The 144,179-nt window shown below is 37.0% G+C and overlaps 5 protein-coding genes across 6 annotated transcripts; all 5 read left to right on the top strand.

The window, feature by feature from the left end:
• The first annotated feature begins 7,493 nt into the window (after positions 1-7,493).
• On the top strand, positions 7,494-66,883 carry peak1 (pseudopodium-enriched atypical kinase 1). The gene is given in 6 exon segments (XM_056451702.1): positions 7,494-7,662; positions 47,416-47,987; positions 47,990-50,609; positions 57,115-57,332; positions 58,798-59,528; positions 60,551-66,883. Coding segments are annotated over 5 exon segments (5,175 nt in total). The 5' UTR covers positions 7,494-7,662; positions 47,416-47,527; the 3' UTR covers positions 61,697-66,883.
• Positions 66,884-69,326: 2,443 nt separating this feature from the next.
• On the top strand, positions 69,327-79,887 carry ubap1la (ubiquitin associated protein 1-like a). The gene is made up of 6 exons (XM_056451737.1): positions 69,327-69,712; positions 73,186-73,312; positions 74,095-74,757; positions 77,613-77,780; positions 77,859-77,960; positions 79,444-79,887. Exons 2-6 carry the CDS (start codon positions 73,190-73,192, stop codon positions 79,576-79,578), a joined length of 1,191 nt encoding a protein of 396 aa, XP_056307712.1. The 5' UTR covers positions 69,327-69,712; positions 73,186-73,189; the 3' UTR covers positions 79,579-79,887.
• An 881-nt stretch (positions 79,888-80,768) lies between these two features.
• On the top strand, positions 80,769-101,062 carry prc1a (protein regulator of cytokinesis 1a). Of its 2 annotated transcripts, XM_056451726.1 has the most exons (15): positions 80,769-80,921; positions 82,659-82,791; positions 82,877-82,999; positions 85,581-85,814; positions 89,156-89,326; positions 90,600-90,749; positions 91,200-91,347; positions 92,805-92,941; positions 95,718-95,813; positions 95,892-96,038; positions 96,134-96,244; positions 97,607-97,705; positions 97,794-97,952; positions 98,061-98,089; positions 100,616-101,062. In XM_056451726.1, the coding sequence occupies exons 1-15, from the start codon at positions 80,911-80,913 to the stop codon at positions 100,662-100,664; spliced, it is 1,797 nt and encodes a 598-aa protein (XP_056307701.1). In that variant the 5' UTR covers positions 80,769-80,910; the 3' UTR covers positions 100,665-101,062. The 2 variants fall into 2 exon arrangements, with proteins under 2 accessions (XP_056307701.1, XP_056307702.1); XM_056451727.1 differs by lacking the exon at positions 98,061-98,089.
• Positions 101,063-103,246: 2,184 nt separating this feature from the next.
• On the top strand, positions 103,247-124,087 carry syt12 (synaptotagmin XII). The gene is made up of 8 exons (XM_056451736.1): positions 103,247-103,434; positions 114,068-114,118; positions 114,220-114,413; positions 116,906-117,286; positions 120,225-120,440; positions 120,562-120,682; positions 120,813-120,946; positions 122,259-124,087. Exons 2-8 carry the CDS (start codon positions 114,076-114,078, stop codon positions 122,430-122,432), a joined length of 1,263 nt encoding a protein of 420 aa, XP_056307711.1. The 5' UTR covers positions 103,247-103,434; positions 114,068-114,075; the 3' UTR covers positions 122,433-124,087.
• A 4,667-nt stretch (positions 124,088-128,754) lies between these two features.
• Positions 128,755-142,710, top strand: cat (catalase). Its single transcript, XM_056451729.1, has 13 exons — positions 128,755-128,986; positions 130,114-130,285; positions 132,179-132,289; positions 134,703-134,833; positions 135,457-135,561; positions 135,649-135,774; positions 136,180-136,371; positions 137,261-137,413; positions 137,648-137,786; positions 139,944-140,074; positions 140,158-140,265; positions 140,393-140,476; positions 142,103-142,710. The coding sequence occupies exons 1-13, from the start codon at positions 128,921-128,923 to the stop codon at positions 142,163-142,165; spliced, it is 1,581 nt and encodes a 526-aa protein (XP_056307704.1). The 5' UTR covers positions 128,755-128,920; the 3' UTR covers positions 142,166-142,710.
• The last annotated feature ends 1,469 nt before the right edge of the window (positions 142,711-144,179 follow it).

Here is a 144,179-nt window from a genome sequence, read left to right as displayed (position 1 = left end):
AGTTTAAAGATATGTTCATGCAAATATGTATGTTTTAAGAGTAGAGCGAGACTAGGTTGATTATGACATTAATGAAAGTGGGTGGAGCTAAAAGCTGTTTTTAGGATTTTATATACAAATATAAATATTTTGAGAACATTTCTTAACTGATTCAATTTATTTCACTCGTGGAAGTGGGCGGGGCTAAAAGCTTTTATGTGCAATTATAGACTGATATTTGAGAGCATAATGAGACCGACTTAATTTAGTAAGTGGGCGGAGTTTAAAGATGTGTTCCTGCAAATATGTCTGTTTTGAGAGTAGAGCAAGACTAGGTTGATTATGACATTAATGAAAGTGGGTGGAGCTAAAAGCTGTTTTGAGGATTTTATATACAAATTTAAACATTTTAAAAGAGTATAGGGTAAGGGTGATGCAATGGCGCAGTAGGTAGTGCTGTCGCCTCACAGCAAGAAGGTCACTGGTTCGAGCCTCAGCTAGGTCAGTTGGCGTTACTATGCGGAGTTTGCATGTTCTCCCCGCGTTCGCGTGGGTTTCCTCCAGGTGCTCTGGTTTCCCCCACAGTCCAAAGACATGTGGTACAGGTAAATTGGGTAGGCTAAATTGTCCGTAGTGTATGTGTGTGTATGGATGTTTCCCAGAGATGGGTTGCAGCTGGAAGGGCCTCCACTGCATAAAAACATGTGCTGGATAAGTTGGTGGTTCATTCCGCTGTGGTGACCCCAGATTAATAAAGGGACTAAGCCGAAAAGAAAATGAATGAATGAATGAATGAGTATAGGGTAGCTGATTCAATTATGTCATTCGTGGAAGTGGAAGGGGTAAAAAGCTAATTTGGTGAAATTATATACTAATATTCGGAAGCATAGCTAGACCGACTTGATTTAGTAATTCTTGGAAGTGGGCAGAACTAAAAGCTATGTTGGTGCGGTTATATGCAAATATGTATATTTTTGAGAGCGAAAGAAACTTGATTTTGACACTAATTGAATTAAATTGAATTAATGAAAGTGGAGCTAAAAGCTGTTTTGGCGATTTTATTTACAAACATTGACAATATTTTGACTCTAAAAAGCTCTTTTGGTGCAATTATACACACACAAACCGGCTCAGTTATGCCATGGAAGAGGGTGGAGCAAAAAAAAAGATTATGCGTAAATTATATATTCATTCATTCATTTTCTTTTTAGCTTAGTCCCTTTATTAATCTGGGGTCGCCACAGTGGAATGATGGCCACAGGAATAAGCAGAGGATGCCCTTCCAGCTGCAACCCACCACTGGGAAACATCCATACACACTCATTCACACTTATACACTACGGACAATTTAGCCTACCCAATTCACCTGTACTGCATGTCTTTGGACAGTGGGGGAAACCGGAGCACCCGGAGGAAACCCGCGCGAACGCAGAAGGAACATTGCTTTTATCAATTTAAATAAATCTTATTAGTTACAAATTAGTACAACTTGGTTTAATTAAGACACAGATTTCCACTTGAAATGTGTTATTTCACTTTCTTTTAAGTAAATTTATTTAGCAAGAGCAAATTTATTTTATAAATGCTTACTGATGTCAGCGCTAGTGTTAGCACAGCTTTGATTTTCTGAGTGAAGCATCAAACATTAATGCTGGTAATAAAAATGCCAAGACCCCAAAGCATGAGTGCTGCTCTTCTGCAAGGTTAAAACTAAAAGACATATTCAAAACTCTTCTTAATCTACAAACTAATGATGATCAAACTCTAACAAGTCTTTCTCTCAGATTTAAACACCTAAGGTTGCTTTTTAATTTCAAAATACTTTTCTTTTAATTCAATCCCTTGCAAAGCATGCTGGGAACTATCCATTGTGACGTTTCCATTATTAAAACTTACTTAATATTACTAGGTTTGCGACGATTAGAAAATATTGAAATATTACGAGTAAATGAACATTAATATTTAACTCTCCACTCATTTCATTTATTACATGAAGTAAACGTGTTAATATTAAATATGTACTTAGAAAACTCTAGCTTTAAATGTTAAACTTTTTTAAATGTTACTTTAAATGTTAAACTTACTATTTAAAAAATATGAGAGTCAATTTATTAGATTTGCCTACACTGAAAAGTCATTTCTTTCAGTGTGTGTTTTTAGAGAGCACAGGTTGGCTACAGCTGTGCAAGACTCCGGGACATGTGTAATATCCTGTCTGTTGTCATGTCCATTTCCTGTCAGACTGCAGGACTTCCTGTCATCCGTCAGGAATGGAGCGAGCGCCATCCAGATGACCTAACTTCCTTTTGACCCTTGTGTCCTTCATTGTGTAAAAAAAAAGAGGACAAAAACAAAACCGTCCCAAAACTGGAAATTCTGTCATTTATTTATTCAGCTTTATTTTCTGTCTCGAAAGCACTTAATATCTTTGGAGACATGTTGTCTGTGTCGGTTTTGTGAACTACTTATTCTTTGGAAACTTGTCATTGAATCATTTAATCACAAAACCAGGTCAAATGATTCATTTGTGATTCAGATCTTTCCCTTTAGTAAGTTCAGACTCACTGACTCGATGATTATGACTTTCCTCAGTGCTATTATATGACTTCAGAAAACTTACACTACATGACAAAAGTCTTGTCGTCGATCCCAGTTGTAAGAGCAACAAATAATAACTTGTCGATTTTTCTGATGAATCTTCTGTTGAACTGCATCCCAATCATCACAAATACTGCAGAAGACCTATTGAAACCCATGTGGACCCAAGATTCTCACGGAAATCAGTCAAGTTTGGTGAAGGAAAAATCATGGTTTGGGGTTACTTCAGTATGAGGGTGTGTGAGAGATCTGCAGAGTGGATGGCAAGCTCAACAGCCTGAGGTATCAAGACATTTGTGTTGCCCATTAGAGATCTGCAAGGGACTGTTTTTTTAGTCCCGCTCCCACCAGGTTTTATTCCGCACCCGACCGCTCCCGCTGCATATTCATCCTTTGTTCACTTACTGCCCCACCCGCCCCATTTTCCACCCGACCCGACCGTTCCTGCTAAATTTAGATCTGGTTTCCAAAATCTCACGTTAAAATTGGGTACCAAAAGAGAGAGATAACAGATAAAAGTGTAGGTTGTGCAAGGATTGTAGGCTAAATATCAGTTTTGTTTGCCTCTTTGTGATGAGACATGAGTGCCGCCTTAAACAGTGACGTGCGATGAGGTTTTTGGCTGGTGAAGTAGTGACTCTATCAAAGTCAGATTTACAAACATATCCACTCAATATGTTTGCCAACTACCGATTGTGTTTCATATATCATATCTGCATTTCTATGCACATAGCAGGTACATATTGGGTCGAGGAAGAATGTAAAATGTATAGCGAATTAATATGCCTTCAATAAAACAACCAACTGGATGCTACAGAATCCAGACAGCCTATAATAAGTGACACACAGCACCACGGCGGATGCATGCTCTCTCTCTCTTTCTCTCTAGCTGTCTGGAACGCTATATTGTTAGACTGCCCACTCCTGTTTAAATTACACCAGAGTTACCAACCGCTACCGCATTTTATTCGGAAATTTATTCCCGCGCCGCAAGAAATTTGGTCCGGTCTCATGGATTCCACAGTACAGTCCTCTACTGCCCATTACATTACAAACCACAGGAGAGGGTAAATTATTCAGCAGGATAGCGCTCCTTCTCATAATTCAGCCTCCACATCAAAGTTCCTGAAAGCAAAGAAGGTCAAGGTGCTCCAGGATTGGCCAGCCCAGTCACCAGACATGAACATTATTGAGTATGTCTGGGGTAAAATGAAGAAAAAAAGTCAATATTATGAGACAAACTCATTTTTTCAAGAAAAAATCAGACTTGTGAGATAAACTAGGTATGGGGGCGTGCGAGAGATCTGCAGAGGGGATGGCAACATCAACAGCCTGAGGTATCAAGACATTTGTGCTGCCCTTTACATTACAAACCACAGGAGAGGGCAAATTCTCCAGCAGGATAGCGCTCCTCCTCATACTTCAGCCTCCACATCAAAGTTCCTGAAATCATAGAAAGTCAGGGTGCTACAGGATTGGCCAGCCCAGTCTCCACATAGGAACATTATTGAGCATGTCTGGGGTAAAATGAAGAAAAATAGCCAAAATTACGAGACAAACTCGGATTTTCAAGAGTAAGTCAGGATTGTAAGCTACAAACTCAGACTTTCAAGATAAAAAGTCAGTTACTTAATTTATTATCTTCCTCCGGCCATTTTGTTGACCTTTTCCTTTCAAACCTCATGTTTGCAAACCATGCAACTGTTCATCTTTATCTCTCCTCTTTCGCCCAAAGCGACCAAAAGACAGCTGATCTGGGGCCTGCTGTTTGTGAATGCAAGAACTCATAATCACAAAATGAGACTCCCTTCGCCCTCGAGATGTTTTTCATTTCCTCAAACGAGAGAGAAACAACATATAAAAGAGGAGAGGAGAAAAGAGGAGAGGATCCATCAGGGTTAGGATGTGGCGTGCGTTTGAGTCATGAGATTGTGGAGCTCATTTCCTGAACATCCACCCTGAAGCCGCAGACAATGCAGTCACACAAACCAATAACCCACACACAATGAGCTCAGCAACACTTTCTCTGAATCAGCTTTGTCCTGTCAGGGGGGAATAGGATTTTCCTTGCATGATGACGGCCCACTTCTGTCATCCTTCAATATTCTGCTGTAAATGGAGCTGCCATGCAATAGAGGGAAGAATATTTCTCCGATATTTCACGAAGAATAGCTGCGGTCAGATATGTACTAGATTGATACTGCGCTGATGGTTTATGCATGAGTCTCTGAGCTGACGCAAAAGAATAAAAAACCCTATTGGCTATAAGGAATAATTCATGCTCTTTCTTCTGTAGGAGATGAAAAGAAGAACGTTAGGCTGAATGTTCACGCTGCTCATTTTTACACTTGATAAAAGTGGATAGCCACTCTATTAATCTCTACAATGGTGAAAGAAGCATATTACATGTGGTCAGAAGTGATTTGTGTTTTGATGCTATCTCATTTGTATCACATACTTTGAATTGTACTTTACTGCAGTATACGAATTAAACATCGACGATCACGGGGTCAGCGTTTTCGATTAGTTTGTGTAACACATGCTTCAGTCATTTATGTATTTATTTTTAATTACATCTAGTTTATTAATACAACAAATTTAAGTTTTAAGTGTTTTGAGGGATATTTAGTGACCCTCAGTACCCTCTGATTAGCTCTTTCAGCTATTGTTGTAGGTCAAACTATACAAAACTGCATCTAATTAGACTTATTTTTGGGCTTTATGTAGATACAAACACCTATTTTATGAGAAAACAGTCTTGTGAACACTCCTGATGTCTGTCTGTGCTCTAGATTTGCTCAATTTCAGACTGTTGAATGATTGTTTTTCTCACATAGGCGCGATTATGCATTCACGATGGTATGAACCATTATAGGGGTGGTCAAATGTATATTTATATTATTTTTCATTTTAATTATTAACATTAATTTTTTAAAAATAGATCATAGCAAACTATTTCTCATCAACATCCCCCCATACATCTTGATTTGACGTCCTCAGGGGAGATCAAGTGTTAGTTAGTGGGGTCAATCCCCCCTAACCCCCCTTTAATTCACACGCTGCTTTACTGTGAATTCATTCATTCATTCATTCATTTTCCTTCGGTTTAGTCCTTTATTCATCAGGGGTGCCACAGCGGAATGAACCACCAACTATTCCAGCATATGTTTTACGCAGCAATGGCCTTCCAGCCGCAACCCAGTACTGGAAAACACCTATTCACACACTATAGACAATTTAGTTTATCCAATTCACTCATACCGCTGGAGCACCCGGAGGAAAGCCACACCAACACGAGGAGAACATGCAAACTCCACACACAGAAATGCCAACTGGTCCAGCGACCTTCTTGCTGTGAGGTGACAGTGCCACCCTGCCGCCCCCTTTACTGTGAATATGTTGAGATTAAATTGAAAATTGGCCTAAATCTGCTTATCAAATGACTGAAACTTTTAAAATAGATGCTGTGAAATTAATTAGACTCATTTGGTCTCTGTAGAGGGATTCGGGGGCTTGAAATACTCAATTACACTCAAAAGCAAGTTGACTAGCAACCGTCTGGAACCATGGTATGAATATTTATTCAGATTTTACTTGACTAAAATAATAAAACAAGATGAAGATGTTAACTAACACAAGAATAAAAGTTATCTCACTTCAAAACCCTTGACCTAATACAAATAAAAATACAAAACAAGACATTCTAAGACACTGTGAAAAGTAGTGCCATTCTGGAAATTATCTTACTGTGAATTATGTTTTAAAATGGCAGACATGTCTGGAATTGTCGAATCTGGCATCTGCATTATCTGTAGCTAACATGTTAGCATTTTAGCACTTCTGGTTCCATCACTCATCCTCAATTCAATAGTTTTTTTAAAAAGCTTTTTGAACAAAATGCCTGAAATAAGGTCTGTGGTAAATAAGCTATTTTTACTTTTCGTTTGACAACATGTGATTTTTATTCATGTATTCCATGACTCCTGAGGTTTTCAAACATTAAACGTCATGTCAAACAAGAAACTTAAATTGCTCACTAAATTTTGTCTTCAATATTTAACATTTGTGAAGATTATCTTTATGAACACAGTGTGTAAGAATTATAATTGTAGCTTCTGCTTAGCATAAATGAAAATTCAAGCCATAAAACTACACGAAAATGCTGTTGCTAACTACTTATTAAGAGTGTGCCACTGCTATGATGAAAAAAAATATATATATATTGTGGATGGGGTTAAAGAGATAGTTCACCCAAAATTTATAATTTACTTACCATTTACTTACCCTCAAGTGTTTCCAAACCTGTAAGAGTTTCCTTTTTCTGCTAAACACAAAAGAAGATATTTGGAAAAATGCTTGAAACCTGTAACCACAAGATAAACATATAAAAACAAAGACTATTGAAGTAAATGCTCTCAGGTTTACAGTTTAACAGAAGATAGAAACTCAAACAGGTTTGTGAGTAGTGAAGGTTGAGTAAATGATGACAGAATTTTCTATTTTGGGTGAACTGTCCCTTTAAGAGAGTGAACGAAAACGCTTCACAATGACCGTCTGGCAACACAAAATGAACTTCTAACAACACAACAAGAATAGTAGGTTATGATAACCCAGATATGGACCACTGTTTGTGCAAATCTGGGCCTGTATCAACACATTGTGTTTTGCTTAAGCATTTTTAAGGCAAGTGCACACTTGCACTTGAAATGTTATATTTAATTCACTAAAAAAATCTAATTCTCGTAAAGTTCCTTAATATATAGCTCAGTTTAAATGTGAACCAATATGATTAACGAATGTTAATTGAAATCTCAAAATAAAAACATAGCAAAACTGCCAGGCAGCAAAGCGCGCTTCCGACATTCCAACACGAAGTGCGCGTCCACATCGCCCTGCCCTCTGCGCGTCCCCGTTTCAGTAGGGATCGAGCCGTTAACGGAGCGGTGGATCACGGACGTGTGATCACACATTTCTCCTGATCAAAATACCCACCAGAACCCGCGTCAAGTTTAACGACAGTTCCGCGATATCTGGATTACGATGGCGCACACGGGCGCGTGAGGAGAGCGTTGACGTTCGCTGAAGGTAAGAGCAGAAAGTTCGTTCGGAGTTCCACAGAAAGATCCACGCGGCGACACGCATCTGCGCCTGCGAGTGGCGCATATTTGTCCGCGAAACGCCACAGACGCGTGACGGGGACGGCCAGCTGGGATTTCAGAGCCAGTTTATTGTCAGTTTAACGAGTTGAACATTTCAGAAAGGACGCGACACGTTTGTTTTGTGGCGTTTGAACGGTTAAACTGAATCAGAACGCGTTTGGAGCGTCACCGCACGTTTTATGTCTGATTGTGGTGCGCAAGAGCTCCAGTAATTATTGTGTGGAGAGGATAAAGTGTCATTTCTGCTAAATCATTTCTGTGTGGAGATAAAGTGTCGTTTTGCCTGTAAAGTCCATGAGGGGAAAACCTAAGGAGATCTGACGCCGGTTCTGGAGAATTCCTCAGTGTTTCTGTCAGGATGCTGTTGTGTGTGTGTGTGTGTATGTGTGTGTGGGAAAGAGAGAGAGAGAGAGAGATCAGCTTTCATTTTAGTAACTGTAAAGAAACTGTCTAATTTACTTTATATACACGTTTTATATACTGTTAAAGTCAGAATTATTAGCCCTCCTGTATATATATTTCCCCCAATTTCTGTTTAAAGGAAAGAAGATTTTTTTTCAACACATTTCTAAACATGATAGTTTTATTAACTCATTTGTAATAACTGATTTATTTTTACTTTGCCATGATGACAGAACATACTATTTGACTATTTTTAAAGATGCCACTATTCAGCATAAAGTGACATTTAAAGGCTTAACTAGGTTAATTAGGCAATCATTGTATAATGATGGTTTGTTCTGTTGACAATGGAAAAAATATTGTTAATAATACTGACCTTGAAATGTTTTTATTCTAGCCAAAATAAAACTTTATTCAGAAGAAAAAATATTATGGGAAATACTGTGGAAAATTCCTTGCTCTGTTAAATACCATTCGGCAAATATTTGAAAACGAAAGAGAGAAAAAAATCACAGGAGGGCGAATAATTTTGACTTCAACTATATATTCACTCACAAATGCTTTATTAATCCGAAATGTACAAATAATCCCTCTGTTTGTGGTTATTAATAGCCACGCATCCACAATCCCGCTTTTTATATGCTTCTAACAGAAGATAAACAGGAATTTCAGTAGTCATATCCAGAGGTCAAAGGCAGTGAAAAGGTGCCTTGAGAGGCTTGAATCGCAGGGTTGGTTTGGTGCAGATGGCTAGGGCTGAGCGATTTGGCCTAAAATCAAAACCTCGAATAATTAAACATTTTAACTCGATTACGATTAATGAGTGATTATTTAATTTAATTTATTATTTTGCCCTCATAGTTCACTGACAGGTTTTGTACAGTAAATGTGCTCACATACAAATGAGAGATTTTTGAGGGGTGCATTAATTGATTTTAAAATAATTAAGGTAAACCCACACTATTCACTATCTTTCATTATTTATTAAACATTAGCGTTGAACGACTGAAATTAAAACACACATTGCCTAAAACAAACAGTCACTTTTTTCTTATAATTATAAATATCTTACACTTTAGGAAACAAAATTAATTATTTTAAAAGTTTTTTCATATGAAAAGTGAAAAGATAATCTCTTCTAAATAAAATAACTCTTGTATAACCTGTTAATAATATTGCGCCAGACCATACCCTTATAAATATAAGTGTAAATCAGCCTTAACTGAGCGGAGTCACAAGACTCCACACGTGGTAAGTCACTGAAAAAATTGACCTGTAAAAATGTAATCGATTATAGGTTCTCAATGTCGATTTAAATGACTTTTCGATTAATTAGCCAGCCCTACTTGAATTGCAGGTAGGGCTGGGAGATTAATCAAAAAGTAATTGAAATTGTCATTCAGAACAATATAATCGATCTAATTTTTCCAGGATGATTTTTACAATTACTTTCCCTAAGTGTCACGTGACCCTGTTCTGTTAAAGGCTGAGGCTGATTTTTACTTCTGCAGGCCACATCTGATCTCTGGTCAAGTAAGATGATGGACTCATTCTTGAGCCTTATTTTGCACTACATTGACGATTATTGGAAGCTGCTCCAGAGATGCGTTTAGACAGCATGTCAGTGAACTATGAGGGCAAAAAAATGTAATAAATAAAATAATTGTTCATTAATCGTAATCGACTTCAATTAAACAAGATTTTGATTATAGGCCAAATTGCCTAACCCTTATCACAGGGATGTTGGTTTGGGGCAACTGGATCTTAACTATGAGGCTATAGATGGTTTTGGAGTTATTGTTATTAGCATTAGTTACTGCTTTTGAAAATATTTGGTAGTGGATACTGAAGAAAAAAATTATATGTGACTTGTAGGCATGGGATGATAACCAGTTTCAAGGTTTACCAAGGTTTGGAAAAGTCAAGGTTTTAAAACCCGCTAAAATGTTCTTTTATACCGCTCCTAAGGTATTTGTAATTAATTTTTTTACGTGTTTTTTATGACTATTTAATTAAGTTTTTTAGGGCAGGAGTATCTCCAGAAGAAATGCACCCTCCACATCAAAAGCTACTGGTCGGCCCACGATTCAGGAAATATTAGAGAAACAAATCACTTATAAATCAACATCCAAGCGTGCTCTAGACCTGAACAGTGCAGAGACTTAAGCCCAATCCCAATTATACCCCTTACCCCTACCCCTTGTTTTGCGCACTCACGTGAAGGGGTAGGTGTGTCCCAATTCTCTTTAGCTTGAAGGCTTACAGACATTTTTCAGGGCACTCGAAACTAAGGGGTAAGAGCATTTCTCAGAATACACCATCAGCATGGGCAACGGGCTACAATGGCAGCATAGCTACACCCGGATGTCAGGAGATGCACAAATTATAATTTTTTGGTCTTTATTACGAATTTTTACAACAACAAGCATCTGTGTTTTTGAAACTAATGAAGATTTTAATTATTTAGTGTGACCTGTTTACTGTTCCAAAATATTGAAAATGTTTCTTAAAATAAAATATATTGCATTCAATGGGGGGAAAAGTAGGGTTTTTTACCCAGACATTTAAAAAGCACATATTTTAGAGTGGTAATCACAATACCGTGAAACTGGGATATTTATATCCAAGATTGTCACACCGTCATAATTTTATACCAGCCCATGCCTAGTGATTACCTTATAATTTAGCCATAAATTGCGAGTAAATTTCACACAATTGTTACATGCTTGAAATCATAATTTCTGCTCCAAATGATTTTGTTTTGTTTACAACTGCAAAACAACTAAAAACACACTTTTTGGGGCATTATTAGGGTCAATTTTAGACGTATTACACATTTTAACTGGTATTTAATGACCTGGTTGGCCTTTTGCTCACAAAGGTTTATAAGTAAAACAAAAAAACTAATAATTTTGCTCTGAGTGATGTTAGGAAAACTATTTGACCAAAGAAAGGTATATAAAAAAAAGGTTTTCTTTAAGTGGGAGTTAAAGGGTTATGTGAATTTGAGTAAATATAATAAGTAATTTTACTCTCTTTTTCATAATTATTTTTGTAATCACTTTTTTTCTCCCCAAAAAACTTGAATGTGTCTTTTTTTTTTGTGCAAAAATAGATTTGAAGTTGTACATTTTTATAATGATTTACAGAAGACCATTTCGTCCTATAAGCCATTTCCCACTTTGGAGCGCTGTTGAGCTTGTTCTTAAACCCCGCTGATTTGCCATTGTGTTCACGTGCTCAACAGAAATGACTGTGGTTGGCCGTGAAGGTCATCAGTTCACCAAACTCACTGCTGTTTACTGAGTGTAACCACAGATACAAGGACACTGGAGCGTTTCAAAGTCACGTCGATCAGTGGTTGTCTATAAGCTGACATACGAGCGATCCGCTGATGAATCGCGGCTTTAAACGCTCCAGTGTCCCTGTATTTGTGTTTACACTGAGTAAATTTGGTAAACAGATAAGCTTCACAGCCAATCACAATTATTTCTGTGGAGCACGTGAACACAAAAACATGTCAAACGGGATCATGATCGAAACGTTCAAAAAGCAATTCATGTAAACACCTTTATCTTATTCAGATTAAGGCGAATAATTGGATTACTGATGGATTGGATTACTCCATGTAAACATAGTCAGTGATTTATTAAAAGGTTTAAAGACCACAGTGCAAGTTACCAAAGTTTTAAACATAGTTTGATAGAAACTGTTGTTACCATGGTGAATTTTTGTGAGGCGCTGTGAGAGCTTGGAGCGAGTCGCTGTTGTAGTCGTTGATCCAAAGGCTTTAAGTGGAGTTTCATGTTTTGGTGAATGGTTCTCGTAGGGTTGTGATTTGGTTAGGGAAGGATTTGAGCTCTAGAAAACAGGTGTGATGAGCACTCTTGGGAGGAGGGGCTGATGTGTGTGTGTGTGTATATGTGATTATGTTCACAGAGTGAGGACACTGAATCAGATCAGGACCTGATTGAGAACAGGCTGCTCAGATTTGATTTAACAGACAGCAATTTGTAAAAATGGCTGTCTGTCTAATTTTAACAGCAAATTAGTCTAATTTATTGACCTATAGCCAAGTTTTTGTTCATGGTAATAGTTTTTCATAATTTAAATGAGCATAATATATTGTATCAGCGTTGACATCGCAATGTTAGAGTCTGCAATAGTCAAACCGCAGGGATCTGCAATGTAGTTGGGATTATAGTTGACCAGACATTACAGTTAACAACATAGTGGAGTAATTTCATATTTTAATCTGTGGAAGTTTATTGTTTTAATGTGTTTTTAAAAACCTGACTGTAAGTATTTGAAGCGAATTTAAGCCATTTGGGCCAATAAATTAAACATTTGTTGCTTAAAATGATACAGTATCATCATCATTATTATTATCATATGGTGATTATTTAATTTCTGCTACTGAATACTGTTTGACTCCCCAGAAAATTCTAAATCATTGTTTATTTTTATGTTTTCTCTGTTGTATTTAACTTTGCTTGTCATTTTGTAAATGATATTTTATGCAGATGCGCTCCCCTACAGAATCATTCCAGTAGATCTAAAATGATCAATTCTTTACAAGCTATTCAAGTTATCTGCTGAAATTGCATTTATATGCCAATATATCACAGTGAATGAAAATCCTGCAATGTCAGTTTTTCCAATATCGTGCAGCCCTAGCGCAATATTACTCACCATTACAGGATAAAGACAAAAACTTAATATCAACGTGAGAATAATAGCATTTTATTTAGAAATATTTTTTTTATGTTGAACCTGTAATTCTTAGCTTTTGTTTTATTAATATCAAGTGTTTTATATTTTATTTAATATTTCTACATATTTAAACAAAAAGATTTATAATTACATATGAATGAGTATTTCTGGGTACTTTAAAATGTAAAAAAGAAATAGTAATTTATGTGTGGTCTATATATATATATATATATATATATATATATATATATATATATATATATATATATATATATATATATATATATATATATATATATATATATATATATATATATATATATATATATATTATATATATATATATATATAATATATATATATATATATATATATATATATATATATAGACCACACATAAATGACACATAAAGCACACATAAAAATCCTGATCGGAGCATCCCTAATATATATATATATATATAATTATATATATATATATATATATATTAGGGATGCTCCGATCAGGATTTTTGGAGCCCATACAGATTCCTTTTCTGATGCTTCATACTTTAACATTGCATAAAGCACATTTTCCCTCTAAGTGGAAATCTCTTCTTTCCTAAGAGAATAAATGAAAGATGTTGCATATAATCCCTTAAACATGTCTCTTATAACCATTTAGTGTGGACATGTCATGGTCAGAAGCAGCTTTACAGAAATAATAGATAAAACATAAAAAATTGATAAGAAACATTGCAAATGATAAAAGAATGATTCAACGTACCTCAATGAAGAAAAAGTCTGGACTGCATATTTAATGCATAAGTTAAAATGTGTCTTGCTCTGTTTGTAAACTTATAAATTAGCACTTGCGATTGGTTTATGTAATCGGCCAGATTAGAGTGTACCGATCGAGTCATAAAATGTGATTATCGGCCAGTACCGATCTCCGGCCGATCGATCGGAGCATCCCTAATACATACACACAACTGTGTGATAAAATCGGTATCTGTATTTATTGACCGAACACTATTGTCAATATCGATAAAAAAAAAAAAAAAGTTATATATATATATTATAGGAAGGCTATAATTTTATTCAAATATGGCTGCTAAGCACGTGCCTTGTGAGGAATGCCAATAAGCTTAGACTGTAAGCTTGTCATTTCTAATGGAATGGTGCACATTTTCCAGGTACACCTAGTTTAAAAAACATCTGAACTTTCTGAATGCCAAAGGAAAATGAGTGCGGTGGCTAGCAGCATCGAGAGATTGTAAACAAAAAGGATGTAAGGATGTCGCCAGAGTGGCTTTTGGTTTCTTTTCTTGTGCATCCCAGCCACTAGCACCCCATCTGAACGATTTTTTAGCATAGAGCAGGGATGTCAAAGTCAGTTCCTGGAGGGCCGGAGCCCTGCAGAGTTTAGTTCCAGCATTGCTTCAACACACCTATCTGTAGGTATCAAACAAGTCTAAAGCTCTCAATTAGTTTGATCAAGTGTGTTTAATTCGGGTTAGAACTAAACTGTGCAGAGCTGCGGCCCTTCAGGAACTGGCTTTGACACATGTGGCGTAGAGGGTAATGTAGTCATTCAACTTCACACTAACATTTTTATTCATCAGGTTTAAGAGTCTCTTTAACACTCATGTTTATTTTATTATAAAGAGAGGAGATATTTTGATTAAATATTTAGTTTCTTACTATTAAAACTATTTGCCTTCGTAATGTTGGTAAATTAAAGTGGTTAAAAAAATTCTAATATACCTAAATGGATTGTTTAAAAAAAATATTCAATAATTATCTATATTAAATCATATGAAAGATGATATTGTGATATTTTCGCAATATCGCCCAGCCCTATATATATATATATACTGTTAATTGATTTAATATACAGTAATGGTACTATGTCATGATATATATCGTATTCAGGATATGAGATACTTATAGTGGTATTGTGATATGAGATTTTTATTACATCGCCCCAGCCCTAATGTGTGAGAGGTGATACAGACCCAGTCAAACAATGCTGTCATACAATACAAATGCATACATGCCAACACACACACATACACACACACACACAATACTAACAGACAAATACCAAGCTGACGGTCATTCACCTCTGTGCAGTTGCGTGTGACAAGGGCATTAGTGGATTTGTTAAATAACAAGTGGCGTGTGTGTGTGACACATCAATGACAAAAAAAAAAGGTGTTTGTTTTGCGATGAGTCTGTGTTATGCAGCTGCCGTGAGTCGGACAGATAGAGCGGTGTGAGAGCATTTTGCCTCAGGTGTTTGGTATGAGACACACATAATCTCTAGTTTCAGCCAGACAGGTTTAAATATACACCTCCACTAGCCCTGTGCCCAAACACTCCCAGAGCGCTCTGACTTTTTCACAAGTTCAAGTTCAATAAAGCTTTATTGCCCACAAGAGTCAGCAGCCGTTTACTGATGTGATGCTGTTTGTGTCATTATTTAGTGCTTAATCATAAAACTCAAAGATAAAAGTTTGGTAATAAGCATATTTAAAAACGAACTAGTCACTCAGATTTGGACTGTGCAATATTGGAGAATGGAAATGGTCATTTTGTTAAATGATATTTAGTTTTTTGCCAATATATATTGTGATATGAATGTAATTTGGAAATAATTCATAATTTCGCATTAATTGAGATGTAATTATGAAATATTATAAATTACAGACATAGATAAATACTGTAGATCAAATATAAATAAACGTTTTGGCGGGAAATGGACGTTTTTAAAATATCAGTATAGATTGGTACTGACTTCCAGTATCGTGACAACCCTAAGTAATTACAATCCCAACTCGACATTCCAGATCGTACAGTGTAACTATTGCAGATTTACAGATTGTGATATCGATGTTATACTGTGCAGCCCTAACTCAGATGCTTGAACGCTCAACTTTGGGCTATATTTAAATGACAACAGTGTACTAAATTTGTTCTTCTTGGCTTTTTAATTTATATTTTATGTTTCATATACAGATGGCAGATAAGAAAAATGACTAAAAAAAGTAGCTTTCCATCCAAAGATGCTAATTAGACTGATAAAACAAATAAAGCTGGAATAACGCATAAACATCCAGTACCATTTTCATCCAGTGAGTCAAAGTGAACAAAATTGTCACTTCCTGATAAACTGCATATCAAATATCGAAAAGAATAATGGAATTAATGCCCACTGTGGGCATTTAAAAATAATAATAGGAATATACGACTTGCGCCTCAGAAGACGAAATTAAATGAACGCACAAATGAAGATGATCAAGACAGTTCTGCGAGGTAATAATACTGAACCACTTTAATGACAGACTTTGGCTAAGGCATTTTAGTATGACCAAAACTACATTTCAGATGTGATCAGTCCAAGGTTATTATAGTTAACAAAAACAAACGTTGCCAGTTTTACAACAGGTGTTTGACCCGTACAGCAGCTCAAAGTATCAAACCGGTGCTCCTCCAGTCATCGGTAAAAAAAACGAGTGGACATGACATGACAACGTTAAATTTAACCCAAACAGACACTTAAAAATATTAATTTAACACTTTTGTGTCCAATATTGGGTTTTATTTCTGTATTAGTGATCGCGATCGCTAAATGAACTGGTTTAACTAAGTCACCAAATCAAACTCAATCACTTGAAACGATTCGTGTCTCCAGTAACCTTAAGCATTTCTCCATAAGCAACTTACTTGTTAGCATGCCTGATACCCCTTCTGACTCGAAATAAACCAGTGTATACTGAGTTATTCGGTTATTAGGACAGTACACTGAGGTCAGATTTGAGAATCAGTGAATCGTCAGTATGCGTGATTCAGCAGATGCTGAATCGAAATGATGATTTTGAATCTTGATCCTTGGATCAGTCTGCTGGTTTGTCCATTAATGCTTTCCCATCACGCGATTCACACCCCAGTTCTTTCAGAAAAGCCGATTGCCATTGCACTGTATAAATTGGTTACTTGCGACTGTTTAAAACTGTTTTGTCGTACTTAGTTGTGTACATATGTTCATTTATAAAATCTATGTGCATCTTGGCATTCCATTAAGCATTATTTTAAATTCAATAGTGCATAATGTGCATAAAAATAGGTGGATGGAAACATAGTTACTTTTTATAATACTATATGCAAAGCAAAACATAGGCCATTGTTATTGTTCGTATCGTGAGGAATCATCCACAGCTGAAATTCAGAGTGTGTTTACAGCATAAATGTCAGGTTTAGTTTGATTGAAATTGTTTGCTCTGATAGTGTGGTTCATTTGAATAAGCGTGAACATTGCTGTGAACACTATCACAAACAAGCAGATTGGTGAGACTGCTGAAAAGATGACTCTCTGTCTGCTTCCAAACAAACTGACTGAAACATGCATCACAAGACCTCTAAACCAGGGGTTTTCAAACTTTTAGGACGAATGTCCCCCAAATTTGTCCAATTTCGCTCGTGCCCCCCATGCATGTGCAAACATCATTCACATAGTGAAGTTTCATGAACTAATTTCGAGAGGAGCACGTGATATGATTGAGCACGTCTGGCCACTCATCTGTAATCAGTAATAATCCAATCAGAGTGATCCTAGTTTACTATAAATGGATAATTTTCTCCCTAATGTTTTATCTTCGTTTGGAAGAATCCCCCCTTCCACCCCATCTCCTCCTTTTCCTCCCTTTTCTAAAGGGGGAGCTCTCGAGACCTACCTGATCTCGGATCTCCTGATATGCTTATCGACTGGGCGGGAGCCCTGGGCTCAAATATCTCCGAGCTCAGGGTTCTCTCCCGGGACAGCATGCCAAACCTGCTTTATACAACAAGCATATCTAAGTGGGAACTCTTGAATTACTTGCTGCGTTTAAAGTGCATAGCATTAATTACATTGAAACATAGATATATAGCTTACCTGATTCAGTGTGATGGCTGAGCCTGTTTCTGTGAGGACAACATGCTGATCTGTGGTCCGATTCCTGACACGACTGTAAATCATCTTCCACTGTCAATAAGCGTGAGCCATAGCATACTTGCTTTTGTACGTAGAAAATGCTTGTGGTGTGGTTAAGTCGAACATTGAGTATGTTTACATGGGCAACAATACTTTAATACGATTAGGACAATACTCTGATTAGAGTCTACCATGTAAACAGCGATTTTTGATTACCTTAATCCGACTAAAGTCATAATTGAACTAAACAGAAATGGAATTAAAACATGTGGAGTATGCAGATTATAGTGGCATTATAGAAGTAAACACCGCATTAAAACTATTACCGTCTTGTAGGACTTTTCGCCGCATTTTGTGACAAGATCCACACACACGGTTGTCACTAAAGGACCGAAAACACGCGCGCACACATACACACACGCACATCACGAAATGCAGAGTTTTTTTTTCTTTCCATTCGGCTTTCCATTAAAAAAAAACACTCTTCCACCAGGCCTTACTTTACATTTGCGTCTTATACACCAGTTTGTCATGGGGACATGAATGAAATGTTCATGAGTGAAAGTGAAACTTGAAACGAACTGGAGTAAAGTCGAAAAATTAAAGATGAAACACAAAATTACATGAGCCTCCGCAGGAAACATGAATAGCCTGGTGACGCAACATTCAAAAAGCACTTTACGTAACACCTTAATTATATTACTGTCTTATCAAGGAAAATAACTGATGTCCATGTAAACATAGTCAGTAGTGTCTTCATAGTAAGTGAAAGATCCAGAAGGGCATCCTGCTGATTTGATTCAGAAGGACACTTTTTTTTGTCAGACGGCTTGACTTTCATTCATTTATTCATTCATTTATTCATTCATTCATTCATTCATTCATTCACTGTTATTCATTTTAAAAAGCACCCACTCCATTTTATTTGTTTATATTTTACTTCAGCATTAACTCTACAGGTCCTGTAGTGAGCTGTGGAGCTTATGTTAATCATATTCCCTCTAGTGAACGCATAAAAATCGTCATCATAATTTACTGGAGTACACGCCTCAATGTCTCGCACCCCACAGTTTGAAATCCCCTGCTCTAAACAAAGCAAAAAAATCTTAAGACGCAAACATTTTTCTATGACCCTGTGTTATTGCAGATTTGAAAGTATCGCATGACAAACGAGTAATGGAAATGCCCAATTTTGAGCAAAAACCCTTAACTAGAAAAAATAAATAAATAAATACAGTGCCCGACTCCCTTGTGGTGGTTTAAGACTTGTTTGGAAAAGGGTTAATGTGAATAATGGGGGATGGTAATAAATGATATTGGTTGTTACGTTACCAATACTACCATCAGCTGCTCTGACAACTTCTTGGAAATACCCTGAAATGGTGTTTGAGATTTTATTCTCCTTTTTCGTTTCACATTCAGATGGAAATCCAGCTACTATCACTTTTACAACTGCCATAAGTGCATTTACTTAAGGCAAAGCTTCATTTGTGTGATGGAATAATTGCCGCCGTCATTGTTTTGACCCACTTGCGCATTTTATAAGCACTTCTAGCTCTCAACTAATAAAAAATACCATCAAGTTTACCAATACAATAATCACATTCAGCCATAAAAATGTCATAATAAACTTTTTTGTTTTGTATTTTAACTAGGACTGGGCGATATGGCAAAAATGCAATCTCGATAATAGTTTTCCATACTGAACGATAACAATATATATTTCGATATAAGTTGTTAATGCTTTCAGATTTAAAAGAGTAACCTAACAATGACTGAAACCACAAAAATTACAAAATTATTTAATGGCATAACATATTTTTGGCTGATACCTTTTCGGTGTTTGAAAATTCTGTACAACTCCTAATATCAACACACTTTTTGTTTCCCATTGTTGCAGATTTCTGCTGTGTGATTGGCTCTTAGATCAATATCGAGTTAAAATGTCAAGGTACTTTCATTGTTATTGACATAAATTTTATCACGAGTCGATATAATATAGTTTATCAGCCCAGCCCTAAGTGTGAATGCACCATTAGATATGACAGTCAGTGCTAATGACGTAGTGGTTAGTGTGTCTCAAGGTCCTGTGCCGATCCTTCGCCTCTCTCTGCTCCCCATGCTTTCCTGTCAATACTCTCCACTGTCCTATCGGTTAAAGGTGAAAACCCGAAAAAATCTATTATAAAAAAGATATTTTAATCAGCATTTAGTGGGTTTCTTTTTAATTAGGGCTGCACAATATATCACTTCAGCATTGATATCGCAATATGATCATTCGCAATAGTCACATCGCGAGTATACAGAATGTTGAGTTTGGATTATAATTTACCATTTTGCAATTGTTTAGGCCTATGACTGTGTGAGGGTTTTAGAAGCATTCAGGCATAAGAAATTGTACCATTTGTAACTTTGACAAATTAATAGTGATTCATTTTTTGAGTTGTTTATCAAACGAAGACTAAGAGATCTCTGATCGACACCTCTGAAAACAATAAAACGCTGTTTATTTAATTAGTATCTTTTTCTTTATTAAATTTATCTATGCTTGTAGATTGTTTCTTATATTTTATGCAAATGCACTCCCCTACAGAATCATCTACAATTATAAATTCTCTCCAAACAGTTATTCAACAGATCTAGTGAAATTTTATTCCTATTGCAATATATATCGTAGAATAAAAAATAGTGCAATGTTGGATTTTTCCAATATCGTTCAGTCCTACTTTTATTTAACATTGAAATCGATATATATAAATATGTTAATTATCTATAAACTAGGGTTGTCACGATACCATAAATTTAGGCCACGATACTATACCAGCTGAAGTATCACGATACCTAGTAGAATCGCGATACTGTATTAATTCATAACTCAAATCTACGAAATAAAGCAAATTGTCACAAATACTGTATTTTATACGTTATGATACATTAATTTAATAGATAGTTCCCTTATTATTGAGAACTTGTATGAACTTACAGGTGAAATCAGAATTATTAAACCGCCTTTGAATCTTTTTTCTTTTTTTAAATATTTCCCAAATGATGTTTAACAGAGCGAGTAAATTTTCACAGTATGTCTGATAATATTTTTTCTTCTGGAGAAAGTGATTTGTTTTATTTCAGCTAGAATAAAAGCAGTTTTTATTTAAAAAAAAACATTTTAAGGTCAAAATTATTAGCCCTTTTCAGCTATATTTTTTTCAGTTAGTCTGCAGAACAAACCATCATTATACAATAACTTGCCTAATTACCCTAACCTGCCTAGTTAACCTAATTAACCTAGTTAAGCCTTTAAATGTCACTTTAAGCTGTACAGAAGTGTCTTGAAAAATATCTAGTCAAATATTATTTACTGTCATCATGGCAAAGATAAAATAAATCAGTTATTAGAAATGAGTTATTAAAACTATTATGTTTAGAAATGTGTTGAAAACATCTCTCCGTTAAATAGAAATTGGGGAAAAAATAAACAGGGGGGCTAATCATTCAGGGGGTTTAATAATTCTGACTTCAACCGTATTTTATTTTATAATCATTTTATATTTAGTTTTATTTGCATATACTTCAACTGTTCTGTTCCACATGCAACATTAACTATTAGAACTGTAATTATGATAATACTGTTTTCAAACTACAGAGGCACCACCAGTATTTTGGAGCCATCGTATCACGGTGGTATCGAAGTACCGGTAAACCATACAACTACTATAGAGTCCTGTCTTCAGAAACAGCCAATTATTCCCATCTATGTCTTTGTTTTGTCTTTTCAGCCTTATATAGTCTTTAAGTGCACGTTTTTACATCATTTTACATCATCAAGCAATATCATTACTTACTTAAATGTCAATCTGAGAAACTAAATCAGCAAAAACACCTGCAACTGTTAAAAAGTATCCCACATTTGGCTTGTAAACAAGTGGTAATTTTCATACTGTGGATGCATGACTCCAGTAGGAACCGAATATGCTAATAAAAATCTAAATATTGCCATTTGGAAGCACGCTGCATCTCCTCAGTTTCACAGTTGGGTGCTAGCCAATATATTCAGAAGTAACAGCAAGATTTAGGAGAAGGGTTTGGTAGGAAAGTACATTTGGTTGTTGCCTGCGGCAGGGAAAGGTGAAGGAAAATCAATTGTTGCTGCTTGAATTGTGTCTCCTATTCGATTACTCGTGCGCATCCTTCGTTTGTGAATTGGGAATCAGAAGTACACAATCATCTCCACAGCAATGACAAGGTCAAATGCCAAATAATTTTGAGTTTCAGTCAGAGTGACAACACGACAACAGCATCAGCAGTTCCCATAGCAACAAGGTGCCAGTTAGCTCAAGGCTACTCTGAGTGCAGCTGAAGCTGGCAGGGTCTGCGAAAACCGTGTCCAAAAAAACCTCTGTGATGTGTTTTCATGTGATGTTGACTTGACAAAACTCGAATGGGAGTCTTTTATATTCTGAGCCAGGATTCGTTAATGTGTGTACTCTATGTGTGTGCGTGTTTTTCAATGAATAACGCACACCATCTGTCTATCGTAGCACCTCAGGACCTAAATGTGATTTATTGGCTTGTTTTACGATCTGCTAATCCACAGTGGGAATATTAGGCTTAATAATAGAGGGTGATCTCACACATGATGTCATCGCCGAGTCGTCTTTGCTATCACGATGACAGCGTGCTTCACTTTAAGTGATCCCCTTGGAAATCATGATATGAAAAACATGCTTCCTCCAGACGGACTGCACGAGTGACCCTAATTGTGAAGAAGATGGTTTGTCCTTTCTGTCATTGAATAGGAATTTGCTGGAATTGGCTTGGTACTTCCCGAGCAGCTCCGCCTACAGCAAAGGACACGCCCATTATACTTAAGCCACACCTTTATTTATCAGCTCCCTAAATCAAGAGACTAAGTTTCCAGACTCTGACCGCCCTGAACTGTATTTGGCTCAGCGTGAGGGTCAGGAAGTGAAATGAATGAACTGGATTTGGTACAGACGACTTGCTCGAATTAAAAAAAAGATCTTTAGATTCTTGCAGAACCGCCTTGGGGATAAAAAGTAACAGATAACGTAATCGAGCAAGCGTGAGTGAGAGAAAGAGATACAACCCACAGAATGTGAGACGCCAAAATAAAGAGAGACCGGCAGCGAGAAAGAAAGAGTGGAGGTGGTTTGAGGTTGGCCATGAGAGCCGTGTAGGCTGGAATTGTGTTAATGCTGATATAAGAGCTGTAGTGCTGCCACTCGTTCACTCGAAAGTTTCCCATCAAGGTTGCATAATTGCCCGGCCATTAACAGAGCCACGTACTCATACTGAACTGAACAAAGGGTTTCAAGCCGCACATCAAGCATTCAGACCGAAGCAATCTCTCAGGGCCTGCTTATTTTCTCATTCATTCTCTTTTTTTTTCGCATTTTCTGGTGTATTTTTGATAGGATTCTGTTCCCAATATGGCAGGCTTTATGTAATGTGTGTTATTAAACAGGATGACTGATTTACATTTCAAGTATGCATGGGTAAGTATTGTTTTTGGATTTGTTTGTGTGCTCTGAGCATGTTTTCTGATCTAATTTGACATTGGAATAAGGGGCCGTTCACACAAAATGCATTTTCTCCTTCCAGTGTTTCTTTACCATTATTTTACTGTGTTAACGTGTTTGATGGGTGTGCTTGACTATTACGTCTTTTGAAGCACCTCATACATGAGCACCGCATATTTAAGATGCTGTCAAGTTAAAAGAATTTCAACTTTTGCATGTAGTAGGCTTGTGCCGGTATTCGGTAATGCGATAAATCACGGTAATGAATATGCACGATATTGTTATCGCGGGCACTTCAAAATACCGTGAAAAATAATAGATCCGAATTTATATTCTTAGAACGCGCCTTAGCTTATTTTCCATCAACCGCTTGAAGAAACACTGCGTATATGCTGCGCAGAACTGATGCGCACTCTGATGTAAACAATCCCCACCCACATGTAGAAGCACTGTGTGCGCGCCACCGCACTATAATCCTCACACGAAGAAGAAGCATGGCGGAAGGAGGAACGCTGCCGACAATTTGTCCCCCTTCAAAAAGGGTAAAGTCAGAGGTTTGGAAATATTTTGGGTTCCAAAAAAATGCAGAGGGATTGCTGATCGAAGACGGTTTCCCTTTGCACATTCACTTTGATATAATTGCTCAAGTTTACTTTTATATTGTGTATTGTTTTATTTATATTTATTTGTATTTAAATGTTTGAAGTACTTTTAGTTAATTAAAAAGTTATTAAAGTTACTAAGTTGACGAAACTGAAGTTTTTTGTGTTTTTTTTACCTGTTTCTCTAGTAAAATTACAATATCGTGATAATACCGTATACCGTGATAAAAGCTCAATCAATTAATCGCAGCATGAAAATGTGATACCGGCACATGCCTAGCATGTAGTGCTGTTCATCAATGTCAATCTCAAAGCAGTGGCCCAATCAGAAGAAACTGAGGCGGGGCAAGCTGAGTGAGCTTCTGTTTACAGTAGCAAGTTGGCATGACAACTATTTTATTTAACATAAACAAGGCGGAGGAGGTGATTTAAAGGAAAAAATAAACGATCCTTAACACAGCGTCTCATGTTTTTAGACGCAAAGATGTAGGTTTTTTTAATATTTCTGGCCTACAATAATATTGCATTAGTTGTTTTAACGGTGTGTGTTAATTTGGGATACCAGCAGTTATACAACAGTTCAACCAGCAAGAAAGTAATTCTGAATATTTTCGATATTTTAGACACATTCTTGTGTTTTGTGTTTTTCTGTTCAGCTGGATATCCATTTACGTCCTTGTTTATGTTTTGCCACTATGCCAGTTTTATGTTAATAAAAGCACAGTAACATATTAGCAGTTCTATTTTTTTTGTCAGTATAAATACTGTTTATGCAATTTTTCTGTATGACCATTATAAGATACTGTAATACATGATCCAATCCTCCATTTCTGTTCTCCTTTTTAGTATGGAGCCAGATCAGTCTCAAAAATAATACATTTACGTAATAAAATTCGAACAGCACAATTCACATTTGCAAAATCCAATTTGAATTCACAAGTGAAAATCATAAATATTTTCACCTCATAAAATGGATTTGTGTATTTTTGAATCGTGTATTGAACTTCTGAATTGGATCCGTGTATTTAGTGTCGTGTATTGAACTTACGAATTGGATCTGTGTATTTTTTATTCGTGTTTTGAACTTACGAATTGGATCTGTGTATTCTTGACTCATGTATTGAACTTCTGAATTAGCTCTGTGTATTTAGTGTCGTGTATTGAACTTGCGAATTGGATTTGTAAATTTTTTTATCGTGTTTTGAACTTACGAATTGGATCTGTGAATTTTTTAATCGTGTTTTGTACTTACGAATTGGATCCGTGTATTTAGAGTCGTGTATTGAACTTACGAATTGGATCTGTGTATTTTTGATTCGTGTTTTGAACTTACGAATTGGATCTGTGTATTCTTGACTCATGTATTGAACTTCTGAATTGGATCCGTGTATTTTTTTATCGTGTTTTGAACTTACGAATTGGATTTGTGGATTTATAAATAGTTTTTTGAATTTACAAATAGAATTTGTGTAATCTTGACTCATGTATTGAACTTGCGAATTGGATTTGTGAATTTATGAATTATTATCTGAATTTAACAATTGGATTTGTGTATTCTTAAATCGTGTTTTGAACTTGCGAATTGGATTTGTGTATTTTTGAATTGTGTTTTGAATCTACTAATTAAATTAGTGTATTTATGAATAGTGTTTTGAATTTGTGCATTGGATTTTTGTATTTATGAATTAGGTTTTGAACTTACAAACTTATTTTGTAAATTTATATTGTTTTGTGGAAATATGAGTTTTATTTTGAAAAGGTAATATTTTTGAGACTGATCTGGCTCCATATTTTACAGACACTTTCTTAAAAATCTGTAAAAACGTTTGGTAACACTTTTGTTTAAATACCTATTTACACCATTACCTACAGGCTTATTACCAACCTGTCAATAATTAAGATATCATATGTTTATTAGTATTTATAATGTATGATCATGTTCTACATCCCTAATCCTACCCAATACCTAAACCCAGCTTCTACCTTTTATTAAGCAGCTAAATAGTAGTTTTTTTAAATTAATAGTTGGTTTATACTGTAAATTGTGCAATAAAATAAAGTAAACAAACTTTTTAGATGCAGGATGCATTAAACTGACACATTAAATTAAACATCAAACCAATTTGAAAAATAGCATGGCATGCTAATGCATTAAAAACAGTCTGTGCAGTAAGCAGCTAGTGCTCTGAAGGTTGTTAATTATACAGGCTCATTTAACCCTCAGGGACTTCCTGCTGCTCACCCTAACAGGAAGTGATGTCAAAACACCCCCCACCCTATCTTATTACTCCCATAGGAAGTGATTATTCTAATGGGTGTGTGTGTTAGGGCTCCTATAAACAGTTGTAGCACAAACACACACATTCTCTGACCTCTCTGTAGTGTAAATATTAGTCCGGCGCCCTTATAAAGCACTAACCGTGTGACTCACTGCCCAATGGAAGACGACGCCTTATATAGAATTTGAGCGTGTGTATTGTTTAGGTGTCTAGCTGAAGTACTTCCCTACATGTGAAAATATGGACTTGCTTGTCTTCGTCTTGCTTTTCTGTTTATCTCCAGGGAAATTTTGAGGTCATAATGCCATAATTGGTTCTGTGTGCTGATTGGCCGATAGCGAGGCCATTATGGTGACCAAGGAATGCAGGAATGAGATCTGTTTTCCCAAAGCCACATCCTGTGAGCACCAAATGCATACAAAATTGAAAGGAAAACGGCTAATATCTGTATCAGTTCAGCAACAGTTCTCAAATGAACGTTTTAGAAATGGTTGAAAGCGTTGAATCTGCCAAATGGCACTCAGAAACCAATTATCGCAAATAAACTGATGCCCTTGCAAGGACCCCTCTCACGCACAAACACTCGAGTGGGTGACAGCGCTGAATTCCTCTGGTTTCTATCACTGTAGCTGCTGTTTAGTCTTAGACACGGTTGGAATGTGCTGTGGCATGGGAACAGGCTATCGTGAATCACGTTTCAGTTGTTCTGGCTTTAAACTGAACAGCATGTCTCGCGCATTGTAACAGATCTGAATATTTATGATGTAGAGTTTCGTATTGTTATAGTTGGGCTGTGCTAGTAGCGTGTGCATCTCTTTGAGCGTGTTTGTGAGGTCTGGTTTTGAGAAGGGGAGGGAGAGTTTATGGTTCGGATCAGAGCCGTTTGTGTCGGTTCAAGGGGCTTGACATTAACGCTTGTCTAGGGAAGCCATGAAAAAATATTCGGACGCCTACAAAACCCAAGTGGGTCACTGCAGCACCAGTATAGCATTTGGTCATGGGTTATTATTGTGGTCTGATTCATTTCAGATGTGGCTGTTGATTTATAAAGACATTTGGGTGGCCTACAATACCTTGTACTTGCATCGAATACTAAATACAATGTAATTACTGTGTTCATAATGTATTGGAGAACACTTCTGGTAGGATACAGGTATGGTTTGGGACAGTTTTGGGGGTATGGATAGGTTTAAGGGTGGGTTATGGTGTAAGGGATGGTCAGCAGTGTATTTACAGAAATTAATTAAAGAGCCCCTATTATGGAGTTTTGAGAATGACCTTACATGTAGTGTGTAACACAGCTCTAAGTGAAGTGAAATATCCAGCTATGGCTTAAAGGGGAAATGAAGCAGTCAGTCAAGTTTACCTTATTTTGTACATTGGATTCCACTGTAAACAAACTCGATTAATGTAACCATTTCGCAAAAACGGCATGTTTACTATAGATTTTAGACCTTGGGCACAGCCATCTTGGAATGTTGCTGTGTCTGACGTCAAGGGGTTGGTTCTGTTCCCGCCGCTGAACAAATGCAATGGAAGTAAAGGAGGCTTTAAAGCCGAATTTAACCCAATGCGTGAAGTTGTGGACGTGGAGCTTCTGCAAATACAAGCATCAGATGTGTGTCTAATATAAAAGTATAGATATTTATTCTATTTTTCTTTTTTACCTTTAAATTACTGATCATTTGTTGCGCTTTACTCTACTGTCTGTATTATGCTGCCTGTCTGGGTTTCCACCATGATTGTAACAGACTGAACACAAAGACTGGACAGCCTAATTTAACCCAATGCATGAAGTTGTGGACGACCATCACAGAGCTGCTGCAAATACAACAAATACGAGCATTTAAGTGTCTTAAGTTGTGTATTTTTCTTTTGTTAATACTTTTCGTGTAATGCCCTGTGGTCCACTCTCTCACACTGCTCCATCCCTACCTCATGAGGGGATTTACATTCAGACTAATGTAACGATTAAAATCATGCATGACTTCACACTTTACTAAGTCACATCTGTGTGGGTTATGTCAAGACATATTCCCTCTTCAAGTCAATCAACTCGATCTCTCAACATGTATGAAGGATAAAAACCCGCCATAAGAAACACAGCGCTGATCTTAGTTTGGTTTGAACAGGAGCAGAGGTGAGGGAGGGTAGCAGTGAAAAGTGAAAGTACCCGCCCCCTTTACGTCAGCACCGGACCTAGTTGAAACCACAGGCATCAGGCAGCATAATACAGAGAGTGAATCATTACTGACGTAATGGGGCTGGGTACTTTCACTTTTCACTGCTACCCTCCCTCACCTCTGCTCGTGTTTTAAAATATTATGAGTGCTTCATTTCCCCTTTAAATCTGAAAGTACACAGTGTTTAAAGCTATTGATTCATTTATAAAAGAGTCGACTCCTAGTGCTTCAAATGAATTGTCTTGATAACGAGTCTTTAGCTGTTTCGGCGTGGCGTGGATACGAAACTTAAGCCCAGCCCAATTGTTGCGCGCGCAAACCCGGGAAAATCGAAACCTGCGGCCCCGCCCACAAACAGTAGCAAAAGGAAGAGGAGCACTGTAGCAGACGACGTTTGAATTAAGTCATGAAGACGCTGTGGGATATTCTACTGGATATTATTGGAAGAGTGAGGGGGAAGTTAGTGCTATTTTCTCTACCCAAAGATGAAAGTGTGAAGAGTCAGTGGTTGAGGTTTATTTTTGCAAAATACAGCATTATACCCCAGCCTTGTGCAGTTCGATTGCTTCTGGAATCTACACACTTACAACGGGGCATTTGTCAGCCATTTGTTAAAGGAAGGATCAAAAAAGACTATTGATGTAAGGGACTATGTCAGTACATGGATCAGTGGATCATGGATCAGTTTTTTCCTCCATTTCACAAATGTAAGTAAGTGCATTACCATGGCTCCCTCCTTGTTTTCTATAGCTTGCAAATGATGTGTTTAATTGTGTTTCGTTACTTGTAACCGCTTGTACCGTATCAGGTTAACTCTTTATATTCTCATATTGTGTCTAATACCATGTTGAAAACACGACGTGTGCCGCTTTGTTGGCGGATTTAAATGGGGGGAGGGGGGGTGAATTTAAGGCAGTTTTGAACCATGTCAACCAATCACAACAGGCTGTCATCGGTCCAATATATTAAAACGTGTATGTTTGTCGTAATAATTCGTAATAATAGTAAATTCGTAATAATGACAAAAAAATACTTATTTGTGGCTCTCCTTATTTCCGGGTTCAGCAATACTGCCATTGTGGCTGGTGTATTCTGGGAAATTTTTGGGTGTGGTCCTGAAAAATCTTAATTCGAAGGGCTAATCACCCCTTCCCCTTACCCCTACGCCTTCAAGCTAAAGAGAATTGGGACACACACTACACCTTGACGTGAACGTGCAAAACGAGGGGTAGTGGTAAGGGGAAGGGCTAAGGGGTAGAATTGGGATTGGGCCTTGATGCGCTTGAGCTCAACCACTATCACTAGCAGAGCTATTTTTTTAAGGGGAGGGGCTACACTGTGTCCCACCCTCTCTTTATATTTTGGTTGAGATTACGTCAAACATCAAATAAAAATGCACATTTCAAAGCACTTCACCTTTAAAAAGTTATGTTATTAATTTCTCACCCTCATGTTCTTTCAAACCTCCAAGACAGTACTTCATCTTCATAATACACATCAAGATATTGTAGGGGAAATATGAGAGCTCCCTTATCCTCCATACATAGTAGAGTTGTCATGATACTGGAATTCGGTACCAATCGATACTGAAATTTTTTTAAAACGTCCATTTCCCTCTAACATCTAAGTTCAACAGAAATGATTGTGGTTGGCCGTGAAGTTCATCGGTTCACCGAACTCACCGCTGTTTACTAAGTGTAACCATAGATAGAGGGACACTGGAGCGTTTTAAAGCTCAGCTGGTTTCAAAGATCAGCTGGTTTGTCTATAAGCTGACATCCGAGCGATCTGCTGATGAATCGCGGCTGTAAAACACTCCAGTCTTCCTGTATCTGTGGTTACACTCAGTAACCAGCGGTGAGTTCCGTGAACCGATGACCTTCACAGCCAATCACAGTGTGCGCATAAAACAAAAAGAATGACTTTATTCAACAGTTTCTCTTCTTCAGTGTCAGTATATTGTGCACATTCGTAAGCACTGCGTGGTGAACTGAAACAGAAGGCAGAACAAGCCTTTTGGCAACAAGCCTGTTAACACAAACCAAGATGGCATGTCTTGGCTCATATGTGCAGGCCTAGGCTTTTTTTCTGACAGTCAAAACTCTGACTACGCAAGACCAGAGTTTGGTGTCTGTTGTGGTTCAGGTATCGATTACTTGATGAAACGTACAGTCTTAGTTCAAAGCCTCTCTCTGTGTGTTTGGATTCTCACAGAACTTCCTCAGGACAGCTGCTTTGACAGGCTTAATGTGTGCAGGGAGATCACAGGCCATGGTGGCCCCCAGGGGTCCGGTGTAATCCTGAAGGCTTTTTGTGTCATCCGACTTCACCCACTCTTGCTCCGGCCTGCCCAGCTCAGGGTGGCCTGTTATTGCAGCTGTGAGGATGCTGGGAATTCTGGCTGTATCATTCCTTCTCTCCTACTGGAAAATCACACTCTCGTTCTTCATCTTTTCAAAACAGATCTGGCGGCATAATTTCAAAGTAAAACTGAATAGTTTGTGGGAATAAATGGATGGTAGAGCTTGATTGTATCATCATGATTTGATTGTGAAAAACAATTTGATTAAATTTAGTTTTGTGTGTGGAGAGTTTTTCATTTTAATGCAAATCATTCAGAAGAACTTTGATAGTGCCTTGCAAACCTTTACGAGCAAACCAAGGTCAAAATACAGGAAATAGGAAATCTTTGTTAGGAAGCAAGACATGGCAGTCTATAATATTACTAAATAATATTATTTTCTCTGCCCCGCAGTCTTGGTTACATCAAAAGAAAGGCAAGGTCTTTTTCAAAAGCGAAGTTATTACATTTTGATTTCTCTTCACAATAGGATGCGCTTCACAATAACACCGAGAATCATGCATTGCATCAGAAGATGGGATAGTTTGGCAAAAAAAATAAATTGCTCCTTTTTTTCCACTGTCATGTCTTCGCAAATCCATATGGAGTGCAAAAGAAGAAATATTTAAATATGTTTTTTTTAAGGTCGTTTGACTGGTTTATCTAGATTTCTTCTTTTGTTTATGTTTATGATTGTTTTAATTTGTGTCTAGTGTTTTGCATGATCGAACCTTATGAGTAAAATTGCATATTATTTTTGTTTATTAGCATCTCAGCAAATGGATCGTTTTAAAATCCCAAGGAATGAAGTGCATTGACAACTTCGAACAAAATCAGAACAAAACGAAACTTGTTCAGGCTTAATTTCAGCAAACCAAAAAAGCAAAGCATAGCAAAAAACGTATTGTTTTGTGGTGATTATGTAATCAGTTGGTATGACTCTGATGCTTCGCTTTTGATGTGGAGAATCATGTTCATGATAAATGTTTTTGAGTTCAAGTTCAAGCTCAGACTCAAGAAAGAACGTAAACCATTTTTATAATTTCCAATTGAAGCTCTAAATCTAAAAGCAACAATGACTTTTTTGTAACGCTTCTTGCTCCAAAGTAATCTTATATTAAGAATGAATGTGACAAGACTTCCCAATTGCAGTGCAAAAAGATTTCTACAAGGGCTGGAACAATTTACATCAATGCATTGCAAATCAGGAAATGATTCTGTATCGATTCTGAAATTTACATTGCTATTCCTTTTTCTCACCGATTCAGAGCTTAGTTTTTCCACCAGGTGGGACTGTATGCTTTTACAATCAGCCAGTCTTACACATACCACGTGAATGTAAAATAATAATTAATAAAGTTAAAAATTTAATGTAAATATAAAGGGATGTAAAGGAAATGTAAATGTTAATGTAAAGGGAATTACAAGAGTCTTCATAGTGAACTTTGTTTACATTAAGGCAGGTTTATACTTCTGCATTGAGCGGTCGTCATGACCCACGCTGCATGCCTTTCGCAGAGCCTTGCATTTATACTTCTGTGTGCTGCTTGTGTAATGTAATGTGTATTTATGTAATGTGTATTTATATAGTACATTTATTATGTATGGCCATACACCCAAAGCACTTCACAATCATGAGGGTGGTCTCTCCACACTACACCAGTGTGCAGCATCCACTTGGATGATGCGACGGCAGCCACAGGACAACGGCACCAGTGCACTCTCCACACACCAGCTATTGGTGGAATCATGTGGCTGTGATACAGCCAATTTTGTGTAATGGGACGACTGGGAGGCCATGATCGGTAAAGGTCGTTGGATGGAATTTGGCTAGGACACCGGGGTTACACCCCTATTATTTACGAGAAATGCCATGGGACTTTTAATGACCATAGAGTCAGGACCTTGGTTTAACATCTCATACGAAAGACGGCGCCCACTGACAGCATAGTGTCCCCTTCACTTTTACTGGGGCATTAGCACTCACATAGACCACAGGTTGAGCGCACCCTGCTGGCCTCTCTAGCACTACTTCCAGCAGCAACCTAGTTTTTCCCATGGGGTCTTCCATCCAGGTACTGACCAACCTTTGCCCTGCTTAGCTTCAGTGAGTAACCGGTCTTGGGCTGCAGGGCGATATGGCTGTGGCTTTGTGTTGCTCTGTAATAACACTTCCGAAACGCTAGCTGGCTGTAGGTTACATTATGTTTTTCTGTATAGAGTTTCTTTGCGGGTGTTTAGTTTTTTCTGAACGCTACCTTAATGTAGAAGTAGCTAAAACTCGCTTATTCAGATGCAGGAAACGGCAGACGTGCAACAATTTAATCATAAGGTAAACACAAATCAAAAGTTTCCATTTTCCCCGTTTAACACAATATATTACATTTTAGGATACATTTATAATATTTACGAATAGTAGACAAGTCAGGCTACATAATTAAAATAAACCATTGACTTCTACTATCTTCATTAGCTTAAAAAATACAGATTTCTTTACAAGACGTTAAAAAATACTTTTAAAAAACCTCTACATATACCTTAGCGGTATAACAAAACACTTTTGCAGTTTTAATACCTTGACTTTTCCAAACCATGCTAAACCTTGAAACCAGTTATCGTCCCATCCCTAATCACAGCTATCAAGCTGACAAATCACAGAGCTTGCACTATGCGTCGTTGCGACGTGTAGTTACATTTTTTGAGAGGTGCGCGGCGGTGTCAGCCATTGGCGAGGGCTATGCAACCACGAGAAGGCTGTGCCGGACCATCAGTCTACACGACGCAGAAGTATAAATCAGCCTTTAATCTGGTGGAATAAAAGCAGAGGTGCAAGTACATTTGAAAACATATTGTACACTTTTTCATGCTCACTAATGTTGGCTTCACATCAAACGTGGAGTTGAGTGTTAGCGCCGAATTAAGTTACATTCAAAGTCAATGCAAATGAGTGAACGGAGGCAAATTAACCTGCAGAATTAGTCTTAATCCCATCGAAAAATGTTTTGTGAGGTGAAAAACATCCCGCGAGTAATCTAGAGGAAGTGATGCAGTGCTCTGTGTTTGGTGTGAACCCAGCATAAGAGTGTACTTTTAAAAACAAGTCTAGAGCACTATCCGCTGTTAAAAACTAATCAAAGGCCCAATCCCAAGCCTTTCCCCTTACCCCTACCCCTCGTTTTGCGCGTTCATGTGAGGAGGTAGGGGTGTCCCAGTTCTCTTTAGCTTGAAGGCGTAGGGTTAAGGGGAAGGGCTAGATAGCCCTTCGAACTGAGATTTTTTTTTTAGGACCACACTCGAAACCAAGGTGTAAGAAAATTTCCCAGAATACACCAGCCACAACGGCAGCATGGCTGCACACGGAAGTCAAGAGATCCACAAACTAGCATTTTTTTTGTCATTATGATGAATTTTTACGACAAACATGTGTTGTAATCATAACTGCCTTCGTGTTTTACCATCATGCTTTAAAAAAAAACACTAAAATACAAATTGCTAATTTGGCTATCTATAATCCATAATATTGACTCCTGTATAGCAGTCCCACAACATTCTGTCACTCGATGACACTCGAATACCCTGTCAGAAAAATCTAGTGGCTGGGAATGAGCTTTTTACAGTGTCTGCTATAATGTTAATGTTGTTTTTGTGCGTTTAAATAGATGAACATGGCCACTGTGTAAATGCACAGTACAGTTACGATCTTATTGCCACATTAGATTGTTATGATAACATAATATATGCCTTCAGTGATTTCCTGAAGACAAATAACCAAAAAAAATAACGCAACTGGAATAACTACAGCAGTCGCGATCGTTTGATCTCATATGAAGCAAGGGATCGTGATGACATATGATGATGTGTGCAGGTACTGTAGTGGTCACCCATTTCTTAGGGGTAAATTTTAAAGCTCTTCCCCTTTATACTCTGTTTCAAGGGCCAAGGGGAAGGGATAGGGGTACAAAAAAAGAATTGGGATTGGGCCAAAGTATCAATTCCAGAGAGAATCGCGATGCCTTCCATAAAATCTAAGTATCGACCTTTGAATTGCAATTCATCATCCCAGCCCTAGTTTCTTCACTGAAACCTCATTTCATTCAATTTGTTACATAGGGGAAAATGCACTGCACAGATTTACATATTCATCTAGGCACCACTTTCAGCAGCTTTGGCAGAACTGCTTTTGCAAAGAAAGAAAAAGATTGTTGCTGTGAGTCTAGAAGGGCTTTTAAAGGACAACTGCCTTTGTTTGATTCAGCTCACTGGATTTTGGAACAGACTCGTAGTGTTGCTCTTCTTAATGATTTGGAGCAGCTGTGTGTGTGTATGTGTTCGCATTATCCGTGAGGCGTATTCATGAATTTGCTGTCCTAGTTGCATCGAGCGTGTTTAGCTCTTCAATGAACCTCAACAGAATTATTTCAGTCTTGGGTTTGTCGAGCATATGCGGAATTGATCACCTCTTGAGAGAGGGAGAGAGACCGGAGTGATGGCCATAATAAAAGAAGATGATGAAACTTGCATAGTGAAGATGATTCTGTTATGTAATGCTCCCATATGGAAGCTGCATGCACACTGCTGGGGGATGCCAGTGCGTACACGTGAGCGTGCGCCGCAGATCAGTTTCTCATTATTATTCACTGTGTGATTAGGGTAAAGCTTTGATCCCGCATTCAGCTCACTGAGGGAATCTGTCATGCCTTTGATGATGCGCGCACACACTCACACGCTCACACAATGGTTAATCTGCATGAGTCGGACGGAGCATGTTCATCCCGCACCGCTCTGTTAAACATGAGAAACGTGCTTGGGTTTTTATTAGGATTCAGGACGATCAGCCCCTCTGATTTGTGTTCAGAAAAACAGCGAGATGCATTGTTAGGTCAGGTTACGAGGAAATTGACTTGGCGACTGCTCATATTACACAAGCTTACAGGACAAAGGTGATCAATAAATCATTGAAGCGGACAGGATATTTAGAGGTTTACTCGTGCTCTTAATGAAATAAGGGTAGATATAACGTGCGAAACTACTCTCATTATTTTTTTTGCTTCAAGTAAGTTACTGATTGTTTGAGGGTACATTCTTAAGAGTATTTGATTGGAGAAAACTCTAGTAGTCCAGGATGATTCATCAATAAAATTTTCCTTGAAAAGGTAGACACAATCATACTTTTTAGCTTTTCCGCCTTCGTTTAAAAAAATCTTTACATGAAATGGGGCAACCATCAAGAGTATGTCAAAGCAACAGGTGGTACTACTACTGATCAAAAAGAAGAAACCGTAAAAAAAATTATTTTTGGTTCCTGGTTGGCTGGTATACTCCTAACCAAAAAGTCAAAGAAGAAGCTGCAAAAAGGGTTATTATTGGTTCTGGGTTGGCTGATATACTACTAACTGTAAGGTCTAAGAAGAAGCCACAAAAAAGGGTCATTATTGGTTCCGTGTTGGCTGATATACTCCTAACCATAAGGTCAAAGAAGAAGCCACAAAAAAGGGTCATTATTGGTTCCGGGTTGGCTGATATACTCCTAACCATAAGGTCAAAGAAGAAGCCGCTAAAAAGGGTCATTATTGGTTCCGGGTTGGCTGATATACTCCTAACCGTAAGGTCAAAAAAGAAGCCGAAAAAAAAGGTTATTATTGGTTCTGGATTGGCTGATATACTCCTAACGGTAAGGTCAAAGAAGAAGACACAAAAAGGCTACTATTGGTTCCAGGTTGGCTGATATACTCCTAACCAAAAGGTCAAAGAAGAAGCCGCAAAAAAAAGATTATTATTGGTTCTGGGTTGGCTGATATACTCCTAACCGTAAGGTCAAAGAAGAAGCCACAAAAAAGGGTTATTATTGGTTCTGGGTTGGCTACAAGTAAGCAGTGTCCTGTGTAGCACTGCATTCTGCCTCTGTTCAGTATACATGTTAGAAATTCCATTAGCACAGTTATCAGCAGAAGCGGTTTTTACGTCAGCCATTACACAGACACGTGTCTTATATACAGTGGAGATCGTAGTGCACAATCGGAAATAACTGCATGGACAAGCCAAAATACTCAATTTTGCCAACTACACAGTTAATAATAATAATAATAATAATAAAAGAAAGAAAGAAAAAGAAAACATTTTTTTGTATGTAGGGATATTTTACCCAAAAAACTAACATTTAAAGAAGATTCATAAGTGTTTTTAAAAATGCAAGTCAAGGGCTACTAACATTGACAGTAAAAACACATACAGGCAAAGCAAAATGAATTCCCATGGCTCTTGATAATACATTGAAGCTCTGTGAGAGAAATTGAACATAATTTACAATGTCATTACCTTTTATTTAACTACCCCATGACATTATCAGCTGCTGAGATAGGTGCTCCATTAGACGACATAAAGCTCGTTCTCTAGACTGTTGTGAACAAGCTCAAGTATTAAAACTTGATGCGGTAATTACCTTCTCTGTTGGCATCTCAAGTATCATTCATTCATTTTTTTTCTCCAGTGCATTTAGGTTTTTCATTCTTATGAAATGATTGTACAGCAGGCTTAGAGATTCTCTGTTTTGAACTTTAAAACCCCTGGAGAAATTTTAAATGCACACGCACAGCACGAAACCTTTAGATCCAATGATGCATTTCTGTCAACGGGGCACTATATGCATTCATCACCGCACCGATTCAGTCAGACAACAGGGAGCCAACCACCAGCAGCCATCCGTTTAGACTGAAGGAACATAAAGACTCTGCGTGGCACTTTACATTACACAGACAGATAATGCTTTCTGTTGTCCAAGAACGTCATCCTGAATATCCCATTGGTCACCGAGTAACATCCCAGACCCGAGGATTCATTTAAAGATCATTTAAACGCAGGAAGAGAGACTCCCGAGCAGAGCAAAGAGCTTCTAATGTCATAATGAATCTTATCGTAATGTCTTTTCCTCTTAGCTTCCCAACGACTCGGGTTTCCCAAGCTAATTTGTTTAGGAGCAAAGAGGAGATCATGTTGTAAGTACTTTCTCCCTGACTGTTTCTTTGTTGCCCGTTCATGCAGTTGTTGTTTAAAAACCCATGGGCGCTTTTCCGCCTTCAAAGCTGGCAGTGATGGACATTAATCATGGTATCAGTTGCTGATTATTGAAGACAGCTGTTGGTTCTGAGGTTTGGTGCATCTCTAGGTCAAATGTTTGGTGGATTCTGAGTTTCTGATCTCAGGCTCAGGGGTTTGGATCAAATTGTCGTGATGCTCTTACAGGTGGTATGGTAATCACTGGGAGCATTGAGACATTTTCCCTCTGAGTTAAGAAGAAGGGTAATTTTGGAAGCTGCATTTCAGATCTGTGTGCTTGAGCTTTTGGGTTGTCATGGTAACCCAGCAAGACCTGCCAGAGGTGTTGAGTCGTTTCCAATCAGTTTTATACTAGCACAATGAATGTACATCCTGCTGTTCACAAACAACTCTATTCCAGTGGTTTGTGGAGCAAATATAATTAGTTGTTTGGTTCTCTTTCTAGATCTGTTGATCTAATTGGCTGTGTGTGTAATGCCTATGAATATGTATTCTTATCAAAGGCACAACAAGACGCAGGATTTTATGCAGCTCCTGTGTGTTTGCTGGGGGAAAATTCTCCAATTTATCGTTTCTGGAACACTAGTAGTAATTCTTTAAAACTGTCCATCTCCAGCTGTTTTAACACTTTTTTTTCCTTAATCTTCTGTTGCTGGCCTAACTTTACCTTTTTAGTTACTGCAATTCTTCTACATTTACTCATTTAGCAGATGATTTTTATCTAAATGACTTTAAAATCAAAACAATAGAAGTGATCAAAACAAAAAAAGAGCAACTGTGTCCTCAGAATAAGAATAACTCATTTGAATTTGAGCTTCATGAACATGTTGTTCTTTATAGTACAAATAGGAGTTATACACTCTTAAGAGATAAAGATACAAAAGTTATCACTGTAATGGTACCTTTTCAAAAGATACACTTATGGCCCGTTTCCACTGAGTGGTATGGTACGGTACAATTGTATGGCCGTTTCCACTGTCAAAAGATACCTAAAAGCGAACCGTACAAGTTTTGGGTTCCCTTTGAAAAGGGTACCTAGCACAGCAAAAAGGTACCAAAAGGAAATGCACAACTGAACGCTATTGGTTTACAGAGATACGTCACTCGCTCGTGCAACAAGCCAGAATGAAAACAAAGGAACCACCATGTTTAAAATACACAGCTGAGAGATTACACCGTAGTAATATACACATATAACGGCGGGCCGTGGTTGACCTGAGCTCAAACTAACCTTGTCATCGTCTTGATAAACAGCCACAAAGCCAAGAAGAGCAGAATCTGCCCTGTGCCCCGTAGTTTTTTACAAGGCCGTCTAAAGTGCGAACTGTTTCGCTTTCTCACGTGTGTTCGCCGCGTGTCTATATTTGAAAAAACAAACTTCTTGAGCTGATGATAATAACATTAATATTGATATCATTGATCTGCAGCTATGATCTGATCATGTTCATAGAAAGGTTAGTAATGAACATTTATACACAAGTATTAATGTGTTTAAAGCATCTGTTTTGTGAGATGTGAACAACCCGTACAGCTTTACTTTGACATTTCCTCGAGAGAGAATGACGTTGACTGAAACTTTCTGTCTTACACCACGCCCACCAACAGGGTACCCTTGGTACAAGTGGAAATGCAAGTTTGATAAAGGTGACGCCTACCAACCTGTACTGTACCGTACCACTCAGTGGAAACAGGCATTAAAGGTCCACATTAGTACTTTAGAGGTACACTTGTGTGCTTTTAAGGTAACATAAGGTAAACTTAGGTACAGATAGTTGGGAACATATACCTTTAAGTTACCCTTGTGGACGTGTCAGTTACACAAGTCTCTAAAGTACTAATGTGGACCTTTAGGGTGCTTTCACACTAGCACTTTTGGTCCGCACCCGGGTTTGTTTGTCTTCAGAGTTCGGTAGGTTTAGCTAGTGTGAACGATGTCTTATGAACTCTGAACCTGAAAGAGGTGGTCTGGGTATGGTTAGCTCGAACTCTGGTATGGTTCACATCTGATATGAATGCAATCGTACCAAATAACGAAAGTGAACCGCCAACTGTACAACAAACTTTAGTTTTCTGCAGACATCGCATTATGTTCTAAAAAGTCACACTCTGTATGTTACCAAAACTAAAAGATTCAGTAAAAGCCAAACAGCCGTGATATGCGTACATATTTTTTTTTCGTTTTGGTGCCTTGGCTTTCGTGGCTGTCACCTAGCAACAGCTGTACACACAACAGCAGCTTGATGACACAAGCATACCAGGCTTCAGAAGAAAAAAAGATGCCTATGAACACAAACCAGCCAAGAAGGTGCAAAGGAGGGGAGCAATCAAACTTAGGTTCGGACTAGGCAATTGAACCAAGTGTAAAAGCACTCTTAATATACATAAGTGTATCTTTCGAAAAAGGTACTGTCTTAGTGACAGCTTTAGTATCTATAGCTCAGAGAGTGTATAAATGAAATTCACATTTATCACATGACCTCCCTCCATCATTTACATTGCATCATTTCCATTCATAAATTCAGTCACAAAGCCTCATGGGACAGTGAAGTGTCCATTGGATTCACACTTAAGGATCTAGTTGAAGTACTTGCCTGCTGAATTCTATGGCATTGGACATATTTCTTGACTCCCATACTTTTTTTTTCGTGAATTATGTTGGAGGGAAGTATCCAGTTTTCCGACCCATCACAACAAGCACAAGGCTTGTGATTATTTGAAAGCATGTTTTTTTTTAAAATTCCCACCAATAAAAAACTGCAGAGACAACATGTCAGAGAAAATCATACACTCTTAGAATTTAGGTACAAGAGTTGTCAATGGGATAGTAGCTTTTCAAGAGGTACTTAAAGGGTTCATATTAATAACTCAAAGGAATATATTAGTACCTAGAAATTTCAAGAGGTACACTTGTACTTTTTAGGTACTAGTAATATGTACCCTTGAGGCATTAATAAGAACCCTTTAGTTACAAATGTGTACCTATTGAAAAGGTACCACCCCAGTGACTACTTTCATACCTTTATTTCTGAGAGTGTACTGTTTGATTTAAAATTAGTTGCATGTTTTATTGTTGTAGTATCTGTTATTCTAAAACAGTTACAGACACAATCAAAGCAACACGTCATCAGAGAGGTGCCAATTACACTGGTTTGGACCATGATTTTTGCCTTACAGAATTTGTATAACTACTCCTAAACTGTATACCTTCTCTAATCTTTACATTTGTTTTAACCTCTGTTACTATACACCTGCTCAGTCAACTGTTGTCCTGTAATTTAATATCTATTCAATTAGCTATAGCTCTAAATCTGTAACTGAATCTGTACCTGCTCCTCCAGATCAATCATCTGTAACGCCATACATGCACACTAAACACCCCACTCCTTTCAGTCACTGAGCGTCTCTCTCTCACACACTCAGGCTGCTCTGGAGAGAGTGTGTGGGGGGGTGGAGTTTAGATCTGAGTGGTCGGAGTGATGTCATCACTCAGGTATGTGAAACACGAGAGAGTCTCTGTGAAGGAGCCAGAGAACAACAAACTGCTGAACGTACTGAGACCAAGAAACTCAAAGTCATTTATTTGTCAGGATGTGTCATGGTTTATTCAAAGTGATTAACAAATTGGTGTTGTGTTTCTCGCTTGAGGGCTGGAGGTTTATCAATCATTGCTTAAAATGACAAGGTTTGAATTTACCAGCACTGGTTTATTTTCCAAGATCTTTCAAGCTCTGGCCTACTGAAGCAAAAGCCATAAGGTTCTTCTCAAAACTGGGCCTGGTTCCTGTCACCGTCCGCTGTCTGGAGGAGCATTTCACGAATAAACCACACAGATTTTGTTATTTTTTTAGCGAATGTGGCAGCCTGTTCCTCAGCGAGACATTTATGCCACTTTTTCTGGCACTGTCCCGAATACAATCTCTAAAAAAATCAGCACATCTGCCTGTTCACTGCCTGTGTGATTCTGTGCTAAGGACATTTGGGGTGACTATGCACTCGTTGTCCGGCTCTATTTGGACAGTTTGTCTGGTTTAGAGAGTTTCTGCTTGCTTGTTTGGTGTGGTGCAACAAACGGGAGTAATTTCTTAGTGTGCTTGTTAAAGAGCCAGCAGTTGGTGGCTCAAGTTCTGCTGACATCTTAATGGCGTTGAAACAAAACCGAAAGCAATAAGAAGGGTCAGATCCAGAAAAGTTACCAGGATGATCTAAATCAAATCTGAAAATGAAAGGTAGAGTCAGGTAGGGCTGGGTATCGAGTTCGATACTTTTTAAGCACCGACCGAACCTTCTCGATACTACCGAGTATCGAAAAAATCATTTTCGTTCGGTACCAAATTTCGATACCCAAGGGTATAATCTTGTCAACGTCAGTGAGCACCACTTGAAGCACCACTTGGAGCACCACCTGCATCCTTAACGTGCCCGGATCAAATGCTGGTGATTGGGTGCGCTGCGGCGAGACTGTCTTGAAAATCAGTAGTTTACGGCGGTTACGCCCACTCGCGCAGAGCTTGTCAAATTGTCAAACAGACATACAAAATCAGTTAACTTTTAGCACTTCTTGCTTGTGTACAGTTAATAATATATTGATATATATTAACGCTAATATATTGTGTTAACCACACTGTGTTCATTTTGTGCTTTTGTTCCTTTGTTTATTTGTCTTAGAGATAAGCCTGCTGTGAAAAGTGTCACGAACATCTTGAAAAAATAATTTTGTTAAAATATATTTCTTTAAATAAAAGTTTAGAAAAAAGTATCGTTCGGAACCGGTATCGAAAATTTTGGAACGATACCCAGCCCTAGAATCCGGTAATATGATCTGAAACATCCCCTGCATCCAAATATTCCTAAACTCTATGGTAGTTTTAATGCATTTTGTAAGCCGAGTAGTATGTCCAAATCTGTAGTAACCATAAAAGAGCACAGATGACCTACTACTCCCAATGAAATTCTGAAGTGTGCATCTGATCGATTCTTGACTATCCCATTAGGCCATAGTAGATGATCTGTCAATGGTAAAGCAATGCAATGTATGCCAAATGTAGTACGTGCTACATACCTACTACATGCTTTGCAATTTCAGACACAGTAGTATCTTCATTTAGGTTAAGGTCTTGTTTCTTTGGGTCTCATTCACTAAACATGTCTACGAGCTAATCTTTGAGTGAAATTCGTTTACATGAATAAGTCATGATTTCTCAAAAGCTTCCATACTAAAACTTATTCCAAATGTACAAATATAATTCAAGAACAACGAATACCACAGGTGCACATTAGTCTTGTATGCCCAGGGTGCTTATAAACATGTAAAAAGAACCCTAGATATGTTATTTACAGGGTGGTTGAAAGTAACTAGACATTAAAAATTGATGATTTAAATATCCAAACTAAAATCACCTGCTCTATCCTTGTATAAACAGTGATTATTGAGTCTTATATTGTGTTAGGATGTATTGAACAATTGGTACTTCTTGAAGACTTTGCGGCGGCATGTGCTAAAGAGCAAGTATATGTTTGATGAGAGTAATTTACTAGTCGTTCATTCACTTCAGCTTCAGAGAAGTCCATATAGTTTTGTGCAACTTTTGTAAATAGCACATTTGAATCGGAATCGCGCTCAGGCATGGTTCAGTTGGCCGGCCCTGACCCGTTGGAGAAGGTGTTCTTGAGCGCGGTTTAGGTTTGTGCCGATAGACGATTGTATCGTGTATCGATGACAGGCAAAGATATCAGCAAGAGCTGAGATCATGACGATTTTAAAGACGATATTCAGCTTGTTTCGCATTAGGTAATGTAGACCTATTATACATTTTAATTGCAATATTGAATCAATTGAATAGTATTTTTATTTTAATCATCGTCATTAATAATTAATGAACTACAAATAATTTGTAAGCTCCAGCTGTTCACATCAACATCACTTGAGTCACAATCAAATCCTGTCACGCACCGCACTTGCATTAAGTCTCGTTGAAACAATTTCGGTCTCAGCGCCTATTTAGCTGTAAGAGCGCGGTGATTTACATTGGCAGAATTATTATCCTAGATCAAACATCATCAGCTCAAGAAGTTTGTTATTTCAAATATAGATGCGCACGCAGGAAAGCGAAACCGCTCGCGCTTCAGACTGGCTCGTAAAAACTATGAAGCACAGGGTAAAATCTGCTCTTTTTTTGGGGGGGCTTTGTGGCTGTTCATCAAGATGACGACAAGGTTTGTTTGAGCTCGGGTCGACCATGGCTCATTATTAGATGTATATATTATTACGGTGTAATCTCTCGGCTGTGTTTAAAACATGGCGGTTTCTTTGTTTTCATTCTGGCTTATTGCGCAAGCGAATGACGTATCTCTGTAAACCAATAACGTTCAGCCGCGCATCTAGCTCCGCCTTTTGGTACCATTTGTACCCTTTGCAAAGGGTGACCAAAAAGTGGTACTGTACGGTTCGCTTTTAGGTACCCTTTAACAGTGGAAATGGCTGTAAAAGCGTAGCGAACTGTACTGTACCACTCAGTGGAAACGGGCCATTGATGAACTCTGGGAGTCCTGCAAGAACGCTTTCTTTGCCATTCCAGATGACTTTATTAATGAGTGATTTGAGTCATTGTAGAGATGTATGGATGCAGTCCTCCAAGCTCATGGGAGTCATACACAATATTCATTCTTTCTCCACTGCAGCATGACTTTATATTTTGTTCTGGACATTATTTCTGTTAAGTTACAAGACTTTTTTTCTAAGCAAAGTCAGATCTTACTGTCCTAATGAAATAATTAAAAATCAAGACTTGATCACATTTTATTTTGGTAAAATAAGCGTAATCTAGAGGCCTTTGCCTTTCATATAAGCCACTTTTGATACCAAATGATGAACTAGAAGTCAAGTTCTTATTTGTTGGTCCTAAAACTTGACAAGACTTGTATGCGTACCTTTTCAGGTAGTGTATATGTGTATAATGTGTAAATACAAAAAATGTACATGAATGAGACCCAGTGTTTACATCAACTGAGTTTTTTATATTTACTATGATATTAGTTGGCTTTTAACCTAATCTTATCTTTTTAACTCTATGTATTATTACTCAAATAACATCCTGAAAAAAAGAACATTTAAGAAAGAGCAAAGATGTGACAGGAAAACTGTGGAGAGAAGTGAAGGGTAGAGAGATGGTTCTCCATCTATTTGAAAGCCATAAAGAGGTTCATTAACGCACGAGCTGCCACATCCTCCTGAGAACACACTGTCTCTCTCTTTCTGTCTCTCTTTCTGTCTCTCTCTCTCTCTCATTAATCTCAGATGTTGTGCAATGGAATGTTGTTTTCAGTCTGCAGATGGATTTAGCAGAGAGCATAAAAATATATCTGCCCCTAGACACACATTCACTCACTCATACAGTCATGACAATAGGAAAGATCCCGCTTAACCCTTAGGTGTCTCAAAGGTCAACAAAGTTACAAAAACATTCAGCATGTATATCTTTTATAATTTAACATGTATTTAAATGTGATTCATCAATGCTGATCCTTTGTTTTTCATCTAGAAGGCTGATAGAGACATAATTACTTGTAAAGTAACTGCACTGTTTAATTAAACTCTGAACCTCTTAATTAAACTCTTAACTTCTTAAATTCATTATGAAAGCATAATCTTAAAGGTCTTGTTCAGGGTTGTGCAGTAAGCAGTTCTGCCTATGATTTATATTAGGAATTTGAGCAAGCAAAACAGTAGATCCTCTGTTGGATACATTTGTGTGAGTTTGTCTTGTTCTTTTGCTGTTGTTAAACATGTGGTGAGCTCCATGGTGACATGATCCTAAAGATTTGAACTTGGTGACCCTTAGTTTTTTAAATTTTTTATTAATTAACAGTTAAAATCCTGTTAAAATCCTGTGTTCATCTATATCAGTTACACTCACCGGCCACTTTATTAGATACACCTTACCAGTACCAGGTTGGACCCCCTTTTTGCCTTCAGAACTGCCTTAATCCTTCATGACATAGATTCAACAAGGTACTGGAAATATTCCTCAGAGATTTTGGTCCATATTGACATGATAGCATCACGCAGTTGATGCAGATTTTTTGGCTGTACATCCATTATGCGAATCTCCTGTTTCACCACATCTCAAAGATGCTCTATTTGATTGAGATCTGGTGACTGTGGAGGCCATTTGAGTACAGTGAACTCATTGTCATGTTCAAGAAACCAGTCTGAGATGATTTGCACTTGCCATCTGTATGTCGCAGCAGAAATCGAGACTCATCAGACCAGGCAACGTTTTTCCAATCTTCTGTTGTCCAATTTTGGTAAGCTTTTCGAATTGTAGCCTAAGTTTCCTGTTCTTAGCTGATAGGAGTGGCACCCGGTGTAGTCTTCTGCTGCTGTAGCCCATCTGCCTCAAGGTTGGATATGTTGTGCGTTCATAGATGCTCTTCTGCATACCTCAGTTGTAACAAGTCATTATTTGACATATTTTTGCCTTTCTATCAGTCTGGCCATTCTCCTCTGACCTCTGGCATCAACAAGGCATCATGCTCACAGAACTGCCGCTCACTGGATAGTTTCTCTTTTTCGGACCATTCTCTGTAAACTCTAGAGATGGATGTGCATGAAAATCCCAGTAGACAAGCACTTTCTGAAATACTCAGACCAGCCCGTCTTGCACCAACAACCATGCCATGTTCAAAATCACCTTTCTTCAACATTCTGAGACTCAGTTTGAACTGCAGCAGATCATCTTGACCATGTCTACATGAATAAATGCATTGAGTTGCTGCCATGTGATTTGCATTAACGAGCAGTTGGACAGGTGTACCTAATAAAGTGTCCGGTGAGTGTATGTTCTTGTCACATATAAATAAATGCAACCTTCTACTGTCCAAGAAAAACAGCCAATATCTTACCCTTAGTCCCTAACAAGTGACCCAGTTTTTCACGATGTGTGTGATAACATTACTGTGAGGTTGAACTTTTGGTATGGAGCTTGGAAATATCCTATAAATGGGAGACATGGGCCACAATACAACAGTTGTAGTTGTTTAATTAATTAAAAGTTCATATGTCTGAGAATGTCCTCATAAATAAGGTAAAACCTTGTTAAACTGACTTGTTAGGATGACTTGTAGTTGTAAAAAAAGGTTCACATGTGGCCAGGTCTCAAGTTTCTGATCATTGCATATAATGTGTCTGTAAATTGTAGCTTAGTGTTTGTTTTGGATTACAGTTAAATGTTTGGATGTATTAATTATAGTTTAAAACAATAGTAGTATTAGAAAGGTACAAGTGTATAGGTGTAAAAGCTTTACAACGTTTGTGTATGTGTTGTCAGTATGTCACAAGGCATGTTGTTTACCTGCAACTACTCAGCACTGCCTTGTGATCCAAAAATAGAGCTGTGTGAGTCTGGCAGCCTGTGTTTGTGGTATATGTGTGTAAGAGAAAGACGCTTGAAATTCATTTTGAGAGTGAAACTCTGACCCCTGCTGGAAAAGACTAATGAGTGCCTCATTCTGCAGCCTAGCATGGCTGTTTTTGTGAGATGAAAACAGTGATTGCTTTTGGCATCGAAAATAACAAATTAACAAGGCTGACTCTTATTTTTTATTTTTTTGCAGGTGCTGAAAGCACAGTTTCTTAACTGTGCGTGGGAGTGAAGTTCAGCCTGCAGTTTGTGTGTGAGATGGAGGGCTTTCCTGTCCACTGACGCTGCAGCACTGCCTTGCAGTCATGTCTGCATGCAACACATTCACTGAACATGTATGGAAACCAGGAGAGTGCAAAAACTGCTTTAAGCCCAAGAGCCTACACCGATCTCCAGAGTCCGCCAATGAGTGCAAGACGAATATCAATGCCAAACTCACAAACAGCCAGAGGAGCACTTGCTCATCCCGTGCAGGGCAGGTCCGCCCACCTGTCGCCAAGAAACCTACTATTGCCGTAAAGCCTACAATGATGCTGCCATGCTCCCCACCAGGATTGGACTCTGAGGGAAATGTGCCAAGGCTTGCAGAGGGACCGCAGGTCACCAAGAGCTCACCTTTTACTGTGTGGAACCACAACAGCCTGAATAGCCCTAGACCTGCAGTGACAAACAACAATCAAGGCGAGGATTTGGTCAGGCAAACAGAGGCATACAGTGCAATCTCTCTGCAGCCAACTAGCAGCAACAACAATGGACTGACAGATGTGCTAAAGAGATTGCTGGACTGGGATCTTCTCCAAGCACAAGTAGAGATGACTTTTTTGGCAGGATCTGCAGTTCATATCAACGCTCGTTAGAGAGGGGCCTTCCAGCGGCAAGCTGTCTTCATGCTGGAAGTAGCGTAAGAGGAGCGATGAAACGGGTTTCCCTCAGTGACAGTACAGAGGTCATTAGCACTGAGGGAGGGCGTTTCTGCTATCCAGAATTCGCTAGCGATGGTGACGATGAGGAGGAAGAAAGTGATGAGGATGATGATGGAGAACATGACAGTTGGGATGAAAGTGACGAAGAGTTGCTTGCAATGGGGATAAGAATGCGGGGTCAACCCCGTTTCGCCAATTTCCGTGCAGCCACTCTGTCCCCAGTTCCTTTTGCTCTAGTGAAAAAGTGGAATACAGTGCCTCTACGTAATCGTTCACTGCAACGTTTCTGTGCAGTCGATTATGATGACAGTTATGATGAGATTCTCAATGGATACCCATCTGTTGACTCAAATGGAGCTCCTGCTCTTCTCTCATACACTTCTGACCACCAGGGAAGTGGCTTTTTGTCCACTTCTGAGTCCACCACCTCACCTGAGTCCTTGGCATCTCTTCCTGAAGAAACCTGCACTGGGAGCAGTCGGGGCACTGATGACCAGAGAAACGGTCTTCCTTTACCACCTAATATAGAAACGTCAAGTAGAGGACCAAGTTCTCCAAAATCCAGTGAAACTCATAAAGCTGTTCTAGCAATTCGACTAGAAGAACAAGATGACAGTCAAAGAGAGGGTGGGGCTCTCCCACAAGCTCTTCCAGGCCAGCCAATTACAATCAGCTTTAGCCCAACAGAGGAGCAGGCCAAGCCCTATCGAGTAGTGAATCTTGAGAAGGCTCCTATCTGTAAACCCTATACAGTGGTTGATGTGTCTGCCTCTATGGCCACAAAAGATAGCACTCATTTGAGTGAAATTACTCCAAAGTCAAGCGTTACAGTCGACCCCTGTCCTGTCTCACCCATCTCCCCTCAGTCCCCCAGATCTCCCATATCGCCTGTGACATCTCCCTCCATTTCTTTGTCCCCGCTGATGCCTCAGTCTCCTATAGGTTCTTCATCTGGACTCAGCGGTTTTCGCACAAAACCTGGCAGCATCCGTTACCAAGAAGTGTGGACGTCTTGCACCAGCCCTCGACAGAAGATTCCTAAGGTTGATTTAACAAGTGGCAGTGCTGCTCCAAGACTCATCAATCACAAATCGGCTCCCACATCTCCCACTGCAGCCTTCGGCTCAGCCCGCACAGTGCCAACTAAATCCCCCAATTTGTCTGAGATTAAATTCAACAGCTACAACAATGCTGGCATGCCCCCATTTCCCATCATCATCCGTGATGAGCCTGCATATGCACGCAGCTCTAAAAAAGCCGTAAAGGTTCCCATAGTGATTAATCCCAGTGCTTATGATAACCTGGCTGTTTACAAGAGTTTCCTGGGGCTCAACGGTGAGCTGCCACATTCCAAACCTGGCGCTGGAGAGCGAGTGGCCAGCCACACATATGAGGAGATTGGATCTTCTGAAAGTTCTCAGCCCTCTCCGTCTGAGCAAACACCTCCTCCAATCAGCGCAGATTTAACTGCTACCGGGGAATTGAGGACCATCACAGTAAATGATGGCAAATACAAGACTACAACCGCTGTTGCATTCCATACTGGTATCCTGAGCTCTAACCCTGCCATTTTAGCCCATGGCAGTTTGGATCGTATTCGTAACCCCAGCAGTGAGCAACCCCCAGAGGGCAGTAAAGATTGCCAACTCACATCAAGTGGAAGTTCAGGTCAGAGAGAGAAAGCAAGTGCTGTCTTGTCTCAGATTGTGTCTTCAATTCAGCCGCCGGTTTCTCCACCAGAGTCTCCTGCTGGCCAGAGTAAGACCTGCAGTGCTGAGGAGCTTTATTCACTGCCACCAGATGCTTCCAGAGATACTACTGTTAACAGACCTAAATCACTCCACTGTTCTGCTGAACCTCACAAAGAGACACCACACAAACTCCTTCCCAAATCTCAGAGTGCCTCTGCTGCTGTACCACCCACAAGCCCCAAATCTGAAACATCCGCTCCATTCCCTCCAGTGCGGTCTAGCTCTTCTCCTTACCATTCAAGCAACCTGCTCCAGAGGCACTTTAACTGGACCAGACCTACTGGGGCTAAATCTACTGATGGAGAGGCCAGTCCGGGTGCGGAGGGCAGGCGTTCGAGCGATGGCAACAAACCAAAACGCTGGATATCTTTCAAGAGTTTCTTCCGCCGGCGGAAGGATGAGGATGAACAGAAAGAGAAAATGGAGCGGGAAAAGGAAAAAGGGAAGCTGCTGGGATTGGATGGGACTGTCATAACTGTACTGCCTCCTCCACCTTTACAGAGACAGCAGTGGTTTTCAGAGTCCAAGACAGATGACCCTCTCCAGAAACCCACAATCATATTCACCTACAAATCGGAGAGTGCCACAGGTGGAGAGGAGGCAGAGCTACGGGTGGAGGAGCGCAAAGAAAGTGTCCCAGCAGAAGGTGGAGCCTCCAGCCTGTCCACTCCACCCAAGAGCAGAGCCAGTCTCCTCATTAGCAAAGTCATGAAGTAAGCTACCTTTCTCAGTCTCTCTTTGCTTCCTTTTTAGACACATATTCTTTCGGTCTTTCCTGTCTGCTTTTCTTGCTGTGTCTCAGTGTGCTTTTATCAGCAGGCTTTTTATATTCACCCCAGATGAAAAGCTTAGTTTATGCTTAGACACTGTTATGATAAATGGGTGCCCCCAGGGGTAGATTTATGCAATGCCTGATCAAAAAAAAAACCTTTCCAGAAATCCTGGTAGAATTTTGTGCATTCTCTGGATGAGAAAACTGAAAATGCATGATAGCTTTTTATGTAGTTTGGGTTTTATGTTGACTGATGGTATAATAAAAATACACACATTAGGGATGGAGAGTCGACTCCAAAAGAGTCGATTCCTCGGCTCTCAATGGACCTAGTACCGGAATCAACTCCAGGACAGGAATCGACTCCAAGAGTCGAGTCTGTATCTTCGTATCCACTTCTGAATGAAGCGGATACATGATACAGTTATAATGCTCATTCTGAAGCACAATAAACATCAAAGGCGCCCGCTTTGAATGCATGCTCCCATGTTTTATGTTTTTGCCTTTGAATTTCGCAACCACGAGTACTCTAGCCTATTATAAATAGTGCCGAGGGACGAAGTTTGCTTTCACTTTCAAATTCCTATACAACACACCTTTTGCAATTTGGTTTTAAAGATGATCTGCCTGCGATGTCAAGTTCGCTGTGTTATAAATGAACTATAGCACATGTGTGTAAATTTGGAACAGATCGACGTCTTACGTAAGCACTGCAGGTAAAATTACGTTATGTTAGTGGTTGCTGCTATATGCTCAAGTAAAAATTGTAACTTATGCCTATTTCACAAATAAATAAATTCATTAATTAAAAAACACTAATCATAATGACAAAAGTAGCCCAGATTTATTTATTGACAAAATCTGACAATACATGTCGTCCTGTTTTTTTGTTATGTGGTTTTTTTTTTTTTTTTTGGATTGATTTAATTTTACCTCTAGTATTTAGGCTATTCTTCTTGTTTATTTGTAAATACTACAAATTACATACATTAAAGTTAAGAGACAATTTATAACAAATGAAATTGATTTCAAAAAGGTTTTTAAATAGCCAAGGCTGTTCAAAAACAGGTCTGACTCACTCCTTTTCTTCCGGCGTATGCCGTCCCATTAACACACCCTTATTTAATTACATTGAACAAATTGCACAAAACAAACAGCGATATTTAAAAGTAAAGTAAAAGGGTATTTAAATACACTTAAAAAAATCACATTTATGAGAGCGAGAGCAATATGATATGCTTTGAGTCCCCATCTATCACACTACTTTTATTTATTATTTTAGGTTTGTTATGAATTATTTAAGTTAAACATTTCATGCAGGCAGTTTAATATTTAATTGGTCATTAAATCAAATTAAAAACCTAGCTATTTTGTTTATTGATCGGTTGGAGCGTCTGTTGCCTTAAAAAAAAAATACAGTAATTAACAACCGCAGACCGTCCGCTACTCCAGATTATTTCGTTCACTCGGTACTCTGTATTCAAGTATCAAACAATACATTAAGAAGATATTTATGTCGGCGCCAATAGCCTAGTGGTTAGTGCATCGACATATAGCACCCTGATGCTCGCGGCAACCCGAGTTGGATTCCTGGCTCGAAGTCCTTTGCAGATCCTTCCCCTCTCTCTGATCCCCATAATTTGTAATCTGTAAATCTCCACTGTCCTATCAATAAAAGTGAAAACCCCTATAAAAATAAAGATAAAAAAAGAAGATATTTATGATTTTCATTTAAACGTTGTTTGGGCTCAGGTGTTTTTTTCTTTGTTAATGAACTGCCACGCATCTTTTCTTTAAACATTTCGATATTAAATTGATGTTTTAACTTTCTGTCTCCAAAACTGCAATGTAATTTTCTAAATTATCTAAACCAGACATTTTTATTTTACTTTTTATTTCTATTTTATTTTGACTGCAGATGATTTAAACTGCTGACTTTGTTAGCACACAGGAGAACTGTGTGTATAAAGCGCGATATGAGACAGCATGTTTAATCTTTGTGCTATTGTAAGTGAAGGTAATTGGAGTCTATTCCGGAGTTGATTCCACCGACTACAAAATTAGGAGTCGAGAATTGTAGTCGACTCCAAAAAACCTGGAACCAAACACCCCTAACACACACACACACGCACACATTTTATAACATTTAAATGTAGCGCTGCAGGCTAGTTTATTAAACCTACCTTGACTAACTATTACCTCTAATTATTCTGCATTAATAATTATAATTTTTTATATTAGTAGTTTAATAAAAGTATCAGTATGATTTGGTGATTTCCTAACTACGTAAACCACTTCCTGTTATTTTAGTCATACCTGAAGGACCTTTGATCCTGATGTTTCACAATTGTAAGCTGATGAACAGCCAGCCACAGGTAGTTGGTAGTTGTCTATTAAGGGTTAATCATGTGAAGGAAGAGATATTCACTCCGAATGTTACAGCAGAGAAAGGAGGAGTACGAAAAACAAACTCCAAGAGAAATTTGTCTATTAAGTATTCGAAAGCAAGGATTGAGGTTTCTGATTTTAACTTTTACCTTTTCTCTGATCTTATCGAATGGGTGACTGTGTGAGCAAATATGGTGGGTAAGCATTACTTCCTCAAATTCCTTTTAAACAGACCAACACTTTACTGAAACTCTCAGCTGGATGTTTGTTTCATCTGCTGTGTGTGTGTGCGTGTGAGTGTTTGCAAAGCGTTATCTGCAAAGTAAGCGATACTTGGGACACGTTGGTTCAGGTTCTTTCAACAAGTTCAAACACTGAGACGCCTAGATATCCTATCGCTTAAAAAAAACACTTTTAAAATGAGATATGTTTGTGTAAACTAATTTTTGCACATTTTTTTTTAATAGAAACATAAAAAATCTGATCTTCATTTTCGAGAGAGCACTTTTCTGTCTGAGTGTGTCATAATTTAATGGAACAGAATGTTTTTATATGTCCAGACATGCTCTCGCTGCAGTGGATTCCTCCCTTTTAGCGTTCCTGGATGGATTATTAAGGAGAATAAGGTTGGCACTGGGATACAGAAAGGATAGTTTGGAATCTCAGCAAAGGATCGTCGTATTTGATCAGTCCAGTATGGATGGATGCCACCATGCTAATTAAAATTTCACCTTGCTAAAAAACTAAAGCACTCTCTCACACAGTTACTGTTTATTAGTCGTTATTCGTCTCATGATTTAATCTCTGTAATGTTGGTCCAAACCCACATGGCATTAATTTTTTTAGTGGACACAAAAGCAGACATGAAACTTACGCTTTTAATCTTCAGAAAAAGGGTGCAAAATGGCGTTAAAATGCTGGCTTGTGCAGTCTTAAGCAGCAATGTAGAAATGATTTATTGATGACTTTAATTTAAGAACTGCAAACTTGACATTAGGTACGTTTACATGCACACCAATAATCCGATTTTAATACAATTAAGACAAAACTCTGATTAAGAGTCTACCATGTAAACAGCGATTTTTGATTAATTTAATCCGATTAAGGTCATAATCGAACTAAAGAGAAATCGGATTAAAACACGTGGAGTATTTTAGTCGCATTATTGAAGTGCAGTACAGACATGTAAACACCGCAAACACCGCATTTGGTGTGCGGTATGAAATTCCATTAAAGCTACACTCTTGCAGCAGTTCATAGTCTTATCGAATATCTCTTCACGGGGGGCATGCATGAAATGTTCCCGAATGAAAGTGAAAGCGCCAAACTGCAGTTGAAGTCGACAAATTAAAAATAAAACGCCCCAAATTACACGAAGCTCCGGAGGAAATGTGGATAGTGTGATGATGCAATGACGTTAATCGATGCTAATACATGCTATAACATGTAAAACGGGATCATGAAAGGAACATTCAAAAAGCAACTCAAGTAAACAACTTAATCATATTATTGTCTTATTTAGATTAAGGCAAATAATGTGATTACTGATGTCCATGTAAACATAGTCAGTGAGTCAAAAATAATACCTGAGTATAGACCTTTTTCTTGGAACGCAAAATTACCCATTATGCTTTGCGTTTATGCGCAAGGTGAATGCTAAGAACTTCCGGTCGGCAGCTGATGCGTATAAACAATCACATTTGGACAGCTTTGAAACGATCGTTTTAATCTATTTTACCTGCTTTTATCATCTTTGAACTAATACTGTTGTCGATCAGTGCCACCTCCTGGACTGATCATTTAAAAAAATGTGATCTAATAGGATGGAAAACAACTGCTGTGAGGCATTTTCCCCTCGTTGTCAGAAGGCATCTTCTGCTGTTTAAATGAAGCCTCGTCATCGCTAAAGTCACCTGTACTGTCCCACTAGCACACTGATTTAATAACTGTGACAAAGTGAAAATAAATTGACATTTTGAAATGACAGAAAAACACAAACCATGGTGAATACAACACACTAAATGAAACATAAACGGCTCGCGATTAGAATGTACAGCAAATCAGCCAGCAGAGTATCAGTAACGGATATTTATTGGTCATATTTGTAAATTGCATGACTTGCATACTTGTTAAGTTTCATGCCAGTAATCTGGTTTGCAGTGAAGTATTGCTTGTGGCGTGTGTGTGCGCGTGCGTGCGTGCATGCGTGTGTGTGTGCATGTGTATTAAAGAGCTGCTGAGCAAACAGCTGACTGGCAAGGGAAACAAACACTGAACTAGGAGACACATGAACTAGGAGAACGTTTTTCTCGTGCGCTTGAAGCACATCTGACAGATTAAAACAGCTTTAACACACACCTTTCAAAGTTGTGTGTCACAAAAAAAACTCCGTAATCCACTCAAAAAGCTATTGAAACTTATTTTCAGAGCGCAAATTACCGGTTGTAAACGATGTAAACGGAAGTTCTTAGCATTCTACCGAAAGATGCTGGTCGCTATGGCGCCTTCCATGCAGCAGCCAAGAAAAAGGTCTATATTGACTTATATTTTATTTATCACATAAAGTTATTATCAGAGTTGAGTGTAAGCCATTCCACAGTAATGCGTTACTGTATTCGAATTACGTTTTTGAGGAACGCAGTAATGTATACAATTACATTTTTAATTTGTGTATTTTGATCACGGTTACTTTTTTAGAAGAAAAAAATGCTTCTTTTAAATCATGTTTTCCGCTGCAATGTCAGTTAACGAGCATGCGCTTTTAAATTGCTGGAGCACACGAGCTGTAATGGTTGCTGTCGAGAGCGGCTGCTGCTTCAAGTGGAAATACAGACAATACTTTGATTTCATTGAGCGTAAAAACTAAAATATTGCTGTGAAATTCAGTCTATGTCCAGTCTCTAATAAACTTTTGACTGCTTTTTACTCAACCAGCAACTTGTTCAAGTATTTGAACAGAATGCCTTCCAAGACAATACTCGTCACCAAGGAGGAACAAATCACAAAAACACAGTGGTCCAACTTAGCCTAAATAAGCTAAATTGGAATTTTGTGCAGGATTGGGAGTGAAGGTATCTTATGAATGTGAAGAGAAACATAGCTGCTCATGGGGCTGTTCACAAATCGCAGTATGTGCATATTGCGCGCGCATTTCCCAGGCCACCAGTTGAAAACCACATATCACATGACAAGAACTGACCAATCAGTTTCATATTTTGCAGGGAATTTTCACATTTCGGTAGACTAATTACCTCAGACAAACACAGGACACACAAACACTGCAGTGCTTTTTCGTACTATGGATGTCTATGGTTACAGGTATCCAGTTTTCTTCATGTCTTCTTTTGTGTTAAAAAAAAGACAAACAGGTTTGGAACAAGTTAATGGTGAGAGAATTTTAGGTTTTGAGCGAACCATCTCTTTAAGTCTTTTGAATAGGTTAAACTGCTGTGATCAACCCTTTGTAATATTTTTCAGTGAATATTAACTTCAAAGTAAAGCAATAAGTAACCTGATTACTTTTTACATTATGTAATTAGTTATGTAATCAGTTTACAATTTTCGAGTAGTAATCAGTCATTTGTAATCAATTACTTTTTAAAAGTAACTTACCTAACACTGGTTATTATATAATTTCAGAAAATACTTGAAAGCCTATAAATGAAAGCCTGAAAAAAGCTGAGTAAATAACTTGACTTCCACTTTAAAGATTGAAGTTCTAAATTTAGCTTTATAATACTAAATCCTTGTGGTTTATTGAAGTCTTTGAGCTGGAATAAAGGATTCTTTACACCAAGAATGAAAAAGTTCTAAAAAAATACTCTACAGCTATAATGATAATGGTGGGAATCACTGTCAGAATGATTTCCCCCCTCCAATGAATGATAAATACATTGACAACCAATCAGAATCTAGCTGTCTTTAAAGAGCTTTATAGAGCGTTTAAACCTGCAGTCAACAGAACTACAGTATATGCTTATAACAAGTGTGTTCAGTATAGTTATTGTTTTTGGTTTGAGCAAGAATTCTCAACAGTTGTTTTATTATTTTTCATGCAGTCAACTTCCAGTTCAGGATACTGAGACCTCCTCCGCCACATCTCTTCCTGCTAAGCTGGAGCTGTCGCCCCTGCGCGAGCCGCCCGCGTCCTGTCCGCCCCCAGCGTCGCCCACCTCAAACAGCAGCAGGCAGGCAGATCCAGAGGAAGAGGGAATCGCTTACACCATCTCACGCTCTCCTGAGTCCAGCAGCTGCAGGGCCACGTACACCAACCTGGGTAAGTCAAACACACACACACACACACATTTGATGGTTCACTTTATACTCTCCATGTCCATTTATTTGGGTGTGCAGTGTGAGGTTCTGACCTGATTTGGCTGGCTCACGCTGATAAATTTGGGTTGTCATGGCAGCAGTGAGCGAGAGAGCATTTCTAGACCCATAAATAAGATCAGTTCTCCAATCTTTCAATTTGAAGTCATTTAGTTGATTGAGTCGCCCTGAAGTTTGTGCCGTGAAATGAGGTATGGCTGTCACTGTATTGCCCTACTCTATTTTTTAAGTTATTGTTGGGTTTATTTGTAAGATTTGCTGCATGGGGTGGTTTATGTAGTCTTGCTAGCAGCAAAATTAAATTGCAACTCTTGGATGTCATGGGGGAATAATATATATTTTAAGGTTGGTAACTGATATGATGTGGTAGTACTGTTTTGTCTGGGACTTTTTAAAATATATTTACAAATAGATCTGATTCTAGACTGATCCAGAATCTTTAAATTGCTTTAGTCAGTAAAAAAATGTCTGTTACCTGGCATAAAATGTGTATTATATATATAATGTGCAATATGTATGCATATTCCCTGCTTCCAGTATTGGTCATCGCAACAATTAAAGACTAAAAAAATTGCCAAAATACCCTAAATGTAACCTCAAGTAAGACTTCGAAAGGTAATTGTTTCTCAAACTACAAGTTGTCTATGGAATGTAAAAAAAAAGCAAGATGCATTCAAATTTTCCCAAGTCTGGAGTAATCGTGGAAATCAGGCATTCAGTTTTTTAGACACTTTAATGTTCACCGTTATGAGTGACTGACAGGTTATCCAAATGAGACCATCTAAAGGGATGGACGCAAGAAAAACTGAAGTCATTTTGGGCTGTCATGAGGGACTGGGGTTTCTGGTGGCTACTTTCTGCCCTCCATATTCTTATATTCCATATAGTTGACCTCCGATATCTCACTATGAACACGAAGACTAATGAACCCCTGAACTGTGCTGCGAATTGGGTCTCAAAGGGGTTAAATCGCTGCCTTCTAATTTTGTGCTGACTCTTTGATCATTTTATAGACTTGACCTACAAAAATCCCTGTTCTGGTGAAAGAGCCTCAGAGGAAGCCTCCGTCTGAGATTATTGGGAGATTAAACCAGATTAGTGAGGAATGTTAGAAGAGGTTTCACGCTGTTAAATAATTCCTAACTCATATTCCACGTCCCTGTGGACAGAGCGTGTGTGAACTGCTATAAGATTGTTCATCTAGCAGATAGAGACATGCTTAAAGGAAAGAAAAAAGCAAGGCTAGCCAATATTACCATTTATCCAAAGTAAATTCAACAAGTTAACAAGCTTTTCAAGTAAGAATATTGCTTAGAATAATCATGAAATGATTCAATTTTGGTTTATATTCCTTGCAAGCTTATTAGTATTTATTTTATAGTCATGATTCGTCATCTCTCACTCCACAGGTCAGTCCAGGGCCAACATGATCCCCGTTAAACATCCCAGGCATCCTAAAGCATCCGATGACACTTTAACCTCTGACCCCGAGGTTTCTGAGCTCACCAATAAATCCACCCCTCCTCCACTTCCCAAAAAGTTAGTTCCACGTGCTCAAATAGACCCGTCTGCTGCAGGTAAAGAACTTGCCCCACGGTCCAAAGGAGAGGCCAGACCTGGTGGGACCAGTCTGAGTGTTGCCAATCCACTCTATGATCTCGAGTCCACTTGGGACACAGCCAGTCAGAGCTCCTCGCTCAGTTCAGAGGCACGACATCCTGATGAATCCGGAGACTCTCTGGAGCGTCCTGCGGGTGGACGAAGCCTGTCTTGTTTGACCAGTAGCACCTCCATGCAAGGATGTGACCGGCGTGGCTACCGCAGTACAGAGAGTCTGACAGCCCGGACACGAGGCCCTGGGAGACTCACTAAAGGACAGAAACAGATGCCATATAGAGGCATGGAGAGCTGGGAAGAAGTGGTTGGAAGGATCCGAGGCCTGCACACGGATACCCTTCGTAAGTTGGCAACCAGATGTGAAGATCGTTTCATGGCTGGACAAAAAGATCATCTTCGCTTCGGGACAGACAGCTGGTCGCACTTCCGATTGACTGCGGGAAAACCCTGCTGTGAGGCGGGAGATGCTGTGTACTATACTGCATCTTTTGCCAAAGAGCCTCTGATGAACTACGCTGTCAAGGTGAGAGTTCTTGCATGTATTTATTGATTCAGGTCCAAGACATTTGCCAGAAAAGTTGAGGAATGGTCAATTGCGCAACTCCGAAACATTGATTCTTGCAAGAGTAGCAAATGAGGGATTCATCTAACACAGGGGTGTCCAAACTCTGTCATGGAGGGCCAGTGTTCTGCAGATTTTATCTCCAACTTGCCTCTACACACCTGCAAGGATGTTTCTAGAAAGCCTGATAAGAGCTTGATTAGCTTGCCCAGATGTGTCTGATTGGGGTTGGAGCTAAACTTTGCAGGACACCGAGCCTCCAGGACTGAGTTTGAGCACCCCTGATCTAACACTTGATTCCAATACAGCCTCATTTTCGCATGTTGCTAAGCTAACAGATTATTACTTTGATATGTAAAACAAAATCATTGCACACATTGAGTTGGTCACAATACATTATAACATTTTCCACAATGGATGCATTTGGTGGTTACTTCCCCAAAACAAGTAGTCTATTGTAGCAAGCTCAACCAATTGTGCTTCTTTTAATGAAACTCCACTATTTTGGCAGGAGCACTATTAGCTTAACTTAGCATGAATCATTGAATCGGATCAGACTATTAACATCTTAACTCAAAATTGACCAAAGTTTTAATCATTTTATTTTTCAAAGCTTGACTTCTCTGTTGTAACATTATGTAGATTGACAGAAAATGAAAAGTTGTATATCTTGGAAGTTGGATATTACCTCAATGGGTTTTAAAATGAGAGTTGTAAAATTAGCCTATTTAAAAAAAAAACTATTGGAGTGTGCCTTTAATGGTATTATTGCTGATAAATATTTTCAACATCTTATCAGCCATATTGACAGCCCCTGACAAAGATGGTTGAGCTTGTATTCTTTCACTTTTGCACTTTGTGCTGGCAGCTTACCTTTATACCTAAAAAGCAGCCTTGGCAAGCAGCTTTCCTATGATACCTAAAAAGCAGCCTTGGCAGATATTTCTGAGGAATATTAATGCTCCCTTTTTGTCTGATCTTAGATCTGTCGAGGTGTGGTGAAGGAGACCCAGCAGCAGTTTTTCCACAGCCTAGCTGTTCGGCAAAGCATCGCTGTGCACTTCAACATCCAGCAGGACTGCGGGCACTTTCTGGCAGACGTTCCAGCCCGCCTGCTTCCTTGGGAGCAAAAGGAGGATAAAGATGAGCGAGGCGGTACAGAAGGAGGAGAAGATGAAAAGGAGGATGCAGCAGGTCCAGGTGGGAAACTCTGCAGTTGTGTTGTAGTGATCACTCGTGAGGTGCCCTTCCAGACAGTGGCGGATTTTGTACGTGAAGGTGTGGAGCGGCACGCAAGAAACCCTGAGCTATATGAACGACAGGTGTGCCTGCTGCTCTTGCAGTTGTGTGCAGGATTGGAGCACATGAAACCCTACCATGTCACGCATTGCGACCTGCGCCTCGAGAACCTCCTCCTGGTACACTGTCAGCCTGGAAACCCTTGGAACCTGGAGCTCCTGGAACCGAACAACAACACCGCATCCGGATCTTCCACCGCAGCTGCTTCTGCATGTCCTGCTCGCCTCATCATCAGCAACTTTTCTCAGGCCAAACTCAAGAATGTGGTACTGGAGCCTGCTTCGCTCCGAGACCATTCCCGTCTGGCACCAGAGCTTCTCACTGCCACCCAGTACCGCAAGTGCGATGAATTCCAGACCGGAATACTGATCTATGAGATGCTGCATCGTCCGAACCCATTTGAGGAAAGTCCGGAGCTAAAGGAGAGGGAATACTGCAGCTCTGATTTGCCCCAATTGCCCCTACGCTCCCTCTACTCTAATGGCCTTCAACAACTCGCCACATTGCTTCTCAACCCTAACCCTTCCGAACGTATCCAGATGGCGGATGCAAGAGCATGTTTGCAGTGTCTTTTATGGGGTCCGCGAGAGGACCTGTTTAATTCGCTGAACCCTGGAGCAGGGACAGTCCAACGACACACTGTCCTGCAGAACTGGCTAGACCTGAAGCGAACACTTATGATGATCAAGTTTGCAGAGCGTTCTTTGGAATCGGGCTGTGGTGTGAGTTTGGAGGACTGGTTGTGCTGTCAGTATCTGGCTTTCTCCACCACTGAATCTCTCAGTAGAGTGATAAAGATCCTGCAGCAGCCGCAGGGTGTGCTTATATGATTTTATGTGCTTGTATCACGCTAAGGACATTTGTGCGCTGTACAGAAGTGTGATTTTTATTCGAGGAACCTTATCTTTTGACTTTGTTGGTGAATTTGTTTGCGTTTGGTTTACTTGTGATTTGGACTGTGGTGATAAATTGATGCATTGCGAATTGAGAAATGATTCTGCATAGTTTCTGAGATTTTTACGAAATCATTGCGATTTCTCTCTTGAATCGACTCGGAGCTTAGCTTTAACAAAACGATGATGCTTGCAGCCATACTTGCATCCAGTTTCTTAGACACGCTACTTAGTAAAATAATCATTCATGAACGATTTAAGTGAATTACAAGAGTTCTCTTAGTGAGCTATGTTTACAGTAAACTTGTTACATAAAATCCGAAGTACATTGAATGCTTACATTGTGCCAAATGCACAAGCAGTATAATTTGTGAGCGTTTGAATATGGGAAAACCTATCCTAGAGCGCCATCTCCATTGAAAAGCTATAATGCAGCGACATCTATTATTTATAATAGATGCCATCCGCTGTTATAAACTAGCCTACAGCACCTCAACTTTTAAATACTAGACTACAGCGCCATCTGCTGTTATAAACTAGCCTACAGCACATCTGCTTTTAAATACTAGGCTACAGCGCCATCTGCTGTTATAAACTAGCCTACAGCACATCTGCTTTTAAATACTAGGCTACAGCGCCATCTGCTGTTATAAACTGGCCTACAGCACATCTGCTTTTAAATACTAGACTACAGCGCCATCTGCTGTTATAAACTAGCCTACAGCACATCTGCTTTTAAATACTAGGCTACAGCGCCATCTGCTGTTATAAACTAGCCTACAGCACATCTGCTTTTAAATACTAGGCTACAGCGCCATCTGCTGTTATAAACTGGCCTACAGCACATCTGCTTTAAAATACTAGTCTACTGCGCCATCTGCTGTTAAAAACTAACATAGATCGCCATAAGCTTTTATAAACTAGCTTAGAGCGACATTTGCTATTGAAAACTTGCGTAGATCGCCATCCGCTGTTTTAAATTAGCCTAAAGCACCTCTACTTTTAAATACTAGGCTACAGCGCCACCTGCTGTTATAAACTAGCCTACAGCACCTCAACTTTTAAATACTAGGCTACAGCGCCATCTGCTGTTATAAACTGGCCTACAGCACCTCAACTTTTAAATACTAGGCTACAGCGCCATCCGCTGTTATAAATTAGCCTACAGCACCTCAACTTTTAAATACTAGGCTACAGCGCCATCCGCTGTTATAAATTAGCCTACAGCACCTCACCTTTTAAATACAAGGCTACAGCGCCATCTGCTGTTATAAACTAGCCTACAGCACCTCAACTTTTAAATACTAAGCTACAGCGCCATCTGCTGTTATAAACTAGCCTACAGCACCTCTACGTATAAACACTAGGCTACAGCGCCATCTGCTGTTAAAAACTAGCCTAGAGCACCATTTGCTATTGAAAACTAACGTAGATCACCATCTGCTGTTAAAAACTAGCATAGATCGCTATAAGCTGTTATAAACTAGCTTAGAGCGACACTTGCTATTGAAAACTAGTGTAGATCGCCATCCGCTGTTATAAACTAGCCTACAGCACCTCTACTTTTAAATACTAGACTACAGCGCCATCTGCTGTTAAAACCAAGCTCTGAATTGATTCCAAAGACAATCCTGATGCATTCCCAAACTCTAAGAAACGCTACACGAATCAGTTTATCGTCCCAGCCCGACTTGTGATACCATGCAAAGAGTCCGAACAAACCCGTTTACAGGATGAAAAGTGACAAAGTGAAGTCATATTTAACTCCACAGATAATGGCACATTTATAGAGCTGCTTTTATAAACAAAGTGAAACTGCATGATGTGTGTGCGAGTATGTTGTGGGTTTATAATAGTTATGCTTTTCGTTCTGCTGTAGGGACTTGTGTTTATCAGCAGGAAACCACTGATCCGACATTAGCGGCATCATGATTTATGATTCCATTTACTCTTGAAACGATTGGTGGAGTATTACGTATCATCACGTGTTGGAGTTTATGTTAGGACCCCCAAAACGAGGGTCACATTAGGTCACCGAATGAATGGATTCGAGTCTATCATGCCTTACCTTATATGTGTCCGTGTGTGTATATAAATAGAGATATTGATTTATGGAAAAAGGCAAAAACATCATCTTCCATCTGTCATTTCACGCAAATCTTTAACAGATCCTGATATATCTTACAGATTAGTTGGAGAGAGTACAGATTGGATATTTTTCTACCACAACAAAAGCACTGTAAAGTTTACCAAAGACACTTTGAACCACACATTATTACGCATATTTTTTACATAAGCAAAGAGAACATATAATATACCCCCCCTTATAAAGAAAGTGTCCTTATGTATCTTAAACGAATGCAGTTTGGATCTTCAGCAGCCTTCAAAGTACACCAAACTCGTCCTACTCAAAGTGGAGTCACTCCAGATTCTGACCGTAGCATTCACACTTGCAGAAAACACTACGACTTGCTTTTTCGAGACGTATCAGGATGAACCTAACCCGAATATATGTGGAGGTATGTGCAATCATTAAAAGCAAGTGTTGACGTTTGTTACAGTATTATCGATGTGCTTAATGCACTTGATCTTCTCAGCATGCTGTTCTTCTTTATCTTCCATCCTGTTTCTCTTAATTGATGAGATGCTGAGCGAGGCATATGCAAGGGATATTCGTTTGTGTGTGTGTGTGAAGCTTTAGTTTGAAGGGACGGCACATTCTTCAGCATCGTGTCTTTTGTTGTAGTATTATTTTGAGGTGTGAATGTTTGTGTTTCAGACAATGGCAATATAGAGACGGACTTCAGAGTGAAATGTGCGACTGCATCCCAGTTTGTTTACTACCGCATACTACACACACAGGTATGTACTTCAGGGGTGATGGGAGAGAATATTCATGTTTGAATGCGTTTGCTAAATTAATTTTTGTATTTAAATGCCATGTCGAATTTAAGATGTGCAGTTTTTTATTATTACAACTGTTACAATCTGCCTTTTTTGTATGGAGCTAATAATATGCCCAAACAATCTGAATTTGAATTGTGTTCATTTGAATTATTGACAATTGTAGTTAAATAAATCAGAATTTTTAGATGTCTTTAAAAATGGTTTTGAATTTGAATTTCATAACTTGAATATTGAACATCTGAAATTTTAGACTACTGAATTTTTCAAGGCAGAATTTTTTACTGACGCATTTTGATCTTCTGAATTCATAGACTGCAGATATTGGGTTTGTACAGTTTCAAATTTTCAAGGTGAAGAAATTCAGAACATCAAATTCAATATCCTAAAATTCAAAACCAGAAAGTCAGATGGTGAAATTCAGATTCAGCAGAAAGTAGGTCAGGGGTGATCAACATGGAAGAGTAGACGACCACAGAAAAGTCAAACTAAGAATCACTCACCTCTGCTTGATTCATAGTTATGGACAAGTTACAGGGTGCAAATTACGAGGGTGAGGAGTTTTGGGGGGTCTGGAAATAGGTAAAAATAAATGTTTTTTTTATCTACATATAGCCTAATGTAAAATTAAACTCATGTATTTTAGCTTTAAGTATATGGAAGGCTGCTTTCAGTTGCAGGTCACATAGAACAAACAATATGTTGAAAACTAGTCAAGTGGCTTTCCCTGTACTCTATTCACATAGAGACTTTTCAAATTATTTCATTTTAAAATCTATTCAAATATAGACTTTATAACACCTCTTATGTTGTTACCTTTTGAAACTAAGCTTTAAGCACTTAACAAACGAGGTTAACAAGAAATTTCTGAGCGAGTCATTCATAGTGAGTCACTTAATTCATTTATAAATGAGCTGATTCGAATGAATCTGAATGAACAATTCAGTGACAGAGAGAGAGATTTGGCGCCACCTATTGGACATTTTGGTTTCAGCGTATTTTAGCCAAATGTAATATTTTTAAATATATGGAAAAATTCAACCTTGAAAAATTCAGTTGTCTTAAATTTCAAATATTCAATATTCAAGTTATGAAATTCAAATTGAGCAATTCAAACTTTTAAAGGCAAATAAAAATTAAGATTTATTTAATTACAATTGTCAATAATTTAAATTAACACAATTCAAATTCAGATTGTTTTGGCATGTTATTAGCTCCATATTTTGTAGCATATTTGTGGATAATAGTTACTTAAAGGGATAGTTCACCCAAAAAATAATTAACCCAATTTACTTGTTTCGTCTGTTAAACGCAAAAGAAGAGACTTTGAGAAATGCTGTAGCTGCCATCTATTGACTTCCATAGTATTTTTATAGTGTTTTAAAGAAGTTGATGGGTGCCAGCTACCAGCATTCTTCAAAATATCTTACTTTGTGTTTAACAAAAGGTTTAAAACCACACGAGAGAGAATAAATTATATATTTTTTCAATTTTTGGTTGAACTATCCCTTTAAATTTCAAGTAAATCACCCTGATACCTTATGTAAACTATGATTCGAGGCAAACTATATCTAATCTCGCATACGTAATGGTATGCAAATTGGGATGCAGATGTTGTCATGTTTGTTTTTCTTTTAGGTATTAAGGTAAATCACAGAAAGGGATTTAATGATGATTGATAGTGTATGAGAACCGCTTCCTGTGAGGTCATTGGGTCAAGAATCTGTCAATCACACAAAAGGGCGGGACCATCGGTTAGAAATAGTTCCTGTTTCATCATTAGAGAAAATACAGGAGTATAGTGTGTGTGTGTGTGTGTGTGTGTGTGTGTGTGTGTGTGTGTGTGTGTTAGTTGATGTTTGCAGGTCACACTTTAGAAATATGTTATATTGAATTATATTTGTATATAATAATTTTCTGAGTGTAGTTTTAAATCATTTTAGCATTACGAGTCTGTCAGCGAATGAATTTGAGTGAGAGAATGAAAGTGTCAGCAGATGTCTGTAGTGTGTGTGTGTGTGTGTGTTTTCACTCATCCAACATCCGTCTCATCAGTTTCTTTCACTTCATTTCACTCAAATCATGTATTTACTGTTATTTACACGTTTATTGCCAGTGATTTCACAGAACGGCTTTTACCTACAACTGCATATCTCATGGTATTTAGCTCTACATTACCGAGTTAACTGCTCATAATAAAACTATGAATATGTTTTTAAACATGACTTGGTTGTGTGCTTTAATAAAAAACACTGCTCTCTTATAAGTGTTATTAATGCTTCTTAATAATGTGTTGCGGTAAAGAGCTATTTCTACCTGAATTAACTCTAATTGATGTACAGTTTGGTTTGGTTTTTAAGTATGTGGCTTAGATGTGACCAATTTACATTTTACATGGTAAACATGAAGATATTAATACTCTCCTTTCAAAGGAAAGTGGCGTTCTGTATCTAAATCAAATGCAGATTATTTGACACTTTAATCAAACTAGAGTCACTCCGGATTCTGATCGTAGCGTTCACACTTGAAGAAGGGATGAATCTAATCCTAATTTTTCAGAATTACAAACTGAATATCCTTATGTGGATGCATGTGTAATTATTGAAAGCAGGTGTGTTATTATGTAGACATTTTTAAAAAATTGACAGTGTAATTCTATAGAAGTCTATAATTAAAATGACACTAACACATTTATATTATTTATTTTTAATAGAAAAAGACAGGATTGTCTTGTGTGTACACTATTGGTACACACGTTTTATGTTTTACACGGGGAGAACATGCAAACTCCACACAGAAATGCCAACTGGCCCACTGGGGACTCGAACCAGCGACCTTCTTGCTGTGAGACAACAGTGCCAACCACTGAGCCACCGTGCTGCCTATAACACAAACAAAGATTATAGAAATATTATTATAAACTTGCTCACGTTTAATCATTCAGAATAATTTTTTTAATAATGAATTAAATGTTTTACTATTCAGTAGTCATATGATGATTACTATGTGATTCATTATTATTATTATTATAAAATCTTTATATTGGGATTTTAAAAAGTTCAGTAGTATGGTAATATTTATTTATTATTATTGCTATTATTGGGCATCATGTTGGTGCTGTCAGAAAATGAATGAATTAATATTATTATTCAAAAATAAATATACCAATAAGATGTGTTTCCTCTGTTAATTTTGCCTGTTTTAAAGGTCACATGAAGTGCTTTGAAATATGGATTTTTATTCGATGTTTGACGTAATCTCAACTGAAAAATGAAGAGAGGCTGGAACATGGCCCAGGTGCATTGCTAGACATAAAGCTCTACTTGGGCATATATTTATATATATATATATATATATATATATATATATATATATATATATATATATATATATATATATATATATATATATATATATATATATACGCAGTTGAAATTATTAATATAATATAAATATATAATTTATTTTTTAATATTTCCCAAATTATGTTTAACAGAGCAAGGAAATTTTCACAGTATGTCTGATAATATTTTTTCTTCTAGAGAAAGTGTTATTTGTTTTATATATTTATATTGAAAACCATTTAAAGGTCAAAATTATTAGCCCCTTTAAGCTATTTTTTCTGATAGTCTACAGAACAAACATTATACAATAACTTCCCTAAGTAATTACCCAATCCTGCCTAGTTAAACTAATTAACCTGGTTAAGCCTTTTAATGTCACTTTAAGCTGTATAGAAGTGTCTTGAAAAATATCTAGTCAAATATTATTTACTGTCATTATGGCAAAGATAAAATAAATCATTTATTAGAAATGAGTTATTAAAACTATTATGTTTAGAAATGTGTTGAAACAATCTGCTCTCCGTTAAACTGAAACTGGGGAAAAAAATTAACGGGGGCTAATAATTCAGGGGGGTTAATAATGTTTAAGTATGTATATATGTATGTATATATGTATATATATAATAAAAAAATCATAAATAAATAAAAGTTATTGTTACTATACAATTATTATTCTTAATAAATAGCAGAAATTAATCCTAAATGTAACTGGAAAACAGTGTAAAAACACAGCTGGAGTGATATGCTAAGATCATTTAAAAGATCAATTTTCCCTCAGCGATTTTTTTTTTTTTTTTTTTTTTTTTTTTTTTTTTTTTTTTTTTTTTTTTTTTTTACATTTGCATTATTTCACATTATTTTGCTCAATGCTTTTTATTTTGTCTGCAAAACTTTCTTTTATGTTGCAAGTATATATATGTATGGCTCTAGATTGACTTCATACTAAACAGATTTATGCAAAAAAATTAAAAAATATTGATCTGCTGCATTTTTACAGCAGTTTAATTCAGTGGATGTTTTCATCACTAACATAACAAAAGGATCTTCAATTTAATCAGTGCACATGGGTTAATGTAAAAACAATAGACCGTTAAAAGAGACCGATGACTACTATCTCAAATCAACGACCATCTTCATATTTTTTAGGCCTAAAAATCTTTTGCCTTTTATCTGCCTCAAGAGGGCGCCACAACACAGATTATACAACATTAAAGCCCAACGCCACCATATGCTGCTCCTAAAGCTCGTATAAGCTCTGATAGTACCTGCTGTGTCGTTTCCTCACGTCTCAGCATTTTTCAGAGTAAACAAACCCTTCGCCCTCAGATCAATAACAATAACGCAGCGAGACTCTTCACACATCTGAAACCGAATTACATTAACAATAATAACTCCCATTACAGTCCTGTAGAGACATGATCGGCTCTCTCGAGGAGTTTAAAACCTCTTCAATCTCTTTAGCATCTTATCTTTCTCTGAGAAATGGAAAGGAACGTGCTGATCATCGTGTGTGTGTGTTTGTTCCGGTGTATGAACTGATTACCGTATGAGTCAGTGTGTGTAAAGCCTGTGTTGATTCTCCTCAGGACATGACGCTTGTGTTATTACACGTGAATATTAGTACATTCTGACACTCTGCAAACGAGGAGTAACACAGGTATAGCCTACACATCCATCAGCTCACACACACTACTAATACCTGCAGGTAAGAACATTTTGTTTACTGTATTTACTGTAATTAATAGTATGTAGCTATTTGTTTGCAGTTTGCAGGATACAAACTGTACATTGATTTAGCTTTGGTCCTTTATATTTGTTAACAACTTGATAATCAAATAAATTTTAATGTATAACAAAAGCAGAATATTAATTTATAATAAATACTAAACTAGATAATAATAAAACAACAATATAAAATTACATTTTGTCATGTTTAATACAGGAAACAAGTTACTTAAATGCAGTGTCGTAGTAATATCTTATTATTATGGTGTATAGTAAAATATTAAATGTATTTTTAGTTTATTATCAATATTATATACAAATTAAATGTTCTTGTTGTTGTTGTTGTTGTTATTATTATTATTGTCAATGGAGTTTCAGGCCTGTAGCCAGCCTATTAAAATGGGTGGTTCTTTTTTCTCAAAAGTTGCAGTTTTTGCAGTCATTTGCCTCATTTTCTAATAAATTATGAGGTTCAAATACTGCATTTTTATGACATTTTAAGCACTCATTTTTTTGCTGGATTAGTTTGTCAGATGATGATCATTATCACACTTTTTGATGCAACAAAAATAAAACATGTAAAAAAAAACATGTACAAAAACATGTACAAAATGTAACAAAAACACTTGTTACATTTTTGTCTTCATGCTTACCATACTATCTTATGTTTACAAAAATTAGTGTTTATTTACAAATGTGCATAAAGTTATTACAGTTTTATAAATAAAATTGAGATTACAATTTGAAATAAACATTTTTGAACGAAGAAATATGAAAAAATAATGCTAATGTATTTCTAAATTTGTCTTAAAGTCTTCGATCTAGAGAGAAATGCATGAAGGCTTGAAACAATGATAAAAAATACAAATTTTGGGTGAACTATCCCTTTAAATATATATAAACTTTCGTTTCAAAAGGCCTCTAAAAGCTGAGACTGACAGATTATGAATAATGACAGGAAATTTGCTCACAACAGGTGATTACAACTCTGCTGACAGTCTTAAAATGTATTGATGAATGCTGTGAATTTCTTACATAAACAATTTTAATGGCCACGCTTAGAAATTGAGAGAATTATGAAATATTAAAAAAATACTTTTAAAAAAATGCTAATATATCATTAAATTTGTCTTAAAGTCTTCTTCTATCAGTTATTTTCACAATTTATGATGGCATACTGTCAAAAATTAGACAAATGAGCTCATATAGGGGCCAAATTCAGGACTTTGTCAGTGGGGGGGTGGGTCTTTCGAACCACCCGAACCCTCCCCTGGCTACGGGCCTGAGTTTTGTGTTGTTCATGTACACAATGTGTTTCTAAAATTAGGTGAATATCATTTCTGGTATTGTAATTTCTATCACAGATATACAAATGGGATTAAAATACATTTTAATTTGTTTATTTGAATGCTTTTATTACTATTAAACATTGTTATAATTGATCTTATAAGTGATAAAACAAAAGCTAATTATGAATATTGATCATTTCATTCATGTTTTTACTACAACAATGTGAATATTTTTTTATATTGACTATTGTTGTGTAGAAAACATTCAATTATTTTATTATAAATATCATGATTATGTAAACTGAAATATATTATCATTTAACTAATCGTTTTATTAATTATTTACTACTTAATAATTATTTAATGAGGTAAAAGGTATTCACTAAAGTGATGTACCATATTAGCATAAACTAAATAAAAAAAAATAGCTTAAGAGTGAATACATTAATGTACAGTGCATCCGGAAAGTATTCATAGCGCTTCACATTTTTTTATGTTACAGCCTTATTCCAAAATGGATTAAATTTATTTATTTCCTCAAAATTCCACACAATACCCCATAATGACAATGTGAAAAGATTTTTTTTTAGTTGTTGCAAATTTATTAAAAATAAAAACCTGAAAAATCACATGTACAGAAGAAGTATTCACAGACTTTGCTCAACACTTTGTCGATGCACCTTTGGCAGCAATTACAGCCTTAAGTCTTTTTGAATCTGATGCCACAAGCTAGGCACATCTGTCTTTGGGACTTTTTGCCCATTCTTCTTTGTAGTACCTCTCAAGCTGAATAGGAAGTGACTGTTTACAGCCATTTTCAGATCTCTTCCGAGATGTTCAATAGGATTTAGGTCTGGGCTCTGGCTGGGCCACTCAAAAAACATTCACAGAGTTGTTGTGAAGACACTCCATTGATATTTTGGCGGTGTGCTTTGGGTCATTGTCCTGCTGGAAGATGAACCGCCGCCTCAGTCTGAGGTCAAGAGTACTCTGAAGCAGGTTTTCATTCAGGATGTCTCTGTACATTGCTGCATTCATCTTTCCCTCTATCCTGACTAGTCTTCCAGTTCCTGCTGCTGAAAAACATCCCCCCAGCATGATGCTGCCACCACCATGCTTCACTGTAGGGATGGTATTAGCCTGGTGATGAGCGGAGCCTGGTTTTCTCCAAACGTAACGCCTGGCATTCACTCCAAAGAGTTCAATTTTAGTCTCATCAGACCAGAGAATTTTGTTTCTCATGATCTGAGAGTCCTTCAGATGCCTTTTGGCAAATTCCAGGTGGGGAGTGGCTTCCGTCTGGCCACTCTACCATACAGGCCTGATTGGTGGATTGCTGCACAGGTGGTTGTCCATCTGTAAGCTTCTCCTCTCTCCACAGAAGAACGCTGGAGCTCAAACAGAGTGACCATCGGGTTATTGATCACCCCCCTAACTAAGGCCCTACTCCCCCGATCACTCAGCTTAGATGGTGGGCCAGAGTCCTGGTGGATCTTCCACATGATGATGGAGGCTACTGTGCTCATTGGAACTTTCAGAGCAGCAGAAATATTTCGGTAACCTTCCCCAGCCTTGTCTACAGACAATTCCTTAGTCTTCATGCTTGGTTTGTGCTTTGACATGCACTGTCAATCCTGGGACCTGATGTAGACAGGTGTATACCTTTTCAAATCATGTCCAATCAACTGAATTGACCACAGATGAACTCCAATGAAGCTGCTGAAACATCTCAAGAATGATTAGTGGAAACAGAATGTACCTGAGCTCAATTTAGAGCTCCACGGCAAACACTGTGAATACTTAAGTACATGTGATTTTTCAGCTTTTTTATTTTTAATAAATTTGCAACAATTTCAAAAACTCTTCTTTCACATTGTCGTTGTGGGGTATTGTTGATAAATGAATTTAATCCACTTTGGAATAAGGCTGTAACTTGAAAAAATGTGGAAAAAGTGAAGTGCTATGAATACTTTCTGGATGCACTGTATACTCAAAACTTACTTTTAATTAAAATTTTGTCTAACAGTTTATAGTTCAAATATGGCTAATGTAAAAATCCCATCACCAAAGTGTGTATTCATGGCATGTGTTTTCTACGTTGTCAATTAATTAACAGAAAGATGATGAAACGTTATTAATTTGGCTACATGATGTGTGCATGCAGCAGAATGTGTAGCCTGGATGAGGTTCCATTTAACTTTGCTCTGGAGATACAGATGGGTCAAAAAGAGCCGCTTACACCTCCTGAAATGAACATACCAGACTACGCTCAAATACTGCGTGAGACAAAGGTCAGAATCTAATAATATGTGTGTTTGCTTATGTTTATTATATAAAGTTGAAGACAAAAGTATTAGACCTTTTATTCTTCAAATAATTCCCAAGTGACGTTTAACAGAGCAAGGATATTTTCACAGTAATTCCTATAATATTTTTTCTTCTGAATAAAGTTTTATTTCTTTTAGTTTGGCTGAAATAAACCAATATTATTAGCCCCCTTAAAAAAGTAATTAATAATTTGATTAATAATTCATTTTGATTGGCTACAGAACAAAGCACTGTTGTCCAGTGACTTGCCAAATTAATCTATTTAAGTCTTGAAATGTCAATTTAAGCTGAATACTAGCATCTTGCAAAATATCTAGTAAAATATTATGCACAGGGTGGGCCATTTATATGGATGCACCTTAATAAACTTGGGAATTTCACAAGAAAAAACAATGGTGTGCTTGGTTTTAATGTAACTTTATTCTTTTATGAGCCCCCTCACATACACTAATGTGCCACACACAGGACGTTAATATCACCAACCATTCCTATTTTATTAAGGTGCATCTATATAAATGGCCCACCCTGTACTGTCATCATGACAGAGACAAAAGAACTAAGATATTAGAAATGAATTACTAAATCTATTGTGTTTAAAATTCTGTCCATTAACAGCACTTGGGAAATATTGTTAAAAGAATTTACAATTCACAAGAGGGCTAATAATTCTCACTCAACTGTGCATTTGGCATTTGTTTGAATCTTATATATACCCAATGTTCACATGTTGTCCTGTATTTGGCAGTATTCGTTCTTTCTGGAGAAGCGGATCATGGCTGCATGGGAAGAGCAGCAGCGGAAGAACAGGAAGTTCAAAAAGATCCAGCAGAGTGTGTGTCCCACCTGCCCACCGCATTGGCTAATGTTCAGCAGCCCGCAGCAGAACCGCATGTGGTGCCTCGGAAATGCAGAATTATGGGAACTGAGCCCACGTCCCCGCAGCTTAAGCCTGAGTGCTGCTGACTCACGTAAGCTCCGCCCACTGCGGGCGGTCCAGTTCCTCATCGCTGACACAGACTGCGAGAGTGGCTACGGTGAAGACAATGACAGCTCGTCTAGTGAGGATGAAGCTGCTCGGAGCAAAGAAAGACCCAAGAGTTCTGGCTCTCAGTGTCCTCGTGTTCCAGTCCGTCACACCCAGCGAGGCTCCACCCCTCATCCCACCCCTTCTGTCAATCTCCCCAAGCCCCGCCCAAGCTCTACCGCCTCTGTAAAGGACATCCGGAAGCCTGTCCTTCCTGCCCTGAGCCAGACGCCGCAGGGCAGTCCTCACAGCTCCAGAGCACCACGCCGAAAACCTGCCATAGTGAGAACCAACGGCCGACGGAGCTTACACACTCTCCTACAGCCCAGACCCTCATCCGCAGGACCACTGCCCTCCTGCAGGCGCCAGAAATCTTCCTCGCATGTAACATACAGTCACTGTTGATCAGGTTGTCCAATCCTGTTTCTGGAGGGCCATTAAACCCTACTATAAAGCTACTATAACCAGAAACTATACTCTCATTCTAGACCAGGGCTACCCAAACTTGGTCCTAGGGTGCCAGTGACCTACAGCGTTTAGCTCCAACCCCTAACAGACACACCTGAACCAGCAAATCAAGCTCTTACCAATTATACTAGAAGCTTCCAGGCAGATCTGTGGAGGTAAGTTGGAGGCTAAACCCTGCAGGACACCGGTTTTAGACCCAGTTACTATAACCAGGAACTATAGGAACTATACTCTCATTCTAGACCCAGCTACTATTACCAGGAACTATAGGAACTATACTCATTCTAGACCCAGCTACTATAACCAAGAACTTTAGGAACTAGACTGTCTGTCTATACCCAGCTACTATAATCAGGAACTATAGGAACTATAATCTCATTCTAGACCCAGCTAATATAATCAGGAACTATACTCTTATTCTAGACCTAGCTACTCTAACCAGGAACTATGGACCTATACTCTCATTCTAGACCCTGCTACTATAACCAGGAACTTCAGAAACTATACTCTCATTCTAGACCCTGCTACTATAATCAGGAACTATATTCTCATTCTAGACCCTGCTACTATAATCAGGAACTACTGTTTAAGAACTATACTCTCATTCTAGACCCAGCTACTATAATCAGGAACTATAGGAACTATACTTTCAATCTAGAACTTGCTACTATAACCAGGAACTTCAGGAACTATACTCTCATTCTAGACCCTGCTACTTTAATCAGGAACTACTGTTTAAGAACTATACTCTCATTCTAGACCCTGCTACTATAATCAGGAACTACTGTTTAAGAACTATACTCTCATTCTAGACCCAGCTACTATAATCAGGAACTATACTCTCATTCTAGACCCTGCTACTATAATCAGGAACTACTGTTTAGGAACTGTACTCTCATTCTAGACCCTGCGACTATAATCAGGAACTACTGTTTAAGAACTATACTCTCATTCTAGACCCTGCTACTATAATCAGGAACTACTGTTTAAGAACTATACTCTCATTCTAGACCCAGCTACTATAATCAGGAACTATACTCTCATTCTAGACCCTGCTACTATAATCAGGAACTATATTCTCATTCTAGACCCAGCTACTATAATCAGGAACTATAGGAACTATACTTTCATTCTAGAACCTGCTACTATAACCAGGAACTTCAGGAACTATACTCTCATTCTAGACCCTGCTACTTTAATCAGGAACTACTGTTTAAGAACTATACTCTCATTCTAGACCCTGCTACTATAATCAGGAACTACTGTTTAAGAACTATACTCTCATTCTAGACCCAGCTACTATAATCAGGAACTATACTCTCATTCTAGACCCTGCTACTATAATCAGGAACTACTGTTTAGGAACTGTACTCTCATTCTAGACCCTGCGACTATAATCAGGAACTACTGTTTAAGAACTATACTCTCATTCTAGACCCTGCTACTATAATCAGGAACTACTGTTTAAGAACTATACTCTCATTCTAGACCCAGCTACTATAATCAGGAACTATACTCTCATTCTAGACCCAGCTACTATAATCAGGAACTATACTCTCATTCTAGACCCTGCTACTATAATCAGGAACTACTGTTTAAGAACTATACTCTCATTCTAGACCCTGCTACTATAATCAGGGACTACTGTTTAAGAACTATACTCTTATTCTAGACCCAGCTACTATAATCAGGAACTATACTCTCATTCTAGACCCAGCTACTATAATCAGGAACTATAGGAACTATACTTTCATTCTAGAACCTGCTACTATAACCAGGAACTTCAGGAACTATACTCTCATTCTAGACCCTGCTACTTTAATCAGGAACTACTGTTTAAGAACTATACTCTCATTCTAGACCCTGCTACTATAATCAGGAACTACTGTTTAAGAACTATACTCTCATTCTAGACCCAGCTACTATAATCAGGAACTATACGCTCATTCTAGACCCTGCTACTATAATCAGGAACTACTGTTTAAGAACTATACTCTCATTCTAGACCCTGCTACTATAATCAGGAACTACTGTTTAAGAACTATACTCTCATTCTAGACCCAGCTACTATAATCAGGGACTATACTCTCATTCTAGACCCAGCTACTATAATCAGAAACTACTGTTTAAGAACTATACTCTCATTCTAGACCCTGCTACTATAATCAGGAACTACTGTTTAAGAACTATACTCTTATTCTAGACCCAGCTACTATAATCAGGAACTACCGTTTAAGAACTATATTCTCATTCTAGACCCTGCTACTATAATTAGGAACTATAGGAACTATACTTTCATTCTAGACCCAGCTACTATAACTAGGAACTATACTCTTCTTCTGGTGTAAAAAAAACCAAGGAACTTTACTGTCGTAACATGGCTGCAGTTGTTTATAGCCAGCTCCAAAATACTTGTCATGAATTTTCTGGGGCAGATAGTGGTCCTGGATGGTCATTATTCTTTAGAATTGTCTACCAACCCGTCCAATGCACTTGTCTAGAACAGTTAGTCAACCTCATTTGTGTACGCTACCCCCAACACTAAACATTTTGCATGTGTCCTCGATTAAACACACCTATAGGACCCTCCAGGCTAAAGTTTGACACCCCTGTTGTAGTTCTGAAGGACTTGATTTTCTTGTTCAGGTATGTTTCATTTAGAGAGGAGCTAAACAGTCCAGTATGTGGCCCTCAAGGTGCAGGTTTGGACACTTACATCTTTAAAAAAACTACTTTAAGGAATTAGTGTTAAGTTTAGTTTGTTGTTCTAGGTTGTTCGTCCGCGGACGTCTGCAGGACTACAGGATGCTCCAGCAGATCTGCTGTGTGCTTTAAGTCAGGAAGAAAGGGATCTTCTTGAAGGTGTTATAAAACATGGATACACCCTGCACACAGCTATACTAGCACTGCAGAAGACAGGACCCAAGAGCCCTGATCAGGTAACACCCACAATATACATACAAATATAAGTAAATACACATATTACTATCTCTCACTTTATTACTCCATTCCTCCAGATTTTGAGTTATTTGATGTCATGTGACCGTCTGTGTCGACTGGGTTATGAGAAGACTCAAGTTGAAGAAGCTTTGGAGATGTTCCAGAACTGTGAGAGCAAAGTAAGGCCTGCAAAAGACACTTATTAATTAACACTCAACTCAGAAAATAGCAAACAAATCAGCTTTTAGCGCTCCAAACAATCATCCAATTGAAATCAAGCTAAAAAAATAGCAAACAAATCAGCTTTTAGCACTCTAAACATTAGCTAAATAACACTCAAGTTAAGAAATAGCCCACAAATCAGCTTTTTAGCATTCCAAACAATCAACCAATTGACATCCAGCATGAAAACTAACCCACAAGTCAGCTTTTAAGACTCCAAACACTCAGCCAATTGACATCCAGCATGAAAACTAACCCACAAATCAGATTTTAGAGCTTTAAACACTCAACCAATTGACATCCAGCATGAAAACTAACCCACAAATCAGCCTTTAAGACTCCAAACACTCAACCAATTGACATCTAGCACAAAAAAGCAGACAAGTCAGCTTTTAGCGCTCCAAACAATCAGCCAATTGACATCCAGCATGAAAACGAACCCACAAGTCAGCTTTTAAGACTCCAAACACTCCACCAACTGACATCCAGCATGAAAAATAGCAAACAAATTAGCTTTTAACGCTCCAAACACTCAGCCAATTGAAATTCACCATAAAAAATCTTTAAACACTCGGCCAATTGGCATCCACCACAAAAACATAGCAGACAAATCAGCTTTTAGTGTTCCAAACACTCAACCAATTGACATCCAGCACAAAAATAGCCCACAAATCAGATTTTTAGAACTTCAAAGACTCAACCAATTGACATCCAGCATGAAAAATAGCAAACAAATCAGCTTTTAGCGCTCCAAACAATCAGCCAATTGAAGTCCAGCTCAAAAAATAGCCCACAAATCAGCTTTTAGCACCCCGAACACTCCGCTAATTGACATCCAGCAAAAAAATTGCCCACAAATCAGCTTTTAGCACTCCAAACACTCAACCAATTGACGCTCAGCTCAAAAATTGTCCACACATCAGCTATTTTAGAGCTTCAAACACTCAACCAATTGACATCCAGCACAAACAGTAATAGACAAATCAACTTTTAGCCCTCCAAACACTCAACCAATTGACATCCAGCGTCAAAAAACGAATCCACATATCAGCTTTTAACACTCCAAACAGTCATTTTGCATCCAATTAACAAAAATAAATGTAAAAAAAATCTCAAATTAAGCATCTATCACTTCAAACACTCAACCAATCACTGTCTAGTACACAAACACTCATCAAATTAGATTTTAACTCTCTAAACTCTCAAATAAATAATGAAACGCGTTCTAATCAGCATCCAGTAAAAAAAAACATCTCTCAGATTAGCATTTAGCTCTCAAAAACACTCAACTAATCATCAAACAATGCATCAACTAATCATCAAACTTCCATTTAACACCCCAAACACTTATCGAATCAGCATTTAACACTCTAAACACTCAACTAATTCAGTTCATAAAGCACGCATCCAATCAGCATGCTGTTTTTGTGTCTCTCTCAGGCTTCTGAGTTCCTGTTCCTGCTGTCTCAGTTCTGTGAGATGGGTTTCCAGCAGAGCACCATTAAAGAAGTTCTACTGGTTCACGAGAACCATAAAGAGAAAGCCCTGGAGGAGCTTATGACACGCAGCGGCTGAGGACACCAATCTGATCCTCGCTTATGTGAACAAATGAATCGCTTCAGCATGAATGAGGACTTGAATGAATCCTCAGCTGCTCTACATGAGAACGTGAATCAGTCTTCATCTCCTTTAATGAATTAATAAATCTCCATCTTCAGCTTTATAAATTAATGTATGAACCCTTTTGAATCTTTCACAGTTTTAATGCTCCAGTTTTTCCATGGAGAAGTCATGTTTGGTGACTGATATTTATTATATTGATGATCTGTAGATCTGACTGCTTGCTGACAAATATGAATCATCTAGTTGATGAGGGGAATTGTGACGAAGATTCATCAGCTAGCAAAAAAAAAAAAGATTTAAGATTTAAAGATCATGTTTTGAAATACATACATATATATATACATACATATATACATATATATATATATATATATATATATATATATATATATATATATATATATATATATATATATATATATATATATATAGTAAAATATGCTTTACTTAATATTATTTTTTATTTGTATTTTATTACTCATATATTTTTATAGAACCTAAATGTATATGTACGATGGGTTTGTTTGTTGTGTTTAAAAAAATTAAAATTGAAAAGCTATTTGTATTACGTTTCATATTTAACATGTTCTATAAAATATTTTTGGGAAAAAAAATTAAATGAGCTGAAACAACAAAATTCTTGATTTTTTTTTTTTTTTTTTTTTAGACAACTCAGTTGTTTTATGTTCAGTCCACTTAAATCGATTTGTATTGGGACAACATGAATGACTTGTGTGGTCTTCCGCATTTTTATAGTGTAGTTAATTTAAATGTCTTAAATTAAAAGGAAACCACTCAAATAGCATGTGATAATTGAACTATGTATTATTATTCTGTACTATAATTTTACATTTTTAAAACTCAAATTTACAAAGAAACATTACGCTGTAAACAACAATAGGCTATATGATGACAAAGCAATCAATTTATATGATTACATTCAGTTCTGCTGATTAAAGGTTCTGAATTCAACAACGCCATTCATTCCATTCATCATTGCGACCAGTTAAACTGGTCAGTCAGCTGGCTTTAACTTCATCCAATCAGAGCGCTGGAAGAGACCCCATGACGTCTGTGAGCCTATTAGCACGTAGGATCTTGTTGCCTTGCTTGGTTTCCGCCAATCAGAGCGCAGAAGCGTTTCGATGCGGCGTTTGAATTTTTACTCAGAGGTTTCAAAGCTCAGCGTCGGATAGAAATAAGACGTAAATAAAGTCGTACAGGTGTCAAAACAGCACTGATAGGTTGTGTTAACCGCATCGGAAATCTGCGGCGGAGGACAGTATGAGGAAGAGGTAAGAGGGCGAGTTTATGTGTGATGTATTATATATAACGAAAGTTTGGTATATAATGCACTCCTGTTAGCTTCCATTTTCGATACAAGTGTTATAAAGAAAACCGTGTTGACCGAGATTCTCGTGCATTTTGGATATACTTCAGGCACTTAAGATGGTTTAGCATTATTTCCTGAGTTATTAAGAGAATGTGAGCTTATAAACACCCTGAAACCATTTTTAGGAAGTTAATGGCGATGCTAACGTTAATCCATGTTTCAATACGAACAATGAATGTCGTTTCAATACGAACACAACTCATTTTAAAAGAGTAACGTTAATACAGCTTTAAATCTTGCATTGTTTCATTTAGTTTTATAGTATGAAGTATACCATCATTTACAAAAGAATCATAAATGTTTTTAGTGCAATAAGTGTGTATACAAAAACGTTATTAAAATATATCTATTAGTCATATTTATAAGAAGTCATATGAACGCCAATAAATTAATCATTTGAAAATCTAATGAAACTTATTTTGATCTCTTACACTTATTTTATTTTTCTTAAGATTTTTTACATATGAAAACAATCTATTGCACTGAATGGAAATGTAACATTATTTAACCCATGTTTTGACACCTTTTCTTACCAAAATGTGTTTCAAACATGAATGTTAGATACTTGGAATTTATTATATTTATGCATACACACTGCAAATAAATCTATGTTTACCTAGAGGTTGTGTCTTGTTTCTAGTCCAAATTTCTACAAACTCTTAAATCAAGAAGCATTTTCTAGACAAGTTAAACATATTGTCTTTTTTTTAGGCATAATGTGCCCAAATTGACTCAAAATAAGCAAAAAATAATAATCTGCCAATGGGGTAAGAGAATTAATCTTGTTTTCAATTTAAAATAAGATTATTTTGCTTACCTCATTGGCAGATTAATTAGCTTGTTTTAAAGAAAAACTCAATTTTTCCTCATTTTTGGCATATTATTTCTTAAATCGAGAAAATAAGTTTTGCTTGTCTAGAAAATGCTTCATGATTTTAAGAATATTTCGATATTCAGACTAGAAACAAGGCAAAACAATCTAAGTGAGAGAAACCTTTTTTGCAGTCTAAATCACTTTTGATTTTATGAAACACCAAAAAGACAAATCACACCATTGACCTGTAAACATTAATACAAATAATAATGATGTTGAGTTGATTTTATTTCATAAAAATAAGAATATAAACTTTAATACTATTTTTAATACGATACACTGTATTTCATCTGGCTCTTTAAAATATATTATAGATTCAGATATTATTATAGATATTATCATTCATCCATTCATTTTATTTTCGTCTTAGTCTCTTTATTAATCTGGGGTTGCCACAGTTGAATGAACTGCCAACTTATCCACCATATGTTTTATGCAGTGGATGTCCTTCCAGCTGCAACCCAGCACTGGGAAACATCCAAACGCACTCATTCACACACATACACTACGCACAATTTAGCTTACCCAATTCACCCATCGCGCATGTCTTTGGACTTGTGAAGGAAACCCACGCGAACACGGGGAGAACATGCAAACTCCACACAGATATGCCAACTGACCCAGCCAAGGCTCAAACCAGCGACCTTCTTGCTGTGAGGCGATTGTGCTACCCACTGTCACGCCCATTATAGATATAAAAAATATAATCTACAATATTAAAAGGTATTATGTGATCATTTTAATTTGAATTGACTGTGTTTTCAGTGAGATCCACGCTGCAGAGTCTGTATCATGTCTGAACAAGGCTCTCAATCAGCTGAAGGACATCTGGGAGGAGATCGGGATCCCAGAAGACCAGAGGCTGCAGCGCACCGATGCTGTGCACATGCACATCAAGGTCAGTTCAGCTCGTCTACATTTCTCATTAACCGGACACTCTTAGAGTTTCAGTGTTAATTAATTCCTCACTGTAATGACTCCAGAATCTGCTGGACATGATGATCGCAGAGGAGGAAGGACTGAAGAAACGCTTGCTGACCAGTATTGAAGCCTGCAGAAATGAAGTGTCCAGTCTGTGTGATGAACTTCAGCTGCAGGAGTTTCAGGTCAGAGTCACTGATTCTGGATTTTTATTTATTTTTGATGACTGCATGACTAATTTGTGGTTTTCGGTAATTATCAATGTCAATTATAGTTTCAGGGTTCTTGGGTAAAATGTTGTTGCTGTGGTAAATATTATTGGCTGCTAAACTCCGTTCACACCACACCAATAGAGGCGGATGGGCGGCAACAGACACTTTGTCTGTTTTTTTTTTTTTTTTTTCCCCAGATAATTGTTAGCCTGTTGGAGCTTGTTGTTTGCAGAATGAACATGCCAAATTGGTGCTTGTTTGGGCGTATAATTTCTTACAAGTGTCCCAATTTTAATAATTGTCGATTTATTATTCTGATTATTATTTCCCGGCTGGGTCAGTTGGCATTTCTTTGTGAAGTTTGCATGTTCTCCCTGTGTTGTCCTGGGTTTCCTCCTGGTGCTCCGGTTTCCACCACAGGCCAAACACATGCACTATAGGTCAATTGAATAAACTAAATTGGCCATAGTGTATGAGTGTGTATTGATGTTTCCCAGAACTGGGTTGCAGCAGGAAGGAAATCCTCTGTGTAAAACATATGCTAGATAAGTTGGTGGTTCATTCCGCTGTGGTGACTTTAGGTACTGTAAATAAAGGGATTAAGCTTAAGGAAAATGAATGAATGAGTGAATTTTAGATATACATTTAATTTTATTATTATTGTTATTATTATTATTGTTATTATTATGATTTTTTTTTATGAAGTAAACACACTTTAAGAAATTCTGCAAAGATTCACCAAGAAATTTGTCTTTTTTTTTTACGTATATTAAAAATCTAAAATATCCTCTACTTGTTTTGTTGTTTATTTTATTTGTGTATCTATTTTTAATGAATTGTTCTTGTCATGAAAAAAGTGTTTGGTGCTGACCTTGCATTAAATACAAATATATTATGTGATCTTACAAGTGAAATGCAAAAACTTGGTTGTTAATATTATTTTTATTTATTTTTTCCCCTGCTTTCCATGTTTTTTTTTGGCATCTGTCTATGTGGCATAATTTGGGCTTTAGTTAATGTAGTTATTTTTATATACGTACATGCATGCATGCATGCATGCATGCATATGTATACACTATATATACACGTATACATATATAAATTTATTTAGTAATTGTCAAATGAGTTGTTGTTAATGTTACTTATATAATATTGACATGTATAGGCTTTTAATATGGTTCTAAAAAAAGGCTAAAATTCTGTTTTGCTCCATGGAATAAGAGGGGGAAAATATATATATATATATATATATATATATATATATATATATATATATATATATTTATTTATTTATTTATTAATAATTATTTTTATTTTTTTTGTTTCTTTTTTTCTCCCAATTCGTAGAAAAATTATTAAAGATACTATGGAGTCATATTCATAACAGTTGTTGCGATTTTTCTCAATTCAGAGTTAACATCTTGCAATTTTTGCCTTTTTATTTTTTAGGAATACGAAGTAGATATTTTACTGTTATGAGATTAGATTTCCCAAATCAGACCCCCTTCTGAAGTACAACTATTTCTCAGTTTTTAGATAAGCTTCCTCACAACTTCCTTCCTTTTCTTGCAGTTTTGAGTTTATACCTCAACAATCATTTTCTCTATGAAACTTGAAACTCTGAGATGGCATAAAATCTTCAAATGATCAATGTTGTGCATTGTACAGTGTGTTTTGTTTTTGTCTGACTGTACTTTTGTTAGAGGGATAGTTCACCCAAAAACAATTTTATCATCATTTAGACCCAATCCCAATTCTATTTTTGTACCCTTCCCCTTGGCCCTTAAAAAACGAGTTTTAAGGGGAAGGGCTTCAAAATTTACCCCTAAGAATTGGGACAGCACCTGCACACGTCATCATATGTCATCGCGATCTCTTGCTTCATATGAGATCATACGATGGCAAAACAAGGGGTAAGGGGAAGGGCCAATGGGTAAAATTGGGATGGTGCCTTACTCTGCCTCATGTGATTTCAACCATTTATATTTATCCCTTTCTATTCGACCCTTTATCATTTTTTTTTCACTGAACACAAAGAAGATACTTTAAAAAATGTTGAATACAGGCAGGAACAATTGACTTCCAATAAATAAAAACATATGATGGTGGTCAGTCCGCTTGTTAAGTGTATGGGGAGACTCAACAAATGGTAATTATAAACCTTTACAAAGTGATGTAATGCTTAAATCATGATCGCTATATATATATAAAACCATATAACCATGTTTAATATCAGATGACCAGAAAGTGATTAACTATTTATAAATTGTTAAAATAATGGTGTCTGTAATGCAGCAAGTACAGAGACTCTTATGTACATGATAATGTTATATAAAATTCACTTTAAAGTGTGATATGACTTAAACTGGTCATAAATGAATATTTTCTTAATTCAAATGAGTAGCGGCTTGGACTTAACAAGCAGATAGCTCCCGGTTTCCAGATTTGTTTAGAATTTGTATTGAGTGAACAGTCCCTTTAACACTAATGTTCTCTTACTTCCAGTCATTTAATACATCTCTAATCTGATTGACTGGGTGTTTGTGTTTGGCAGGAGGAGGACGGTCTTACGATGCTGCAGTTGGAGAAGGACCTCAGGACGCAGGTCAAGATGATGCTGAAAGAGAAGAGCTCTCGCCAGGTGGAGCTGAAGTCTCTGATTCAGCAGGATCAAGATCTGTGTGATGTCCTGTGTGATGACCTGTTCCCCATCCATCCCGAACGCGTGCCTTCACAGCAGCAGCTGCAGAACTACAGGCAGCACATCAACACGCGCAACCAGGAGAAGGTAAAACCGCTCCCAAAACTAAGAGTAGTTTTTTGGGTAATCTTTAATCGAAATCTGACATTTGTTTCCACATTTGGAGTGGTGCTTCATCTCTGTTAACATCACTTTGACATTTCAGCTACAATATTTGTAATCACGCCCCTCTTAGCGTTAGTTTGCTAACAGGGAATAATGCACAAAAAGAAAGCCCCACCCCATACTAAATAGCCCCTTTCACAGAGTGATACCGGAAAATTTCCAGAACGACTTTATCGGTAAATTAAAAAAAGCGCTGTTCACACAGGCGAGGATGTTCAGGAATTTTTCCAGAAAAGACCATTCATACATCCATTCCAAAATACTGGTAAATTCTGACATCTTTAACCAGAAATGAGCTCTAAACAGCAGCGCTTGTATTTGTGAACATAGAAGGGGTCAGGCTTTTGTTGTTGATTTCACTTTTATTTAAAGTTTCTAGCATTCATGCAGCTGCTTTGTCCCAGAGGCATCCAAAGGCAGAAGCTCTAATTGATTATAGACAGTAGCTATGTTTCCATCCAAAGATGCAAATTAAATTTATGTGCAAAACTGGGATATTGCTTAAATGTTTCCATACAGTAAGTCGGAGAACAAAATCGTCACTTCCTGATTAGGCATGGGCCGGTTTAAGGTTCTGATGGTATGATAACCTTGGATAAAAATATCACGGTTTCATGGTATTGTGATTACTGCTCTAAAATGTTTTTTTTTTTTTTTATAAATGTCTGAGTAAAAAATGAAATGATTTTCCATTTTAAACACAATATATTTTATTTTGAGAAACATTTCAATTATTTTTTGTGCAGTAAACATGTCAGGGTGAATAATTCTACTGTGACTTCTACTGTCTTCATTAGTTTCAAAAACACAGATTTCTTTACGATTTAAAACGGCATCTTTGGATATCTTTTCTGTTGGAGATACTGTTGTCCTTTAAAAAAAGTGTAAATAAAAAAATCGTACACATACCTTGGGAACGGTATAGCAGAAAATTTTGACTGATTTTAAAACCTTTTTCCAAACCACGGTATACCTTGAAAACGGTTATCATCCCATGCCTATTCCTAATTAATTGGTGCAAAAACTGAATTTGAGGTAGGAGAAGCTGCGTGAATCTCTTTTTCATTTAATAAATTAGGTGCGCCTCAGAAGACAACAAAATCACGTTTTAATGCGCATACTCGGGGTGTCCACAGGGTTTTTAAAAGTTAATCTAAATGTAAATCTACTGAACTATTGTTGCAGGTCTTAAATATTTTTTAAACAGGTTTTAATTTTCCTTTGTTCATGTACAGCTGCCCAATCTGGCCATAAACGCTGATACACTCACCAACAATCCTTGCGTACTATAACGAACAGCAGGTGTTGAGGATGGAACATAAAATACTAGGAAACAGCACACCTCCCTTGAGCAGATATTTTGAGTGGGTGATACTTTGGGTGACTTCTAAGGACATTAAGATGTTCCACAAATCGTTATATATTAACTTTTGTGCCTTAAGAAATTCGGTTACGCAATAAATGTAGTTAATCAATGGATTTTTATTTATTTTTTGTTATTGAATTGTTTTTTTTTTGTGTGTGTACTTGATGTTAAGTGTTTATTGGTAAGTGTGTCATTTTTGTTAAATGTGAAGCACCACGATGCCAGATTGATTTGCCCCAAGGGGATTAATAAAGTTTTAAACAAAAAAACAAACAAAAAAAAAAATATATCATAAAACCTTTTATTCAAAAATAGCATTTTTAACTCCATTTACCATAATGTTTTAATTACTTGCCATACGGTAACATTTGTTTAAATGTTCTCCATTATTTACTGCTGAGGATACTAACCTGTCCTATATTTTTATCATTAAATTATGATTGACTTAACTGCATAAATTATAATCATTTTTTGATAGGGCAAGTGAAAATCTTTTCCAACTGGGATATTTGAAAACATCCTTAGCATATAGCCCTGTAAAAGTCTAAACCTCCTTCATAATGGTCTTGAAAAGGCCTTAATGGTGCTTTCACATCTGCCTTATGTAGTTTCGGTTGAATCGCAAAAGAGTTCATTTTCCCTCTTGGTTCAGTTTGTTTTGGCAGGTATGAAATGCAGCAATCTTACTCGAGTGCGCACCTAAAGCAGACCAAAAAAGCATACCGACGCATACCTACTTGAAGAGGTGGTCTCTGTACGCTTTCAAGCGAACCCTGGAGCGGTTTGTGGTGAGAATATGATCTGAACTAAAACAGACCTGCAAAAAGTACGGCGCCTATTGGAGTATTCCAACTGCCGTAGGCCGATGCGCTGTGCATTATGGGGCGTGTAGGAAAAATATTTGTTGACAGCGCTTTACCGACAGACAGAGAGAGAGAAAAACATTACCTGATGGATCGTTGGTAATATTTCCCCAAGATGACCATGTCGCAGTTTAGATGACTGCATTTTGGTTCTTTTCATCTGGTTCGGAACAAAGCCAGCAGTGTGGTGCGAAAACGACCCAAAGACGGCAGAAAATGCAAGAATGTTTCATTTATTGCCCTCGGTCCGGACCAAATGAAGCGAACTACAGATGTGAAACCACCCTAAGTCTTAAATTTAACTTGGTGAAGCCTGCAGAAACCCCCGATACTGGGATTTTTGTAAAAGTGTTTCCATCATAGTTTATGCACACACTGAAAAAAGTGTTGCATGCAAAGCTGTTGCAAACAATTTATTTTGTGTTGAATTTAAACAAATTTTATTTAATTATGTTCAACTTAATTTGTTTGTTTAAATTCAACACAAATAAATTGTTTACAACCACTTAACGTAAAAAATTGAGTAAATCCAAGGAATCATCTTTGAGAGAATTTTCAGTGCATCTTTTCTTATCGAATAAAGTTTATCCTACTCTGTTGTGCGCATATGTTTTTATGCACATAACCAAAATGCGCATAAAATAGGAGGATGGAAACAGCTAGTGGCATTCAAAGGTTTTTGGAGAACAGGTAAAACTATATAATTTTGAAATTACTATGGTTTAAGGACTTATTTCAATATTTTGTATTAAATATAATTTATATATGAATAATTCCTGTGATGTTAAATTAAATGGTCTATTACTCCGTTAATTACTCCTCCAGAAGTGGCTCTAGTCTGATTTCATGCTCAGAAATTTGTCTCTTTATTACCGGTTTTGAAAATGGCCATGACACTTAACATATTTTATATTAAATTCACATTTAAAAGCACTACAGATAGTGGCAGCAGCCTGTGTAGAGATTGCCTCTCAGAATATAAAAACACATCCAGAATGGCTGCAGAAATTGTGATGATGTGTATGTGTTTGCAGGAGCGCCGTCATGCTGAGTTTGTGGAAATGAAGCATCAGATCACAGTGTTGATGGAGGATTTGGAGCAGAATCCTGACACCACCTTCGAGAAAGATGCAGTGTGTGAAGATGAAGATGCCTTCTGTCTGTCGGTGGAAAACATCAGCTCTCTTAAAGTGCTACTGCAGCAGGTACATGCACATTCATTCAACCAAATGATCATGGCTAAAATGAGAAATAGTGCTACTGTTTATTCATTAAGTCTGTCATAGTGTTGCATTACAAAAATATTTAATTTAGTATTTATTCAGGATGACGGCCTTTATATATATCCCTTTATATCCCTTTATAATGATTAAGAGAAAACATTAAAATATTAAAAGTTATTAAGCATGAATTATATTAACGTGAGTTGGTTTCAAAGCAAATTAGCATGTTATAGTAGGAATTGTCACGTTTTTAGCTCAATTTAACATTCTCTTAGCATTAGCATGTGCTGGAAATCTATTAATTCATGCTCTAAACATGCCAATTCGTACTAGAAATGTGCTACTTTATGCTTAAATGCAATTTTTTTAAATTCATGTTAATATGAACAAGAAGCATGCTAGCAATGTGCTAATGCATCCTGTAAACCTGTTCATTTGGAATGCATTATAATGATTTAAGAACAAACATAAAAAAATTGAAAGTTAATAATTAGCAGTTGTTTGGTTTCTAGCATGAATTATATTAATGTGCGTTAGTTTCATAGCATGAATTAGCATGTTTATCATAAATTGTCATGTTTTTAGCTTGGCATGTTTCTGTTATGAATTAGCATGTACTATAAGCCTGGTAAGTCATGCTAGAAACATGCTTATTTTTGCTTAAATGCTAACATTAATTTGTTAATATGCTAATATAAACAAGAAACATGCTAGCAACGTTTCAACACGTACTGTAAACCTGTTAATTCATGATATAAAGGAGTTAGCATGTTTATAGCATGCTTTTGTTCATATTAGCATATTAAATAAAAATATATTAGCATTTTTATACACGAATTGGCATGTTTCTAATACAAATTAGTATGCTGAGAGCATGAATTACCAGGTTTATATTATGATTTAGCATGTTTCTCGTTCAAATTAACATGTTTCTTGAATTAATGTGTTAGCATTTTTAGGCATAAATTAGCATGGCTGTTTGTCTTGTCTGTACTTGCATTTTTGGGAAACGTCATCAACCATTGGCGAACTACTGGTCCAATTCAAAGTTCAAACTTGCTAGCAACAAGTATCCCAGAATGCACTGCAGCCCAAGTTTATAGCATAAAAAAACTGTGTTGTTAGCATGTTACACTAGCAATGGCTATTAATTTCTCTAATAATAGCTTTAATGCCATTTCTGTAGGTGGTTCTATTCAAATTGACTATCTTGAATAATCACTTCATAATGAAGGTTTGTGGTGTTGAATTTCAGCTGGAAACTCGTAAGGCTGAAAGTGAAGCACTGTGTGTGTCCATCCATGCTCGCATTGAGGAATTATGGGAGATGCTGCAGATTCCTCTGGAAGAAAGAGACGGCCTCATGCTAAACACCCACAGCAGCACAAAGAGCAGATTGAATGCAGTAAGTACACTCTCCTGTCACTAAAGTAGGTCATGTTCAAGTTTCTGCTGGAATGATCAAACATATTCTCTCTCTCTCTCTCTCTCTCTCTCTCTCTCTCTCTCTCTCTCTCTCTCTCTCTCTCTCTCTCTCTCTCTCTCTCTCTCTCTCTCTCTCTCTCTCTCTCTCTCTCTCTCTCTCTCTCTCTCTCTCTCTCTCCTCTCTCTCTCCTCTCTCTCTCTCTCTCTCTCTCTCTCTCTCTCTCCTCTCTCTCTCTCTCTCTCTCTCTCTCTCTCTCTCTCTCTCTCTCTCTCTCTGTTTATTTTATGTATTCATATGTTGGTTGTTTTGAATTGTATATTCAGTAATTAAATGCTCTTGCCATTTAAAATAGCCTTTTGTTGCTTACATGGCATTAAATAAAAAAATTAATCCTCGCTCGTGCGCTCTCTCTCTCTCTCTCTCTCTCAGCTACAGGCAGAGCTTCAGCGAATGGAGGAGCTGAAGAAGAAAAACATTGAGCGTGTCATTCGCACAATCAGATCAGAGATCGTCAAATTTTGGGAGAAGTGTTACTTCAGCCAGGAGCAGAGACGAGCATTCCTTCCCTTCCACAGCGGTATGAGAACAGCTAGTGTTGAACTTAAAAGTACAAAATGCACCAGCTCTGCAGATGCTGGCAAAGCAGAAATCTTTTTTTAATCTTTTTTTAATCTTCATTTAATTGATGATAATGTAATCCAAATGGTGACATTGTGCAAATGATTACAATTATCAACAGTTCAATTTAGAAACTGTAACTGATCTCTTTATAAGCCTCATTAGTCAAGCCTTTAGTGTTGCCAGATCATTCCAAAATCATCCTATTATGATTTCATAATTAGTGTTTCTGAATTAATCTGTTTTAATTGGAGCTTTTATCATACAAGTCGTTTATAAAGCTTCATTTCTAAAAGAATTAGTTAATTTCAATAGGACTTCAAAATGCGACTGTTTTGGTTGCAGATGCGCCTGGAATTTTATCTATGTGACCTCAAAATATATTTGGGAAATATAGTTTTGTGCCTGAAATGTGAAACGCAGCGCTCTGGAATAGTTTACAGTTGTTAGTTAACAGTTGTCATGTCAACTTGCTGCAGTAAACAAAGCCTGCAATGCTTGCCCCGCATTCAAGCTCTTCTGATTGGCCCACTGCTCTAGAACCGAATGTGAATTGATTGGTTAATATCAGCTGTCAATCACTCAGTCAACGCCTTTTGCCTTCAGATGACAGGGAGCTACAACCACGAAAATGTGAAGTGTTGAAGATGAGAGAATAAAAATAACATTGACAGATTTGGTTTTGGAAACCACCTAAAGTTACAAATAATGCAGGGCTTGACGCTTTTTCTGAAGGAGCACATGCGCTCCTAGGTCTATTCAGGAGCACATTAAAGAATTTTAGGAGCACAGTGAAAATATATAAAATAAATAGAGTTTTTGCCTAATAAATGTACATGAAGAGATCTTTAGAAGCAAAGCAGTTTCATTTGAACACAATAAGTACAGTAGGTTTTATTTTACTGTAACAACAGCTTAAATAGTGTTTAATAATTATTTATAATTTGAGCTGTATGGAGTTTAGCTAGCGGTACTGGGATCAAATTGCTCTAATGAAGGCCTCTCTAAACTGATCTGAATAAAGTCTTTAGTTGTGGATATGCCTAGACAGCTTCTTGTTCAATTTTTATCCAGTTTCGACCTGAAAAAATAGCCTTTCACACTGGGCAGCAGAAATGGGGAGTTATTAAGTTAATGGCACATCTTATTAGTGATCATGCAGTGATTGTTTATCCATCATTTACACTTCTTGAAAAGTGGATATAAGGCTTCCGTTGGCTTAAAGTCTGCTATGAAAATGACTAAAGCATTCACTGCAAAGCTTGTGTGAAAGAGTTTGCTTTAAGAAAATGTATGAATATGTTTGACCAAAGGAATATAATTCTAATGAATTGATTAGTGCAGATTTTATGCTAATTATAATGTTTTAAAGTGATTGGCAACACATATTGGCAGATGTTTGATTTGTGTTGTTAGATGATCTGGACGATGACCTGCTGCGTGAACATGAGCAGGAGTTGGAGAGACTAAAGCAGAATTACACTGAATACAAAGAGCTGTACGACGCTGTTTCCACCTGGAGCAGCAACTGGACTCTCTACCAGGAGCTGGAGGTAATCAATCACAACAGAACATTAAAGACATTAAAGTCTGTGTGAAATCAAAATTGACTGCTTATTTTACTAGCGGACGTTATTCGTTACTTGTTAAACAAATAATCACTCTAAATTAATTCACTGATAAAATAAAGAAGTTTGTTTTGGTAATCTTCTATCAAAATCTGAACATTCACCTGGAATATTTTTAACCACAACCCTCTTACTGCTAGTTTGCTACGAAGGAATGATGCGCAAAAAGAAAACCCCGCCCCCTGCTGAATATTCTGTTTCCAAACATGAATGGAAATAATTCTCAGCGACTTCTGCTTCATGCAGATTTTAATTCCTGCCTGTTATGCTGTTTTGGTTTTGGATGTTTTCTTCAATAAGTTTACATCCATGCTAGAGTTGGGTACCAAAACTCTGTGCCATTATGGCACCGGTATGCACCAGACCGAATCAGCATATGAATTTCGGTGCCTAATTCCGGTGCCACTTGTGCTGCGACAAGAACGTAAAGCAGGTCGCAGACCAGAAGCGCCGCTCAGCAATGCGCAGGGCCATGCATTTTAGAATTCTGAGCATAGTTTTCTATCGGGGTACACACACTGGCGCCACAAGTCGGCGCCTGTCAACGGTGCCCAGCCACGACTCGGGACACTGTTAATATTTCTGCCGAGCGCCATCTAAATAGTTTCATTTTAAATAACATGCCAATGTGCGCATCTGGTGTGTGATACTTCCAACTGCCATGTGTGCATCATGTCGCGGCTCTGAGCGGCGCATCTGGTCTGTGACGCCCTTAAGAAGCATCAAGGGGTGCATCAAAGGCAGACATAAGTACGCGTTGTCACACCATCTCTAAATATTTAATACTTAACAGCTTTGAGGGATACAGACATGAAACGAAGCATTCTAAAGTATGGCTATATTTTACAAGCAAGGATTCTGACACACCAACATGCAGAAGATGCTTTACAAAAGTTGCGTTTAAGGGGGGAAACGCGTCAAACTTATGAAATTTGAGGGCTCATAAAATCAACCTAAAGGTGAGGAATGGACAGTCTTAGACAGCTTGTGATATCACCTGGCACTTTCAGTGAGTACATTTACATGGACACCAATACTCTGATTTTAATATCAAGAGTCTACCACGTAAACAGAGATTTTTGATAATCTTAAAGGACCACAGACACAAACTGTGGAGAAAACATTTATAGGCTGGTGACGCAATGACATTAATGGATCTATGTGCTATAACATGTAACTGGCAATCATGAATGTAACATTCAAAAAGCAACTCCTGTAAACACTATGATCATATTACTGTCTTATTCAGATTAAGGCAAATCATTAGATCACTGATGTCCATGTAAACATAGTAACAAGCCCCAACGCCAGAAAAAAGGTGTTCCCTGATTTTGATGACAGCCTTTCCACAGGTTAGTAGTAAGCTAATGTAACAAATCTTGCATTCATGCCAACAAAGAAATGATCAAAAGAAATATATTAGTGCAATTCAAATAGATAAAATATGAATCGATGTTTACTTTAAACTTATTATAAATAGTAATATTGTTCAATTATAATGATTAAAATATATTTTGTCAAATAATTTTGTGGCTAAAAAGTATTTGTTGAGGCACCGTTTTGGCACTGGTACCGTTTTAAAAGTATTGATTTAGCACTGGTATTGAAATAACCCCAAACAATACTCAACCCTAATCCATGCAGGGTCAAACACTTAGTTTATCACCATATACATAAGAGCATCAACTCTTTCAGTGTTTGAAAGTTTTTTTCAAGTATTTGGTTGCTTTAAATCTCTCAGGCGCTGAATGTGTCAAACCAAATGTACGTTGTCATATGTAAATTTCAGCTCAGGGGGCTATTAATTCAAACCAGAGTCTTCATCTTTTGGAAGTGGATTTGGTTTTGCAGTCCAGTATACCAGTGGTTCTCAATGTGGGGGTTGGAATCTCCTGGGCGGTCACAGGACAATAAAGGGGGTCACTTGGTGATTTCCAAAAGTCAAATAAATTTTATTAAGCCATTAGAAATACTATATCTTATCCATAACCCACACAAGATAAAATAGTAAATGGTTGCATAAAAAACCAACAACATCAGCTCTTTTTAATTTTTTTTCGAAGGATTCTGTCTTTACGTTAGATTAACAACACAGCAATAGCGTCATCTGCAGCAGATTGATCTTATAGCACCAGGTTAAGCTTTTCTGACACCTTTATGGCAATTAAATACATTAAATATAAATACAGGACATAACTGAACATTGAGGATGACCTCAAAATTAATACATACAACTCCAAAATGAAACCATTGTGTCCACCAGTCTCATTAGGTGAGGTTAATATTAAAATAAATTAATAAATTATAGTCTATGGTTGTTAGACTGTTGCACTTTTTTGTGTTGTGAATATGCTCTCCTTTATATAGGCCTATCGTTGTGTGTGTGTGTGTGTGTGTGTGTGTGTGTGTGTGTGTGTGTGTGTGTGTGTGTGTGTGTGTGTGCAGCATTTGTGTATTTTTAACCACCTTTTGAGGATTGTGGGAGTCACGAGTCTCGCAAAAGCAGCCTGTTTTTCCATTGATTGGGTGTTGTGAAGTTTCAGATTTTAGTGGGTGAAAGTCAGAGAATTTGAAATTTGGCTTAGTGGAAACCATGTACTGACAAAATGCCCTTTCTCACATATTTTTACACGCACAAACCGTTAAAGATAATATCTGAAATATGGGCACTTCAATCCAATTTTTACGGCTCTTTCTCTAGAAAAAAGCCACTGATCCCTCTCGCTTCAACAATCGAGGAGGAAACCTGCTGAAGGAGGAGAAGCAGAGGGTGGACCTGCAGAAGAGTTTGCCCAAGGTTTGAGCCGCTCTTTAATTTGATTATTTCATTGACTGGAATAGCCTGTATGCTAATTAGTCTTTTCTAATGGGTCAGCTGGAGAAGTGTCTGAAGGCTCAGATCGACCAATGGGAAGAGGCGCAGTGTAAAGAGTTCCGTGTGAACGGCCAGCAGTTCCTGCAGTATGTGGAAGAGCAGTGGAGTCATCACCGTATGCAGAAAGAGATGGAGAAACAGGAGCGGGTATGAGCGGCTTATTGAGTTGACCACTTCTGGTGTTAAATGACTGACGTTATTCATAGAGGCATGTTTTGTTTTAATTTGTGTGTGTTGTGCAGCAAATGAAGAAAATAAAACAGACTGAGGAAGATCTGCTGTACGGCACCATCATCAGAACCCCGACCAAGAGAAGAATAGCGGGAACCCCGACACCTGGAAAAACACGCAAGGTACTGGTGCTGCATAATAATAATGATAATGATGGTAATAATAATAATAATAATAAACCAATATGAATTCATCATTGTTTTGATAATTATCAATAGCAGAGAAGGTAATACAGGATATTATTCTACAGTATGTTGGTTGCCATGTATCATTTTAATTGTAAATATTACATTTTTATAATTTATTTACCTTTTATCTGTAAATTCATGTATTTTAGAATTATACACTTACTGGCCAGTTAATTAGGTACAACTTACTAGTACCCGGTTGGAGCCATTTTTGCCTTCAGGACTTCCTTAATCCATCGTGGCAGAGATTCAACAAGAGACTGGAAATATTCCTCAGAGATTTTGCTCCATATTGACATGATAGCATCACGCAGTTGCTGCAGATTTGTCGGCTGCACATCCATGATAAGAATCTCCCGTTCCACCACATTCCAAAGGAGCTCTATTGGATTGAGATCTGGTGACTGTGGAGGCCATTTGACTACAGTGAACTCATTGTCATGTTCAAGAAACCAGTCTGAGATGATTCGCACTTTGACATGGTGCGTTATTCTGTTGGAAGAAGTCATCAGAAAATGGGTACACTGGTCATAAAGGGATGGACATGGTCGGCAACAATACTCAGGTTAGGCTGTGGCGTTGACACGATGCTGAATTGGTACTAATGGGCCCAAAGTGTGCCAAGAAAACACCCCCACACCATTACACCACCACCACCAGCCTGAACTGTTGATACAAGGCAGGATGGATCCATGCTTTCATGTTGTTGATGCCAAATTCTGACCCTACCATCCGAAACAGGAGTTGTTTTTGCCAGACCAGCCCGTCTGGCACCAACAACCATGCCACGTTCAAAATCACTTAAACTACCTTTCTTCCCCATTCTGATGCTCTGTTTGATCTGCTGCAGATCGTCTTGACCCATGTCTACATGCCTAAATGCATTGAGTTGCTGCCGTGTGATTGGCTGAATAGAAATGTGCATTTACGAGCAGTTGTACAGGTGTACCTAATAAAGTGGCCAGTGAGCATATATCGCAATATTAAATATAGTATTAAATAAAAGGTTGATATAACTATCTACCTAAAAATATTAAAGCATAAGAATGTTTATTATTATTATTGTTGTTGTTGTTGTGGGGATTTGTCCAGATGTAATACAGATAATAAATGTGTATCACGTGTATAATACTTGTATGAAAAATGACAATGCTAGCAGCTAAATATACTATATGCATCAAAGTAATTTTATGTATGCACTGCAAAATGTTTTAATAAGATTACATACAATTTGCTAAAAAAAGTGCGCTATGCAGTGTTAGACAGTTATATCTATTATCTTTATTTTTTTTTTAGCTGACCTCTACCTCCAGCATGTGTAGCTCCACCCCCAACACCACACTCCGCTCCATATGCTCCTCCCCTTCTATGAGACCTCCCCTTTCCTCCAGCAAGGTGAGTGCAACTTGTCCACAACTAGATATTTCACATTACTATAACATACAATAAATATAATGGATTAAATTGTGAACTGCTTTGCTAGTTGAGCTCTCGAACACCTGCTCGCGGCAGAACTCCTCGCGGTCTGGAAAGGAATAAGGAGAATATTTCCCACTTGAGCGGCGCTTTACGCACAATGACCGCCAGCCCTCACAGCAACTACTCCATCACATCCGTGGCCTCGTCCTACTCGGAGTTTGCAGTAAGTTCATTATCCTGAACTTGCTAGACAGTGCATTATTAGTCTAGACACACAGGCAGCAGATGCTATCCAGTGACCTCCATCTGCTTATTCTGCCTTCTGTTGTAGAAGGATTCAGAATCCACTGCAGCGTCCAGGTCTGTATGGCTAAAAACATCAGCTGTCTGACACTAACACATGCTCTTCTCGTCTAACCTGACTAACAGAGGAAGGGCTGTGTGCGCTTTAAAAAAAAAAACACTTAACTAAAATCCTATCTGCTTTTTTATATTTTAAATATATGTATTTTATTTATTTGTTTTTTTAATTATTTAATTTTATTTATATATTTTTTATTAAGTAATTTTTTTAATTAAATAGTTTTAAAATTATTATTATTATTATTATTATTATTATTATTATTTATTGGTATTTTAATGATCTTTTTTAAATTAAGTTATTACTGTTAATTTTTTACATTTAAATTTTAAATTAAATTATTAATTTTTTTATTTAAATTATTTATTCTTTAATTAAATTATTTTTTATTAAATTATAATTTAATTAAAATATTTATTAAATATTTTTTTATTTTTTTATTTAATAATAATAGATATTATTATTATTATTATTATTATTATTATTATTATTATTATTATTATTTAGTTTTCATGAAGATCACATGAAAAGTAAACTAATATTGTTCAGTTTTAGCAGTAGTTAAATTAGATTCAGCTTTTTCATTAGACATGTTGAGTACAGGGTAACGAAATGCTAAATTAAATGTGTAGTTTAAATGTACATTAATGAAATTTAAATGTGACGTTCCCAAAAAAAATTACTCTCCCTTTGCTCAGTTTAATGTCTTTTTCCTATCGAACTCAAAAGAAGATATTTTGAAGAATGTTTGAAACTGGTTTCCATTGTCATCTATAGTAGGAAGAAATACCTTAGTAATCATCAATGGCTTTCAGTTTTCAACATTTCTTAAAATATCCTGCGTGTTTAAATAGGAAAAAAAACTCTAATGGGTTTGGGAAAAGTGAAGGGTGAGTAAATAATAAAAGTTTAAATGTTTTGGGTGAACTGTCTCTTTAAAATGAAGTGTAGACCTGACAGTGATCAGAATCAGATTATGTCTGTGGTCTTTTGGGTTTATTGACATGAAGTATTTCCTGTCTTGATTAACTAGATTTACACGTTGAATTACGTTGAATGCATTTAAAAAAAAAAAATTTCAAGTGAAATATTATTTTCTGTAGAAATCTGTAGAAACTAGTTTATTAATTTTATTTCCTCTTGCCATTGAGAATTGTGAGATAAACAGAATTCTGAGAAGTGAACACTGTTTTTATGCCTTTTGAATTGCAGAATTCAATCAGAACTGGGTGTTTATATCCTACAACTGACTTTTCTTAAACTTAATCTTTCACTAATGCATTTTTATATGCTTTCTTACAATATACCCCCCCCCCTCCCAGAATTCACCACCAGAATTCCATGGTTGTTAATCAATTGTACATGCTGTTCAAATTATTTAAACAATTTCAGAAATCTTTTAGTTTAATGTTGAAATTCATGCACTACATCCGCTTTCTGATAATTTTCGTTAATTTTCTGTTGAAGAAAACTATGGCTTTGTCCGAAATCGTATAATACTTGAGTATGTACTTCATTTGAATTCACTACATGACCATTAGAAAGGTACGTTCTATACAGTATGAATGAAATTGGAACATACTACATCTGTCATTTTGTCATGACGTGACCTACCCACATCAGTTGCGTCGCTTCACTCCCATTCATTAATTCTCTCACATTGCATCATGGGATAGCGTAGCGTCCATTGTATGCGCACTTCAGAATCTCACCGGAAGTAGTCATCTATGAATTAGTGCATACTACATGCATACTATACTACTTGGCTAAGATACTAAGTGCATCCCAAATTGCATACTTATGCACTATTCTACACCATTTTGTAGTATAAATAGCGCAAGTAGTGCATTCACACTGAAATATGCACTTACTCAACCGTTAAAATGAAGTGTGGACTGTTGGTCGCTAATTTGACAAACGTCATCAGGGAAATGGATTGGATTTCCGCTTAGTATAAAAACGTTAGTCTTCCATTTGGGGACGACACTACATTCATACCATGGTGTTGAGTGTTTAAGTGCTTAAGTTCATAGTGCTATAGTGTGCTACTTATTATGCCATAATTATGCGGTTATACTCATGGCAGGTATTAGTAGTTTGGTCATTTTCCGTTAATTTGGCAAATGTCATTAGGGTAACGGTTTGAATTTCAATTTAGTAAAAATGCTGGCGATGACAGTGAGGTGGGGGGGGTTGGACCACACGCTGCGGGCCCATCCGCTATGCCAATGCCTTTTCTACATACACCTATTTGGCATTTCTTTTGGGAATGGATAGCAGGTAGACGTGTCCATGGGGCACTGGCTCACAGTGCATAAGTGCATAGTTTATAATGTGCCATTTGGGACGCAGTTGTTTTTCACACACTATATAGTAGGGATGTATGCGCTTTCAGATGCAGACTTTGTTGACATGAGGCGGATTAAATTAACAGTACATTTCCTCTATAGGGGAACTGTTCCTTTAAGACCTGAAGAAACCTGTCAAACAGTATGACTTGATATCTGTTGTGTTTGTTTCTGCAGCGGGAGCTCTCGAACGCTTCTAAATCCACAGTCAAGACTGGACTTCTGAACTCCACCATCACACACTGAAGGGCATCGATGAAGACAGAAAAGCTTTTATTGAAATACTGAATGTACACACTAAATTCGTTGCAGATTTGTACATATTTTAGCTCTGCTTTTTTAATATTCTTCTTAACTAGTTTTTCCCTTTATTTAAACCTTTTTGACTGTCGAACGAATGATTTTCTCTCTTTGAATTTGACTACATGTAAGTTTTTCTAAAAACTCTCAACACTGATCTTAATTCCTTTTTTTTTTTTAATCTTTAATACTCTAAAATCACGATGGCGTTAGATCTTGTTCTCTGTATTTGCACAGCAGCACTGTTTACTTGGCATCACTCACCATGGTGGATGGCATTCTGTAAATAAATGTGTTTTCATGGGGACACGGTGTACTCCGGAAGTCTGACTCATTTCGTATTATTCATCTCTTATACGTGACCACAAGAGGAGTCTGTTATTTTGATAGTGTGAGACCGTTTCTGAAGCGCTCTTAATTCATCACAATCGTAAACCTTTGTAGTGCGCAGTGTTTACTGCAGCTTGACGGAAATTAGTGTACGGTGTTTTCATTTATGGCCACTTGGGGGCGTCAGAGATACGCTTTGTTGTTAATATACTTGAACATGTACATTGGTTATTGGTATTTTGACGTATTTATCATTTCTGTTTAAAAGCTCAATAGATGTATTAGACTTTGTTCTGTTTTCTGTTGTTAGTTATGATTTATCGTTTTATTTTTCGGTAAATTTATTGATATTGTTCATCCTGTTCCATATTCTTACGCCTCACTTGTTCTGTTGCCCTATATTGTTCTGTAGTTTGCTTTGCTTTTGTCGTTTGCTGTGAACTGTCTATCTATCTGTGATCTGTCCATCTATAAATCAATAGATCTATTGTTTGATCTGTTTACATTTAGTCATTTAGCTGATGCTTTGGTCCAAATTGACTACAATTGAGGAGGCATTCAGCGAGGCAATACACACGAGAAGTGCTAACCATACAGAGGAACGGTTAATGCTTAGAGAATTAAGTGTTGGAGTGAAGGCCCGTTCACACCGCGGCGCTTTTTCCTCGCGTTTTCTGTCGACGTTTAATGCTTCGTGACTAAAAAAAGAGCAGCAATGTGATCGTGCACACCAACGAGTAAAACGCCAGGCGTAAAAGCATCACTTTTAAAGTAACCGCTTATGCTCATTTTTTTTTTTTTGTCCACCAATCAGGGGTGTGTTTCCCAAAACCATCGTTAGCTAACTAAGGTCGCAAGTTCCGTCATTTCAAACATAGTTCGTTGATTTGCCGTTTCCCAAAGCAATCGTTCCACCGAACATTCGCAAACTGCATCGCAAACTTGTGCACTTGCAACTACACCTCTACAGTTATAGTTAGAAACCGTTCCTGGCTGTGTCCTATTCCCACTTATCCCCCCTATGCCCTATTCGTTTAGAACATTCAGACATTTAAACTTGGAATGACTAAAAATAAAAAGTATTAAAGTCATCGCTTTTGTGTGTAATTTGCTTTTAAAATATTTTTACAATTCAGTTTTAGCAGTCTTCGTGTTAACAGTCGCGCTCCCTTCATAGTGCACTTTGAAAACATTGATGTCATTTTGAACACCGCCTCATGACGAAAGCTAAAGGTGACCTATTATTTAAAAGCGGAATTTACCTTGCGTCTCCAAAGCTTGTGAAAACCAAAAACAGCACACGTTAATGCTCTTAATTTATAGTAGGTTATTTATTTATTAAGTATCTGTCCAGTATATAACATGGGTCTGTTGATTAGAATAGTTCTGCAGGTTTGCATGTCAAATTTCAAAAGTAGATTTTTCAATAAATTAATAATAATAAGACTATTAAGTAGGATATTGTTTATGATTTTTTTATTTCCTAATAAATATAAAATTTCACCTTTTAATGAATAGCCTCGTTATTTATTTATTTATATAATATTAGAATACATGTCAGCTTTTGTATGTGATTTTATATTTTAGAATATGTAATGTTCTCAATAATATTTGTAAAGGGAACACAGGCCCTATATGTTACATACATGTCAATTAATATGAAAAACGAGTGCTAAATAAGTAAAGTACTAAAAGAGAACTATTATCACCACTCATTTAAATATGTCCATTTCTGCGTGCTTATCACACATTAATTGTGACATTTACTGTTTAGTTTGTTTTGCTGTTATAATAGACTTCATGGTAGCATCCATATGATGAATTACCCCGTACACTGGCCTGACGTAACTCGTTTAATTAATTATATATTAATATTTAAATTAATGAATGGTTTTTTTTTTTGTATTTTCTCTGTTAGCTAAAGTTAAACTTTTAAAATATGTAATACCTTTATTAATTCGATTCTTGTGGCATTGAAATAATAAAGTGAAAAATATACATTACCATTTTACGTAGAGAAAAAAAACATAATAATTGTTTATTATAACCTGGTAATAATGGTGTAAATGTTCAGTATATTTTTATTGTAGCAAAAAAAAAAAAAAAATCGAAAACTGTCCAGCATGATAACTACCCCCTTCTCATTCGTGAGCGCGCGCGCGCGTGTGTTGGTGCTGAAGTTGCATTGCAGGGGTGGGACTCCTGCATTCAGATCTTCATCATGCGCAGAGGAAAACCCAGACTCACTTCAGATCTGATCTAAACACGCGATCGGATCCCGCCCGTGCATCTGATGCTCAAATGCGCGTTAATTGATGGATGAAAGTGTGTGTGAGCAGGAGAGGGAGAAACAGACACTGCTGAAGGTAAGAGCACTCAGAAACGCTCATAATCCCGGGTTTATTAGCGCGTGTATTTCACGTGCATATGCTACAAATGCAACGAGTTTGCTGTCAGATGTCCTCGTATTTAAATGATGAGGCGTTTTTCTGACGCATTGGTGTGGATTATTTGTCATGTAATGTTGCGCCTGTTGGTCTCGGCTCGCTGTGGAACTGGAAGTTCGGGCCCGTTCACGTGCTGATGCAGTGCGCGTGCCCGCGGCTCGGGTGGTTGTCATGGTGATCATGATGGACCCTCCTTTGATTGGGGATATTAATTTAACACCCAAGAGTGAATTAAAACACAGCAGCCCGCGAGAAACAGCTGGGAAATGACGACACCGGTCTGTTGGCCGTTCCATCTGTATGATATGCACTTTTGTGTGTATTTTGTTTGTTGGGAGGCAGTTTTTGTGTGTGTGTGTGTGTGTGTGTGTGTGTGTGTGTGTGTGTGTGTTTTAAGAAGTCATGTTAACGTACCATATATGATATGCCATTACCATAGTATTGTTTTCTTATGTAACACCAGTTTTGTGGTAAATGTTTAGAAATGAGACCTCAAATCAATGTTCACATACATCATAATACCATGTTTTTTGTCATTTATCATAATAATACTCTGATTTCCTGGAAATGACCATAAGCTATGTTTACCATGATAGTATTTGTAGACTTATGGCACAGTAATTGTGTGTTATTTCGATGTTATTTAGACATGAGATATCAAAACAATATTCACAAACATCATAGTAACACCATTTGATTTCCATTTATCATAAGACTACAATGATTTCTTGGATAGATATGACCATAAGTTATGTTTTACCAAGGAAGATGGTATTTTTAGATACATGTCACAGTAATTTTGTGGTATTTTAAGGTTATTTAGACACAGGACATCAAAACAATATTCACATACATCATAGTAATACCATTTTTTTGCCTTTTATCATAATAATACTATGATTTCTTGGATATATATATATATATATATATATATATATATATATATATATATATATATATATATATATATATATATATATATATGTGTATGTATGTATGTATGTATGTATGTGTATATATATATATATATATATATATATATATATATATATATATATATATATATATATATATATATATATATATATATGATGATAAGCTATGTATCATCATATATATGATATACATCATATATATAAGCTAAAAAGAAGATCTTTTTAGATATGTGGCACAGTAATTGTGTGCTATTTCAATGTTATTTAGAAACAAGACATTGAAACCGTAGACATCATAGTAATACCATGTTGTTTTTGTCATTTATTATAATAATATTCTGATTTCTTGGATAGATATGACGATCAGCTACGTTTACCATGGAAGATGGTATTTTTCAACGAAATCTCACAGCAATTCGTAACTTTTTGATTTAGTGGCTAATTCATAGAATTTAGTACGATTTGCTCATCACCCAATGACGGTTGGGTTTAGTGGTGGGGTTTGGGTGCCACGCCTCCTTTTTAAAATGGTACATATTCGTAGGATTAAATTCGTAGGAATTAGCCACTAAACTGCCAAAACGTAAAATACTCAGGTTTTCTCGTAATATCAGGCTCTATTTTTAGATCTGTAGCACAGTAAATGTGTGGTATTTTAATGTTATTTAGACACGAGACATCAAAACAATATTTACAGACATCATAGTAACACCATTTGTTTGTCATTTATCATGATAATACTATAATTTCATGGATATATATGACGATAAGCTATGTGTACCATGGAATATGGTATTTTTATATATGTGACAGTAATTGTGTACTATTTTGATTTTATTTAGACACGGGACATAAAAACAATATCCACATACACAGTAATACCATTTGTTTGTCATTTATCATAATAATACTCTGATTTCTTGGATATTTATGACCAAAAGCTGTGTTTACCTTGGAAGATGGTATTTTCAGATATGTGGCAGTGTGTGTTATTTCAATGTTATTTAGACACAAGACATCAAAACAATATTTACATACATCATAGTAATACCATATTTTTTTCCCATTTATTATAATAATACTCTGATTTCTTGGATAGATATGATGATCAGCTATCTTTACCATGAAAGATGGCATTCTTCAACGCAATCTTACAGCAATTTGTAACTTTTTGATTTAGTGGCTAATTCGCATGAATTTGTGTGATCCAATTCATTCAATTTAGTATGATTTGTTCATCACCCAATGACGGTTGGGTTTAGTGGCGGGGTTGGGAGCCACGCCTCCTTTTTAAAACCGTACATTTTCATACGACTGAACTTGTACGAATTACCCACTAAACTGACAAAACATAAAATACTTACGTTTTCTCAGATCTGTAGCACAGTAATTGTGTGTTATTTCAATGTTATTTAGACACGGGACATCAAAACAATATTTACATACATCATAGTAACACCATTTTTTGTCATTTATCATAATAATACTCTGATTTCTTGGATAGATATGACCATAAGCTTTGTTTACCAGATGGTATTTGTATATACGTGGCACAGTAATTGTCTGTTATTTCAATGTAATTTAGACACGAGACATTGAAACAGTATTTAGACAGTACCAATATTTTTTTACTTTATCGTAGTAATACTATGATGTCTTGAATAGATACGACCATAAGCTGTGTTTACCGTGAAAAGATGGTATTTTCAGATATGTGGCACAGTAATTGTGAGTTATTTCAATGTTATTTAGACACAAGACATCCAAACAATATTCACATACATCATAGTAATACCATGTTGTTTTTGTCATTTATCATAATAATACTCTGATTTCTTGGATAGATATGACGATCAGCTATGTTTACCATGGAAGAAGGTATTTTTCAACGCAATCTCACAGCAATTCGTAACTTTTTGATTTAGTGGCTAATTCGTATGAATTCGTGTGATCTAATTCATACAATTTAGTCAGCCTGATCTCACGAGAAAATGTAAGTATTTTACGTTTTGTAAGTTTAGTGGCTAATTCGTATGAATTCAGTTGTACGAAATTGTACAATTTTAAAAAGGAGGCGTGGCACCTAACCCCACCCCTAAACCCAACCATCATTGGGGGATGAGCAAATCGTACTAAATTGTATGAATTAGATCGTACGAATTCATACGAATTAGCCACTAAACCAAAAAGTTACGAATTGCCGTGAGATTGTGTTGATTTAGTACGATTTGCTCTTCACCCAATAACGGTTGGGTTTAGGGACAGGGTAGGGTGCCACGCCTCCTTTTTAAAATGGTAAATTTTCGTAGGACTAAACTAGCGTAAATAAATTATCCACTAAACTGACAAAACATAAAATACTTACATTTTCTTGTGAGATCAGGCTATATTTTTAGATATGTGGCTCAGTAATTGTGTTATTTCAATGTTATTTAGAAACGGGACAGTATTTACAGTCATCATCGTAACACCATTTTTGTCAATTTTCATAATAATACTCTGATTTCTTGGATAGATGTGATGATAAGCTATGATAAGCATGGAAGATGGTATTTGTAGATATGTGGCACATTAAATGTGTGTTATTTCAATGTTATTTAGACACGAGACATGGTAATACTGTGGTATTTTATTATTTCTTATGTATAATAAAAAAAATTTATCCATTTACAAGAAGAACCACTGTATGGTACTTTGTTAATAGGATGAGATTTACAGATAGTACCACATTGTTTGTTTCAGAATGTACCACAGCTATGCTTCTATGCATATACATATTGAATATATGTATACATTATGTTGATACCATGGTATTGTTTTCGCATATGTATCATAGTGATTTTCTGGGGTCTCAGGTATTTTGTCTTGGGACAACATTTACATGGTAATACCACCATTTATTAGATGGGTATGATAGTAAAGCCTTGTTTGGTTTAAATATATACCATGGTATTTTAACAAAAATTTAAAAACATCATGTTATTCCACTTGGAACAAGTACCACAGTAAAACCATGTTTTATGGCACATTGTGCTATGTTAATGGGATTTTAGACAGGCTATGTTTTTTACTATGGATATACATATTGGATATGTGCATATGTTACTGTTTTCACACATCTACCATAGTAATTTTCTAGGATGTCAAGGTATTTTGTCATGGAACATGTTAACAACATGGTAATACCATCATTTATTAGATGGTTATGATAATAAAGCCTTGTTTGGTTTAATACCATGGTATTTTTGCATATAGCACCATAGTGAGGTATTTTAACATATCTGAAAGCATCATCTTAATCCACTTGCAACAAGTACCACAGTAATTCCACTTTTTATCAGACATTGTGACATGTTAATGGGGTTTTAGACAGGCTGTTTTTTTTTTTTTGTGAATTTACCACAGTACTACTATGATTTCTGATGTTTTGAATTGATACACAGCCATTTTTGTTTTCTTTTGTGTGTTTTTAAATGAAACTACCATGCTTTTATTCTGTATATTAATCCTGCGTAGTTTTTTTTGGATGTGCACCATAGCAGAATTACAATATTATTTAGACACTGGTTCTTACTGCTCTTTGTTTATATGTATCATGCTAATACCATGAGTTTAGTACATTACTATTGTTCTTAGACAGGCTTGATAATAAAGCCCGGCTGTACGGCTTGATTTATAAGAATTAATGTTTGTAATTTATGTCACTCACTGTGTTTTTTCCCCTCCGGAGGGGTTTCATCCTGCAGACAGCCTCTCCAAGTCGCTGGCGTTTCAGTGAAAGTGTTATTATGAGTCATTCTGGAGATTAAAAGCACGGCTGATTTATTAGCGCTCGCCTCCTTCAGTCCTGCGTGAGAGTAGCTGACAGTGCAGCTCCTGATCACGGCCACTATTTCACCCTCTCTGGAAAACAATCATATCTGAATGATCAGCGCCACAGGAACGTTTAAAAGCTTCTTGATCTGCTCGGCTGATTTAGTTTGGTGCGCAGATGGCTGTTGCTGCTGGAATTTCAGTGCTTTCACTAGAAAATCAATTCGTTTTCCAGGTTTTTTTAGATGCTCCTTCCAGAATGTTAAACTCTGATGTTTGAAGGGAATTTTCAGTCTTCATGGTGCAGCGATTTTATCCAGAATGTTCCCATACAGAATGAATGGCCTAAACAGAACAAAAAAGGGAAGTTTTCATTTAGTATTTATTTAGAGAGCCAAAGATAAGACTTCCACATCAAATTAGCTTTACTAATGTTCATTTCTGAACACATTAAGCACAACAAATGCAATTAAATAGTCTACTGTTTCAAAGATCTTTGGTGAAATATGTACAGTATACATAATAAAAGTCCAATAGTTTCTTTTGTATGATTGATTGTTAGGCTGAACTGCATTTTAGTGTGTCGGTCAATCATACCCTTTACACTACCTGACAAAAGTCTTGTCGTTGATCTCAGTTGCAAGAGCAACAAATAATAACTTGACCTAGTAGATCATTTGGAAAAGTGGCAAAAGGTGGATTTTTCTGATGAATCATCTGTTGAACTGCATCCCAATCATCATGAATACTGCAGAAGACTTATTAGAACCCGCATGGACCCAAGATCCTCGCTGAAATCAGTCAAGTTTGGTGAAGGAAAAAATCATGGTTTGGGGTTACATTCAGTATGGGGGCGGATCTGCAGAGTGGTTGGCAACATCAACAGCCTGAGGTATCAAGACATTTGTGCTACCCATTACATTACAAACCATAGGATAGGGCAAATTCTTCTTATACTTCAGCCTCCACATCAAAGTTCCTAAAAGCAAAGAAGGTTAAGGTGCTCCTGGATTGGCCAGCCCAGTCACCAGAAATGAACATTATTGAGCATGTTTGGGGTAAGATGAAGAAGGCATTAAAGATGAATTCAAAGAATCTTGATGAACTCTGGGAGTCCTGCAAGTCATTGCAGAGATGTATGGATACAGTCCTACAAGCTCATGGGAGTCATACACAATATTCCTTCTTTTGCCACTGCAGCATGACTTTATGTTCTATACTGTACATTATTTCTGTTAAGTGTTGGATTTTTTCTAGTCCTCCCAGGTTAAAACATCAGTCAGAGGCTTTAAATAAGTTAAATCAATTTAATGAATTAGATGAATAAAGCATTACGAAACTCCGGGTGTCAGAGAACAGCAACACAGGCAGTCTGTCAGCTGGGCACACACACCCACACCCTCTTCCCGCCGTATTTATCGCCGTCTCTCTTCAGCCCTGCCCGGGGGCGCTTCAGTAAGAAAGATCCTCCATCCAGATCAGTTCAATCATCAGTTGTTAGGCTGAACAAGCTAATCTGCACAGAAAAAGTTACACATAACAGTGCCTGCAAGAGAGTGAGAGTTGTAACATTTTGTTGATAACAAGTACCAAGGAGTTAACTTCTGGGTTATCAGTCACACAAAGCCACAGCTGTTATGGAGCAAAATTATATGAGGTTAAGCGCATAAGGTTATATGAGGATAAACACACCAGCATAAGTTCATGTAATTAGTTAAAACAGAATTAAACTATTAATGCAAGTATTCGTCTATTAATGCATAGGATGAAGTTAAAATCATCAAAAATTCCTTCATAAGTGACAAGACTTTTGTCTAAGCAAAGTCAGGCCTTACTGTCCTAATTTAATCATGAAAAATCAAGACATGAACTTATTTCATTTAGGTAAAATAAGCGTAATCTAGAGGCCTTTGCCTTTCATATTAGCCACTTCTGATACCAAATGATCAACTAAAAGTCAAGTTATTATTTGCTGTTCCTAAAACTTGGATAGGCAACAAGACTTTTGTCAGGCAGTGTATATAGACCTAAAAGTCAGTGTTTTTCTATAAAAAAAATGAAGATAAATGTTTTAATGTACAGGGTGGGCCATTTATATGGATACACCTTAATAAAATAAGACTGGTTGGTGATATTAACGTTCTGTTTGTGGCACATTAGTATATGTGAGGGGGCAAACTTTTCAACATGGGTGGTGACCATGGTGGCCATTTTGAAGTCGGCCATCTTGGATCCAACTTTTGTTTTTTCATAGCCAGCCATAGACAATTGCCTTCAGATGACCCCAAAGATAAAAGTCTAAGGGGCTCAGATCGGGAGACCTTGGGGGCCATTCAACTAGCCCACAAAGACCAATCCACTTTTCAGGAAACTGATCATCTAGGAATGCTCGGACCTGACACCCATAATGTGGTGGTGCACCATCTTGCTGGAAAAACTCAGGGAACGTGCCAGCTTCAGTGCATAAAGAGGGAAACACATCATCATGTAGCAATTTCAAATATCCAGCGTCCTTGAGGTCTCCACTGATGAAGGATGTCCTCACTATCTTTGCTGTCTATGGTGTGAAGATACAAGATGTGCAGCACCTGAAACTTTGGATACTGGAAGCCTGTGCTGGCATGCTATCAGTGTGTGAAGAGTGGGAGAAGGGTTGCATTGACAATCCAACACAATGGGCAGCACATTGAACACCTTTTGTGGCTAATTGTACAAGTGGTCAGATACTTGTACATAACTCGTGAAAGAATAAAGTTACGTTGAAACCAAGCATTTCTTGTGAAATTCCCAATAATTTTGATGTGTCACATGACCCTCTTCCTATTGAAAAAACAAAAGTTGAATCCAAGATGGCCGACTTCAAAATGGCCACCATGGTTACCACCCATTTTGAAAAGTGTGCCCACTCACATATACTAATGTGCCGCAAACAGGACGATAATATCACCAACCATTCCCATTTTATTAAGGTGTGTCCATATAAATGGCCCACCCTGAACATTTTCACGTATAAGCAAGTTTATTTATATAGCACATTTCATACACAATGGTAATTCAAAGTGCTTTACATAAACAAGAATAAAAGAAACAAGCATAAAAAATAAAAACAACAAAGGATAGAAATGATTAAAAACCGATAAAATGTTTTACAACGGGTTTCAAAGGACTGAAAAAGAAAAAATAAATAGTCTAAGCATTGTTGTATCTAATAAAGTTTCAAATTTAGATCTATTTTTATGTCTTTTCTCAATATTATTTTGCCTGATACATCACTTTAAAGCCTTTACGTCTGGAACATAAAGACATTAACCTGTCCGCAGCCACGTCAATCTTATTACACTAATGGCGTCCTCAAAAAAAAAGAGCCAAGAGAAAGGATCAGCTGTTTTTTCTTCCAATCTTAAAAGCAAGAAACCCAAATTGAAGGAAGGAAAGCAAAGCTCAGGATCTCAGCTCACCGTGACTCACTGTTTATCAACATGAAGGTTTACAGCTCACCAGTGAATGTGCCATTTGGGAAATTATTTTGGGATATTAGCTTCAGCGTCCAGACAGGGCGCACCGTTCCAACTGTGTGTGTGTGTGTGTGTCCATCTGTGCTCCTGTTGTTCATTACAGACCAAGCGTGGGCTGTTACACACACACTAGAGCTGTTGATATTCCTGCCACTGCCGCTTCAACACATATTCATTACATATTCGGTTTCACAGCAGACTTGTCAAAGCCACAGCGCCCCGAATCATAACCCTGCGGGCGGATGAGCATTTCAGCTCTGGCTTCTCTGATGCTTTAATTGGGCTGTTGTCATAATCGTCTTCTCTTCTTTCCCACTTCTTCTTCATCTTAAACCCCGGTGTGACTCACAGCAAACACGCCTCTCACTTTCTCTCCTTTTAGACCCAAACTTGACATTCTCCTGTCTGAAGTCTTTCTCTCGCTCAGGTTTGAAGGATTGAAACTTTGGTAAAGTACCAGTTTACCATGGCAACCATCGCATTTAATCATAAATACCTTAGATACTGCAGTTACTATATTAAAACTGCGGTAACTTGCGATTAGTCATCATTGTGTCAATAAAAGAAGTCGAAAATAAAGATGCAGGTTTTTTTTTTCTGCAGTTTTTTTTCAGCTCAGAACTGATTGTATTTACCATTATATTACTAATGTAAGTTATGATTTTGGGCGCCATGGTGGCTCAGTGGTTAGCTTTGTCGCACCACAGCAAGAAAGTCGCTGGTTCAACTCCTGGCTGCCCAAAGACATGCGCTATAGGTGAATTGGATGAACTAAATTGGCCGTAGTGTATGAATGCTTGTGTGAAAGAGTGTGTATGGATGTTTCCCAGTGCTGGGTTGCAGCTGGAAAGGCATTTGCTGCATAAAACATATGGTGGAATAGTTGGTGGTTCATTCCACTGTGGCGACTCCTGATAAATAAGGGACTGAGCTGGAGGAAAATAAATGAATGAGTTATGATTTTGAAAACTACCATGGTCATACCATGTTTTTGCGCATTTACAACAGTAATTCCATGATTTTATTGATTGATACACAATAATTTAGCGCTGTTTTTATTGAATGTTTATCATTGTAATAACGAATTGTACTATAGATTGATATTTCAATGTTATTTGGACACTGACTGTTAATATCATGTGTTTTTGGGTGGCATATACATGATAAGCTGTGATTTGTTCTTATGTAGGTTCAAGGATTATGTTTTATTGGTGTGTACCATGGTACTACTATGCTTTCATTGGATATGTGCATATGTTTTTGGTGATGGCAGGTTAAAGACGCCTCTCATATGGAGAATGAAGTCACATGCATTTCTTAGGTGTGAGGTTTCGCGGAATTCAACTGTGTAAAAATCGTGATGTTCTGTGGGTCTGGTCAAATCTGAATTTTGTATTCTCTATTGGATTCAGATCAGATGATTGGCTGGGCCATTCTACAGCTTGATTTTCTTTCTCTGAAAGCATTTGAGAGTTTCCTTGGCTGTGTTTTGGATCATTGTCTTGCTGAAATGTCCACCCTGGCTTCATCTTCATCATCCTGCTAATGTACACGTTGGACAGAAGCAGCTAATATTCATTTACAATGAGGAAGGGCAGAGGGTTTCTGAACAATACTGAAAGATTTCATCTGCTGTCTGAGCTTTCACTGCCTTTCTACACCTCCCTTTCTTTTTTCCCTGTGTCATTTCATTTTATTACGCATAACTTAATTTGTAAGCTAATTAAATTAGTTTTATTTGCATATATGGATTTGTTTGATTGTTTCCAACACCAGGTGAAGATTTAAAGACAATAGCCACTTTAGAAATGTGTTTTCTGAGTAAAACAGTGGCGTGTTCAATACTTATTTACCCCGCTGTATGTTCATTTTGGAAGTGTACTATTGTAATCATATTTTAATGTAATTAAGGCATGGGGCATGTTTTTAGATTTTGGACTTGTACCATAGTAGTATTTACCACAGTACATTTAATACCATAGAGTTTTTGGATATTTACCCTGTTTAATACTCTGGGTATTTGCAATGTTATTTGTATATTTATATTTGTATATCCATTATCGTCTAACATTATTTCATGATGAATTCCATGTTTTTCTCGTCTTTTTTAATATGCTGATGTTTTGTGTGATGTATGATGATAATGCCATGGTTTTTTTGAAGAAGCTCAGAGTATCGTGGACTGTAAATTATAGTTATTCAAAAGTACCATGACTTTACACTAGAATCAATTTCTGATTTTTTTTAAACAATTTCTGATCTCTCTGTGTCCTGTGCTGTGTGTTTCAGGTAGCACTATGTCTGTACAGGGTCAGGATATTTCTGAATATCATCTGAGCGGTGAGCAGCCATCATTCATACATCTCTTGATTTCATACGAGTGTTTCTCTAAGTGATTTTCTCACCGTGTTGTGTGTGTTTGTGTGTGTGTGTGTGTTCAGTGGTGCTGAACCCGCCGGGATGGGAGGTGTGTTTGTTTGTGTTTGGATTTCTGGTTCTGTTTGCTGTGGTTATAGTGAATCTGTGGAGATTATATAAATCCGGCACCTTCCCGACTCCCTCTCCATTCCCAAACTTTCACTACCGCTACCTGCAGGAGAAATATGGCTCTTCCCACTCCGAGATCAGACAGAAGGTGAGCAAAACAATACTCTAAAATTGAGTTAAGCTGGCTGAAATCAATCTGAGGTCTGCAAGAGGTCAGAAGGGGGAAAAAAAACAAACGTATCTTTGCGTTTGGCACTGCGTCGCCATTTGTATTACAGACTACAAATATAAAGACTATTATGTTACAATAAAAATAAATCTGTATTATTAGATGGATTACTAGTTAATCGAAAGCATTTTATTACTAAAAATAAAATAAATCTTCACTGAATTAGAAAAATATAAATATAATATAGGTGGTGCAGTGGCACAGTAAGTAGTGCTGTCACCTCACAGCAAGATTCATGGTTCGAGCCTCAGCTGGGTCAGTTGGCATTTCTGTGTGGAGTTTGCATGTTCTCCCTGCGTTCGCATGGGTTTCCTCCGGGTGCTCTGGTTTCCCCCACAGTCCAAAGACATTCGGTACAGGTGAATTGGGTAGGCTAAATTGTCCGTAGTGTATGTGTGAATGAGAGTGTGGGGGCGTTTGCCATTGATGGGTTGCAGCTGGAAGGGCATCCGTTGCATAAAACATATGCTGGATAAGTTGGCGGTTCATTCCGCTGTGGCGACCCCAGATTAATAAACAGACTAAGCCGAAAAGAAAATGAATGAATGAATGAATGACTAAATATATTATATAATGTAATCTATATATTGTTTAATCTAAAAAATATACTTCTATTATATCAAATAATTTAATTTATTAAACATAAACTTATTTATTCCAGGTAGCTGCAAGTTGCCACAAATATTTTGTTATTTTTATTTAGTTTAATGTCTTAAACTGAAGTGAATAAACTAAAACTGAAATGAGCAAAACAATAAGGGGAAAACACAACAACAACAGTGGTGTGTATATATACAGTATATACTTATATATCTCCAGTATACAATGACAGACAGTTTTAAACATATAGCATAAAAAGTATTGTTATGATAAAAGTATTGTTGTATATTAATATTATAAATAGACGTAATGTGAGATCATAATTTACAATGTTTATTTTGCGAGGGCATTTTTTAAGTGAATAAACCAAAAAAAATATTTGTTTTGGTAATATTTACTCAAATTCTGAGCATTTGCTTCCATGTTTGGAGTGTCTATCCATGCCTATCTATCTTAACCCCCTGGTTAACTGTTAACTCCGTAACTCTTGTGGGTGGGCCCACACATTTTGCGCTACGCCACTGGGGGTGGTCCTTCACTGATGACCTCAGTTTGACATTTCACCCACAATTTTCTTAACCACACCACTCTTACATTAGTTTTCTAAGAGAGAATGAAGACCACGCCTCCTAGTTAATATGCTGTTTTAGCTGGAAGAACATCAACATACTGAAATAAAAGACTCAGACTTCCAATTCAATTTAAGACTAATGGACCCTTTTCACATTTCTGGTGTTCTCAACAGCAGAAGTCATCATAGTCGGGTAAACTTAGAGCGCAGTGAATGGGAGAGTACAACAAATAATCATTTTTACAATCCTATTTGCTGGAATAATAATAAACAATAATAATCGGCTGGGTCAGTTGGCGTTCCTGTGTGGAGTTTGCATGTTCTCCCTGCGTTCATGTGGGTTTCCTCCGGGTGCTCCGGTTTCCCTCACAGTCCAAAGACATGCGGTACAGGTGAATTGGGTTGGCTAAATTGTCCGTAGTGTATGAGTGTGAGTGAGTGTGTATGATTGTTTCCCAGAGATGGGTTGTGGCTGGAAGGGCATCCGCTACGTAAAAACGTGCTGGATGAGTTGGCGGTTCATTCCGCTGTGGACAGGGGCGTAGCGGACATTTTAAAAGTGGGGGGGACGGCTGTATAAGATCATATGTTCATATAATTATTAATCACCTGTTTCTAAATGGTCTGTCTCTAAAAGTGAGGGGGACTTATCCCCCCCTGTCCCCCCCCAGTTGCTACGCCCCAGGCTGTGGCGACCCCGGATTAATAAAGGGACTAAGCCGAAAAGAAAATGAATGACTGAATAAAAGAAAAACTCCATGCTGGTGTTATCAAGACTTTCAGAAAAAGCTAAATAAATTGTGTGAGATCTGATGACGCCGGCCAGAGGAGAGAATAACGTCAAATTCACTGTCCTGCTCCATAGAAACTGCATTAGGAACACCTTGGACAAGCGGTTATTCGTTGTTTGTAATTTGATGCAAAAATGATTTAATACATACATAAGTACATATAAACATTCATACGTGTTTTTTTATTATCTAAATATTAAAAAGGTTCAAGAATTTCAGATTATGATGACCGTTAAACGCATCATAACAGTCTTGTGAAAAGAGCCCATATTCATAAGCATGCCCCTATTACTATTACTTTGCCATGAGTGAATGATGCGCAAAAAAATTCCCACCCCCTAATTAATATTCCATTTCAGCTGGAAGTACATCAACATGCATAAATAATAGTTCCAGCAACTTCCAGGTGACTGTAGATGAATATGACTGACCTGCTGTTTGTGCTTCAGCGTGTTGCTGCTTGTAACCAGCGGAGGGCGTCGTCTGCGAGCCGCAAGCCGAGTCTGCAGCTGCTGGACACTCCAGACGGTCTCCGGGATTTGGGGACCCTTGAGCTGATGAGTCGAGAGCTGGACCCGAGCGGAGGCTCCCTGAACCGCTCGGTGTCCTCGGAGTCGCTGTGCTCCATCTCGTCTGTGGCTCAGACCTTCGGGCATGACTTCACTGTGGGCCAGCTAGAGGTCACGCTGGAGCTGGACACTCGGGCGTCTCTGCTGCTCGTCGCTCTGCATCAGGGAAAAGACCTGCTGGAGAAAGAGGAGGAGAACTTCCCCGGATGCTTCATCACCGTCACACTCGTCCCGCAGCAGATCAACCTGGGGGCCACACAGGTAATCATTCAATTGTTCAATTCATCTTTGTTTTTGCTTGTCTACTGAACAGATAGAATTATACATTGACGATCGGAGAGGAAACTTGATCGGTAATGTTTGTTTTTGTAAAACATCCCTGAGTGAATCAAATATATGTATTTATTCCAATTACATCTAGTTTTCAGTGTTTTGTGGCATGTTTTGTGCATTCTGACCTACAGTATCCAATTAGCCACTTCTCAGTCAAACTATGCATCTAATTTGACGTTACTTTAAGGCTATATGTAGAAACACATAGCTATTTTACGAGAAAGCAGTCTAGTGAACAGTTTCGTTGTCTATCAGTGCTCTAGATCTGCCGAATTCAGACTGTTTCATTTCTCAGTCTTTTTCTCACAGAATGATTGGCGCGATTATGCATTCACAGTGGTATGAACCATTATAGGGGTGGTCACATATATATATTTACATTATTAATTAAAATATTTTATATTAATTTAAATTATTAACATTATTATTTAAAATACAAAACAGAGCAAATTATCTCTCAGTATTAAAGAGCTGACCTGCTGAAAAATCCAGCTTAAACCAGCCTAGGCTGGTTGGCTGGTTTTAGCTTGTTGACCAGCCTGGTTTTAGAGAGGTTTTGGCCATTTCCAGGCTGGTTTCCAGCCATTTCCAGCCTGGTCTTAGCTAATTAGGCTAAAAAATGACCAGCTAAATCCAGCTAAAACCAGCTTGACCAGCCTGGTTTAAGCTGAACATAGCTGGTTTTGGCTGGGCTCCCAGCCTGTCTAGGCTGGTCAAGCTGGTTTAAGCTGGTCATCTTCCAGCCTTACCAGCTAACACCAGGCTGGAAATGGCTGGAAACCAGCCCGGAAATGGCCAAAACCCCTCTAAAACCAGGCTGGTCGACCAGCTAAAATCAGACAAACCAGCCTAGGCTAGTTTAAGCTGTTTTTTTCAGTAGGGTTGCCTAATTAACCTATTAGTTAAGCCTTTAAATGTCACTTTAAGCTCAATACTAGTATCTTGAAAAATTACTAGTCAAATATTATGTACTGTCATCATGACTAAGATAAAATACATCAGTTAAATGAGTTATTAAAACTATTATGTTTAGAAATTTGTTGAGAAAATCTTTCCATTGAACAGTAATTGGGGGAAATAAACAGGAGGGCTAATAATTCTGACTTAGCTTAACTGTAACTGTAGGTCTAGTAAATTAAAACTGCTTCAGTTCAGTTTTCACAGTTGAAGTTCAACACTGAAGAGCAAATCCAACGATCATAAAGTCACTGCTGGAAATGTGTATGTCTTATGCAATATTAAGAGTATTTATTATAAATTAATTTAACTAATAGCAAACCACAACCTTTGAATCAGTTCCCCATAGACAAACTCAAGCCCCGCCATACATTTTGTTCTTGTTTGAGAAGCTATGTTCATTTCCCTATTGTGATGTCTGCTTGAATGAGAATAGCTTCTCATACTAGAAAAAATCTAGGGTGGGACTTTTTTTGTATATTCAAGTCATTTTCACAATGTGCTGTTTGTTTTTAATATTTTATAACATTACTTTTTAGCTTTATTGTATTATTTGGATTGTTTTGAATTTGTAAAACAAATTACATCATTGAAATGTAAGAAAAGTTGTCATTTTTGTGGGCTTTGTTTTGTAAAAAAAAAAATCTAAAAAAGGGACAAATATTTACCAATATTTACTGGAATATAAATAATATAACAATAATTTTGTTATCAAAATATAATTAGTTACTTCGATTATATTTGGGGACCTTTTCTGGACACATTACCTCTGTTAGACTTTAATAATGGATTATTCCCTATAATTATTGTTAGTTTTGCTAGTGTTTTTTATTGTTGTTGTTTTTACTTCCTCTTACTTTATGTTATTGTTTTTATATAATGTTTTATCATATTTGTAAATGTAATTTATTTGTGCATCATGTCTGGACATTATTGTTTTTATCTATTATTACCAACAACAATTTCAACTATCTTTACGTAACATCAAACTGAGAGATGTTTTGACAAAATTTGTGACAATTATACCATGTATGAATGGGGGTGGCGGGGTGGGTTGTATTTGTACTTGTATTTTTTTATTTTTTATTTTTTTATTGTTATTGTTATTATTATTTGTCTAAAAAAACATTCCTGACATTATTTGTATTCTCACATTCTACATATTGTTATGTATATTGTCAATAAAAATACTTATTAAATAAACTATCCATCTAAAAAAAAAATAATAATAATAAATAAAAAAAAAATATATATATATATATATATATATATATATATATATATATATATATATATATATATATATATATATATATATATATATATATATATATATATATATATAATTAGTTATTTAGACCAGTTGTCACTTTCTGAATATATATATATATATATATATATATATATATATATATATATATATATATATATATATATATATATATATATATATATATATATATATATATATATATATATATATATATATATATATATGTATACTTCTAAATGTGCGTTGGATTAATTTTGTTTCAGTTAGTTGCTAAACCAACGTTTTTAATTGCCAAATTAACAATTAATTATAATAATTATTAAACTTAAAAAAATAATATTATATTATTTCTGTGGTTTATTCATCTGTGGTGACCTAAAATAGAGACTAAGCCGAAGGAAAATGAATGAATTAATTAATTTATTTCTATTTTATATTTATATCTTTAAATATGTATATGTATATGTATACCTTTAAAATTTTTGGGTTCGGTCAATAACTTAATTATTAACAATAACAATTTTTTTCATATATAAAGCCAATCGGAATAGAGCTTACTTACATTGATTCTTTAGGACGGTTTACAACAATATCATCACTAATATCTAAACATCTCTCTGGGATTCTCCTCTGCAGGTCCAGAGAAACGCCTTCACTGTAGTGTTTGATGAGCGTTTCTCTGTTCCTCTGGATTCAGTCAATCTGGAGGAGAACAGCCTGCGATTCTCCACCTTTGGTGTGGATTCAGACGAGCGGAACATCACTGCTGGGGTGGCAGAACTCAAACTGTCGGATCTGGATTTGCCGTACCGTCCGTTTAACGCCTGGCTCTACTTACAGGACATCAACAAGGTACGTCACTCCCACATCCTCCATCCTCCTGGACTGAGTCAATAAAACCATTTTGTTAAGAGCAGCAGCTCAATATGCTGATGTAGTGTTGTGTTTGAGCTAGTTGTTTGTTTCTCCTCAGGCTGTGGACGCTGTGGGCGAGATCCTGCTGTCTCTCAGTTATCTGCCCACTGCAGAGCGTCTCACCGTGGTCATCGCTAAAGCCAAGAACCTGGTCTGGACTAATGGAAAGACGACAGCAGGTCTGAAGCTCACAGCTAGCATTAGACGACAGAGAGTAGAGCTAGATCTGTGACTGGGTGATAGGGAGGATTATTTGCTTCACTGTGGTAAAAATCGTGTACTGAATGCTGGCTCTTTCCATCTGAACAGATCCATTTGTGAAGGTGTACCTGCTTCAGGACGGCAGGAAGATCAGTAAAAAAAAGACATCCATAAAGAGGGATGATACTAATCCAATCTTCAATGAGGCTATGATCTTCTCAGTGCCAGCTATCGTCCTCCAGGTGATCTATCTATCTATCTATCTATCTATCTATCTATCTATCTATCTATCTATCTATCTATCTATCTATCTATCTATCTATCTATCTGTCTATCTGTCTGTCTGTCTGTCTGTCTGTCTGTCTGTCTGTCTGTCTGTCTGTCTGTCTACCTGTCTGTCTGTCTATCTATCTATCTATCTATCTATCTATCTATCTATCTATCTATCTATCTATCTATCTATCTATCTATCTATCTATCTATCTATCTATCTATTTATCTATCTATCTATCTATCTATCTATCTATCTGTCTGTCTGTCTGTCTGTCTGTCTGTCTGTCTACCTATCTGTCTGTCTATCTATCTATCTATCTATCTATCTATCTATCTATCTATCTATCTATCTATCTATCTATCTATCTATCTATCTATCTATCTATCTATCTATCTAACTGTCTGTCTGTCAGTCTGTCTGTCGGTCGGTCGGTCTGTCGGTCTGTCTGTCTGTCTGTCTGTCTACCTGTCTGTCTGTCTATCTATCTATCTATCTATCTATCTATCTATCTATCTATCTATCTATCTATCTATCTATCTATCTATCTATCTATCTATCTATCTATCTATCTATCTATCTATCTATCTATCTATCTATCTATCTATCTAACTGTCTGTCTGTCAGTCTGTCTGTCGGTCGGTCGGTCGGTCGGTCGGTCTGTCGGTCTGTCTGTCTGTCTGTCTACCTACCGGTCGGTCGGTCGGTCGGTCGGTCTGTCTGTCTACCTGTCTGTCTGTCTATCTATCTATCTATCTATCTATCTATCTATCTATCTATCTAACTGTCTGTCTGTCTGTCTGTCAGTCTGTCTGTCGGTCGGTCGGTCGGTCTGTCGGTCTGTCGGTCTGTCTGTCTGTCTGTCTACCTACCTACCGGTCGGTCGGTCAGTCTGTCTGTCTACCTGTCTGTCTGTCTATCTATCTATCTATCTATCTATCTATCTATCTGTCTGTCAGTCTGTCTGTCTGTCTGTCTGTCTGTCTGTCTGTCAGTCAATCAATCAGTCAGTCAGTCAGTCAGTCAGTCAGTCAGTCTGTCTGTCTGTCTGTCTGTCTGTCTGTCTGTCTGTCTATCAATCTGTCTATCTGTCTATCTATCTATCTATCTATCTATCTATCTATCTATCTATCTATCTATCTATCTATCTATCTATCTATCTATCTATCTATCTATCTATCTATCTATCTATCTCTGTCTGTCTGTCTGTATATCTGTCTTTCTGTCTCTATAGCTCTATGCAGTCAATCTATCAGTGTTGTAAGGAAGCTGCTGTTTTTCAGGATCTCTCTCTGAGAGTGACGGTCGCTGAGAGCACAGAGGACGGCCGTGGTGAAAACGTGGGTCATGTGATCATCGGCCCGGAGGCCAGTGGGATGGGAATCACTCACTGGAACCAGATGCTGGCGACTCTGCGCAAACCCGTCTCAATGTGGCACCCGCTGCGGAGGACCTAAGCCTGTCTGCATGGAGCCTACTCTCTAACTGTCCTCACAGTAAAGACCTTTCAGTGCGTGTCCCGTGGATGAATGGATGGATCTGGAAAGAGAGAGAAATCGGCGGCTCAGGATGATCTGATCAGCAAGGGTCTGAAATCCAGGTTTTCTTATCCAGGTTAACTTCATTTCTACATATGATAACAGGGTGGCTGGTCTTATTCTCCAGCCTGAGTGTAAAATGTGATAGAGATTGCGGTAGCCACATTATGTAGTACTAAAAATCGACACATAAAAAATATACATATATTATTTTGGCCATAAATTACTATTATGTTTAGTTCTGTTATTATTAGGAGTTTAAATAGGATTATTTTCCTATTATTTGTGTCTGCTTAAACACATTGTAAAATGTAAAGTGTAACAACAACGCTGGGACTGTTTGTTCCTATTCTCAGGCAAGTGCAATGACACTTATACGCCTAAAGGCGACGCCATTGAGCCACATTAATTATCATAGACGAAGCATTGAGGTGCTCCTTTTTTAAATATAATCATTATATTCCAAATAACTAATCGAATATTCTGTTTTACAATATAATATTTCATTAACTCAAAACTAATCAAACTCTCATTATTTATTTATTTTGGCTGATGCATTTTACCACAAGGGGGCGTGCAAGTACTTTATAAATGAGTGTTGAGGAAGTAGCTAAAAAAAGAAGTCTTTTAATAATAATAATTACCTCTTTTTGTTTTGTACTGCAATGTGATTACTACTTACTCTGGATAGTATTAACATAACATATTAATCAATAATTCACCCATTCATTTCTAACTTTAGCAAACTTTATTTTCCTGTGGCCAATTTTTCACACTCTTTATCACACTGCTTGTGCCGTTCAGTGAAGTTGAGATGTTTTTTTAGGGCATACATTTGAATTACTTTCACATTTCACAACCATTTTTAAAGTGTAACAAAGACCATTTTTCGGCCATCTTCATACTTGGTTAGCATGTCAAATTGAAAAGAAGTGCTTTTAGATCAATAGAATATTTGTTGTTGGACCTTATAGTTGTTAAATTAGCCTTAGTACATTCAAATCATATATGTAGCGCAAGTAATTACAAAAACAATAACTGTTACGGGGAGTACTGAAGAATAAATAGTAGTCTCTTATGTCATTTCATCACAGGAACATGTACTTTGTAGTTTTGTACTTTGTAATGCGTTAATCTCACTCTGCATAAACTGGAATATGTATAAACACTCACGGCACGAAAGAAAATCTACAATCATTTGAACTGCCGCAATAATTCCTATCTTGATGACAGAATGTAAAAACCTCATACCAAAATCTGTGAATCACATCCGACATCAGTTTTGTAGAGCGAAGGAGAGATTTGAGCTTCGTGCGGTGAAGTCGTTTGATTTAATGAAGTGTGAAGTTCATTTTTACTACTAACAATGTTTGAAGCTTATCAACATTAACCTTCAATCTGTGCCAAATTCACCCTAATAGAAGCAATATTCTTATTTGCAGTGTACATCTAATGTTTTAAAAAAGATTTCAAGAATGATCAAACAGATCTTTACGATGCATGCACTTGTAATGTAGAACCTATTGCAATCAGATGAACTGTTTAAATAAAAATGCTTTATGTGGATTGTTTCATATGACGTCAGTTGTTGTTTTGTGTGTGTGTGTGTGTGTGTGTGTGTATGAGCGGGAAGTAAATTATTATTTAAAAGGTCAATTTTATAATCATTAACTAATCATTTTAACTTTATTTGTACCTTTTGTCATATATTAAGGTTGTTAAAACTATTGAAATAAGAGCTACACTCACTGGCCACTTTATTAGGTACACCTGTCCGACTGCTTGTTAACGCAAATTTCTAATCAGCCAATCACATGGCAGAAACTCAATGCATTTAGGCATGTAGACATGGTCCAGATGATCTGCTGCAGTTCAAACTGAGCCTCAGAATGGGGAAGAAAGGTGGTTTTGAACGTGGCATGGTTGTTGGTGCCAGACGGGCTGGTCTGCGTATTTCAGAAACTGCTGATCTACTGGGAATTTCATGCACAACCATCTCTAGGGTTTACAGAGAATGGTCTGAAAAAGAGAAAATATCCAGTGAGCGGCAGTTCTGTGGCCGCAAATGCCTTGTTGATGCCAGAGGTCAGAGGAGAATGGCCAGACTGGTTTGTGCTGATAAGCAACAGTAACTTAATTAACCACTCGTTACAACCGAGGTGTGCAGAAGAGCATCTCTGAACGTACAACATGTCCAACCTTGAGGGCTATAGCAGCAGAAGACCACACCGGGTGCCACTCCTGTCAGCTAAGAACAGAAAACTAGGCTACAATTCACACAGGCTCACCAGAATTAGACATTAGAAGATTGAGAAAACGTTGCCTGGTCTCATGAGTCTCGATTTCTGCTGCGACATTCAGATGGTAGGGTCAGAATTTGGCGTCATCAACATGAAAACATGGATCCTTTCTGCTTTGTCTCAACGGTTCAGGCTAGTGGTGGTGGTGTAATGGTGTGGGGGGTTTGGTGGCACACTTTGGGTCCATTAGTACCAATTGAGCATCGTGTCAACGCCACAGCCTACCTGAGTATTGTTGCTGACCAAGTCCACCCCTTATGACCACAGTGTCCAGCACTTCCAGCAGGATAACGCACCATGTAATAAAGCGCGAATCATCTCAGACTGGTTTCTTGAACATGACAACGAGTTCACTGTACTCAAATGGCCTCCACAGTCACAAGATCTCAATCCAATAGAGCTGGGATGCAGTGGATTTGGATTTGCAGTGGACTGTTGATAACAAATGATTCAAAAACTGTCTACAGCACACAGCCTAATTATTGATCTATGAAGAAGTATAAAATAAAGTCTCACATTATAGGCACTTTTGATGTGAGAATTCGCGAGCTGAACTCATGACATTTTCAGCCATGACTAATCTAAATGACTCTGATTGGCTACTATGGAGTTAGATCAGTGTCAAAAATAAACACGTTTACAAAGAATAATCAAAGTCCCTTACGATTAAAGCTTACGATTAAATTTCATATTAGAAATCAACAATAAAATTAAACAACCGTCTCTTTAGTTTCATTTCGAAATGTTTGAATCTCACAAAATCTGCCAAAACTCATGTCTGGTCTAAGCCCCTCCCCCAGAGAGTCTACATCGATTGCTGATTGGCCACTATACTAGTAGGTGGGGCTTCATTTGCCATATTGACCATTACACTATTCCCCATTGAAAAATATATGAGTGACATGTGTTGTGTATTCTGTAGTCTTTGGTATAATTAATAATTGTTTCGTAATTCCAAATAAATACGATCCACAAATAAATGTAAAGCGTTGGACAAAAACCAAGCATATTGACAAAATAAATAGAATGCGATTCACAAATAAATCTTAGAGTTCCACAAACAATAATTATATTCACAAGTAAAATTAGACTTGCAATTTAAAAAATACTTACAAATATATATATATATATATGAGCAATTCCAGTGTTATGGGTGTGACATTTGCAGTAAAAACTCAAAACATAAATTCACATAGAAAGTATACGCATAGAGAGTATAATATAACATTATATTGAAACATCTGTTTATATTTTCTAAAACAACTGACCACAAAGTTTTGGGAACAGAAAAATATCAATTTGTAAACATTTTTATACTTTAAATGAAGAAAATTAACTTGTTATGGATGTGATAAAAAAAGCTTGTGAGTTTACAGTATCCAACATCCTGTCAAATCCTGTCAATTAAACTGCACAACCCAAAAGAAACGATGCTAATCAAACTGATATGAGTCGGCCAGGGGCATTGCTAGACATAAAGCTCTACTGGGGCACAGCACCCCCTCAAAAATAAATAAATAAATAAATAAATAAATAAATATATATATATATATATATATATATATATATATATATATATATATATATATATATATAAATAGCAGTACTATTGTTGTTATCCAATTATTATTCTAAATACATAACAGAAATTAATCCTAAATGTAACTGGAAAACAATCTAAAGACACAACTGGAGTGATGCTAAGATAATTTAAGAAATCTTTTGCATGAATATTAATTTTATAAGAATGAAATTCTATAGACAATTCAATAGAATACAAAAAAGATGTTTTATAGAATTATCTGTTGTGTGTTGTCTTAAACCCGACTCAAGGCCGAGAATTAGGTTTATTAAGTCTAACCTCCCTGACTTCATCCCTTCTTTCTGCTTCATACCAAAAAATAAATAAACTATCAGGAGCCTTGCAGTATAAATAAGATCACCATCATATTATTTCAACTTTGTTTTGTCGACTTGCAAAACTCAGTGCGTGTCTGTTTTACAACGCATGAGCAGCGCAGCTATTTTTTTGGCGTGCATGTTCACAACCGGACCGGGAGCAGAGCGGTGCGTAAGCGCCAAGCAGAATCGATGTGCGTGATGCGCGCGGCGGCGCAGGTATGTTTTTTTCTGCGCACATGCTCAGTTTGTTCTTTGATTAAATTGTATTGCTTTCATCAGAGTTGGTTTGGTTGCACATGGAGAATAACGTCTTTATTCTGGGATTACCACTCTTAATAAATACACTTGCATATAAAGTAAGTCGTATCTCCAAGCATTTACTGGGGCACTGGTGACTTATACTGGGGCACGTGCCCCAGTAAATGGGGTCTAGCGACGCCCCTGGAGTCGGCTCATTATGGAATAAAAAATGATTGATTTTTATTTTATTTGACATTTTTGCATTTATGAGGAAAAAGTCTCGTTATGGATGTGACAGCTGTGAAACTGCCATTTGTGTAATTTTGGTAAATTAAATATAATAGTTTGAAACACTGACAGATCCATTTATGAGTATTTTTAAAGTACTGTACAATACCTGCTTACACAAAAAATGTAGAAACGGTTTCTCTATTTTGGTGAAAACTTAATTTTTCCATGGCAAAGTTGACATTTGCATGGAATTGCTAATATATATATATATATATATATATATATATATATATATATATATATATATATATATATATATATATATATATATATATATATATATATATATATATATATATATATTTATTTATTTATAATTCCAAAAAAAAAACACTTTTGCCTGACATTTGTAAATTGCGTCCTGTGCATTTGTAGATTAGTGTGCATTTGTAGATTAGTGTGCATTTGTAGATCTCTGTGGGTATTTATGGATTTTGAGACATTTCTGAATTCACGAACACTAATCCAAAAATAGATGGACTCCACCCACTTTCTACTTAAACCAATCAGATACCAATTACTTTTTGAGACTGATCTGACGAACGTGAGTGATTGGTCAAGACGCTCAGCGCTGAAAAAAAACGAAACTAAAACCAAAACCTTAAATATTGTCTCAAGTTGTTACACTGATGTCTTTTATTTTAGTTTCGTTCGTCTGCGTCCCTTTTAAAATGCGCTTGAGAAATGTTTTTCATCTAAATCATAGGTCTCAAACTGGATTCCTGGAGGGCCGCAGCTCTGCACATTTTAGCTCTAACTCTAATCAAACATCAGATCCGACTAAAGCTGCGGTCACACTAGAGTTGTGAGTGCGAAATTCTGTCGTATGGCGGTGCGAAAAGGGGCGGGATTAAACAAGCAGATTAGACATAAAAAAAAGCCAGTGATTGCTCCATATGTTTTAAATTTCTGTCCAGAGAGGTCATGTTTTGATCCTCGATTAGTCTCACGCAGTCAAGTGATGCGATTTCGCAGGTCAGAGTTCACCAAGCTTGAACTTTGCACCATAGCAACATGCGAAACTTGACGCATGACCTTGCGTTTCCGATCTGACGCATTCGCCTGTGTATGAATGGAAGTCTATGGGAGGAAAGCCCAGTGTGACCGCAGCTTAATCAAGATGTTCAAGACTATTATGGACTATTAAGCAGGTGTGAGTTGGAGGTGGTTGAAGCTAAACTGTGCAGAGCTGCGGCCCTCCAGGAATTGAGTTCGAGACCATTGATAAATATTAACACGGAGATCCACTGAACTAAAAAAAATACATAAAAATGGACTTAAGATGAAAATATAAATCCTTTGACTTGATTATGTTTACATTCTGTTACTGGAGAACATGTAATCTACACTCTGAGTGAATAGTTAACGATATATTACTACAATTTATTTTTTATGTGAACTGCCCCTTTAAAAGGAGAGTTTTTGTGTGTATCCATTGAGCTTGGCCAATAGGAAACAACTGATTGTCCACATAACCCCGCCCATGAAACGTTCACGTCCCTCCAATGTGAATATTTAGGTGGATGATATGATATAAGAGGTTCAAGTTCAAGTACAAAGAGCAAACTCTTACCAACCTTAATAAATAACAACCCTTCAGACAGACCCGAGTCCAGTGGTTTGGATCCGCAGAGGTTTTGCCTCGTGTTTTGTGTCTCACTGAAGAGCTGAATAATGGCAGACGACAGAGAAAAGGCGACGGATCAGATGAAACTGTGGAAGGAGGGTCGCGGTTCCCAGGTCTGGTGCAGAATTAATCTGTTGAATATAATGTTGTGTGTAACATGAGATCAGATTTGAGGGGTTTAAACGGTTTTAAGTGTTTGCTTTAATGCGCAGTGCGAAATTGTGCCAAAGGTCGCAGGGCAATAACAAACAAACAAACAAACTCGAAACTCGATTTTAATATATTTACTTGAGTTTCATATGCAAAAAATGAGACTGAAATGTCGAGTTACTTTATATTTTATGGGAAATTCACACCTGAATAATCTACTTTTGTTATGATATGTCTTATTAAAACTGAAATGCTGGCTTATATTGAAATATAATCTCAAACAATATCAGTATATCAAATAATGGCATACACATTAGTCAGATGTTTTCCCTGCGGTCTTCTTTTCGTGCATGGTGATTTGCTTAGATTTTTTTTAAGATTAACGAGTGAAAAACTCATACTTTTGCACAAGTACGTATAAGATTTGTTGCATAATTTCAGGTGAAATTTAACAGAAGTGGGTCAATGACATGCTTAAACGGAAGCAAGCCAAGAATCCGCCCCCTCCCACTACTCTCTAACGTGATTGGTCAATAGTGTGACCGACACCTCGCTCACCGAATCAGATTTTTCTAAACGCTTGCAAAAGTGGACAGTGAAAAGCTTTGCAAGGTCTTTCCCCTTTATTGACACGACAGATAACATTATTTACTTCTGCAACAGTTGAACTTTAACCAGATAAGTAAATAAATAACAATTATGACTGTTTAATCGCCGCTTTCAGATCAAACACCGAAGTTTTTTTTGGCAATGGAATTTTATATAATGTGATTACTTAAGGGACACGCCATGTTTGTTTGTTGTTAACTATCATCTATTAATACAACATTACAATATTTAAATTGAATAAGGTTAACATCATGACATGATTTGCAACAAATAACACACTGTAGAAGCCTGAAAATATGTTTTGTCCTGTTGATGATTGTGAAATAAAATGTTAGTTATTTTTGTGAGTTCATGGTCTCATATATAAAGGATTAACTCAACTATTCATAAGATGTAATGTAATTTAGTTTATTTACATGCAGTATAAAGCTGATTATAATTTTACATTCTCTCTGTTTTGTTTTCGTTTTTATATTCTCAGCGTCCAGATGTCCTGACCACTGGAGCCGGAGTCCCGATAGGGGACAAGTTAAATGCGATGACAGCAGGGCCTCGTGGGCCATTGCTGGTCCAGGACGTGGTGTTTACTGATGAAATGGCCCATTTTGACCGAGAGCGCATACCAGAGAGAGTCGTGCATGCTAAAGGAGCAGGTGAATGTGAATACAGTCTTCAGATTTTGTAATACAGTGCATTAAATATATATTAACTACTTAAGTATAGGATTGTGAGTTTTTTTTTGTGTGTGTTTGTTTGTTTCCGAAAGTCTTATTTTTTTGCTCATTAAGGCTTGGTTTATTTAATCAAAAACACAGTGTAGCTTTAATATTGTGAAATTTTATTACTATTTAAGATTATTTTCTATTTGAACGAATTTTAAAATGTAAAGTATCACTGTGATTCAGTCAGATTTGTGTTTTCAGCATCTATATTCCAGTCTTAAGTGTTTACTATTTATTTTAAAAATGCTGATTTGATGGTCAAGAATAGTTTTAGATTACTGATTCTGAAAACTGGTGTGTAAATCAAGTGCATTCAACAATATCCAGCCTGCACTACTGAAGGCAAAATTAGAAAATGCAAGTTTACAAAGAAGTATGGTAAGTTTGTTAACTGACTATAACACAAATAGACCCCAGTATGTTAGGATGCATGACTGTGTGTCGCAAGTTATAATGAGCAGTACTGGTGTTCCTCAAGGAACAGTTCTAGCTCCATATTTATTCACATTCTATATGTCAGATTTTCAATACAGCTCCAAAAATTGTCATTTACAGAAGTTTTCTGATGACTCTGCAATTGTAGGTTACATAAGAGATCATGATGAGAGTGAGTATAGGTTGCTTTTAAAAAGTTTTGCTGACTGGTGTGAAACAAACTGTCTTAAACACTAATAAGAGCAAAGAAATGATTGTTGATTTTAGTAGACGTCCATCACAAGCGGTGCCAGTAATTATACATGAGTCAGAAATTGAGATTGTTTCATCATATAGATACTTGGGTGTATATTTGAACAACAAGCTCGATTGGTCTGAAAATACAATTCAGGTGTATAAGAAGGATCAGAGCCGCATTCATTTATTAAGACGATTGAGGTCCTTTGGTGTGTGTCAGACACTGTTAAACTTTTTATGATTCTGTAGTGTCTTCTGTGATTCTGTATGCTGTAACCTGCTGGGGAGGGGGAGTGTTGGAGAAGGAGAAAAACAAATGAATTAAGCTTATATAAAGGGCAGGTTCTGTTGTAGGGTGTGCGCTACCTACCATAGAAGAGATTGCACATGATCGAATGCTGGACAATTTTGTCAGTATAATGAATCATGATAGTCATCCCCTTTTTGATACAGTCCAAGTGTGTGCACGCTCTTTTAGTACAAGATTAATTCAACCCTGGTGTTACAGAGAAAGATATAGGAACAACAGTGATCAGATTGTATCACCAAAGTCATACTATATAAATTGTGCTAAACTGAATTAGATATTACATATGGGCAAGTGTTTACTCGTTGTTTTTGGAACCAAGGTGTGCAGTATGAATGTAATTTTATTATTGTTTTATATACATGTAACTTATTCATCTATTTTTAGTATGGAGAGCTCTGCTGTGACATGTCAATTTCCCTTTAGGGATTAATAAAGTCAAACAAACTATTTATTTTAGTTTTTCAGTATTTTGTGTTGTAATCATTTTAAAGCATCCTTTCTGAATAAACTACATTTCTTGCAGAACGTCTAGTCAATCTCAGTCTTTTAAATGATAGAATAGTAGGCTGAAAGCTTAATCTTATTGGACGTACTGGCACATTACATCTGCGATCTGATTGGATACAAAATATGTTTATTTAGCTACTTATTAGCCACTACCAACATAGTAGCTATTCTTCCTGGGGTCCAACAAATAAAATTATAAATTTACATCAAATCATCATCAAAAGTAATACCCCCCCCCAAACAAAAAAACTATAGAAACGTATACCAAAAATAGGGACTCTCTAGGGCTTGTAAGTGGTTTTTAGTCTTAATGGCGTCCATTAATCTTTTCACAGGAGCGTTTGGCTACTTCGAAGTGACCCACGACATCACGCGCTACTCCAAAGCCAAAGTGTTCGAGCATGTTGGAAAGACGACACCGATCGCTGTCCGCTTTTCCACAGTGGGTATGTTTCACTATGAATATTATCGTAATGTTCACGGTGGAGTCTGGACTCCGGATGGATCGATGGTTTTGTTGGAATTAGAAATAGTGGTGTAACAGAAGTCAAGGCGCTCAGGTCTTTGAAACAAAGCCAGATGGTTTTGTAAGAGGGTAAAGAGCACATGCCAACAGGAATATACTTTTGCTCGCTCGAGGGCAAAAAGTAATGTGTTGCACCTTTGAACACTGGTAAATATTTATGTACAATTTTTATGTTAAATTTTCTGAGAGAAAAATAAAACATTTTTACCATGATTTACGGAAAACGTCTACTAAAAATGTCATTCAGTGTAAAAATGGTTTACAGCGTGGGAAATAAGTATTGAACACTTCACCATTTTTCTCAGAAAGCATATTTCTAAAGGTGCTGTTGACGTGAAATTTTCATTGGGTGTTGATCGCAACCAAAGAAATCCATATATGCAAAGGAAACAAATCTTAACTAGTTTACAAATGAAGTTATGTGTGCAATAAAATTAAATGACAAAGGGAAAAAGGACTGAACACATGAAGAAAGGCATGGAAAGCCCAGACAGCAGCTGAAATCTCTCGGTAATTATTCAGCATGCCTCTGCCCTTGTCATTGTAATTTAATATTCACTGCTTCAGTCCAACATCGGCATTAGCAGGATGATGAAGATGAAACTAGAGTGGACATTTCAGCAAGACAATGACTACGTTTACATGGACACCAATAATTCGTTTTAATGCGATTTAAGACAATACTCTGATTAAGAGTTAAGTCTGTAAACAGCAATTTTTGATTAATTTAATCAGATTAAGATCATAATCGATCTAAAGAGAAATCGAATTAAGACGTGTGGAGTTTGCCCTCTTTACCCCTACCCAGTCAGTGCAGACCACAGGCACCTGCATGATGAAATGCGGAGAGCTTTTTTCTTCCATTCAGCATGCGGTATGAAATTTCATTAAAACTACACTCTTCCAGCAGTTCATACTCATCCAGTATCTCGTTTGTCACGGAGGGCGAGCATGAAATATTTGTGAATGAAAGTGAAAGTGCCAAATCTGAATGTGGATAGCGTGGTGACGAAATGACGTTAATCGAATTATGTGCTATAACATGTAAAACGGGATCATGAAAGGAACATTCAAAAAGCAACCAATGTAAACACCTTACTCTTATTATTCTCCTAATTAGATTAAAGCAAGTAATTTGATTTCTGACGTCCATGTAAACGTAGTCAATGATGCAAAACACAGCCAAGGAAACTCTCAAATGCTTTCAGTTAAAGAAAATCAAGCTGTAGAATGGCCAAGCCAATTCCCTAATCTGAATCCAATAGAAAATATAAAATAAAGCTCAGATTTGACAGACGAGACTCACAGAACATCAAGATTTTTACACTCTGTTGAAGTCTTTTTGTTTTATTTTTATGTTTGGGTTTTTACCAAAATTTGGTTCAATACCATGTCAACAGCTCCTTTAGAAATATTATTCCCAGGAAAAAACATGACGTGTTTCCCCACTGTATATAGCAAAAATTCTTGTCAAGCATATTTCAACATATAAAAGACCATTTAAAGATCACAGTGCAGCCATAAAATACTCAATTATCATTTTAATCTTTGCACTGCTACTATTTTTAATCTGTTTGTTTCATTTTTATATAAGTTGTTATTTTTTAGGCTGAAAGACAATGTTACACTAAGCTTAGTAATGTTATTTGAAACATTGGATTACCCTTTACTTGCACTGAATATACTTTAAATCTCCATAGCATAACTTTCTCAACCTGACCCATTTATTTAAAAATTGAGCGATCCAAAAAAATGTTGAGACATTTAATTTTTAAAGATGAACACAGAGAAATCGTAACATTTGTTTATGGAAAGTACATTTAAAGAGTGAAATTGTATTTTTTTTAATCTTTTAATCATTATATTACATATACATACACACACACACACACACACACATATATATATATATTATAACATTTAATATAAGTGTTTTTAATTTTACAACACATTTGTTTTTAGTCTATTAAAGTCGAATGGTATAATGAAGTTAAATAGATAGTTCACCCGAAAATGAAAATTTCTGCCATCATTTACTTTCACTACAAAAGATATTTGAGTTTGAACACAGAAGATATTTTGAAGAATGCTGTTAACTGGCACCCATTGACTTTAATGGTAATTTTTTTTTCCTGCTATGCAAGTCGATAAATGCCAGGAACCAACATTTTTAAAATTATCTTCTTTTGTGTTCAACAAACGAAAGAAACTCAAAACGGTTTAAAACGACATGAAAGAGAATAAATGATAAGGTAATTCTCATTTTAGGGTGAACTATGCCTTTAAATGAGAAATGATGTGTCATGATCTAAAACCTGTTTGTTTGTTTATAGCGGGTGAGGCTGGGTCATCAGATACTGTCCGAGATCCTCGTGGTTTCGCAGTGAAGTTCTACACCGATGAGGGCAACTGGGATCTTACAGGGAACAACACCCCCATCTTCTTTATCAGGGATACGCTTTTGGTAAAACTCCCAATCGTCATGCAGCCTTAAAGCTGATTTATACTTGTGTGTCAAGCACATGCATATGGTTAGGCACAGCTTTCGCGCGATCGCATAGCCCTTGCCGTGGCTGATGCGTACCGGTCAAAAAATTTGACCACACATTGCAACGACACATAGCACAAGCTTTGTGATTGGTCCATCTGGTAGCTGTGATGAGTGTGGGCAATGCTGAGAGCCGCAAGCCCCATGGAGCGATTGTTTACAAGTGTCGAGTCCTGTGAAGGAGCTTCAGTTGGGAAATTTAGTTTTGTGTTTACCTTATGATTAACATTATTGCATGTCCGCCGGTTCCCGTCTCTGAATGAGCGAGTTTTAGCTACCTGTACATTTAAAGTAGCATTCAGAAAAACAAAACACCTACGAAGAAACTCGACTGAGAGGAACATAACCTACTGCTAGCTAGCGTTTCGGAAGTGCTATTGCAGAGCAACACAAACAGCGCGCAGATGTGTAAATACACTGCTACGCACAAGGCAGGCGCCGTGAGTCAAGCCGATCTCTCGATGCAGAAGTATAAATCAGCCTTTACATGTAGCACCATGAGTCTCGTTCTGATATTTACATGATATCTGTGTTTGTAGTTTCCGTCCTTCATCCACTCTCAGAAGCGCAATCCGCAGACTCACCTGAAGGATCCGGATATGGTTTGGGATTTTTGGAGCTTGCGTCCTGAGTCGCTGCACCAGGTGTGAACGCAGAAGATGGCCAGTTTTGTGTTTTCTTGTTCCTGTTGTCATAATGTCTCGCTCATGTTGTTTTCTGCATACATACAGGTGTCTTTCCTGTTCAGCGATCGAGGGATTCCCGATGGCCACCGTCATATGAACGGATACGGATCGCACACCTTTAAACTGGTCAATGCTCAAGGCCAGCCGGTGTACTGCAAGTTCCACTACAAGGTGCGTAGTTTGTGAATGTCCACAGATGCGTTTTTAAACAATGAGCTGAGTTTCTTTTCTGTTGTTGTCAATGGAATTGCTGTGTTTAAAATGCCTGCAGTGTAGCGAGCCACTGTAATATTTAATATATTGTGTGTGTGTGTGTGTGTGTGTGTGTGTGTGTGTGTTATAATATTTATAGTAAATTTACAGGGGTTTTTACTGTATAATTATTACTGTAGTTAATGTAATTTAAATAAAAATATTGTTTAATATTGCTTGATATTAATAAAAAATAATTTCTTACATTTTTATACAGCACTTTTCTGGGCACTCAACACATTTTTGGGGGAAAATCTCCTCATCCCAATAATATTTTGGTATATTCTATGATGTCACATAGTTAAACTCATTTTTATCCTCCAGACTAATCAGGGCATTAAGAATTTGCCTGTTGAAGAAGCGGATCGTCTGGCTGCCACTGATCCGGATTACTCCATCAGAGACCTTTACAACGCCATTGCCAATGGCAACTTCCCATCCTGGACCTTCTACATCCAAGTGATGACCTTTGAGCAGGCCGAAAACTGGAAGTGGAATCCATTTGATTTGACCAAGGTACCCATATACCAGAATGCACCTCAAAACACCAGTGCTTACAAACCTTTTTTTATTTATTTATTTTTTTTGTGTTTTTTATTTTAGTTATATATATTTTATTTATTTTATTTTATTTATTTCATTTATTTATATACATTTTTTTTTCATTTATTTATACATTTGTATTTATTTTATTTATATTTTCATTTTTATTTATTTATATTTTGTTTATATTTTTTATTTATTCATTTTTATCTATATTCATTCATTTTTATCTATATTTTTATATTATTATTTTTGTATTTATTTATATTTTATTTTTATTTATTCATTTTTATTTTATTTGTATTTATATTTATTTGCTTATAAATAAATACAAATAAAATATATATAAATAAAATATAAGCAAATAAATATAAATACAAATAATATATATATAAAATAAAAATGAATAAATTAAAATAAAATATTAATAAATACAAATAAAATATATATAAATAAAATATATTTTATTTTTTCCTTTTTATATTTTATTGATATTAATTTTTATTTATATTTTTATATTTATTTTATTTATATTTTATTTATATATATTTTATTTGTATTTATATTTTATTCCTTTTTATTTATATTCATTCATTTTTATTTATATTTATTTTATTCATATTTTATTGATTATTATTTATATTTTATTTGTATTTATTTACATTTAAATTTATTTATTTTATATTTATTTTTATATATTTATTTGTTGTAATGTTTTTTAAGTTATGTAGTATTTAAGTTAACACTTGTTTTACTTGTTTACACTTGCATCAACTTACATTTGCATCAATTCATAGACTTGATGAAAGTAGTCAAATTAAATTATTTTGCATGTCCATCTCTTGATGTCTGTATTTCTCAGGTCTGGTCCCATAAAGAGTTCCCTCTGATTCCTGTGGGACGTCTCGTGTTGAACCGAAACCCTGTCAACTATTTCGCAGAGGTTGAGCAGCTGGCATTTGATCCCAGTAACATGCCGCCCGGTATTGAGCCCAGCCCGGACAAGATGCTGCAGGTACGTTTGTACGACTCTGTTACAAAACCTATTAAGCAACATAACCAGACACATTACATAGCTCAGTTTCCACAGGGTTATAGTGCGCAAAGGATGTTGTTGGCTATTAATGCACTTAAACTGCGGTTAGTTGTAATAGGAGTCCTGTAAATCACTTCAGATTAAAGCATCAATGAGTAATAAGTAATTACAAGAATGACTAAATACTGTAATTACTAAATTCTTTGTCTGCAGGGGCGTCTTTTCTCCTACCCAGACACACATCGACATCGACTCGGAGCTAATTACCTCCAACTACCCGTCAACTGCCCGTACCGCACACGCGTGGCAAACTACCAGAGAGACGGACCCATGTGCATGCATGACAACCAGGGTGAATGACGCACACAGCAAACATTTGATTTCAGTTACTAGGTAGAGTTTTGAGTTGGACATGGTATTAGTCTCACTCAGATTAACAACGCAGGATGAGGATGAGTAACCTCAAATGTTTACATTTCATTGGTCTGAGAGTTTTGTCGTAAACTTTTTTTTTTTTTTTTTTTTTTTTTTTTTTTTTCCTCTTTTCAGAATTGTAGTACTTAAGTTTTATTAGCTGTCAGTAAATTATTTACTGTGCACAATTCTGGGTTTACATTCACATTATTTGTTGCATTTTGTGAGTTTATTTCTTGCAGTTTGTGATTTTACTTATCATAGTTTGATAAGTAATTTTTATGGGTTTGAGTATTTTTAACAGTTTGTGTTTATTTCTCTCATTTTGTGAGTTTCTTACAATTCGTAGGTTTCTTGCATTTTCTGAGTTTGCTTTTCGCAATTGCTAACTTGTTTACTACAAGCTTTTACTATGAGTTTACTACGCAATTCGTGAGTGTTTTTACTTTGCGAGATTTGTGTGTATTTAACTTTTTGCGCAATTCAGGAGTTTTTTTACTTTGCGCAACTTGGGAATTTTTTGCTTCGTAGTTCAGGAGTTTTTTTTTAACTTAGCAAAATTTGTGAGTTTTTTACTTTGCACCATTGGTGTTTTTTTTTTTTTTTTTTTTACATCACAATTCGTGATGTTTTTTTACTTTGTGCAATTCGGGACTTTTACTTTACGCAATTCGGGACTTTTTTACTTTGCGCAATTTGTGAGTTCTTACTTTGTGCAATTCGGGACTTTTACTTTGCGCAATTCGGGAGTTTTTTACTTAGCGCAATTTGTGAGTTCTTACTTTGTGCAATTCGGGACTTTTTGCGCAATTCGGGCGTTTTTTACTTTGCGCAATTTGTGAGTTCTTACTTTGTGCAATTCGGGACTTTTACTTTGCGCAATTCAGGAGTTTTTATACTTTGTGCAATTCGGGACTTTTACTTTGCGCAATTCGGGAGTTTTTTTACTTTGTGCAATTTGTGAGTTCTTACTTTGTGCAATTCGGGACTTTTACTTTGCGCAATTCGGGAGTTTTTATACTTTGTGCAATTCGGGACTTTTACTTTGCGCAATTCGGGAGTTTTTTTACTTTGTGCAATTCGGGACTTTAACTTTGCGCAATGCGGGAGTTTTTTACTTTGCGCAATTTGTGAGTTTTCTTACTTTGCGCAATTTTTTATTTATTTATTTTTTTTACTTTGCAACGTAAAAAACTCCAGAATTGCGCAAAGTAAAAAAAATTGTGCAATTCAGATTTTTTTTACTTCGCAATTCAGGACGTTTTTTTACTTTGTGCAGTCTGGGAGGTTTTTTTACTTTGCACAATTTATGACTTTAACTTCGCAATTCAGGTTTTTTTTTTTTTCTTTGCGCAATTCAGGACTTTTTTACTTCGCAATTCTGGACGTTTTAACTTCGCAATTTGGGAGTTTTTAACTTTGTGCCATTTGTGTTTTGTTTTTTTTACTTCGCAATTCGTGAGTTTTTTTCTACGTTTAGCAATTCCGGACTTTTACTTTGCGCAATTCAGGAGTTTTTTACTTTGCGCAATTTGTGAGTTTTCTTTGCGCAATTAGTTTTTTTTTACTTTGCAAAGTAAAAAAGTCCAGAATTGCGCTTTTTCAGATTTTTTTACTTCGCAATTCAGGACGTTTTTTAACTTTGCGCAGTCTGGGAGTTTTTTTTAATTTGCACAATTTAGGACTTTAACTTCGCAATTCGGGAGTTTTTTGCTTCGCAATTGAGGAGTTTTTTTATTTTATGCAGTTTGTGAGTTTACTTTCTGCAGTTCAAGTGATTACTTCTCACAAGTTTACACATCACAAGAGTATACTTCTTGCAAGTTCTGAGGTTCTATATTGCAAAATCTAATGAATTTAGTTTGCATATCAATTAAATTTTTTTGCTAGTTCTGAGTTCTCACAATCCCAATTTTCTTCTTAGAAATTTAGAATTTCAAATTTATAAAATACAATTATGATAAACTTGTAATTATGATACAAAAGCCATAACACTAAGATTACATTTACGTATTTGCAACCACCTTCAGTAAGCCTTGATCCTGTTGTCAAAAAGTTTGTTGAAAGATGAACAAGCGCCTGTTCTGTCTTGTAGGTGGAGCTCCAAACTACTTCCCCAACAGCTTCAGTGCTCCTGATGTCCAGCCTCGCTTCCTTGAGTCAAAGTTTAAAGTGTCTCCTGACGTGGCCCGATACAACAGCGCAGACGATGACAACGTGACCCAGGTGTGTTGCTAAACGTGTATCTTTGTGAAGACGATCTTAAGTATAGTGAGTTCTAATATGTCTCTCTCTGATCCGATCTGCAGGTGCGCACGTTCTTCACTCAGGTGCTGAATGAAGCCGAGCGAGAGCGTCTGTGTCAGAATATGGCCGGACATCTGAAAGGAGCTCAACTCTTTATCCAGAAACGCATGGTATGATCTTTTTGTTTTTGGGCCTGTGACCTTTTCAGGTCACATTAATGTTATGCAGGCTAGGGAGGCCTGGAAAACAACACACTGCTTGATTTTAGACTTAGGTGGATTTTTGTCATTTTCGCAGGTGCAAAACCTGATGGCTGTTCACTCTGATTATGGCAACCGAGTTCAGGCTCTCCTGGATAAACACAACGCTGAAGGAAAAAAGGTAGAAACATTCAGTCAGTCTCATACACTTTAATGTCTGCGGCAATGTAGAAACCGTATTTTGAGCAGAAAGATTATATTTTCTTGTAAAATATACTAAAGTCCATTTTTATTGGTCGCAATCTTTTATTTCCAACTTCATTTTTTGTTTTTTTTTAGTGTACATCCTGATATATAGCTGTCTAAAATATTTTTTACAAACTTCTCGCAGTTCGTGACTTCTCGCAGTTCGTGACTTCAACAGTTCGTGACTTTATTTCTTGCAGTTCGTGACTTTACTTTCCGTAGTTCGTGAGTTTACTTCTCAGTTCATGACTTTCCTTTTTGCAGTTTGTGACTTTACTTCCCGCAGTTCCTGACTTCTCGCAGTTCGAGACTTTACTTCTCGCAGTTCGTGACTTTACTTCTCGCAGTTCGTGACTTTACTTTCCGTAGTTCGTGAGTTTACTTCTCAGTTCGTGACTTTCCTTTTTGCAGTTTGTGATTTCCCGCAGTTCCTGACTTCTCGCAGTTCGAGACTTTACTTTCTGCGGTTCGTGACTTCTCGCAGTTCTTGACTTCAACAGTTTGTGACTTTATTTCTTGCAGTTCGTGACTTCTCGCAGTTCGTGACTTTACTTTCCGTAGTTCGTGAGTTTACTTCTCAGTTCATGACTTTCCTTTTTGCAGTTTGTGACTTTACTTCTCGCAGTTCGAGACTTTACTTCTTGCAGTTTGTGACTTTACTTCTCGCAGTTCGTGATTTTGCTTCTCGCAGTTCGTGACTTTATTTCTTGCAGTTCATACTTTTACTTTCCGCAGTTCCTGACTTCTCGCAGTTCACTTTAAATTTAGCAGTTTGTGACTTCACGCAGTTCATACTTTACTTCTCCCAGTTCGTGACTTTCCTTTCCGTAGTTCGTGAGTTTACTTCTCAGTTCGTGACTTTCCTTTTTGCAGTTTGTGATTTCCCGCAGTTCCTGACTTTATTTCTTGCAGTTCATACTTTTACTTTCCGCAGTTTGGGACTTTACTTCTCGCAGTTCACTTTACTTTCAGCAGTTCGTGACTTCACGCAGTTTATTCTTCTCACAGTTTGTGAGTTTCCACCAATTCCTAGGTTTCTTCTCACAATTCGTGAGTTTCTCACATTTGTTTTTTTTTTTTACAGTACTTCTCACAGTTTGTGACTTCTTGCAGTTTGTGACTTCTAAATATTAAAATAACTGAAACCAAAATAAAAATAAAACACACATTGGTACATTTTATAAAATGAACATAAATGACGAAAGAAATACTCAACCTTATGGTAAAATTAAAGCTAAAAATGTTAACAATAATAAAACACCCTAGTAATATTATGTTCAGTGACTTTAAAATAGAGAAGCTTATTCTACCATGGAGTAAAAGTAATAATATATTTTTTTAAATAACTTTAGACTTTTCAGCTGAACTTGTGGAGTGCTCATCAGTTTTATTCTTCTTGACACACATTTGATCAGAGAATTTTGAAAGGGAAATGTCTGATTGTGAGCTATAAACAATATAACAATTATATCAAAATTAAGCAAACGTCTTGTCAGATTATTTGTAATTACATTTATGTATATAGAAAATAACACTGTGTATGTGATTTTTCTTTCTCCAGAACACTGTTCATGTTTATTCTCGTGGTGGAGCGTCTGCTGTGGCCGCAGCTTCTAAGATGTGATTTAAAAGTGCCGTCCCGCTGCACACACACAGATTCATTCTCTTATAGAGTGTGATATAGTGTTATAATGCCTAATTCATTCCATATATGGTATAGAAATACAGACATATCTAATATGGCCAATTCACAACACAAGTGATCTTAGCAAAATCTTAGCAAATCTTAGCAAACTCCTTAATCATGATTTATGCCTTCAAGCAAAATGGAGGCCTTTGCATACAAAGATTTGAGCTAATCCAAACTAAATCAGCATATTTCAGTATCTTTCTGCATTTTGATTTGTGTGAAATGTAGAATAGGCCAAAATAATCTGAGAATTAAAGCAAGTGTGTTTAGTTTAAATGCTGTATGACACTTGATTTTTTTTTTTTTCTCTCTCTACAATTTATAAATACCTTGGCTACTTATGCAGTTTTTAAGCTGAATTAAGATGGAATGAATGCTTTCCGTCCTTTTTGCCTTGACTGAATATAATTCAGTTCTCATAATATGAATGTAACTCGTTTTGTCGTTTTCTAATTAATAAATGATAATATTTGATCTCATTGACTGAGTTTTGAATTCATTTGAACTCTTAGTTGCTACTTTCATTGTTTTCCATTTAAAATGTTCAAGAAATTCACTGAAAACTTGTATCTTTCTCATAAATTTTATACTCAACATTTAGTGGATGAAAAACTTTTGTCAAATTCAAATCCTATGTCATACACCGTATGATATGCAGTGAGATGCTTACACAACCACTCATGACCTTGACATAGCAACAACAACAAAAAAAAAAAAAAAAATAACAAGAGAATCTAAACCAAAGATGCCCGAAGCTTTTTATATGAAGGCCCAAAAGCAAATATCATTGAGAGGCATTGAGGGGCCGAAGGTAAATATACCAAACTATATTAAATTTAAGTTGCCATGGATAATTTCATAATTTATTTAATAATATTTAAAAATCAACAGAAAACATTACTTTAAATGGTATTAACTAATGCAATATAACTTTTTAAATGATAACTTATTGCAATAAGAACACAATCACATTTATAACGCAGTGGAGTTCAATGCTGAATACACTGGTCAAGCAGAATCTGCATTTGACTTGATTTGCTCACCAAATTCTCTGCATTGTCAGGTGACAGTGTGTACATTTAAACAAAATCTGATTCATTTACACCATTTATTCATTTTCTTTTCGGCTTAGTCCCTTTATTAATCTGGGGTCGCCACAGCGGAATGAACCGCCAACTCATCCAGCATTTGTTTTATGCAGCGGATGCCCTTCCAGCTGCAACCCATCTCTGGGAAACATCCATACACACTTATTCACATACACTACGGACCATTTAGCCTACCCAATTCACCTCTACTGCATGTCTTTGGACTGTGGGGGAAACCGGAGCACCCGGAGGAAACCCACGCGAACGCAGGGAGAACATGCAAACTCCACACAGAAACGCCAACTGACAAAGCCAAGGCTCGAACCAGCGACCTTCTTGCTGTGAGGCGACAGCTATACATACTGTGCCACTGCGTTGCCTTTACACCATTTAATTGAATCATTTAATTTCAGTCAGCTTTAATCAACAAAATAAACAAAGCATTACATTAAATTTGAATTGACAATCTCAAAAGCATTCCCATCATTCTCCATCTCTTCACAGATGAGATGGCGGGGCCAAATTAAAGGTTACCACTGGCTAGCACTAACTTTGGCCCACCAGCCCTAGTTTGGGCATCTCTGATCTAAACTATGTAGAAATAGAAGTTGTCCAATAGAAAATAAAAGCAAATATAAAATATTTAAAGACTTGATGTGGATAATGTGTCAACATTATTCTAATTTAAATTTCTAAAACTATTGATCACCCACTCATGTCTAAGGATCCCCTTCAAATGTTGACTACTGTATATATTTTTTTTCTTACTTTGTAATTTTACAATCGAATTAAAGAAAAATACTGAATTTTATTAAATGCATATTTCCGTTTTCAGTGTTTCCTCAGAAGAGGGCGCCATT

This window comes from Danio aesculapii, chromosome 25 (genome assembly GCF_903798145.1).
Source record: "Danio aesculapii chromosome 25, fDanAes4.1, whole genome shotgun sequence".
NCBI classification, from domain to species: Eukaryota; Metazoa; Chordata; class Actinopteri; order Cypriniformes; family Danionidae; genus Danio; species Danio aesculapii.
This window is presented reverse-complemented; position numbering and strand designations above follow the sequence as displayed.

What these genes read in the sequence shown, in the direction of transcription:
- cat (XM_056451729.1), top strand. Translation starts at nt 128,921, where the DNA reads ATGGCAGACGACAGAGAAAAGGCGACGGATCAGATGAAACTGTGGAAG. An exon ending in GTCCTGAGTCGCTGCACCAG is followed by an intron (nt 135,562 to 135,648) that starts GTGTGAACGCAG and finishes GCATACATACAG; the next exon opens with GTGTCTTTCCTGTTCAGCGA. An exon ending in GTGCATGCATGACAACCAGG is followed by an intron (nt 137,787 to 139,943) that starts GTGAATGACGCA and finishes TCTGTCTTGTAG; the next exon opens with GTGGAGCTCCAAACTACTTC.
- ubap1la (XM_056451737.1), top strand. Translation starts at nt 73,190, where the DNA reads ATGTGTAGCCTGGATGAGGTTCCATTTAACTTTGCTCTGGAGATACAG. An exon ending in GCCAGAAATCTTCCTCGCAT is followed by an intron (nt 74,758 to 77,612) that starts GTAACATACAGT and finishes TTGTTGTTCTAG; the next exon opens with GTTGTTCGTCCGCGGACGTC. An exon ending in GACCCAAGAGCCCTGATCAG is followed by an intron (nt 77,781 to 77,858) that starts GTAACACCCACA and finishes CCATTCCTCCAG; the next exon opens with ATTTTGAGTTATTTGATGTC.
- syt12 (XM_056451736.1), top strand. Translation starts at nt 114,076, where the DNA reads ATGTCTGTACAGGGTCAGGATATTTCTGAATATCATCTGAGCG. An exon ending in ACTCCGAGATCAGACAGAAG is followed by an intron (nt 114,414 to 116,905) that starts GTGAGCAAAACA and finishes TTTGTGCTTCAG; the next exon opens with CGTGTTGCTGCTTGTAACCA. An exon ending in TCAACCTGGGGGCCACACAG is followed by an intron (nt 117,287 to 120,224) that starts GTAATCATTCAA and finishes TCTCCTCTGCAG; the next exon opens with GTCCAGAGAAACGCCTTCAC.
- prc1a (XM_056451726.1), top strand. An exon ending in CTGTGCACATGCACATCAAG is followed by an intron (nt 82,792 to 82,876) that starts GTCAGTTCAGCT and finishes TAATGACTCCAG; the next exon opens with AATCTGCTGGACATGATGAT. An exon ending in TTCAGCTGCAGGAGTTTCAG is followed by an intron (nt 83,000 to 85,580) that starts GTCAGAGTCACT and finishes TGTGTTTGGCAG; the next exon opens with GAGGAGGACGGTCTTACGAT.